The 144,179-nt window shown below is 38.8% G+C and overlaps 1 protein-coding gene and 1 pseudogene across 1 annotated transcript; one reads left to right on the plus strand and one right to left on the minus strand.

The window, feature by feature from the left end:
• Window positions 1-7,510: 7,510 nt before the first annotated feature.
• On the plus strand, window positions 7,511-74,734 carry LOC120305055 (uncharacterized protein K02A2.6-like; the record flags this gene model as incomplete). The annotated part of the gene is made up of 3 exons (XM_039336361.1): window positions 7,511-9,868; window positions 9,998-10,329; window positions 74,617-74,734. Coding segments are annotated over 3 exons (2,808 nt in total), but the record flags the coding sequence as incomplete, so codon positions are not given.
• Window positions 74,735-79,993: 5,259 nt separating this feature from the next.
• On the minus strand, window positions 79,994-85,494 carry LOC120305056 (annotated as a pseudogene).
• Window positions 85,495-144,179: the final 58,685 nt, after the last annotated feature.

Consider the following 144,179-nt stretch of genomic DNA (forward strand, 5'->3'; position numbering starts at 1 on the left):
CTCTATTTATATAGATCACTGCTAGGTGATGGCCAATAGAATTAAAGCAGTATTTCCCACTTAAACACAAGCTAACAAGTATGTAGACAGGCAGTCTGGAGTTTAAACAGATGCAGTTGTTTAACCATTTCCAACATTTTCCAAGTAATTCACATCAATATATAATACCCCTTCCATCTAGATAGTTCATAATGACAAGTACTGAACATAGTCCTGTAAATACTTTGGTGGTCTTCTCGACCATTCTGAATGTTTCAGCACCGTTGAAGGCCCCCAGTCTACTAGCTCGCCTGCCAGGCTGGATAGACCAGGACTTTGGGACCCATTTGCTATGGGTAGACCTGAGCTTCTGTGGCTGGTCTGTCTGGGTAGACCCGAGCCAATGTCCATTGGTGGAAAAGTTTCCACCCAGCTGGAAATCAGAGCCGTCTGCAGGATTCGCTCAATGGGTGCAGTCTCTGAGTTCTGGGCCAACTCGCCTCCCAATAGTGCCCCATCCCCTCTACTGGGATTCTCGCCAGCACTCAAAAACTCCAATTCATGGCTGCTGTAATGCTGCCCCTGAATTTGACTTTTGCCAGAGTCATGAGCCAGCAGCTGGCTCGCTAGCCTCCTGCGCAGTTGGTTGATGTGCCGATGTAGCATGCGACCATCTTCCAGGACCACTTCATAAGAAAGTGGCCCTGACACCTTACCAACCACAGCTATCACCCACAGTGCCCCTTGACCATAGTTTCATGCCCAAACCGGGTCACCAACTTGCAAGCTCCATGGTGGCTTTGGCTAGGCTGAATCCGAGGCAACTCGATTTGGATGCAGACGATCCAGTTTAGTGATTAAACGATGGTCCCATCTTAATTCTGCTGTGCTTCTACCTGTGAAAGTGGAAGGAGTCGTGCGTTGGCAGAGTAAAAGTCTATCAACCTATGCTGCCAGTTGCCGGTTACAATCCTCTTTAAGGATTCTTTGATCATCCGGACCATGCATTCCACTTGGCTATTTGAGGCTGGGTGAAAGGGGGTCGAAGTGGTGTGCCTGATCATGTTAGCTCTCAAAAAGGACTGGAATTCTACAGCGGTAAATTGAGCCCCATTGGTGGAACAGTTTCCACCCGGCTGGAAATCAGAGCCGTCTGCAGGATTCGCTCAATGGGTGCAGTTTCTGAGTTCTGGGCCAGCTCGCCTCCCAATAGTGCTGGGATGGCACACAAGTGGTCAAGAATCCACATCTATTTTGTGGGACCTTTTCAGGGACAGCTGTTCCTCATTATACTGGACAATCACTCTAAGTGGTTAGAAGTCGCACCTGTCCCAACTATGACTACTGCCAGGACCATCCAGGACTGCGCAGGATCTTTGCCATGCACGAGTTACTTGATGTACTAGTTTTCGAGCGCTGGCGAGAATCCCAGAAGAGGGGATGTGCTTTCCCAGCAGTGGACTGGGGCTTCAGGCATTTCTGGCCTGGATTGCTGGCAAAAATAGCAACTGTGTAGTTGGGCCTCAATATCTTTATCTAACCTTGGCCACCATAGGTAGCTTCTTGCAAGTTTATTCATCCAGACTATTCCCAGATGTCCCTCTAACACTCTGGGCCTCAAGGAGTTCGGTACTATGACCCCCACAAAATGCAGCTCCTTCCTCCTACTGAAGCTCTGAAAGTTAGGCCCTGGACTAATGTCCGGCCATCCTGTGAGCACCCAGTTCAACACGTGACTAAGCATCTTGTCTGAAGCTGTCTTGGCAGCCACATCCTCTGCGTTAAGGGGAATTCCGGCAAATCCTGGATAGCCAGAATGCGAGCAGCTGGAGCGGGGTCTGGCTCTAAGTGCGGCAGGGGCAGCCTACTAAGGCGATCCTTTTAGCCCATTTCCCTGCCCGGTTTGTGAATTAGCCTGTAACTATAAGCTGAAAGAAAGCATCTGTGGGGAGAGGATCTGGGGTGTCCATCATGAACAGACCCCAAAATGGCTTGTGGGCCATAAAAACCATGAATGGCCGATCATACAAATAGTCATAAAATTTCTTGATACCAGCCACAATGGCCAGTGCCTCTTTATCTATTTGGGCGTAGTTGCATTCCACCGAGGAAAGAGTCCTTGAATAATAAGCTATGGGAACCTGTCTCCTGTCAACCGTTAAATGGCTCAACACAGCTCCTACCCCGTATGGAGACGCATTGTATCTGTTGATAGGCAGCTGTTCATTAAAATGCATCAGAACCGAATTTGAAGACAGCAATGATTTGACTGCCAAGAAACTTTTCTCATGGATGCTTGCCCACTACCACTGTGCTTTTTTGTCCAAGAGCCTGTGTAATGGCTCTGCCACTGCGGCCTTGTGTGGAAGAAAGGCATGATAAAATTGAGTAGGCCTAAGAATGCCTGGAGCTCCCCCTTTGTCTTAGGGTTGGGAGGCTGTTGAATTGCTTGAAGCTTGGATTCAGCCAGGTGAATGCCTGTGGCATCTATGCAGAAACCAAGGAATTCGGTCAAAGCTACTCCTATTTTGCATTTTTCCCTCTTCAGTTTCAGCCCCGCTTCGTGGAAACGCTGTTTGAGCCATTTTGCCAATATTTCTACTGACTCTCCAGCTATGAGGACATCATTGAAATAAGGACACACACCTGGAATATTTTTTAGCGTGCACTCCATCATGCTCTGGAAAAGCCCTGGGGCTACATTGACCCTGAATTGTAGGTGCCTTACCCTGAAAGCTCCCCTGTGGGTAACTATAGTCTGAGCTTCTGCTGTGGCATCATCCATGGGCAGTTGCTGGTAGGCTTGAGCCAAATCCAATTTGGCAAATACGCGACCTCCCTGCAGTGACACCAAAATGTGGCTGACTACAGGCACCAGATATGAATGTTGTTGCAGCGCTCTATTAATAGTGCACTTATAATCTGCGCATATGCACACCTCACCATTGGCCTTAAGTGGCATAACTATGGGGGTTTCCGACCGACTGCTATCTACTGGCTGCAACATGCCTTGTTGTACCAGCTTGTCCAGCTCTGCATCAATTTTTGGTTTGAGGGCAAAAGGCACTCTGTGAGGCTTGATTTTTATTGGGGTTCAAGGTGGAGGGCAATGGGAGATCCCTTGTACTTCCCTAGGTGAGGGCTGAAAACATCAGCAAACTCTTGGCAAACTGCCATCAGGTCCGCTGCTTGTGTTCTGTTCATGCCAGTCACATGGATGCCCAAGGCATCAAACCAGTCTAGCCCGATGAGGCTTGTGTGGTGACCTTCAGTTACCACGATGTCCAGGAAACCCTCAAACTCTTTGAACTGTACTTTGAGCATAGCTTCTCCTTTAACCGCTATGTGGGAATTTTGGAAATCTGTTAGCAGGAGATTTGACGGCTTGAGTTTAACTTGTTTGCCGCTGTGACTGCAAATGTGGTTAAAGGTTCCTTGGGACCCAGTGTCCAGTTCCATGTGGCATGGAACTCATTGAAGCTTGACTTTGAGTTTCAGCTTTTCTTTAAGGAGATGATGGGCACCTGTTCTAAACACGCTCTTTCTGCTGGAGCAATAGCCAACTCTGTGTTGCCCTGGGTCCCTAGTACCTTTCCTGGGGAACTCTTCTTATAGAATTTCTCTCTGGTGACCTTTACAGATGGTGGCAATGTGGCCTTGTTTGCCACACACCCAGCACGTTGCTGTGCGGAACCTGCACTCTGAGCGTCTATGTTGGCCTCCACAACCCACACATTGAGTGAAGGGAACTTCCTTGTCAAATGGCTGCTGGGCTCTTGCTGGTGGCTTCTACAGCCGATCGATCTCATGGTCCATGTCGGGGTCCTCACCTCTTTCCGTGTCCTCATGGTGGACGGTTTCTGGGCTGGGAGTGTTCTTGGACAGCTCCCCTGGCAGCTTCTTCGGCCATAATTTCCTTCAGGGCGTCTTGGAATGTTAAGGTCTTCTTTGCAACAACTTCTGCTGAAGGTCCCTGTTTCTCAATCCACATACCAAACAGTCTCTCAGTCTCTCTTCGAGGTCTGTGAAATTGCAGAGCAGGGATGCCTGTCATAGGGTGACTATGAACTCGGCGGCAGACTTGCCTGGTTGCTGCTCCCATTGTTCAAATGTGTGTCTTCAGGCAATGATGGAGAGCTTCAGCTTGAAATGTTCCTTGAGCATTTTTTTGAGTTTGGAGTAGGCGACCGACTCCAGCATAGCTGGAGTGACTAGGTTTTCAGCTATATCGAACATCGCCTGGCCACACATGCACAGCAGCATTGTGGCCTTTAAACCATCTTTGCTAACTTGGTTAGCTCTCAGATAGTTCTCAACGTGAGAAATGTAAGAACTCCACTTCTCAGGATGCAACACATTTTCCAAGCTTGCCATGGTTAGTTGTCTCCGACCTCTCAATGCCTTGTGCTGCTAATGCTTCTGTGTTGGTCCTAGGGGCAGATCCCTCAGGACGTGGGCCTCCAGCATTGCTTGCTGGCAGGCAGAGGGGGGAACATGGTTCCTACCAGAGCTCTGAGGCCTAGTCTCACTGCTAGTGACTTCTGGCTCTCTCTCTCCCTCCCTCTCTCTCTCTCTCTCTCTCTCTCTTGCACATCCCACCTTCGTCACCACTGTTAAGTTTTGGGATCGATGAGGCATTGATGAGGCAATTGGTGCAAACAACAACCTGTTTATTAAGTTAACACAGAAGCAGCACTAACTGCCGCTTAACCTCTATTTATACAAATCACCACTAGGCAGCGGCCAATAGAATTAAAGCAGTATTTCCTGCTTAAATACAAGCTAACAAGTATGTAGACAGACAGTCTGAAGTTTAAACAGACGCAGTCGTTTGACCGTTTCCAACAGTTTCCAAGTAATTCACATCAATACATAACAAAATTTCTCACAGATTTTCAACAAAGCCAATATTTAACAAACTGTAATGGAGGATCAATTTTTTTATTAACCCATCCCCTCTCCCTCTCCTTATTGACACAATTATTGGTTTGTTCATGTGATAATTAGGAGATTCTCTATCGTTCTGATAACTGTAGTTACTGAACCATAAATAACTGCCCCAGTGGAAAACAAATTCTAAAAACTCAGATAAGGCCTACATGAGGCAGATTCTCTAGGCCTGTGACTAATTTATATGCATTTGCTACACATTCAATCTTTTCCCATGAGCATAACATTGCTATTTTCCTTACAAACCTCCCAAGAACACTGGACATTAAATTTGGGCAGTAGTGGATCTCAATAACTAAATACTAAATGCTGCTGTAACCTGGACAGATTTTTTTTTTATACTTTTGGTTATTTCTGATAATACTTGGGCAGGACTCCAAGTAGAAATTCCAGAGATATAGCTAAGCTAAAAAATTGAAAAATATACAAGAAGACAATGGCAATTTGCTTCTGCTCTGCTGCCAATCTGCTGAATGGATTTATGAAGTATTAAAAGCTAAGCTCTACAATGGAGTCTGTAATACAAGGATATAAGTCAAAGGCTTTTCTCTGGCATCACCTAGTCCTTAGCTAGCTTGAAAACCTAAACAGAATGGAATCTGGGATGTGAATTAGATGGGAAAGAAACAGAATTCTTTTATTACTAATAATTTCTTCTAGGATATTTTCAAATCCCCACTCTTGGATTGCCACTAAGAAAACTACATGTCTATAACCACCATAACATCTCCATCCTGACTCCTAAGAAAATTTCCATTTACCCTAAGTGGAAATATAGTCATAATCTATGTAACTATAGGGAGGGTGAGAGAAGATTATTTTTTTTAGGTTTAAGGTCTCAAGCAATAAAATCATAATCTAAAATGTTTCAAGAAAAAGTGAATAAATAGATCTACTAAAAGCTCTTCCTCTTTGTTTATCTTTTTTTTCTAAGCTTCCTTTTTTCTTTTTCTTTGTATTACTTTTCTGTTTCTTCTTTCCATAGATAGACATTAATTAAAGTTGGACTTGGATAGTTACACAAACTATAGAAGTCATTCATTTATCTGACTACACTTCATGATATGCATTCTAATGTAATATGTATATTAAAGATGTACAAATGCCAATATTTAGTACTTCCTCATATATATAATTGGTTGGGGATGGTTTCAGGATTCCTATGAGGAATAGCAGGGGCTGGTGGGACTATTGGAAACTGTTATGTCCCGAGCCTTGCAAACGGCTCGGGCGTTTGCACGCAGTCCCGGGCAGGTGCAAAGCTGCCCGGGACCAGACAGGCTGTCGCCAGCGCCGTGCGCATGCGCGGGTGCTGGCGCAGGAAAAGTATCGCATTTACCCGGGAAATGTCTATATAAGAAGTTGGGAGGTTTTGGGAGCTGCTGAAGCCATCTACTTGTAAGCTGAAAGCAGAATAAAGAAAACTGAGAACTTCAACTGCTTCTCGTGTCTGCTTCCCGCCACGGACTCAACACTGGCGACGAGGATGGGATTGCCTTACACCGCCTGGAAAGGAAGAAGTGTAAGCTTACCCAAGTGAGTCCTGAGTGGCGGAACGGCGTCGACTCGGCAGCTACCCGCCAATCCAGTGCGCATTCGGGGGTAGGCTGGCTGATAGACCCGTCTCCTGAAGATGGCAAAAATCGGAAGGCTTTCGGAATTCGACGTCTCACATCCAGAGCGGTGGGAGTCATACGTAGCCAGGGTGGAGAACTACTTCAAGGCAAACCAAGTGAGGGAAGAGAGCTTGAAGGCTGCCACCCTGCTTTGTGTTTGCGGCCAAGACGCCTTCGACATCGCAGAAAACCTTGCAGCACCTGTTCCAGTAGAGTCTGTAAGCTACGCAGATCTGAAGAAGCTATTGAAGGAGCACTTCCACCCCAAGATGTCCGTCATCGCATGGCGCCACACCTTCGAGCAGAGGGATCAACGGCCCGGTGAGTCGGCCAAAGAATTCATCGCCGCATTACGGAAGGCCGCCAAGCACTGCGAGTTCAAAGACCTCGAAGAACGACTGAGGGACCGATTCGTGTGCGGGTTAAGGCATCGAGATCTACAACAGAGACTTTTCGCTAAAGAAGAATTGTCCTACCAAGATGCCTTAAGGGAAGTCACCGCAGAAGAAGCAGCAGGCGGCGCTGTCAAGAACATGCGGCCGATCAGAAACAGTCCAGAGGTTGCATCCGTGCACCAGGAAGACGTCCAAAGAAACTCCGAGGAGGATCCGGACGAGGAAGTCGACCGTCTCCACCCCACGAAGGAAGAAAAACAGAAGGGAAGCTCTTCAGCTCCGCTCAAGTGCATCGGCTGTGGAGGTCGCCACAGGAGAACCGACTGCAAGTTCCGCTCCGCTACCTGCCGGGCATGCGGCAAACAAGGACACATTGCAGCTGTGTGTCTGAGCCGACGAAAGGTACAACCTCAGGAAGAACTGCGCCTGAAAGGTACCAGATTCCCCAGCCAGAATAGGGTAGGGTTTTGCGCTTCGCGAAGAAGCATCCTTAGGACAGGCACACACAAGCCCATTAAGAAAAAGCTGTCACTCAAGGTGAAGCTACAAGGGGTTCCATTATCTATGGAACTAGACACAGGGTCTGCCTTTTCAATTATCTCCTTGCATACATTTAGGAAGATTTGTTCCGGTAGTGGAACTCAGGCCAAGTTAAGGCCTTCTGACATTGTGTTAACAGATTTTCAAAATTCAAGAGTGTGTGTTAAGGGGGAGGCCACCCTTAACGTGCAATACAAGAGTTTTGAAGGTCCACTAGACTTATTAGTAGTAGGGGGTGAACGAACGAGTCTCATAGGACTCGATTGGTTTGAGGCCCTGGGGATACACGTCACAGGACTCAACAGTTTACAAACACTCGACCTACAGGAAGTCTGCAAAGAATTTGCAGATGTTTTCAGCCCCCAGCTGGGCACATTCAAAGGACCCCCTGTGTCCTTAAAGCTAGACCCCACTGTCACTCCCATTAGAATTAAAGCAAGAAGGGTCCCTTTTGCTTTAAAAAGTAAAATTGACACTGAGTTAGACAAACTGATCCAACAGGGAATCCTAGAACCTGTTGATTCCAGTCCTTGGGAGACCCCCATTGTCACGCCTCTAAAGGCAAATGGGGACATTCGCATTTGTGCTGACTACAAATGCACTCTGAATAAGGCATTGCAGCAACATGCCTATCCTGTTCCTGTGGTCAGTCATATTCTGGCCTCCCTCAAGGGGGGGCGCGTTTTTGCAAAGCTTGACCTAGCTCAAGCGTATCAACAGCTGCCTGTTGATGATGATGCTGCTATAGCTCAGACTATTGTGACCCACAGGGGAGCCTTTAAGGTAAAAAGGCTGCAGTTTGGAGTGAATGTCGCTCCTGGGATTTTCCAAAGCGTAATGGAAAACACACTGCGGGGCATACCGGGGGTTTGCCCCTACTTTGATGATGTCTTAATTGCAGGAGACTCCACACACATTCTAGCTGAAAGGCTAAGAGCTGTTCTGTTAAGATTCAGGAAATCAGGCCTCAAGCTCAAAAAAGACAAATGCATGATTGGGGTGCCTTCTACTGAATTTCTGGGGTTCAAAATTGATGCTGCTGGGATTCACCCTGCTGAATCCAAACTGACTGCTATTTTAGAAGCACCTAGGCCAAAGTCCAAGGCCGAACTTCAGGCCTTCCTGGGCCTCCTGAATTTCTACAATTCTTTTCTTCCACAAAAAGCTAGTGTAGCTGAGCCTCTTCACAGGCTACTAGACAAGCAAGCAGTGTGGCAGTGGTCACAAATGCATGAGGGTTGTTTTAACAAAGTCAAGGCTTTGCTCACTTCTAACAGTGTACTTGCACATTTCAACGAGTCTCTTCCCGTGTGCATCACTTGTGATGCGTCCCCTTACGAGGTTGGAGCTGTCCTGAGCCACCTCAGGTCTGATGGAACTCAGGTTCCTGTTGCATATTACTCCAGAACATTGTCTTCTGCTGAGCGCAACTACGCTCAGATAGACAGGGAGGCTCTGGCTGTTGTTGCTGGAATTAAAAAATTCCATGACTTTCTATATGGCAGGCACTTCACGGTCTTCACTGACCATAAGCCTCTGCTGGGACTGTTTACCACACGTAAGCAGACTCCCCAAATCATTTCCCCTAGAATGCTTAGGTGGTCTATTTTTTTGTCTGCATATGATTTTTCCTTACTCCACAAGCCTGGAAAAGAAATGGGCCATGCTGATGGCCTCAGTAGATTGCCTCTGCCAGTAGTAGAAGCTGACCCTGCGCCAGCTGTCAACATTCTATCAATCCAAGCCTTGCCCGAGCTCCCTCTTAGTGCCAGGGATGTTGCCGCTGAATCAGGTACAGATCACACACTTTCACGTGTCCGTTCCTGGGTTTTGTCTGGTTGGCCTGAGCACTGCCCTAGTCCTGAGTTTCAGAGTTTCTGGTCCAAAAGGAACGAGCTGTCCCTTTCTCAGGGTTGTCTGCTTTGGGGAAACAGAGTTGTCATTCCCACCTCAATGAGGACTAGGGTCTTAGAATCCCTCCACGAGGGTCATCCTGGCATTGTTCGTATGAAGGCTCTTGCGCGCAGCCACTTGTGGTGGCCTGGTTTAGATAAAGATATTGAGGCTAAGGTGCATGCATGCCACCTGTGCCAACGATCTCGCCCAGAGATGCCCCAAGCTCCCGTGCATAGATGGAAGGAAACACAGTTCCCATGGTCTAGGGTGCACATTGACTACGCTGGACCCTTTCAGGGCCAGTTCTTCTTGGTCCTTGTTGACAGCCATTCGAAATGGCTTGAGGTTGTACCTGTCTCATCCACCACCACTGCAAAGACTATTCAGGTACTGAGGGGGATTTTTGCTGCACACGGGCTGCCAGATGTCATTGTGTCCGACAACGGCCCTCAATTCACTTCCTCCGAATTCCAAGCTTTCTTACAGGCAAACATGATTCGTCATGCCACGTCTGCACCCTTCCACCCGTCCACCTACGGTATGGCTGAACGTATGGTGCGCATCACGAAGGACGCATTGAAAAGACTCACCTACGGGGACTGGCATCACAGGTTGGCTGACTTTCTCCTTTCTTATCGCACCACACCGTCCACTTCTACAGGGAGAAGCCCAGCTGAACTTCGTTGGGGGCGTCAACTTACTACTAAACTTGACCGGTTGCATCCGGACAGACTGCCTTCATCTACCTCACATCCTAGGGCACCTAGACAACTACTTGTGGGTGCCCCGGTTTGGGCTCGCAATTACGGGCCTGGTCATACATGGGTCCCCGCTTCTATTTCCAGGGTCACAGGTCCTCTCTCCTACAAGGTAGCCCTGGACAACGGTCGTGTCCTGCGTCGGCACATCGACCAATTCCGCCCTCGGCGGGCCTTTTCAGATGAGACTCCTGGGTCTTTTCCAGGGGGGGGGAGAGGGACCCTTTGGAGCAAAGGGAAGGGCACGAGCTGCTGCCCATCTCCACTGATGGAGCTACAAACGGCCCATCCCAGGGTTCCGCGAGAGCTCCGAACAAGAATTCTATGAGCCTACCTAATTACCAGGCATCCACGCCTACTCCAGCCAGGGAGTCACCCCATACTTTCCACACACATCACACAGCACTCCAGTCACGGAGGATACCCGGGGGCATCCCAACAAATCATTCCCCGCAAGAGAGCTGGCACACAATTCCCAAGGTTGGCCTGACCTTACCCCAAATCCTACAGGGGGTCAAACATACAGGGAGGTGGTCGAGGAACCAAGTCCCGACTACAACACCTCTAGCCCAAATCAGGGAGTAACTGAGTTTTGGGAAAGTACAGAAACCCACACAAGCCCGGACACAGAACGGGGTTCAGGGAATGGACAGCCTCCTGACAGGTCTTGGATGGACCTAGGAGGTTCAACAGAGACGCCCAGCAGTGGCTATCACTTCAAGGGGCCCGAGGGTCTACAGCTAGGCAGGTCAACCAGGTCACAAAGTGACAGAAGCCCTGGCCTGACGAGCCCGGTGGGCGAGCAAGCAGGCCAGGCAGCGGGGCACAGTCCTTGGAAGGCACCAAGGCAAATAAGGAGAACAGGCTCACATCTCCCTCCAGTCAGGGAACTCATGCTAGTAACACAGAGCTGAGAAGGTCACAGAGAGCAAAGAAGTCTCCTAAATACTTAGAGGATTACATAACATTGCTGGCTAAACAAAAGCCAGGTAACGATAGGAGCACTGAGAAGCAGAACACTGCATAAAATAAATGATTATATGTTGGTAGTAGTTTTAGCCCGGGGGAAAGGGGTGTTATGTCCCGAGCCTTGCAAACGGCTCGGGCGTTTGCAGGCAGTCCTGGGCAGGTGCAAAGCTGCCCGGGACCAGACAGGCTGTCGCCAGTGCCGTGCGCATGCGCGGGTGCTGGCGTGGGAAAAGTATCGCATTTACCCGGGAAATGTCTATATAAGAAGTTGGGAGGTTTGGGGAGCTGCTGAAGCCATCTACTTGTAAGCTGAACGCAGAATAAAGAAAACTGAGAACTTCAACTGCTTCTCGTGTCTGCTTCCCGCCACGGACTCAACAGAAACCATTATGGCGGTGATGGGCAGAAAGAGATATGCTGGGAGATTCTTAGAAAAACAATATTGATTCCCACATTCTAGTACTTTGTATTTGGCCCGAGCCTCCTTGGCTTTCAGCCCCAAGCTTTTAGCTGCAATTACTAAACAGCAGGTTGGCCCATAATAATAAGGTGACCAATCGTCCTCCTTTAGGGAGGACAGTCCTTCTTTTGTAAGTTCTCTCTCAAAAAGTGCCCTCCTACATGTTCTCCTTTTTTATATTTGAAGACTAATCTGTAAATCTCCATATTCGATCGATGCCGATCCGATCCGTTGCGTGTGATGTGACGTATTTGTATTTGACATGACGATTCATCAAGGCTCGATACAGTGCGGCGAGACACAATTATGAGACGCATGTGCTCCACATAGGAGAATTGTTTTGAGAGAGAGTGCTACGCGCAAGAGTGCACCGCATGCAAGTGGCTTTGTTTACTTCTTACTGAAACACGACATGGCACACACGCACGCATTAGACTCATTTCTTTCTCAGTGAATATTCAATCATACACAGGTGAACACAATAATTCACGTTTTATTAATTCATTATCTATTTAATAATTTCCAAACATGTATAATTTTATTTAAAAGTTTATTAGCTTATGTTGTTGTTTCAGTTTTAATAATTAATTTTATTAATTCATAATGAATGTGCTTGCATCATTCGTGTAGCTCTATATTTTATTTTTAATTTTAAATTTCATTTAGGGATGGAAAAATCAAAAAAGAGGAAATGCCATTTCAACGATAAATTGAATAAGGGATTTCCATTCCTCATATCAAAGAAGGATAACATTGTTTTCTGCAATATTTGCAGCAGTGAATTTTGTATTGCACTTGGGGGCAGAGCAGCTATTATGAAACACTTGACCACCAAGAAACATAAGCAATCATCAGATGCATCTGCTTCCATTTGTAAAGTAACAAGTTTTTTAAAACTTCAAATTATTCTGAAGATGAAAAACAGTTAGTTGCAATGGAGGGAACATTTGCATTTCATACCATAATTCACAATCAAAGTTTTTGTAGTATGGATTATACAACTAAATTATTGAAAAAGTTTCACGATGCTAAATTTTCATATGCCAGGACCAAATGCAAGGTTATTATTAAATCAGTATTTAAAAATTACTGTGACAAAATACTTACAGAAGACTTGGAAACTGCAGCATTTGTAACGGTTTTATCTGATGCCTCCAATCATAATGAAACTAAATTGTATCCAATACTAGTAAGATATTTTAATGTTACCAAGGGCATTCAAATAAAAATTTTAAATTTAGAATCCATTGAGGGCAAAACTGCTGAAATTTTGTCAAATCATCTATACAGAGTAATAAATGAAAACAATTTGAAATCCAAAGTTGTTGCACAGCTGATAATACAACAAATTTTGGTGGGCGAAGATGCAAAGGGGTGAATAATGTGTATGTAAAATTACAAGATTTACTCCAAAAGAAAATACTAGGAATAGGTTGTAATGCACATATTTTGTCAAATGCAATCAACAGGACATGTGCCAATTGGCATGTGCCATGCCAATTGATATAGAAGTAATAATAACTACAATTTATTTGTATTTTAGTCATTTTACCGTTCGTGTGGTTACTTTAAAACAATTTTGTGAAGGAGCAAATGTTCAATACAAAATTTTTTTAGGATATTCAAAAGTTAGATGGCTTGCTCTAACACCTGCTATAGAGCGTATTCTACAATTATTTGAACCTCTCCGTTCATATTTTTTAAGTTTAGACAAATGTCCTAAAATCCTGGAATCATTTTTCAATAATGAAATATCTGAGATATTAATGTATTTTGTACATAATAAAGCATCTATTTTTCACAAAATGATTCAAAAGATTGAAGGTGGACACATTTCAGCTACCGAAGTTAGTCTTATTTTGAAGACTTTATCCTTCAATATAAAACTCGATTTGAAGAAAAAAATTCTTCCTTTAGTTATAAAAAGAAAATTGTCAGACTTAGAGGAATCAAATCTGGGCATAACGGAAAAGTTTATCAAAGAAGTGCAGAATTTTTACCAAACATGTTTTCAGTATATCGAATAATGGTCTGAAACAAACATCACAGGAAATAACAGTTTTCAATGGTGTTTTTTTGACTTCATCACAAGTATATTAAACAGATATTGAATCGTGTTGAGTTTTTATCTAAAGAAATGCCAGACATTAAAATAGACGACAGTTGTCTCTTTGTAGAAATTAGAGACTGAATGTATTTTTAAATTCTGAAAAATTAATACAATGGGAAAATAAACACACTGAAATTGATAAAAGATGGGTGGAAATATTCAGCTATTTCAAAAATGAACATATTCCATGTGAAAATTTATTTATTCTTGTTCAATTTATGTTATGCTGTCCTGGAACTAATGCAGCAGTTGAAAGGGTTTTTTCAATTGCTAATGATTTTTGGAAAAGTGAGAAATTGAGATTGAATGTTGATACTCTAGCTGCAGCACTTGCCGTAAAATTCAATATGAAGGATATTTCTTGTTCAGATATTTCTAATATATTGTTAGAAGATGATACATTGACAAAAAATATTCATTCAATGGAAAAGTACTCATTTAAATAATTAATAGGCACGTAAGCATAATTACAATATAAAATGTTATTGTTACAAATGTTTTTATTATGCATTTATCATATTATAGTGTATTCCGTATTATTGTTGCATGAATAAAATGTTTCTTTTATTTACGATATTTTTTTTCTTCAATTTATTTGTGTCCTCCTTCTCATTGTAAAAATGTTGGTCACCTTAATAATAAGGTTTGCTGCATCTATGATTTAATAGATTTAATAGAGGATGAGAGGTCAACATGAACTTTATTAACATGACCTGGCTGGGTGCAGAAGGGAATCCTGTCTCACAAATTTGATGGCCTGGATACTAAACATGGCACAAACCAGAGCAGGGACAGTGAAATGGCTATACTCATCCAAGAGATTCCAGTGGCTTTTAAAGGCAGGATCCTGCATTTAACAAAATGTGAAACAGGGATCAAATTGGATTGCTGCTATTGTACCAGCCTTTCCTATTATATAATGGCTTCTTTACCCAAGTTGCTTGTGCTATATGATTATGATTTGGCCTTGGTGCTATATGATTATGATTTGGCCTTGGTTTTACTTATGTTGGCCATCTTTTGTTTTTCATTTTTAACTCCTTTGGCCACCCAGAATTATATCTTTCAGATGGGCACTCATATAAATCATCTAGCTAAATTATTAAAGAACGCAGTCATGTGAGAACACATGCTGTTCTATTCTGTATTATAGAAATAACTTGGGAAAAGATTACAGTAACAGGAATAGGGCTTTTGTAACCATGCCATTTTATAACAATGAAATGGTAAAAAGGTAAAGGTTTCCCTGTCCAGTCATATCTGACTCTAGGGTGCAATGCTTGTCTCTATTTCTTGGTCAAGGGAGCCAGTGTTCTCCAAAGACATTTCCCATGGTCATGTGGCCAGCATGGCTTATACAACAAATGTGCACAAACACTGTTACCTTCCATCGAAGTGATATCTTTTGAACTGCTAGGTGAACAGGAGCTGGAGCAGGAAGGGGAGCTCACTCCATTGCATGGTGCTTGGGTCTTAAACCCAGGCTGTCAGCTTTCTAGCTGACAAGCTCACGTCTTTAATTGCTGACCCATCACAGCTAAATCAAGGGATAACTGACTAAATGGCCAAATGGTAGTTGTTAACACTTTTTTTTTAATTTTTTTAAAATTTTACAAAAAAAAAGAGATTCTCCTCCCCAAACCCTCCCAACCCACCCCAACCCTCCCCCAACCTTCCCAGAGCTGAATACAGGTTTAGTTACAACTTAAAAGAAAAAAATTTTTAAATACTGTATACCATAAACAATTAATTACAATAATTAAACAAATTATAAAATACTTTAAGACCAATATATAAAAAGCAAAAAAAATATGATTACAATCATTAGACACATTATAAAATACTCTGAACATTTTCTAATGTCATACTTATATTATTTAAAATTTATCCATCATTCTTTATAAACACCCTCAAAAACACACATATAAACATTACTTATAACATTGAGATTCCCTTATAAATATTTAAAACAAAATATTCCTTTAAATGCTCCTTAGATATCTAAACATACGCTACCTATCTAAAATTTTCATTCAATCTCCATAATATTATACTTATATCATATAAAATCTAATCTCTCCCTCTTTCTTTATCATCAAACACAAAAATAAACATATAAACATTAGTTATACCATTAAAACAAGATACTCTTTTGAATACTCCTTAAATTACTAAACTTAAACTTCTTATCTAAAGTTTTCATTTGATCTCCATAATCTTTCTCTCCTCTTTACCAATAACCAATTCCATCCACAGTGAACTGTAATCTATCAATAACCTAAAAACAATCTATACATTCTTTATCAATCTCTCTTATCCAAAAACCTCGAGAGAAGTGCTTGGAATTCTGCCCTTAAAGGTTGCTCCAAAAAGTTTATAAATCTTGCTTCTCCCGCAGATTCAGAAACAAATACTTGTGAGGCTTCCTTAACCTCCTTCTTCTGTTGCTCCTTTTCTTTGCGTTTATGTAATACACGAGTTATCCTCTGCTCCTTCATCTCAACTTGTTGAGGCCCCTCAGTCTGAAATTTCCCAATTTTCATCAATATAGGCTCTTCAGACTGCAATTCTACCTTCTTCTCTTCCGAAGCGATAGGTGGCGATGAACATACCCCCTGGACAGAAGTGTAAAACTCTTTTGCTTTGAAAACAGTATTAAGTCTATAACGTGTCCCCAGATAGTTCACCACCATTCCAGTCGGGATATCCCATCTGAACAACATTTGCCCCTTTTTAAGTTCATCTGCTAAAAAAGCAAACTCCTTTCTTCTTCTTAAAATTTTAGATGGGATCTCCTTTAAAATTATAACGTCTTGTGAAGCAATCTGAAACCTCTTCTTATAAAAAGCTTGTATAATTTCATTGCGCAGGGATCTTTTCCCAAAATAAATCACCACATCTCTTGGCAGATTTCTTTGCTTTGCCACCACAGAGTTAACTCTAAATGTTTTTTCAATTGCACTAAATATTTCCTCTTTTTTTCTATCCAGAATCACAGCAAAGTCATTTGCAACCATCTCTCTCAGATCTCCTTGCAAAGACTCTCTCAAGCCTCTAATTCTTAAAGCATATTCCATTTCTCTATATTGAAGCATAAGAATCTCATCTTGAAAATTTTCCATCTCTTTTTCCATGCCTTCAAATTTTCCCTCCAACAGCTCCACTTTCTCTTCTACCTCTTCTACACGAAAGTTCAACTTTTCAAGAACAGAGGCAACTCCTTTTAAAGCCAAAACTATATCTTGCCTCAGAATCCTATTATTTTCCGCTAAAATCTCTTTCACTTCTCCCCTGATTTGAGATATAGCATTTCCCATTATGTCTTGCAAATCCTTTACCGTTAATAACTGTGCCAAAGGAGAGGGTGAAGCTGTTAATTTAGATTGTTGCACTGATGATATCACCGAAGAAGAAACCACCTTAGGAGCTGTGGGAATTACTGGACGCTTTGGAGCCATCTTAAAAAATCTTTACTCCTCCTTAAAAATTACCCAAAAAAGGGGGGGGAGGGAAAGAAAAGTTAAGCAAAAAAAAGAGAGATTAACTCCAAAAAATCAAAAACTCCTTCAAAAGGGGATCATTATAATAAAAGGAAAAAAGTTAAAAACCATTTTAAAAAGAAAAAGTTTTGTTTCTTCTTTCCTCCTTCTTTGAAAAAGAAAATAAAGAAATACAAAAAAAAATCCCTTAAAAGAAAAAAAGATAGCAAAAGAGAGTTTAACAAAAAAGAATCTTCCCAAAACACAAATCCACCTTAAGAAAAAAATTTTTTAAAAAGAACAATCTAGTCCATTACATTCCATTTCACTCGCTTTAAAAAAAAAAAAACTTTCCAATCGCCATTTTACTTTCACTCTCACAAAAAGAAAAAAAAGAGAAAAAAGAAGGGAAATAAAAATCAACCTTTCAAACTAAAGTCCAAATAAAATCCAATTAAAAAATCCTTTATCCAACTCTGTCCACTTTTAAAAGTAACTCACCCGGTCTCTTTAAGCACAGAGGTGGGAGCGGCATCTTGCTTTGTCCCCGAGGGACAAAGACAGCTGGGAGGCGGAGGCAACCCAAACTCCGAGGGAGCACTCTTTTCACCCCCCAAAGAAAACTTCCTGGGGGGTCCAAGAGGCTCTACCTCTATTCAGGTGATACTCCCCTCCCCCCCTTTGCCCGGAAGGGAGGTTTTGAGCTGCGGAACAGCTGGTGCCTGCTGTTCTCTGCGGTTCTAACGCTTTCCCAGGAGTATGGCTACAAAGTAGCCGCCATCACCGACGCTAAACCACCGGAAGTATCATTAACACTTCTTGTTATATCTCAACACCCCACACTGCAGCTTCAGAGGAGATAAATTTGAAACATTTCCCCAATGTTTATTATTTCATATTAAACTAGCACAAAATGTTATTGCACAAAACAAAATAATAACAGGACACAACAGAGTGATCTTGTAGTCTTTACTGTGCCATTGAACAATATTCACATATATCAGAATCTGCTGTACTATTGCCAGTGTGTTAGTAACAATTTAGCATGAAATACTAAATATTAATTTTAAAAATACCTGGTAAGTTAAAGGGAATTAAATACAAACCTATCAATTTTAGACCAGTTCTTCTTAAATTTACTGTATAATTACTGCTGTCCTTGTTAACCCATCATTATTATTACTAATGTCCACTTGATATGCTTACTGATCCTACACTGCCATTAGAGCCCCAAGTGATCTCTGTGGTTCAAAGCACTTTCATCCTAATAGCTGTGATCTTATGTGAATGGTTTTAGCATCTTTATTTTTCTTCCTCTTAAACTATCATTATTCAAATAATAATAATAATAATAATAATAATAATAATAATAATAATAATAATAATAATAATGACAATGAATCATGCCCTTCATCCATGCAGTGACATTGACAGACTTTATCTACCAAAGCAAATAGGTGGCCATGGAATGCTACAAATACATCAGAAGGTTGAAGAAGAAGAAATGGCTTTGGAAGAATATCTGAAGAACAATGATGAAGATGCACTGAAATTAGTATATCAGGAAGGCTTACTGACTACTGGAGAGACCAAACTGGCCTACAAGAAAGACCAAATGAAGAACAGAATAGAGGCATGGGAAGACAAAGCACTACATGGCCAATACATTAAAAAAATAGCTGGGAAAGCAGATAATAACAAGACCTGGCAATGGCTAAGAGCAGGAAAATTGAAGAAAGAGACCGAGGGACTAATTCTGGCTGCACAAGACCAAGCCTTAAGGACAAATGCATATAAAGTCAAAATTGAGAAGACAGCAACAGACAGTAAGTGCCGCCTATGCAAAGAAGCTGAAGAAACAGTGGACCACGTGGTAAGCTGTTGCAAGAAGATTGCACAGACTGACTACAAGCAGCGGCATGACAAAGTAGCAACAATGGTGCATTGGAAGATCTGCAAAAAATATCATTTGCCTGTAAGCAAAAACTGGTGGGATCATAAAATAGAGAAAGTCATAGAAAATGATAAAATTAAACTGCTCTGGGACTTCAGAATTCAAACAGACAAGCACCTGCAACATAACACCCCAGACTTAACAATTGTCGATAAGAAAGACAAAAAAGTCTGGATAGTGGATGTGGCAGTGCCTGGAGACAGCAGAATAGAAGAGAAAGAACTGGAGAAGATAACAAAATACAAAGACCTACAAATAGAAATAGAAAGACTGTGGCAAAAGCAAGCAAGGGTAGTACCAATAGTCATAGGCTCCTTGGGTGCAATCCCAAAACAACTGGAGCACCACTTGAACACCATTGGCATTGACAAATTCGCTATTAGTCAATTGCAAAAGGCGGCCTTATTAGGAACTGCTTCCATCCTGCGACGATATCTGTAATACCATCAAACATCCACATCTGCCTATCCCAGGTCCTGGGTAAGGACTCGATAGGTAGACAAAATGCCAAATCCAGTCTGAACATCTGGCTGACTGTGCGATGATCCATAATAATAATAATAATAATATATAATAATAATAATAATAACAACAACAACAACATCCACATCTGCCTATCCCAGGTCCTGGGTAAGGACTCGATAGGTAGACAAAATGCCAAATCCAGTCTGAACATCTGGCTGACTGTGCGATGATCCATAATAATAATAATAATGTTGGAAAGGACCTTGGTCATCTAGTCCAACCCCCTGCTCAGACAGGAAACCCTATACCATTTCAGACAAATGGCTGTCCAGTCTCTTCTTAAAAACTTCCAATGTTGAAGCATTCACCACTTCTGGAGGCAGGTTATTCCACTGGTTAATTGTTCTAACTGTCAGGAAGTTTCTCCTTAGTTCTAGGTTGCTTCTCTCCTTGATTAGTTTCCATCCATTGCTTCTTGTCCTGCCTTCAGGCACCTTGGAAAATAGCTTGACTCCTTCTTTTTTGTGGCAACCCCTCGTCTTTCTCTTCATTCATACCCAATTCCAGCAGCCGTTCCTTATATGCTTTAGTCTCCAGTACCCTAATCATCTTTGTTGCTCTTCTCTGTACTCTTTCTAGAATCTCAAAATCTTTTTTACATCGGGGTGACCAAAACTGGATGCAGTATTCCAAGTGCAAACTTACCAAAGCATTGTAAAGTGGTATTAATACTTCATATGATCTTGATTCTATCCCTCTGTTAATGCAGCCTAGCACTACTGTATATTGGCCTTTTTGGCAGTTGCAGCACACTGCTGGCTCATATTTAAGTGATTGTCTACTAGGATTCCGAGGTCCCTCTCACAGTTACTACTATTGGGCAAGGTACCCCCTATATTATACCTGTACATTTGGTTTTTCTTGCCTTAATCTAGAACCTTACTTTTTTCACCATTGAATTTCATTTTGTTAGATAGCGCCCAGTGTTCAAGTCATTACTTATGGGACTTTATTAAATGCTAGTTTAGATGCTGCAGTGGATTCAGAAGAAAGCCACATGATCATTAATGGGAACAGGATATTTTCCCATCATACTGTATGTTGGATCAAACGTCCTGATTTCCAGTTCAAATCCAGACGGTTAACATTTCTTATATTATTTACATGAATATTATATTTATTATACGAGAGAGAGAGAGAGAGAGAGAGAGAGAGAGAGAGAGAGAGAGAGAGAGAGAGAGAGAAAGAGAGAGAGAGAGAGAGAGAGAGAGAGAACACACTACCTGGTAGAAAATTCTGACAAAATATATGGTATGTATCCATCTTGTGCTAACTTAAATAAATGTATTTTTTCACAGGCAGATATTTTAAAAAATTATCATGAGGACTCCAAATTACAGTCAGAATTACTAACTGTAATATTTGAAAACTCCTCAAAAGCAAGTGACATGCCAAGGGACTGGAGAGGTCCAAAAGTAGACTCTGTAGTCCGAAAGGAGAAAAGGGAAGACCACACAAACTATACTGTACATCAATTAGTTCAATGTCTATTTGGGCCAGGTAATAGAACTGGCTGTCAAACAGTCTGTGAACACTCAGACAAGAATTTTACCACTACCAGAAGACAGCATGAGTTTCTCAAGAAAATGTCATGCCAGCCTAACCTTATCTCTTTTTATAACAATGTGATCAAGATAATGTGGTGAGTACAGAGAGCATGATCTCTGTACACCCTTTGACAATTTTCATGATAACTTTGAAGATAAGATAAATAAATTTGGGCAAGGTAATCTTGTAATGTGGTGAGTTTGCAGTGTTATAAATGATTTCACATTACCCTGGAGAAAAATTCCCCAGGACCATTATATATTCAAGTGTATTCATCACCTTTATCACTGACCTAGAGGGCAGAATAGAAGATATGCTTGTCAAATAAGAAAATGGCATCACGTTCAGCTAATACTTAGAAGACAAAAACACAACTGAAAATGACCTGACAAAACTGAGAGAATAAATAGAAGCTGCCCCCTTCCCCTCCCCCCAAAATAAGTCCTTAAATCAAACTTTTTCTCTTCTGCTTCATGGAAGGGGCACATCACTTTCATGAACAATTTTATTCTACAGAATGTCATTACTTAAAATCTCTCAGTAAAAAAACCCTGAATTCTGAGGCCTGTAAATAGGACTTCCAAGAATTTGACACTACAACATTTGTTCTTTTCTGTTCCCGGTGTCACAAGAGTTGATAACAGTTGTGAACAAGAACACTTCAAAGCTCTAAAAGGAGTCACACTAATTAAAGCATGAGTACCTAGCACAAGTAAAATTTTATACCTCTGGAGTCTCTTAAAATACCATATCTTGTCACATACAAAGCAAGAGATTTTGATAACATACTATTTAGAAGCCTTTTTTATTTTATTTTTTGCAAATAATTGATGCTGCATTTCCTAAAGCATATTTATGGCCATTCTGATATTTATCACATGCTCAGGTAGTTTCAAACATTATATTTTTTTTCTTCCTACCTGACCAAGAAATAAAACTTAACAAGTAATCCTAGAGGAGTATATTTCCTTATCCATGTTTTTGTTTTATTATTTAGCATCAAAATCATTTCATGAGTTGCAGGAAAAATATGGTGCTAGTTAAGAGAAACAAATTACTTCTTCTCAAATCTCCTTTTCTGGGAAAAATAGAACTGTCAGACCAGCTGTAAAACATCAGATTAATGGTTAACAATTAAAAGGATACTAGAAGGGGAGAAGAGCTTTGTGGAGCAAATCTTATCTCTCCCCCTGCAGAATTCAGAAGCTATCACTTGAATTGGGGGTTTCTGGAATAAAATGACCTAAGTAAATGCAAGAGGCAATGGGACTGGTACTACAAAGACCCTGGGTGTATTGAGAAGACACAGGCTTTGGTATAAAGGTTACTATGGAGGTATTATTATTATTAAAAATTATTTTTGCAGCACACATTCAGAGTGATTTCTCACTGCATTTAACCTTTGCATACATATGTCCTGATAAAATTTTGCTCCATCCGTGTTAATGATGTTTTTATTTTAAAAGGCATTTAAGACAAGACGGAGTACTACAAAACATAAATGCAGTGGCATGGAATGGAATGGAAATTTCTCCAAACCATTTTTAGAAATCTGCTTCATTGGTGCAACAAAAAAAAAAAAATCATTGTTGGAATTCTCTAGGATGAGATACTTCAGAATACATCTCAGTGGCTTTATTGTACTTCATACTTCCACAGTTTGGTGGTTCTTGAACACCTGAGCCAAATGTAAGGTGCTAGAGAAAGCTCAGATCCAGTAGTTCAGGAACAGGGTACTGCCAATTGTACTAAAAAAAGAATATTTCTACTATAAATCTCATTTTCTACCAAAGATAACTAAGTTGGAAGTTCCTACCATTGTCCCATGATGTCATTCCCTCCCATCAGTTCTCCTTGAGGTCAAAAGATTCCCTATTTGGAGTTGTAATAGCTTTGTGACTTCAATCACATAAAAACTATAGAGCATTTATCCAGTGCTCATGTTACAGAGAAATCACACTAGTCTTATCCTGCCATTATTATATAAAAATATAGGATTCATGGGACAATCTTGCATCCACTTGTTGTCAAGAAATTAAGACTTTCATAACATAACAGTGTTGTCAGGGTCTATGCAGTGGTGCCAAAATTCATGAAATGATTACTTTTGGCTTGTGCTTCACACTATATATTAGACTTACTTAGCATACTGTAAATCCCATAATAGATAGATATAATAGATATAGAAGTGGTCTAAGTAGTCTCACATAAATACTATATACAAGAAGACTGTCATATGTCATTCTAATGTTCTCATCCTTCTGTTTATGTTGCTTCTTTTAGGAAATAAAACCAGTTACAACACATATCATGGACCTAAGTGGGTAGAGGTAGACGAAATCAAGAATAACAAAATTTTGGAACAGCTAGAGATAAGTAATTTAAATTATGCTAGGCTGGAATCAAATCTTGCATATACTAATAGAACTGGAAGATGCAGTCAACATGATGATAGAAAAGAGACCATGGGCAGGGAAGATTCTCTATTATAAAATAAATTGTTCACCCTGAGAAATTAATTCTTTTTTTGTACAAAGTTTTATTAATTTATAATATACGATACAATCGAAATAAAAAGTAAATAGCGAAAAAATGGGGAAGGGAAAAGGGAGTAGAGAAATGAAGTATGGGAGAAAAAAAGGGGGGGAAGCCATTGATTTCCAACTTTCTTTGGTGCAATGGAGTATCAACTTCAAACCTCAACTTTTTACTTTTACAAAACAGTATAAACTAGTCATTTCAATAACATCAAATCTATCTAATTGGTAAAGCCCACAATCAAAATTTCATTTTTTTTCCACCTCAAGCACAAAATCTAGAAGTGGTTTCCACATGGCAATAAAAGTATTCATATTTTTTCCTTTAATCAGTACAGTCAGTTTAGCCATCTCTGCTAGCTCCATCAGTTTTTGTAACAATTCCTCCGTTGTAGGAATCAATGTAGTCTTCCATTTCTGAGCGTAGTGTAATCTTGATGCTGTCAACATATATAACATCAAGGTTCCATATTTTTTTTCCAGGTGTTTGTCCATTAGCCCCTAGATCAGTGGTTCTCAACCTTTCTAATGCCGCGACCCCATAATACAGTTCCCCATGTTGTGGTGACCCCCAACCACTTATACATCACCGGGTGCCAGGGGCGTGGCCAAAGAAAAGGGGGAAAAAAATGGCGGACAGCCTTGTTTGGTGACCCCGGTGAAATGGTCGTTCGACCCCAAATGGGGTCCCGACTCACAGGTTGAGAACCACTGCCCTAGATAAAAATCTCTGGTTTTATTTCTATATTTAATTTAAGAATTTTCTGTATTAATATATGAATCCTATTCCAATATTTTATCATACGTCCACCATAAATGATAAAACATCCCTTCTTTGCCTTTACGTTTCCAACATTCATTTGAAATACTTTTATATATTTTTGATAACTTGTCTGACGTTAAGTACCAGCAGTACATCATCTTCTTTTAAATTATAATTTAGATTATAATTTACTGTAAATTTTAATCCTTTACGCCACGTATTTTCCCATTGTTCAAGCATTATATTATACCCAAAATTCCTTGCCCACTGAATCATACAATGTTTTACTTGTTCATTTTCCTGATTTAAATTCAATAATATTTTGTAAACTTTAGCAATAATATGTTCATCACTACCGCACAGTAAGCTTTCCAATTCATTTTTAACAAAATTAAACCCGTGATTCTTTTTATCTAACTTGAGACTTTCTTTCAATTGCATATATGTGAACCAATGGCAGACATGACCTTCTGATTCTAGCTCCTCCTTGAATTTGAGGGTAGGCTCACCCAGGATGAAAGATATTATTTCACCATCTCTTTTCTTAAAAAAGGGCTTCTTGTGGGGAAACCCAAAGAGGCATCTTCGTAGAAAACCTTGTTTTATATTTAATCTAAACCAGGGCTTTTTTTCTCATAGAACACCCAGAACGGAGTTCCAGCACCTTTTTTAGATGGAACCTTATAGGGTAGGCAAGGTGGGTTGTATGACGTGTGTGAGTTCCGGCACCTTTTTTTTTCTTTTACAAAAAAAGCACTGATCTAAACTCTCAAAATGGCATGCCTGGTAAAATGATTATTAAAATCAACATTTACTTTAACTTTGCCATACCAAATAGCCAGGTAACCAAACCTTAATTCATGGCCTTCTACTGTAGGTCCAGTAACCTCTTATTCTGAGGTTCACCCATTCTTTTAGCCAAACCAAACAACACGCATCAAAATACAGTTTCAAATCAGGCAAACCCAAATCAGGTAAACCCAAACCCCTCTTTCCTTAGCATGTTGCAATAATTTATATCTTATTCTTGTTTTTTTGCCCTTCCATATAAACTTAGAGATATCCCTCTGTCACTGTTTAAACAGAGTTTCAGTTGCAAGTGTTGGTAATATTTGAAACAGGAAGAGCATCTTTCATCTTTGTCTCAACCCTAAAACCCGACTTTTTAGTCAATGAATCACCATCCTGTGAATTCATATTCTTAATCAACATTGTTTTATGCTTATTAATTTTAAAACTGGCCAAGGACTCAAACTCATTTACTTTCCTCATCAGGTGTTCTACGTTAATTTTTGGGCCCAGAGAAATAAACAAGTTCATTAAGCAAACTTGTCTTTAAAATATAAACCTTCTATATTTTATGTTGAGTTTAAACCTTCATAAATAATATAAGATACAGTTTGGTGATTAAGTTAGTTGAAAGATTCCCTGCAATAAATCATTTTCTCAGGCCATTATATTCTGAAAAAAAATCCTGTGAGGTGAGAAATGCGGGAAATTATCACTTGCTATTTTTTTTCTTGTACCTGCTAAGCCAAAGAGAAAAATATTCTTTTTTACAATTGTACTAGTTCCACTTGACCTAGCTGAAGAGTGGAGATTATGCATGAAATAAATCCCATGCCAATACTTTCTTTTAACCCAGATAGAAATTAGTGTTATCTAAAAATGGTAATAACAATAAAGTATGGTCTCTGGAGAAAGATTATAATTTTCACTAATATATTCAGGTACATTAAATAGTGGTAGAATGTTCATTTTATACCATTTTCAATATGTCCAATACCTTACAAACAGCTTTTGCCATATATCCCTTTTTTTAATAACTGTTACATTTTTAAACAAAAGGATAAAAACTAATTACAATTAATAGCCAAGAAACAGAATAGAATAAAGAGAGAGAAAGAATAGAGGTGAAATAAAATATAAAAAAGGAAGAAACAAATCCAAAAAAATTAATAATTCTGGCTTCTTTACAGCAAATACAAATGAAACTTACATTGTCCTCTTACTCTATAGTTACAACAAAGCAACCATCTCAATAATAGATTAGCATTACTAATCATCAAATTGATAATCATTATTTTATTTTATTTTACTTTTTGCACAAAAAGAAACTTCCAATTAGTATTAAAGTTAACCAATGTCTTTTCTCTAATCAGGGTTTTCAATTTTGCCATCTCAGCCACCTCCTCCAGCCTTATCAATTATTCTTGTATTATTGAGCCTTTCCACTGTTAGGAAAAATTATGGTAGAGTTCCATGCAATTTTCCCAATTAATATGTACAAAAGTTTTTCTGATATAGATGGTATGTTAATCATCAATATTTTCTAATATATGCATTTGAATCCAGTTGTTTTTAGCTTTATCAATCTCCTCTCCATTTCATCCTTTTGCTAATCTAAAATATCTGGCAAAGCCTGGACAACATTTCTCCAAATATGCTTATCTATAACTCCTAGAATGGCGCTAAATCTCAAACAAAAGTCTTCCTAGTTCCATCTGACCTAAATTGTCCTTTCCTCTTTCAAATTCTGTATCTCTAGCTCCCAATTCATTTCCTTTCTATCATTAGTATGACATTTGTTTTATATCTTCAGACATTTCTTTTATAAATTATCAATCATATACAATTTTTTCACTCTTTTTTCAAGAGAATTAAATTTAGTATCCTAAATTTAGGATCTATTTAGATCTATTTAGATCCTAAATCAGGCATTCAAACTGCCGGCCCCGCAGGCCGGATGCGTCACACCAAAACCGCACCTGCTGGCAATGGGGAAAAAGTTGTGATACGTTGCATCACATCACGTGACATCGCGAGTTTGACATGCCTGTCCTAAATCATCAAACATTAATTTAATTAACCTAGAAGAGATTGGCATAGCTCCTTCCTATTTACTTTATTCTTCAATGGCTGCTTTATAGAAATGCTTTGTAGTTCTACATGACATAATTATAGAAAAAAATTAAAAAAACACTGAGCAGAGAAAATGCAGACAGAAAACTCAAACTTTTAAAAGTTGTAATTACAGGCAATTGACAGCAGGTGTCAGCAAGTGCTTTACTGAAAATAGTCTGGCTGATTACAATATTCTTTGGTATTCATCCTAGCCAAGTAGGCTGGTTAAAATAAAATAAAAGGCATTGTGGGAAAATGATGTCCAAGTAAAGGAGTTATAGTTTTATCAAGATTCATAAAATAATTAAGCTTTTCTTGTAAATTCAAAAGGAAGTCTTCCCCTTTCTCTGTTATTTTTCTAATATCCATTGAATTATCTCACTTTCTGCAAAGTTTTCAAAGTAGCTTTATTTCTCTAAATTACCATATCTTCTCAAAATTTATAGTCCCCCCCAAAAAATGAGAAAATATCAAGAAAACTACTAATCTGCTATAAAAAGAAGTCTCTTAAACCAAAGAAAGTTAAATATTAAAAAACATTATATAAATAAATGGGAGTTATCAGATTTGAATAACCACAAATAGCGCATCCAGTGGTGGAATTCAGCCACTTTGCACCAGTTCGGCAGAACCGGTAGCTAATTTTTTGTTGCCCAGGCCCAGAATGGTCTTCCGGAAGTGGCATCCACACAGAGAATCAGTTGTTCACATATTTGAATCCCACCACTGGGTGCATCTCAGCCTAAGTCAATGTTGTAATCCTCATATCCTTGTCCGTCAACCACTCAGCTTGCAAGCCACTCACAAAACCTTCCATTTTTGCAATTTATTCATGAAGAACCATCACTCGGAGACCAAATAGGTTGATTTCCAGCTTCTTCCTTAACCCACAAAAAGTAAAGTAGCTGTGACACATTAAAAAACTGAGCTGTTTCTGCTGATTCAAAGTCAATCGAAGTGCCATGCCTGCCACCGGAAGTCTTTTCAGCTTTTGCTAGATATACCTAATGATATACCGTAAATATTGCATATACAATATTTCATATGATGAACTTCCATCTAGATCAGGTTCCACATTTAATCTGTTTTATTTCCCACTTTCTCCAACTTATCCTCTATTTTCCTTCTCCCAAATTATAACAGGATTTTTTCACTACAAATGCTTCATTTCAAATGTATGTCTATGCAGTGCATGTGCACGGTACAACTTAGGGTTTTTTGTAGCTATTTACAGAAAAGGAGAATAAATTAAAAATATAGTTGTTGATAACATTTGAAGTCAAATAAGAACCTGAAGCCTCTTATTTAGTAAAGTGAATAGTTTCATAGACATTTTTGTATGTGTGGTTTATTTTTTGTGAGCTTTCCACAGTTTGAACAGAAACTACTTTTTAAATGAAACAGATGAACAAATTTAGAAGAACAGTTCCAGTTCAAACTAAAATCAGCCTAAAAATCAATTAAAGTTATCTATCTGAAAAAAAACATTAGCTCAAGTACTAGGCCAAAAGGTAAGTCCTAGGGAAAACTGGGGTAAATCAGGCCAAATTTTCACTGCCCTCAGGTGATACAGATAAGCTTGAACTCTATTCCAACTGCTTTAATTAAGCTCCTCTCCTGCTCTCTAGCCAGGAGATTCAAGGCACTGCAAAAAAAGAATCCTTCCATTCATGGATAAGTCTCTCTAATTTGTGTAAATGTCATAATTGAGAAAGGAAGAAAGAAAAGCATTGAATTTTCATGAGCAATAGATTTGCTTTCAAAGCTGTAGTCTTTGGAGAAATTAAACTTTTTTTCCAAATCATAACCAAACTACACTATCAAGCCTGGATAGATACTTTGAATGGTGTCTTGATTTCTGAAGGACTAGACTGAGGCTCTAACTTAGTTCAGAGGTCTCTTAACTCACCTAGGAGCAAACCATTACTACATATATGAGAAAATTGCAGAAGAAAATCAAAGCATGTAAGTTTAATAATGAATAGTAATTGATCACATTGTAATATGTTAAAACTGTCACTTAAATCACAAACCCACTCAGTATTGTTTTACAGAGATTGCATGCCAGCCAGAATCATGATTATATGCTAACTTCACAAACAGAGGAATAGAGAATTCTGAAAATGGAGAAACATTTGTATTAGAGCCCTGGCATCTAGTATGAATCAGGCCTGAGGCAGAAGAGAAGGCTGTTCTATTGCTAGACTATTTCAAAGCAACACCATTTTATAGTACAAAAGATCCACTTAAACCCATCAGACCCTCCTGCTACAGTTAGTAATTAACACAAATATCTGACTTCACCAGACAGCGTAATTGTTTGCCAAGGAAATTACTCTTATGACAAACAAACCTTTGTTTCCCAAGGGTATAACCAGGAGGGCACAAATCAAAATAACTATCAACTGCCCACATAACGGTGCACTTGAACCACTTCAGCTGCTATTTTGTATGCAAAATAAATCAAATGCATCCAAAGTTCAGATGTCACCTTGCAATCTATTTCCACAGCTGTTTATATTCCATGATTGCTATGTGCAGGCCAGCTATTTAATGTTGACAAAGAAGGCAGTATCTTAGGGATTTCAGTTTCACTAAAAGCTAGATTTTTTTTTCTTTAATTGTTAAAGACAGATCTGAAAAATATGTGAGCAACATCTGGAGAAAACCCTCCTTTATTTGGAAGGAACCTAAGTAGGCTTTTTAGTTTCCTCTCTCTCTCTCTCTCTCTCTCTCTCTCTCTCTCTCTCTCTCTCTCTCTCTCTCTCTCTCCCTCCCTCCCTCCCTCCCTCTCTCTCAGTGCCAAGTGTGCTAATGTTCTTACCATTGTAAATGTTGACATTCTCTCAGTCAGTTTCTTAGATTAGTAGTTTGCAAATTCGATTTCAACTCCCAGAATTTCTCATGGCTGGTTGCAGAATTCTGAAAGTTATAGTCCATGCATTTTAAAGTTGCCATGTTTGTGCTCTAAGCAATGTGTGTAATGTAAGGTGTGACCAAAGTTAGACAGCAAACACATTTCAGTTCTATAAACTTTTATATTATTTATTATTCCAAAGTGTCACTTTTTGATCAAGAAAGTTGTCTGCAGCATCTGCAGTTTACTCATAATGTGATCTGTGGAAAATAAATGTCATGCCAATTAGAAAAGCAACTCAATATTGTATCCAAATGCAATATAGTTTGGATTGTATTTTATTTGAACTTAGAGCAGCAGAGATGCTTCACTTTTTTTTTTTTTTTTTTTGCTACCAAATTGTATCCAGCCAGGTAGGCCAGTGATATCACAAAATGAAAAAAGGCTGACAAAATGTGAGGATGAACTGTTGTAACTTCTGCCACACTACTCAGTGCTATGGTGGGGTCAGGGTCAGGGAGTGATGATGATGGATGTTACATTATTGGTTTATGTATACTGTCACAGAGAGAGTGCTGGTAATCATTCAGTGCCATTTCCTTCACCACTTACCATCAAGTTTTCTCCTGCCTTCCAGAAAGTAATAGATTGGATATAACTGACCAGAAATCAGGAGATTGTGAGTTCTAGTCCTGCCTTAGACATGAAGTCAACTCAGTGACCTTGAGCCAATCACTTTCTCTCATCCCTCAGAATGAGGCAATGGCAAACTACTTTTGAAAACTTTTGCAAGAAAACTGCAGGGGTCCAGGCAGTCTTCAAGAATCAAACACAAATGAACAGAAGAAGAAAAATGTCTTTATGGTTGCTCCTTTCTGGCATACTACAGGACTCGGTGCTTTCTCCACTCCTTTTTAAAATCTATGTGAAGCTATAGAGTGAGATTATCCAGCATGGGATCAGGTACCATCAGTACACTGATGATACTCATGCTTACATCTCCATCCCAAGTGACTCTAACAATATTGTCACTGCTCTGGAGGCTGTGAGGGTCAATAGAGGGACAACAGATTGAGTGGCTTGGGGTCTATGAAGCTCCAGGTTCCAGAACTTTAACATACTAGTTCTGGATGGGATTGCACTACCTCAGACAGATGCATCGAGTAATTTGGAGATTCTTCTGGACTCACAACTGCTTCTGAAAGAATGGGTGGAAGTTGTACTAGAAGAGCCTTTGCTCAGCTTCATGTTGTGCACCAGTTATGCCCCTTCCTCAATTGGGAGTCATTCACACCCCGTCATCTCATACTCAGACTATTGCAACTCTCACTAGATGGGGGCTACCCTTGAAGATATTGGAAAGCATCAGTTGATGCAGGACACAGCTGCATGGGCAATTCGGGACCATGTTAAATCGTTGATCCATGAGCAGCACTGCTTGCCAGTTTGCTTTTGGGTTTAATTCAAGGTATTGGTTATCACCTTTAAAATCTTTAAATCATTATGTTTATGTATTTTAAGTTTGTTTTGGTGTATGGTGAAAAATAATAAAAAAAAATTAAAAAAAATCTTTAAATCAGGTTAGTTTCTTAAATTGGGTCATTGTCCAGGTTTTACTATTGCATTTCAGAAGAGATTAATATTACCAGCTTCTATACTCTAGAACAGGGGTGTCAAACTCAATTTCATTGAGGGCCGCATCAGCATTGCGGTTGCCCTCGGGGGGGCGGGTGGGTGTGGCCAGGGTGGGTGCGGCCTACTAGGTGAGTGTGGATGGAATGGGTGTGGCCTACTGGGTGGGCATGGCCAGCTCTACATCGTTCGCGTCAAGGGTGCCTATGGGGGCCTGGGTAGGAGTGGGACAGATCTGAGGGTCTCTGGCAGAAGGGGGTGGGACTGGGGCAAGTGCCAAGGCATGGTCCATTTCTTCACAAAGGGTGACACCTCCCCAGCATACACCCAGGGGGCAGGGCTGATGCGGCAGGGGCTGGTTCCTCATTGTTTCTAGACGGCCTTGTGGAGCTAAGACTGAATGCATTGCAGCATAGATGGCCACCACAAAATTGTACATTGGCTCCCAGCCAGACTGGGCCAGGACCAAGGCAGTGGGGGCCGTTCCCTCGCTGTTTCCAGGATGGCTTCACGAGCCACATGAAACCACTTCACGGGCCGCATCTGGCCCCTGGGCCTTGTGTTTGACATGTCTGCTCTAGAAGAACTTTCTCTTATTTGTCATATACTTTGGCTTGACTACCTCTGCAATTTTTTGTTGTTGTTGTTGTTTTATTTACAAAATAAAACAAGATGGACCTTTGGTGATGTTTTGGTGATATTTGCAAGATAATTTCTAGATAGTATCTCTGGCATATATATACTAGTCATACTATTCTCCCAGTTTATTTATTTGTTTGTTATAATGTCATAGTTGTTTCCTGACATCTCCCCATCTTTGACCTGGTTATACTGTGACTCTGTTATGAGTGATTGAAGAAGGTTCTTTAGCCCAACCCAGATTCAGAATTATTTGGATTAAAATTGCCTATCCTGAACTCTAGCACTGATTTGGTTTAGAAGAATTAATATGACAATTAATTCTTCCTTCAAAAGTTAAAAGGGGTGGAGCAAACAATGATAATGTTCATCTACCCTCAGAAAGAAGAGATCCTCCTTTTCCTCCTCCTCCTCCCTCCGTCTCCCATTTTGGCAACTAAAAGAATAATCTTGAATTTGGAATAGACCATATGGATGTAATCCTACATTCAGCTAAACTGAGGCCATTTATAATTTTGTTGTTGTGAAAAACAGAGAATAAATATAGGAAATTTAGGAAAGTGTCCTTATCAGTCAAACATGGGAAACCAAGAATGAGACAAGTAAAAGTTCCAAGTAGTTTCTTTATGGCTGTTCATGTAAAAGGCAGGATCTTTCCAGACTAAAGTACACTCTGCAGAAATATCTGATAAATGGAGCAAAGTATTAGGGAGGATCCTTTCCACTGTACACCTCTTCCTGCATAGCAACAATTCAAGAATGGTATTTTTCTCTATTCCTCCATCCCATAACTCAGCACTAGATTCCACCACATTATCACCTGCGAGTAGAAATTCTAGGAACCAATGAACATTGAACATGCCCAGGTGTTTTTCCCCTAAGGCCTAATCTTTTGGTTTCTTTTTCATTTTTAGTTTATGTTTCTGCATCCCTGATGGTTCACCTGATGATGTTGGCATTTTTTTTAAGATCAATTGATTTTCAACTACCTGGAGTGACTGAAAGATTTACAACAGCCGGTCGCCCAGTCAGTTGAGCAATCGGGGAGAAGGGCCTTAGTAAGAGAGGTGACCAAGACCCTGACGACCACTGTGACTGAGCTCCAGAGATCCTGTGTGGAGATGGGACAAAGTTTCTAGAAGGACAAGCATCACTGCAGCCCTCTGCCAATCTGGGCTTTATGGCAGATGCCTCTCTCCAATGCAAAACACATGAAAGCCTCCTTGGAATTTGCAAAAAAGCACCTGAAAGACTCTCAGACTGTGAGGAACAAGATTCTCTGGTATGATGAAACTATTTGGTCTCAATTCTAAATTTTATGTCTGGAGAAAACCAGGCACCGTTCGTCACCTGTCAATATCATGCCAACAGTGAAGCATGGTGGTGTTTCATGCTATGGGAGTATTTTTCAGCAGCAGGGACTGAGAGTCGGGGCTTAGGGACAATTCTGTGAATGTCCTAGAATGGCCCAACCAGAGTGCTGACTTGAACCCTATTGAACATCTCTGAATGGACTTGAAAATGGCTATCCACCAATAGTCACCATCCAACATGACTGAGCTTGAGAATATTTGCAAGAAAGAATGGAAGAAAATCCCCCAGTCCAGGTGTGCAAAGCTTGTCACATCATACCCCAAAAGACTCGAGACTGTAATTGATGGGAAAGTTCCTTCAACAGAATGAAGTCTGAGTACTTATGTCAATGCGATATTTCAGTTTTTCCTTTTTAATAAATTTATAAACATTTCTAAAATTCTGTTTTCACTTTGTCATTATGGTGACACTGAGTGTAGATTAATGAGAAAAAATGAATTTCAACAACTCTAGAATCAGGCTATAGCATAACAAAACTGATAAAAATGAAGTGGGTCTGAATACCTTCTGAATGCACTGTTTATACATCACAATGTTACACATGTGCTATAAAGGTAAAAAGATCATGGCATAACACCATAACACTACTTTCAACATTCAGCTATCAAAACAGAGGCAGAATGTTCTTACTTCACAAAATAAGCTGCAGTTCTCTACGTAGAGAAAATGGTAGGAACATACAATAGTTTTGCCACCCTCAACTGCCTATATAAAGGTATTTCATTTGAAAGTAGGATATACTGTGGCATGCCCCAACTTTAACCTTATTTCTAATAAATATTAACAATCATTCATTCTTGTTCACTGGCTGTTTTCAAAATAAAGGGAAAAGGAGAAAAGTCTCCCAGGCATCACACAGGCATGGCAGTTGGTTAAGAATCACATTTTGCAGCATAAAACCCTGGCCATTTCTCTAACTGTATTGGTACTCTGTGAGCTTTCCACTAGAAAATACTGGAAAATATGCAGTAATAATATAAATGGCTCATTCTGCATGGACTAAGAAGGCAACAGTGGGAATCTCTTGGACATTGCAGCCAATTAGTATTTAAGAAGCATTCTTAAAGAAACCTGTAGTAAGCCAGGCTTCAGCAAATGTTGTAGTAATGTGCCTTGAGATTCTGGCTGAAATATAATTGTAATTTGTTTCCTTTGAGAGGTGATTAGGTAGAACTTTGATAGTGTCCTGGGTCTGACTGAGGGTTTGAAGTTCATATTACACAGACACCAGAGGAGGATAGTTTGCCTCCCAGATGTCTCAGTAAAATTGTGCTGGGTTAAAGTTTTCTCCTGTCTGAAGAACTGGGTTAATGAGATCATAACATTCTGTCTCTCCACTTGACTTAATAGGATGTTCAATTTTAGTTGTTTTCATTGCAAGAGACCAACACAGCTACTACTCCAGAAGCTTACAATAGTATAAGTAACATCCAATATTTGTGAACATCATATTCCAGCCACAAAAGGATGCATTAAATGATTCATTGCCAAATACTCAGGTGCAGAATATGAATATTGGCTTGGATTTCATTTGTATTAGAAAGAAATAATTTTCATTGCATTCCACTTCAATGCCAACTCTGTTTATCTGTTAAAAAACAGTTGGCATTTTTTTGATTTTAGAAACCCAAAGCACATGGTGACGGCTTCCACAGAAAAGATCCATTTCCATGTTGACAATCAAATAGTAATGTGCAAGCTAAAATATAGATTTTAGAACTTTCTATTAGACTTTTAGGTCCCTGGAAGATCTAAGTGGAATTGAAAGTGCTGTTTTAAACAAAGTCAAGATACAGAAGCTGGAGAATCAGATTGCTCTTGTGTCATACTGAAAAATCTTCACAAATAGTTCTAGATTGAAAGCAGCAGAGATTAAAAGGTAGCTTTCTATAAAGTTAAAAATTGGAAATTAAATGTTGCCTATCTCAGCCTTCCACAAGCATGAAAGCTCTCCAAATGTGTTGGGACTGCAGCTTTCAGAATTTGAGCCAATGTGGGAAAACACCTGACTGAAGAAGATTATTATACATAATTCAAAACTGAAAAAACCTATTTAACAGAATGTGAATGAAATAATGTAATATGACATCTTCATTCACAAATTCAATTTTTTGTCTTACTGTTAGGAAGTTGCCGTACAGTGGGTTACAAAGAAAACCTGTCATCAGGTCAGATTGTTTGCTAATCTATGACAAATTACCTGTCTACCTAGTATGGTTAACTCATGATTAGAAAAGGCTGAGAGTTTTTTTTAAAAATCTCAGATATTAAAGGCAGGATTTTCTGACTGCAAAATATATGCATTCTACTACTGGAACATGCTTTTCCACTAAAACAGAGTAAGCACTAGACAGAAGAAACAGACTAAAAAATCAGGTTAAATTCAGCATTAGCATACAATATATTAAAGAACTAAAGAGATATATCATTACAAGTAATCCTTGACTTACAATAGTTCATTTAGTGAAGTTGCAACAGTACTGAAAAAAGTGACGTGATTGTTTTTCACACGTACAACCGTTGCACGCTCATGATCAATATCTGGATACATGGCAACTGGCATGCACTTATGATGGCTGCAGTCTCCAGGGGGGTCACGTGATCACCTTTTGCAAAGTTCTGACAAGTGAAGTCAATGGGAAGCCAGAGTCACTTAACCATTGTGCTATTAATTTAACAACTACACTGATTCTCTTAACAGCTGTGACAAGAAAGGTTGTTAAATCCTTTTAAAAGCTCTCTCGCTTAGCAACATAAATTTTGGTCCATTGTGGTCGTACGTAGAGGACTACCTGTATGTCATTGAGAAAGAGAAGGATACTATAGTTGTGAGTCTGACACTGAATCTGATAACTCCTCTCTAGGAACTCTGCAAGATTTATGAGCTGAACTCGTAACTTTTAATATAATAAAAATAAAACCTACACATCCTACTAATTATATAAAAAAAATTTCCTCAGTTGCACTATTTCAGTTCACAGTACATCGTTGCATCAAAAGTAGCCCCTTCACTGACATCCTAGATATCTATATGCATCTTTTAAAAAATGACATTTTATATTTGCAGTGACATTATTAAAAAGAAAAGACATGACTCTTAAAAACTGTTCATTAAACCAAAGATTTCTACCTTTGTCTGGTTTTCATCTGACTTTCCCAGTTGTGGAACAAAAAATATAATATTGAAAACAGCTGTCCAGATAGCATTCATCTGATTTCGTTTATTTTAAATAAACCATATAAAGATAAAATATGATATAAAAAAAATCCTGACAATTTTTAACAGTAAACATTGTTTCCCATTAGCAAGATTTTCAAGTTCCAAAACTGACAGTCAAACCATTCTATCCAAGCAAAAGAAAACTATGAATTTAACAAACTATTATTCCAACAGTAATAATTGCCAAAATTTAGTCATTTGAATGAAGCAAAAAAGAAGTAAAAGTGCTCAGAAATGAATCACTTTCAGAACGTTTTCTCTCCCAAAATGATCCATTTAGAAAGTGCAACTTTTCTGAGCTAAGCTGTACCTCTAACATCTGCACTATTACAGAGCTGTAAGTTTTTCAGCAATTTAATGAAAGAAAGATTATATCTCTGTATGGTAATGTTGCACAACAACTGAATGGACCATCTTAATAGTTCTTATTAAATTTGTTTAACTACTATATTCAACATCCTGTTTCCAAAAAAAACCCCTCCAATCCCAATAAGTTGAACAGCTGTTTTACTGACTATTTCTAAAGTTTTGAATGCTCACAGATATGACTACTTACTGACAATGGAGACTCTACATTATGAGAGTTAAATTTCCTTTAAATAAGACAAAATTAAACTAGAAAGATATTGCATTTATGACTGGAATTTTCTTAAAGGAAACTTTAAAAACTGGTTTTGCAAAGACACGGAGAACACAGCTTTCAAAGCTATAATGATATGTTGGGTTTCTAAGTGTTGATTTTAGAGAAGAGAATTGCTGTCCTTCTGCCTTGCTGCAGGTTTCCCAAACATATCCAGGTGGCCACTATGAGAACTGAAATTAAATAAAGTCAGGCATTTCTTCTATATTTAAAGTTGTTGTCTCAGTTTTTTAATTCATTTTCATTATTTCATTAAAGGCTCTTCAATAATTGCAACCTGAGACCAATGGTGGGATTTAGCCGATTCGCACCACCTCAGCAGAACCAGTAGCTAATTTTTTTGTTGCCCAGGCCTAGAATGGACTCCCGGAAGTGGCATCCACATAGAGAACTGGTTGTTCACATATTTGAATCCCACCACAGCCTGAGACATATACATATAAATTGAAACAGAACCAGATGAAACATAGAAATAAAAAGATATTTGGTCCAGCACCAAAAAGACAATCACATCCATCCTTTCCCCTCCCTCTGTTTATCTCTTTCAATGTATAATCATATATTAAGCTGATTTTCTAATCCTTGGGCCAGCTCTATGCTAAGGCTGAGTAGGCACCAGTCACCAGTTTTAGGGGCTACCAAAATTGAAAAGACTTTCAAAAAACATGCCAAAAAATCACAATAAAAAAGCAAAAAATAATAAAAATAATAAAGCTAGGACACCTGCTTGAGGATTAAACATAATTTTGCAAAATCTCCAAGAGGAGAAAAAACTTTCTGGAGCTAAAAATCAGATTGTACAGCTCAAAAATTAGAAGAAGAAAAAAAATGAAACAAGAGGGCACCTTTTGGAAATTCCTAATAACACGAGAAGATGAGCCCAGCCATGGTGGTACCAACATATGACTTTGCCTGGAGCCAAAGCCAAAAGATCTAGAGCTTCCATGTGTTTAGGCATTTATGTATATATGTGGGTGATATCATTTCAAAAAACTAAGGATAGAGACAAGGCTGCAGTGAATTTTCAGGGCTGCATATGACAGTTGTGTGTGGAGAACCTAGAAAAAAATATAATTAGCAAATTCCAGACTTCAGTTGTTTCAGCTCCTGAATCTTGCTGTCGTGGTTCCTGCACTGAACTTTTCTCATAATCTCTACACTGATTTCTTTTAAGCTTTTTTAATTAAATCAGAAGCCTTTTTAAAATCTGCAAACAAGGCTATGCATGTTCTTGCTGTAATAATCAGAAAAAAGAAAAATACAGAGACGTGAAAACATGTAGTTTTAATACCTTTTTAAAAAATGGAAAAACTCCTTAACTTATCTTGTTCATGCTTTTCTACTGGAAAGCATGAACAAGTGGAAAGTACAGATCCTAAGCTTTCTTGTGAAATGTTAGAAATGATAAATTTTAAGGACTATTGAAAAAAATTCCCCATAGGCCCATGGTATTGGTAGCTGAATTGTGGCAGATCTGGAGCCTTGGAGAGTAGGAATGGGCAAAGCTTCAAAGAGGTGCTTTGCTTGAAGAATGATGGTTCCATTTGAAGCAACCCCTTGAAGCATTCCTTCATTCAGCTTTTAATTGGCAGACTGGCTGCCACAGTTTGCTCCAATCAGAACAACCCCACTTGATCGTTCTGAGGAACAGAATGTTTTGCCCCTGCTTTGTAAGTGAAGCGCAGAGCCTCTATTAAAGTACAGCCTCAGTTCCTAGTGCTACTAACAATCTATTTCAGATTTCATCAGAAGTTGTTAATGCATAGTGCAAAAACTTATATCCACAAAATGGAAACTAAAAGCTTTTATGTCTTATTAGTGGCATACAGGCACAAAAAATATTCAAAGGGGTGAGGGAGGTAACAACAAAAGATTTATTCTTCAATGTGTAACAGAATCTTCAGTCATGTAACATTGTTTGGACTCATTGATACCATTTTCTTTCATACTTCCATGAAACAATTTGTACTGCACTTTCTGATATTGAATGCTATGATTAAGAATATTTAGGTAGCACTATGTTTGGTTGGAGGCCAAACTTCGATCCAAGTTATTTTGGAAGTAGCACAATCTAATTCAATGAAATTCAGGAAAAGAAAGCCTCCTTCTTCTATAAACTGGTATCAGAAAAAAAGCACAGGGGAGGAGGGGGCTGTTTTTGTTTTTTCAACAGAATGATATAAAATTTAAAGACAAGCTAGATAATTAAGAACACTATAGATAAAGGTGCAGACTAAACACAAGACCTCTTACTACAGATTCAGAAAAACAGACATGGGAATCACTGAGTTCACATAGGAATAGAGAGTCTTTGCTATGATAATTTCTGCACAATTTATCATTAGTTCTTTGTATTCTTTTCATTTGGTTCTCTTTTTGTTATCATTCTGTACGCACTCACCCTCTAGGTCAGTTGCAACACCCTTAACATTTGTTCATCAGCCTGCAATAGGCAAAAAAATAAATAATGATCATTGCAATAACAGCTGCAATTATTTTTATTATTACTTTTGATGACTACAAGTTATAACCTTTGCATTTATTGTGAACATGATAAATATATTAACTACTGAGTATACTGAATACATAATTAAAGAATTATGAATACATAATAAATGAATCTTCAGGAGATCACACAATAGTGTGCAGTAAATATAATCTAATAGGTAAGTATAGCGGGACAGGCTTTAAAAAGTGTTGGGACATCTAATAGTTTAAAACCTATAAAGTAACCAATGCAATGTAGCAAAGAAAAATTAAATTTTAAAAAATTATGAATAGGAAAGTTTTAGAGCAGGGGTGTCACACTGCCAGCCTGCAGGCCGGATGCGTCACGACGAAACTGCGCCCACCCCATTGCCGGCAATGGGAAAAAAGTTTCAATACGTTGTGTGACATTACATGATGTCGCGTGTTTGACATATCTGTTTCAGAGGGATCCTTTGCTTTCAAGAAGCATGAAGTGTACTACCAATGAAGCTAAAATCATGATGCAAAACAAAGCAAACAAGCCAAACTGCACTTTTTTAGTTTAAAATTTATTAAAAGTTTTACAAAAACTTTTACAAAAAAAACCCCAAATTAATGTAAACTAATAAAAAGTAAAAAAGAAAGAAAGCAAAAGACAAAAGTGCAGAAAGACAGAATGAAAAGGAATAGAAAGCAGAAGCTTCCCATTTCATTTGCAGCAAACTGTATTTTTTGTAACTCATCTACCTAACTCTAAGTATATGCAAAAGCCACTTCCTTAACAGAGAGGTTGATATCCAAGAAGAACAAATTAATCTAGTGATTTTTCAGAGCAAGGCATATCACCTCCATCATACAAAGAGAGCTATTAAAATGGAAGACCTTCATTTTAAATAAAGTATTATTAAAATCCATAATAGGAGTAATTTCCAATAAAATATCACAATTCTAGAATAGAATTATTATTTTTTTCAAATAGTTGCTGAAGCAACATCTTCTAACTAAAATCCAATTATTGCTCTTTTGTGCCAGCCACCATGGTCTCAGACGCAACCCAATGTTTTTACTTTACAGGGACCAACATTGATTCCTTAATTTTGAGAAGCTAATCAAAGTATTATACATCTCTCAGCACTGGTGCCAGATAACAGCTGCAGACAAGTTACTGCACTGAAAATCAATTGATATTTCCAGATCATCTTCAAATTAACTTCATCTACAGTGTATTACACTGGTGAAGTGATTTATTAAGAGACCATTTTTGCTTGGGGAATGCGGCTAACATAATAGGTGAAGCTAATATAATATTCTTCTGACCTCAGAGATCATCTAGATTTCTAAAGATAGCAGAAAGCTTATCAGACTGCATGCTTTTTCTTTCAGCAATAATACAACTCTGCTAATATGGAATAATCTCCAATACCAGATCAGATGGGCCAATTACCAATAAGTATCTCTCTTGATCTGTGAAACTTTCTCAAGCATTTCCATGAATATTTTAATGAATGCCCTAGGGCAGTGATGGCGAACCTATGGCACGCATGCCAGAGATAGTGCTCAGAGCCCTCTCTGTGGGCACACACACCATTGCCCCAGCCCCACCTCCCCCCGCAGCCCCCTCTTCACCTGTAGTCCCCCTGGAGGAGAGTCATCCCCGAGTGGGGCCCGCACAAAGCAGCACAGCCAAGGACATGGCAGCCAGGCAGCAGGGAGAAGACTCCGCCCTCACGCCCCGTCGCACACAATTGATGCTGTATGGTGTGGGCAGAGGGCGTGGCCACCATAGTGCTGCTGGGCCACCTGGGTGATCTGCGGCGGGCTGTGGAGGCAGTGAGTGGCCCTGCGGCGGGCAGGGTGGGAGCGGAGCAGGAGCAGGATGGGGGCAGGCAGAGCTGGTGGGATGGGGCAGAGCAGGGGCGGGATGGAAGCAGAGGTGGTTTTGGGGCAATCAGTCTCTAAAAGGTTCGCCATCTCTGCCCTAGGCAACAAGGAAACTTTGGTGAACAAATTCCATAATGGGCTAAGTATCTATGCTGCTATGTATATTTATTTTGAATGTCTTATTGTTTTTATTGTTTTAAAATGTTTGTTTTAATGCTTAATCATTTTTGAATTATAAGCCACTCAGAGTCATAGATTGAGATGGATAGCTATAGAAATTGATTGAATGTAGTGGGTTTTCTAGTAGCATCCTCTATAGTTTTTTTGTAACAAAATATTAATAAAACACTGTTTCTAACCAGACAGATTCTACAAAAGGATATCAATACTTAATATAGCTGGTAGTCTAAAAAAACATAAATTTCTTTATTTATCTCCTAGCAATTTTATTTTCACAAAGGCAAATAAAACAAATAAGTCAAATTAGTAAAAAATGATCCCGTCCTTCCAAATATTTGGAACTTCAAATTTCATGCAACTTAATCTCTGTAGCCCAAAGTTTTGGTGGATAGAGCACAAAGCTGTAGCCAGCCAGAGCAGATGAGAAGCACTCGAATCGAGACCAAGCCGGACAGAGAAGAGGTAGGAGCAATGTGGTCCCAGCTACTTCTGAGGCAGCAGCCTCGCCCCCCCTCTGGTTGATGGGCTGTACTGGGCGTCAGCTGTTTAGAGCAACAGGAAGTAGGAAACGATGCTGGGAACAATGTGTCCATTTTCGTGCCTAGTATTTGCCAGGTTCTTAGATGAGCTTCCTGATCCTGAGCATGGATTCAGAACTTGACTCTTGGATCTGCCTCTTGGACTTGCCTTGAACCCTGCTCTGCAGACCCCAGACAGCAGAGTTTAGTGTGTGTACTTTGTCTTTGCTTTGTAGACTGCTTTAACTTTATGGATTCATCAGAATTGAACTGGGGAACTAGTTGGGGAGTTATCACTGAACTGGGGGTTTGCTAGGAAAGGCTCTTGAAGGGGGTTGGAAAGATTCAATAAACCCCTTAAATCGTCCATAGTATGTATGCAGGAGCAGAACAGTATGTTTATAATTATAATTAACAAACACTAGCTAATTAAGATAACAGAATGATTGCATATTTATTTCTAGTAACTCAGTTAAATTCACAACACTAAGTGAATGCCACCTGATTTACAAATTTAAACTCAAATATGAAGAAGTGATGTATATAAATTAAAACATCTGATTAATTCTAAAAGGATTACAGCAATATTTCTCAATCTCAATAATTTTATGTTCTAAATTTATGAACTCCCCAAATTCCCAGCATAAGCACTTGGGAGATTCTGGAAGCTGAAGTCCACACATCTTAAAACTGTTGAGGTTGGGAAATATTTGCTAGAACATCAGTTGATAGCTACCCAATGGAGTAATATGGAATACATAGCAATGCTATATTATAGATTCATATAAATATTGAATTGGACATGAAAAATGTAGTTGGATGACATGGAAATATTAAAAAGCTATTGTACTGTAAAATGTTTTAGTTACACTTTGGGAGCTATAGATATGCAATAGCAGCTAAAAAGAATATAAATTGGAAAGTGCTCACTTCAGAAAATATGTCACTGACAAAGAATTAAACTCTAATTACCAGACCAGCATGTTTCAGAATATTTTTTTTAAAAAAACAATAACCTTCCCTACAACAACAGTGTCAAAACAATTATTTGTATGCTTGAACAGATGTAGATACTATAGAAGATTTGCGTACGCATGCAAATTTAAAGAACATTTTTCTAAAACTGGAATACTAATCTGTCACTTTAATTACAACATATGCACAAAGCACTGAAAGAAAACTTTTAACTATTTTTCTTTAACAGCATCTAAAGAAGTCACTTCTTAAATAAAAATGGGCATAAATTTGGAACATACAATAGATCAATCAAAGGTCTGAACAGATTTACCTGATTACCTACATACAAGTAAACAATGAGAAGTTTCTTTCTGGACAACCAGAAACCACAAAACTATGCTCCTGTTCTTATTTATTTATTTATTTATTTATGAGACTTATATACCGCTTTAAGTGCAAGCACTCTCTAAGCGGTGTACACCAGTAAGCAATGTATATATATTTTACATTGCCCCCAACAATCTGGGTCCTCATTTTACCTACCTCGGAAGGATGGAAGGCTGAGTCAACCTTGAGCCGGTGAGATTTGAACCGCTGATCTGCTGAACACAGTCAGCTAAAGTGGCCTGCAGTATTGCACTCTAACTGCTGCGCCACCTCGGCTCTTCTTCTGCATTACTTGAATGATATTTCAAAGGGATGCTTCATATATATATATTGGTATGCTTGTGTGAAGCGCTTGTTCCATGATACTTCACCTATGAGCACAGCCCCTCTTTTCTGTAAGACTAAAAGACATTACATTAACTTCTTCCATCAGCATTACTTCTCAGGCTGCTTCAGCCTGCTCAGCAGTTAGCACCAAAGCCTCTTCCAAGCCAGGATGTGCTAAGGAAGTGCAGTAGAGTATCTCAACACAGAGAATTGTGTTATTGCTGCACACATACACCTACACACACACAAAATGCTTTGTCAAGACAAAGCATAGCAATTCTGCAGGCACTACTTCAATATTGTACAGTATTTCAGAAGATCTAGTAGACTCATACAGACGTCATACACCCACAGTTATGTTTCTTTTTTTCAATAAGACAAGGAAAGCATACAGATTGCAGCTTCTAGAATATTTTCAAATTGTTTTACCAGCAGTAATTAAAGGAGGCATCTGTATTTTTGATTTATGTAATTAAGTGTTGCATTTGTATGGGTATATGTGTATTTCTGCCTTCCTTGCATGAGATCTTGGGTGGTAGTGGTAGTGATGATGTGTATGAGTATACGTGTGTCTGTGTGTAGACGCATAGAAGAGGATGCATGTTCGTGGAGTCAGAAATATCATATAAAATCAGGAACAGCATTTGAAGATTGGAAAAAATTAAATATAAACTCAGATTACACCCCACCAAGACATAGTTGTTGGCAACTAAGTAACATTGTCTCAAGTACAGTAGTTACTGTTAAAAGAGTTGCCTTTCCATATACTTCGGGATTTTTTGTGAACTGTTAGCTATTGCTTAAACAGCCAGTATAAAACGTGGTCAAAGGAGCCATTGCTCCTTCTGATTAGTGCCTCAGTTGCAACCCTACTACATCAAATTGCCTGATTACGATATACTGTCAGGCTTTAAAGATCCTGTATTATAGTCCATATCAATAAAGAAGTTTTTCTTGTGGGATCTGTTTCCCGACCTACTTTTGAAAGGCCAACAGAGTAACACCTATTTTCAGATCACTGCGTTGATTATCAGTTGGTTTTTGAGCCCAATTCAAAGCACTTGTCATACCTTTGAAGATCTTTATGATGCAGTCCACACAGGATGTCACCACCACACATCCACGCAAAAAACAAACCCAAAGCCACACCGATGACGAGGCACAACCACAAACCAGAAGCCAGATCACAGCTGCATCATTTGCCACTTTAAACCCCTCCAATCCATACATGAAGCAAACTAACACCCTCCATGAAGAGGAGGCACAACTACGAACGCGAAGCCAAAAAATAGCAAGGCAGCCCAAAATCTTAAACCCCCCTGCAACTCAGACTAACCTGAGCACAACCAAACAGAACACTCCCCCAGCCAATCAGAGCACAGCCAAGCCCCTAACCATTCAGAACACACATCCACCCAATCAGAACACAGCCAAGCTCCCACCCAATCAGTTCATACCCCCACGGGCAGTTAAAAGGAAGAAACAGCTAAGACCACACATTGCTGCTCAAAGCACGAAGCTGAAAATACCAGCCTGAAGATGACGAATGGGACTTCGTCGAAACGTCGCCAAGACACTTCCAATTTTACGCGGGAGAAAACCCGAACAACCAAAGACCTATATATATATATATATATATATATATATATATATATATATATATATATATATATATATATATATATAAAACACTATACACGATACATATACGTATACTATTCTCTAAGTGTTGTCACCACTCTTAATTTCATTCACTATCACTCTTACTTGAATAGTCACCTGTTTATATTTCTCTACTATGCTATGATTACTTTTCCACTTCTATTTAGTTCAATTACTCAATTACACTTATTTCTATTTCATTAATACAATTCATTAATACAATTCATTTACTTCAGTACTTTTAATACATTTGCCTGAGTCCGCTTTTCTGCTTGTAGCTTAAACACTGCTTGTTTATGAGTGAATATTGCATCAGCCTTTTTTTTCCTCAGTCTCAATTTAATATGTCCACCAATCCACCAAATATCACCTCTTATTTCTTCTTCTCTGTATCCAATATTTCCAAAACATCCACTCATCACTTTGTCCAGATATATATCAATTAAAGTCCAAGTTTCAATGTTATTTATTCTTCAGAAATAAGCTAAATTTCTCCATTGTCTCCCTTCACCTTTCAGTCCTTATTATTTGTTCAAAATAGCTTCTGAAAATTGAGCCATACATATAGCTTTCTTCATTTCTGTCATAGAGTACAGATATTAATATTGCCTTGAGAAACATCATGATGTGACACAATCGGGATCAAACAATTGATTTTTTAAAAAAATATTGGTTTGATAAATTGCAAAAAGTTGGACTAAAACTAGGTTCAAATTTCCAAACTCTCATCAAACATACTTAGTAATATTAGGTCAGATATACTCAACTATCCTATTGCAGCTTCACAGGCTGATTGTGAAGATAAAATAAAGGCCAGTTCTGAGACTCTTGGGAAAAGACCAGGAGGAAACTGTTTTTTACATATGTTCACTAATTTAACCAAAAATAAAATATTTACACATGTTCACTAATTTAATCAAAATATTTGAAAATATTTTCCTGCCTTCATTTCTATTATTGTTATGATAGCTCACAAAGAGAGATGAGTGAATTTGGCATCTATATCTTTCCATCAAGCCTTGTCCCAGCAGAGACAGACAAATGTTTGCTGGTTTTAAAGGGATCATTGCAAGATACAAGCTGTTCCAAATAAAGCTACAGTACTTTTTACAATTTACTGAGGATGATCGTGTCAATGCAGATAGTGTTTGCACCCAATGTACCTATTACTATTGGAAATAACAAATCATTATTTCTTTGTTTTCAGGTTTGAATATTTGCAACAAGTAAACAACTGCTGGCCCTGGTTGTTTACAGTGATACACAACACTTAGCACAGTGTTTGTTGACAGGAGCAACTGTCAATCTGGTGTGGGTGTTGGTAAATTATGATGATGATTATGTATAGGTAATCTACAATTAGATTCATGGAAATTTAATAATGCAAGTCTGTTATATCAGTTATGAAGAAGAATTCCTGTCTGTTTGGATTTTAAAGTCAGATAAGTTCTTAACCTGCTCATTTTCCAAAATTTCTCAACTTGAGAGTCCCAGTATGTAGAATGTAGAATATAGTAAAAACTATGGTAGAATGTAGTTTTTACTATATTCAAATCCAAAAGTCTGGCAGAGTTTCCAATGAATATTTCTGGCAATTTAGTAATCCATTTGAGCCCACCATTTCTTGCATGTAAGCAAATGGTATTTCTTGCAGATATTCCAACACATCTTTGTTGCTAATTTGTCATGTTGTTTGTAGTCTATGCAATCTTCTTGCAGCAGCTAAGTAGGTGGTCCTCTGTTTCTTCAGCTTCTTTTTTAATATTTTATTGGTTTGTTAACATAAACACCTTAATATTTAGTAAACAGCATGTTGTCTGGGCATACATTTACAAAGTAATCACTAACCGTCAGTTTTTATTATTCCAAGGTCCAGATAGTAGCTTTACTTGATTTTCTCTTCTTCAGATAATATTCTCTTCGCCAACCTTAAATCAATACAATTCTTATTAATTTAATAGGTAACAATTTAAATATATTTTTTCTAAAATTTACCAATAATAATCACATCAATGTTATACTTCTTTTCTATCTAGTCATCTTGGTTGCCTCATCATAAATCCTGTTTGCAGTTCTTATTTAAATTTGTTTCCCCAACAATATTCAAAACATTTTTATTGGTTAACATTTTCTCAAAGTTAATTACATTTAAGCATTTAAATCTATATTCATGTCTTAGAAAGTAAGTAAAAAAGAGACAAAAGAAAAATAAAAAAAGAAAAGAGAGAAAAAAAGAGAAAAGAACAAGAAATATAATATACTACTTAAACTACATATCTCTCTTAAACTAATATAAGTTTATTCCCAATTTTTTCTTCTGTTCTTTTTATCCATAATTAAACCTATGTTGAGTTTTTAGATGTTCCATTTAATAAATCTAATCATCAATTACATTTAGATATCTAAAACATTTCCTTTACAATAACCATCCCAAACATGTTTATATTTTTCATATTTGAAAACAAACTAAAAGAAAAAGAAGAGAAATAATACTGTTCATCCCTTTTAGATTAAAATCTTTCTATTTCTTCAACTGTATTCGGACAAGTGTTTAATTTTTAAATATTCCCTCTGATGTGCCCCATCATCTAATTTAGCCCTCCCCTTTTGCAAAACCTCTTTCCCAATCAATATAATCCATTGAGTCAAAAAGTTTTTCCATAATCTTGTAAGTGTTGTTGTAAATATTAAAAGGGAATCAAACATCATGTCTTTGTACGAAGATTTTGTCCCTTCATATTCATTGAAGATTTCTTTTTTGATCTCTTATCTCTCCATTTCTTGTAGTACTCCCAACAACTCTTGCGGTCCATCTTATCAAATCTGTTTTCTTATTCTCAAATTTATTTTGCGGTCTTAGAGTCCAAGTTTTCGTTTCCTTATCCAGTGTTTTTTGTAAGTTCTTCTCCACTTGAGTCTCCATCTCTAAATTTCTTTCCATTAATTTATTTTCAGTTATCAGTTTTACATGATCTCTCTCTTTTTTTTATTTTCTGGTCATTTATTTGTTGTGACATTAAATTACAAATGCCTTCAGTTAAGTTTTCAAATTCATTTTTAATTTCCTTATGGTTTGAGATTAATGTCATTTGTAATGTCATTTGTAGCATATCATACATTCCCTCCTGGAAAGTCTTTATACCTTCTTGGTACATTTCTTTTGCAGCCTTCTGATGTTCCATAATGACCAAAAATCCTTTCTCTGCCAATCAGTTTAAAGTCACAATTTAAAAAGTATTTAAAGTCTAGGAAGATCAATTTTTTTAAGTTTTGTAGCTCTCAATTTGTAGATAATCCACAGTATTTTCTTTTTCTTTTTTCTTTTTTTTAATTATTGCAGCTGTTCTTTGTTTAATTCTTTGAAGGTCATAATAACATTTTTTTCCTGAGCTGTATATTTAGGGCAGTATTTTCATCCATCACTAGATGTCAGAACCAGTTCACTTTTCAATTTTCAAAACAAATAATTTATCTCCATCCATAATCTTTTACCTGGAAATTCTTAATAAATTTCATCGATTTCACCTTTTCCAGTTTTAAACCTTATGTTAATTTTATTTCTATAGCTTTATTCCCCTTAAGTTTAATTTGCCGCTTCCATTAGAGAAGGGTAGAGCGAAACCCTGCCCCTCTGACTTTCAGAGGATTTTACTTCTGGGGTTTTCTTCTTTTTTTTTTTCCAGGAAATCAGTCAGGTAGGAGAGAGAGAATCAATATCCTTACTCAGCTCAATCAAACTGTTTACAATCACTCTTAGTTTAGTGCTTTTTGGCTTTGGCTGCATGTGTTTGTACAAATAACAGTAACATCAGTATATAACATTTTTTCTGATCCACTTATATTTCAATTATGTTCATAAAAGTCATCTTATTAAATTCTATATATCCTGTTTTCAAGATTCTTATTTAAGCTTAGTTTCCTTTCTATATTCAAACCATTCTTATCGTCATAATTTTCTCAATGTTAATTACCTTTAACTCTCCAAACTTTTCATTCACATACACCATCCCAATATTTTTATATTTCATATATTATAAAGAATATTATACTACTTATATATCTTATCCCTCTTACTATAGGGCCCCATTTATATCCATGATTTATCTATTCTAGTGTTTAATTATATAGTACTTCATCTGGTAGGTTGAGTGAAATCTTTTGAATCTATTTCTAGCCTTCTTCTTTTGTGAAGTACTTTTCCAAATCAATATATTCAGCTTGTGAGGGGATTCTTCCTGTATTTTTGTGAATGTTGCTGGAAATAGAAAAGACAAGTTAAATAGAATGTATGTTTTTTTTGTCTCCCAAACTCTAATAATTCTCCTGTCTGCTCTATAATCCATTTTGTTATGTCTTCTTTCCTATTTTCAAGTTTATTTTGAAGTTCCAAAAAATAAGATATCTTTCCCATTTCCACTGTTGTGGGAAAATCTTGCAAATTTTCTTTTGCTTGTATGAGTCTGTGGTTCTCTTCATTTGTAGCTTCCCTTTTTGGGTCCCTGTGCTCTAGTTTGTATTCTGTTATCTGATTTGTTTGTTCATTCTTTGTCATTGTTTTCTGAGAATTTTTTAATTATAGGTTTAAGTTAAAGATGTGTTCATTTATGTTGTCAAAGTTGTTTTTAATCTCATCATGATTTGAAACCATTGTCATTTGAATCTGTCGTCGCAGCATTGCATACATTTCCTCCTAGAAAATATTACCTTGTCTTGAAGTACTGTTCCTGCAGATCTTTGATGTTCCAAGCTAGGGCCTTTAGAAGGAGATATTAGGTGTGGTTTCCTGCCACTTTTTGGTAGGTATGTAACATCTATTTTATCTCCCCCCTCCAGATAGACTTTCACCATAGTCTCTGTAATTAGCCTTGTCAGACCAGCCAATTTTAAAGTCCAAACAACCAAATCTTCTATAGTTCTCATATGGTTTTTATAATCCAATACTTTTCCATTATCAAAACACCATTAAAAGGAGTATTTTATAATAATTCTTCTTTTCAGGGGTCTTACAATTATCAGCCAGTCAGATTTAGAGTCCAGAATGTTTAACCACTTAGAAGCTTTCCAGTAAATTCCCCCCTAGAAGATTAGTCAAAAGTCAAGGTTTTTCTTTCTCTACAAAAAACATTTAGGGTCTCCTGGCAAGGCGAAACCAGCTGTGGGGCCTAGAGCATCCCTCAGCCACGTGCTATGGTGCAAAACTGGAAGTCTCCCTTGCTGGTCTCTTTTCTATTCATTTGATCTTTCGTGTTGACCAGGTTGGTCTCTTCAGTTTTCAATAAATCTTCATGGTCTATTACTTTCAGGGCATCTTCTTCACTGTCATTCAGATATTGCCTCTTTTTTTTTCTTGTAACAATGTGTTACTAACTATGTTAAAACTTCATGAATAACATATTTTCTAGAGTCATCCAACTATTGTTGAGCTAGAATAAATGCAAGATTTATATTGTGTTAGGGATAATTGAAGGTGCTATAAGTCACTAGAAGTAAAAGAGTCCTAAAAACTTAATTAATTTTGCCAACATTTCTAAAAGATGTGGGACATCAGAAATACAACAGAATCAGGACCAAACAGCCTATTTTTTAAGAGAGTTTAATAAATTGCTAAGAAGTGCTTTAACTTAAACAAGAGCTTAAGGTTTAATTTTAACATTGGTTTATCATTTGGTAAATCATTTGTCTAATATCCTAGGAATCTTTCTTCTACAACAAACTATTTTTATCAGAAAGTTCAAGAGGTAAATGATTGCTCTCTACCAAGATATGCAACAGATACAATTTTTTTATTGAAACAGAGAAAACACAGATATAATTTCCTTTCTCTGGTAAAATACTAAACATTAAGCTGAACAGTTAACACTTTGTTTTACAATATCCTAAATGAACTTCCTAAAAGGCCATATTATTCTTTAAAACTTTCTTGAGGCCTAAATTTGGCAGAGAAATTGCCTTTTGTTGTGATGTGGAGAAGACCATCAGATTTCCAGGGACATTTTCACAAGAAAATGAATGCAAAGGAAATTATTTCCACATGGCCAATATCAGAAATATTATTTTCATATTTTAAAACATGATCAGCCTATGCCATTCTTGTCTAACTCATCAGAAAATAAAGTTATTACACATATGATTCTTTCCTTCATTTCCCTCTTGTTATTTCCATCCATTGCAGGATATTTAGCAGCCATATTACAAAACAGTTGTAAAGCAGAGAAAGGCACCTTTTCCTTGTCAGCACCCTTCCATTCTCACAGCATTTTAATATTTCACTTTAAATATCATAGGGGGGAAATTAGTCTAATTCTGGCTCTCCTTGTGTCATGTCATTTGTGAAAATGCATTCTGAGTTGCTCATTGAGAGTCTATCAGAAATTTAATAGGGGGATTTATAATTTAATAGGGGGAACAGGATAATAAATTTAACTTGCACAATAGATGCTTAATTATGCAGCGCTAATAAGGCTTATTGCACTTGATATCACATTCATTTTACGCAGCATAGTAAGGATTGATACCAATGTCTCAAGGGAATTTATTAGCAAGCAGTTATTTATTTATGATGTAGTGTGAATGAGAATATTTTTATTTTCTTAGGATTCAGTTCCATAATCGGCTTTCATTCACAAGGCCAGGTAAGTAAAATGAGATGTAAGAAATGTGTGATTTAGACTTTCAGTAGTTCAAAACTTATTGCATAGTCAAGCTTTCTCAATATTAGAACATATCTTGTTATTTTGGATTAATGAAAAGTGGCAACTTAAATAGTTACTAAAATAATTTCATTTGACTTTCAGAATTAGTTCTGAACAGTTGAATGGCTATATGCAATCAAATTGTGCATAGTTTTTTGAGGTTGTCACATAATATATATAGAATTTGGCTTCCATCTATTCATATACTGATTCTGTTGCTTTGATTGTCTGCATGCTAATAAAACAAAACATTTTTAACATATACGGAGTTTTGCCTGAGGAAGAGGAGATGGATGAGGGACAGCATTCTAGCACTTGAAGCTGAAAAGACATAAGTGATGCTTGATAAAATTTCAGAAATACAACCTGACAGTTGGACATTGACCCAAGTTCCAGCATCCAGAGGGATGGATTTCAATACTGTGCGCCATGCTTATAATTTTATAATCACAAACACTATATATAAAATTTTGCAATGATAAAACATAGACTATTGATTAATTTGGATTGATTATCTGCTACCAATATGTTTTCAACTCCTAGCTACCATATACAACATTTCTCCATAACAATCAATTCCCAACCTGAGTTTCCAGATTTTCCAATCACATAGTCATCACCACTGTAACTCTTGCTTCTGGTTGCCCTCTTGTTCTCTTTTGTTCCATTTTTCTCAGCTTTAGAGCTTTCTCCAAAGAGATAGATCTTCCTACATTATGTCTGAAATAGGCTAAGATGATCCTGATCTTTTGTGCCTCAAATGGGACTTTTAGGCTTCTTTGATTCCCCCCCCCATTTTCCATTGGTTTCTTTCTTGTCTGACCACAATATTCTCATAGTCTTTTCCAATACCAAAGTTCAAAAGAATCAATACTCTTCTTACCCTGTTCCTTCAATGTCTAATTATCATTACCATGGATTGCCACAAGGAATTCCTGTGAATGCTTGCATGATTCTGATTTCTTTAAGCATAGGCACACCCTAGCCCAGTGAGGGCGAACCTTTTAGAAACCAAGTGCCCCAAAACCAGCCCCACCCTGCCCCCATCTGCCCTGCCCCCACTCCTAACCCCACCCTGCCCCTGCCCCCTGCCAGCCCACAGGGCCACTCCCTACCTCCATGGCTCGTGGATCGTCCAGGCAGTCTAGCAGTGCCATGGCGGCCACACCCTCTGCCCATGCCCCATAGCATCAACTGCTTGTGATGGAGCACAAGGGTGGAGTCTTGTTCCCACTGCCTGGCTACCATGTTCTTGGCTGTGCTGTTCCACACAGGCCACACTCAGGGGTGACTCTCCGGGGGAGCAGCTGGTGAGGAGGGGACCACAGCAGGAGGCAGGGCTGGGGTGAAGGCGCACATACCACAGAGAGGGCTCTGTGGTATGTGCCTCTGGCACATATGCTATAGGTTTGCCACCATTGCCCTAGCCCTTGAATATCTTTTCCAGGGACTTAATGGTTATTCTACTAACTGCTAGTCTACAGCAATTTCTTGACTTGTTCCTTTACTGTTGATGGTGGATCCCAAAAGGCAGGAGCTATCTACTATTTCAGTATCTTCATTGCCAAATTTTAAGGTTAGTTATATTATTATTATTATTATTATTATTATTAATATCCATATATATATATAGCCAAGATATTGCAATGGAGTTTGACTTGGACAAATGTGCCACACTTACTATCAAACAAGGAAAAATAGTGAAAACTGAAGGAATCAAGATGCCCCACGAAAATTACATTAAGAGTCTGGATGAGGAAGATTACTACAAATACTTGGGTATCCTTCAAGCTGACAACATCAAGCATACTGAAGTCAAGAAAAAGATTAGAGGTGAACACATCAAGAGAGTGAAGAAGATTTTAAAGTCCAAACTCAATGAAGGAAATACCATAAAGGCAATCAACACCTGGGCAATTCCAGTCATTAGATACACAGCTGGAATAGTGGACTGGACTCAAGCAGAACTAAAAGCAATGGATAGGAAGACCAGAAAAATAATGACAATGAATCATGCCCTTCATCCACGCAGTGACATTGATAGACTTTATCTACCAAGGCAAATAGGTGGGCGTGGAATGCTACAAGTACATCAGATGGTTGAAGAAGAAAAAATGGCTTTGGAAGAATATCTGAAGAACAATGATGAAGATGCACTGAAATTAGTATATCAGGAAGGCTTACTGACTACTGAGAGACCAAACTGGCCTACAAGGAAAGACCAAATGAAGAACAGAATAGAGGCATGGGAAGACAAAGCACTACATGGCCAATACATTAAAAAAATAGCTGGGAAAGCAGATAATAACAAGACCTGGCAATGGCTAAGAGCAGGAAAATTGAAGAAAAAGACCGAGGGACTAATTCTGGCTGCACAAGACCAAGCCTTAAGAACAAATGCATACAAAGTCAAAATTGAGAAGACAGCAACAGACAGTAAGTGCCGCCTATGCAAAGAAGCTGAAGAAACAGTGGATCATCTGGTAAGCTGCTGCAAGAAGATCGCACAGACTGACTACAAGCAGCGGCATGACAAAGTAGCAACAATGGTGCATTGGAAGATCTGCAAGAAATATCATTTGCCTGTAAGCAAAAACTGGTAGGATCATAAAACAGAGAAAGTCATAGAAAATGATAAAATTAAACTGCTCTGGGACTTCAGAATTCAAACAGACAAGCACCTGCAACATAACACCTGGACTTAACAATTGTCGATAAGAAAGACAAAAAAGTCTGGATAGTGGACGTGGCAGTGCCTGGAGATAGCAGAATAGACAAGAAAGAACTGGAGAAGATAATACAAAGACCTACAAATAGAAATAGAAAGACTGTGGCAAAAGCAAGCAAAGGTAGTACTAATAGTAATAGGTCCTTTGGGTGCAATCCCAAAACAACTGGAGCACCACTTGAACACCATTGGCATTGACAAATTCACTATTAGTCAATTGCAAAAGGCGGCCTTACTAGAAACTGCTTCCATCCTGCGACGATATCTGTAATACCGTCAAACATCCACATCTGCCTATCCCAGGTCCTGGGTAAAGACTCGATAGGTAAACAAAATGCCAAATCCAGTCTGAACATCTGGCTGACTGTGCGATGATCCATCATCATCATTAGCATTGACAAATTTGCCATTAGTCAATTGCAAAAGGCGGCCTTACTAGGAACTGCTTCTATTCTGCGATGATATCTGTAATACCATCAAACATCCACATCTGCCTATCCCAGGTCCCGGGTAAGGACTCGATAGGTAGACAAAATGCCAAATCCAGTCTGAACATCTGGCTGACTGTGCAATGATCCATAATAATAATAATAATAATAATAATAATAATAATAATAACCCCCAGTGAGGCACTACCTTGACGTGGTTGTGGGGCTTGTGTACTCTGAGGAAAATGAGAGCTATGCCAGAGGTTCAACCATACTGGACAGGTCTCATCAGAGGAGTCAGACTAAGAGTGTCTCTCCCATAAAAAATATGGTGAGACGTAAATTGCAGAATGGCATACCGACTCAGATGTCGCCCGGGTTAACAAGGTCCATACTAGATATTGGAGTTCCTGGATATCTGGTGAAAAATGGGTTACAGGACTCAGGACTGTTGGCTGAGCAACCAGGGCCAGCAGCTGCAGAACTACTGGAAGAAAAGGTTTTTACCTGTCGCAGATACACAGTGATGGAAAACAAAGAAATAATGATCTGTTACTACAGATCAAGTCCAACAAGAAGAGGATATCTAAAACGAATGCACCAGTTCTGGAAAGAACAACATCCAGAATCAGAAATAACAGAACAGAGACTAGCAGATCAACGCCGATTTATAACACGAAATAAAATATTCACAGAAACAGAATTGGACGAACTGCAAAGGTTTACCCAGGGCAAAGAAATCAAAGCCTTACCAGAAGTAATTCAGAATGTAGAGGCAAACCAGGGGGAGTTGGCAGTGAAGGAATCTAGCAGAGATATACAACTGTTCTCATTTGGAAACCAGGCACCTCTACCTCAGGAAGAACAAAACCCTCTAACTAAAGAAATAAAAGAATTGAAACAAAGAATAACTGAGCATCTAGAACAGCACAAAAACAACAGAATAAGGCTACCTGCATTGAAGCTTGTTCCAAAGAAATAGCTAGCACAAGCATTAAAAGATGCAAATACTGCAATATCAAGTATAAGCACCAATTCACTGCAAGAAACAAACCAACTAATGTACAGCACAGCTGCAGTTATAACAGAATACCTGGGATGCAAAATCAACAAAGAAGAAAAACAAACAAACAGTGCACCAGAAAAATGGAAGGTTAGACTAGAAAATAAGATCAGCAAGTTAAGATCACATGCAAGCAAGCTAGAACAGATGAAAGAAAAGAAGCTGAAGAACAAGAAGACCAACGAATACCTAATCAAGAAATACCACTTAGAAACAAGGAAGATCAAGGAAGCACTGGAAATAATAAAGCAACAAATAACAGCTATAGCCAGGAAAATCAGTAGATATGAAGCTCGAATTGCAAACTATAGGCAGAACCTCCAATTTCAATCCAATCAGAAACGTTTCTACCAATCCATCAATGGAGAAACTGCAAGGAATCAGTCAGTACCTGACAAGGAAGAAACAGTGCAGTTCTGGAAGCAGATATGGGATAACCCAAAGAAATACAACAAGGATGCAGCTTGGTTAAAAGAGGTGGATGCAATAAAACAGAAGTTGAAATGAAAGAACTAGTAATAACAACAAAAATGGTAGAAAAAAGAGCAAAGAAAATCAAAAATTGGTCAGCACCAGGTGAAGATGAACTGCATGGGTTTTGGTTGAAACATCTAACTGTTATACACCCACTCATTGCCAAGCAGTTCAACAATATACTACAAGGAGGAGAAATTGAAAAGTGGCTAACAACTGGGAAAACCTACCTAATAATGAAAAATCCAGCAAAAGGGGCAACACCAGGTAACTACAGGCCAATTACCTGCTTACCAACAACTTTCAAATTACTAACTGGTGTAGTAGCTGATGCAGTACAACAGCATCTAGATGAAAACAATATCTTTCCAACTGAGCAGAAAGGAAACCGCCCCAACAGCAGAGGAACAAAAGATCAACTCCTAATAGACAAAATGATCTTGGAAAACTGCAAGAGAAGGAAGACCAACCTGAATGTAGCATGGATTGACTACAAAAAGGCATTTGACTCTCTGCCACATGATTGGATAATAAAGTGCCTAGAAATAACAGGAGTCAGTAAAAACATCAGAAAATTTGTGCAAAGACACAGTTGCAGATCAATGGTGAGAGGCTGGGAGAGGTTAATATCAAGAGAGGAATATTTCAAGGAGATTCATTATCGCCATTACTATTTGTCATTGCACTGTTTCCTCTGTCAACAATACTGAATAACTCAGGACATGGCTATCAAACATCAAAAACATCTGCCAGACTATCCCACCTCCTTTATATGGATGATCTGAAGCTGTATGGAAAAACATCATCTGAAATAGAATCGCTGCTCAACACTGTCCGTATATATAGCCAAGATATTGTAATGGAGTTTGGCTTGGACAAATGTGCCACACTTACTATCAAACAAGGAAAAATAGTGAAAACTGAAGGAATCAAGATGCCCCACGAAAATAACATTAAGAGTCTGGATGAGGAAGAGTACTACAAATACTTGGGTATCCTTCAAGCTGACAACATCAAGCATCAAACATCTACTTCTGCCTATCCCAGGTCCTGGGTAAGGACTCGATAGGTAGACAAAATGCCAAATCCAGTCTGAACATCTGGCTGACTGTGCGATGATTGATAATAATAATAATAATAATAATAATAATAATAATAATAATAATAATAATAATAATAATAATAATAATAATAAAGTTGGAAGGGACCTTGGAGGTCATCAGGTCCAACTCCTTGCTCAGGCAGGAAACCCTATGCCATTTCAGACAAATGGCTGTCCAGTCTCTTCTTAAAAACTTCCAGTGTTGGAGCATTCACTGCTTCTGGAGGCAGGTTTTCCACTGGTTAATTGTTCTAACTGTCAGGAGGTTTCTCCTTTCTAGGTTGCTTCTCTCCTTGATTAGTTTCCATCCACTGCTTCTTGTCCTGCCCTCAGGTGTTTGGAAAATAGCTTGACTGCTTTTTCTTTGTGGCAGCCCCTGAGATATTGGAACACTCCTATGATATCCCCCTTCTCTTCGTTAAACTAGACATACCCAATTCTAGCAGCTGTTCCTTATATGTTTTAGCCTCCAGTCCCCTAATCATTTTTGTTGCTCTTCTCTGTACTCTTTCTAGAATCTCAAAATCTTTTTTACATCGTGGTGACCAAAATTGGATGCAGTATTCCAAGTGTGGCCTTACCAAGGCATTGTAAAGTGGTATTAATACTTCATATGATCTTGATTCTATCCCTCTGTTAATGCAGCCTAGCACTGTGTTGACTTTTTTGGCAGCTGCAGCACAGTGCTGGCTCATATTTAAATGATTGCCAACTAGGACTTCGAGATCCCTTTCACAGTTACTACTATTGAGCAAGGTACCCCCTATACTATACCTGTACATTTGGTTTTTCTTGCCTAAATGTAGAACCTTACTTTTTTTACCATTGAATTTCATTTTGTTAGATAGTTCATTTTGTTTCAAGTCTGTCCAGATCCTCCTCTATCCTAAGCCTGTCTTCTGGAGTATTGGCTATTCCTGCCAGCTTGGTATTGTCTGCAAATTTGATAATTTCCCCATCTAACCCCTCGTCCAAATTGTTGATGAAGATGTTGAAGAGCACTGGGCCCAGAACAGAGCCTGGGGCACCCCACTACACACTTCCCTCCATGTAGATGCGGTTCCATTGAGGACCACATGCTGAGTACAGCCGGTCAGCCAGCTACGAATCCATTTGTGGGTAATGCTGTCTAGCCCACATTTTTCTATCTTATCAAATAGTAGGTTGTGATCTACTTTGTCAAATGCCTTACTGAAGTCCAAGTAAATTATATCCACAGCATTCCTCTGATCCACTAATTTTGTCACTTGGTCAAAGAATGCAATAAGATTGGTCTGGCATGATCTGTTTTTGACAAACCCATGTTGGCTTTTAATAATGACTTTGTTTGCCTCTAGGTGTTTGCTGATTCATTGTTTGATTATCTTTTCCAGAATCTCTCCAGGTATTGAGGTCAGGCTGATAGGTCTGTAATTTCCTGGGTCCATTTTTTTTCCTTTTTTGAAGATGGGAATTACATCAGGTCTTTTCCAGTCCTCTGGTAGTTCCCCAGTGCTCCAGGATCTTTGAAAAATATAGTTTAGTGGTTCTGAGATCACATCTGCCAGTTACTTGAGAACCTTGGGTGTAATCCATCTGGTCCTGGTGATTTGAACTCGCCTAGGCTGGACAGGTGCTCACTTACCATTTTCTTGCCTATCTTAACTTGTGTTTCTATTCTCTTTTTTATGGCACTATTTTTGATAGGTTGGTTTGTTTTTTCCCTTTGTATAAAGACAGATGCAAAAAACAAGTTAGATAGTTCTGCTTTCTCCCTGTTGCTTGTCACCTTCTTGCCACTTTCACCCACTAATGGACCAATCATTTCCTTCATTTTTTCTTGTTTTTTACATGTTGAAAGAAGCTTTTGTTGTTGTTGTTATTTTTGATTTTGGTCGCAAGCCTTAGTTCATTTTGAGCCTTAGCTTTTCTCACTTCATCTTTGCAGGCTCGGGCTATTTGCTGATATTCTGACTTAATTATGTGTCCCTCTTTCCACTTTCTATACTTGTCCTTTTTATCTTTCAATTTATAAGAGAGTTCTTTATACAGCCATGCTGGTTTCTTTTGAGAGCTGTTATTTTTCCTCTTTGTTGGTATTGTGCTAGACTGAGTTTTTATTATCTCACTTTTCAGAATTTCCCAAGCTTCTTGAGTTGTTTTACCCTTGAGGATTCTCATCCATGAGTCTTTCCCAAGCCCTCTTTAAGTTTATTGAAATTAGTTCTCTTGAAGTCCAAGACTCTAGTTTGACTCTGTTTTATTGCTTGTGCTTCCATAATGTTGAATTCCAATATTGCATGATCACTACCTCCCAAGTTCCTATGGCTCTGTTTATTGAAATTAGCTCCCATTGTTACCATTAGTTTGGGCTTTTCTATTGTTAATTTTATTTCATTTTTGTTCACTTTGCTCCTTAACTTTTATTACTAGAACTTTCTGATCTTTTGCATTTTTAGGTATTTTAGGTGGATCAGTAGAGTGCAGGTTATTGATACTTTTTGTCCAGTTTTAAAACTATGCTCATTTTGTGTCTTAGGAGCTTTATATAATTTAGCTAAGCATAGCAGGAAATATACTTCTTTGAATATACTATATCTATTTCACAGATCACATTAATTATAACATATAAAATTATTTAAATTACAAGCTCTAAAATTCCCCAGTTGGGTTTTCTTTTATGTAGGGCAGAGGGTTCCAATTTTCATAGATCACTGTACCCCTAGAAGTTATCAAATTGTGCAACCCTTCTTCTATGCCCACAGTCCCATTTATTAAGTTGTAAAATATCCTGTAGCACCTTTCTTTTGCATCCAAAAGAAGGTTTTTTTGCTTTACTTTCAACTGGATTCTCTGCTGTTTTCTTCTATAAAATGCCATGCTAAGTAATCAGTTGGCCCGCCTCAGCCTCAACACCTTTCAAAAACATGATTCATTCCCCTTGTACTCCATCTCAGAGCCAAAGTAAGTATCCATCACGGAGGATAACAAAAGACATTAAGGCTATGGTAACTGAGAAAGGAAGGGGCCACCATTTTAAAACTAGAGTAAAAAAGAAGGGTGTGTTTATTCAAAACTTGTTTCACAGCATGTGAATTGTTTGGGTTTTTTAGCCTGAATATTTTTTTTTAATTGAAAGTTTTTTAAAATTTTACAAGACAATATAACCCTTCCCCAACCCTCCCATTCCCTCCCCCAACCTTCCCAGAGCTGAATATAGGCTTAATTAAAATTTCTTCTAAAACTCTTTAAAAAGATATAAAACATAAATAAGTCTAAATACATTAATTAAACAAATTATAAAATACTTAACAATAATATATATATATAAAAAAACATAAGTACAAAAAATACTTTAAAAGAAGAGGGAAAAAATAGGAAAAAGAAAAAGAAGAAGATAAAAAAAATAGAAAAAATCTATAAAATATTTTAAATTTTAAATATAAGTTATTAAAAAACTAAATAATATTTTTATATCCAACTTGTATTGTATGAAATCTATCCATCTTTTCCACACCACAAAGTACTTCTCTTGCGATTGATCCTTCAAAAAAGCCGAAATCTTTGCCATTTCCGCCAAATAGGAAACTTTAAGAAACCACTCTTGCAGAGTAGGCAAAGATTCCTTCTTCCAACATTGCCCTACTAACAACCTTGCGGCTGTAATTAAATTTAACATCAGTGTAGTCTCCTTAATATCATAATCAATAACGATACCTAACAAAAACAATTGTGGGGTAAATTTTACCCTCCTTCTAAAAATTCTTTGAATGTTCCACCATATCTTAATCCAAAAGGCTTTTATATTTTTACACGACCACCAAATATGATAATAAGTAGCATCCAAACATCCACATCTCCAACATTTAGGCTGTAAGTCAGGATACATACGAGACATTTTTTGTGGATCAAGGTGCCATCTATAAAACATTTTGTAAAAATTCTCCCTTAAATTCTGGGCTTGTGTAAATTTGACATTCCTCACCCAAATAGTTTCCCAAGTATCTAATAGAACTGGTTCACCAAAGTTTTGTGCCCATTTAATCATACATTCTTTAACTAATTCTGCTTCTGAATCCAATGTTACTAACACCCCATAAATTCTCTTAATGTGAGTTCGTCTTTGATCTTTTACTTGTTTAAAAAAGTTCTCATCTTCTCTGAGCAAACCCACATTACGATCTATCATCCATCTATCCACTATTTGTCTATACTGAAACCATGAGTATATAATATTTTCTTGTGCTAAATCTTCCAAAGATTTTAACTGCCAATTTTTACCATCCCATCTAAGTAATTGTGCATAAAAAACACTATCCATCTTAACTCCTCTCTTTATCCCCTCAATCGCATGCCCTGGTATGGCCCATAATGGAATTTTGGAATCACTTCTATAATATTTCCTCCAGACCCGAAGTAGAGAAATCCTTATAATATGAGATTTAAAAACCCTATCCACCTTTTTATTAAAAATTAAATAGGCATGCCATCCGAAAAGTAAATCCCAACCCTCCAAGAGGAGCCTGAATATTTTAACAGTTTATCTCAGTATCCAATAGAGAGCTCCCTGTATAGCAAGAAGTAAATATGTTAATACTATTAAATTAAATAAAGGGGGTAAAATTTTTTTTACTACTACTCACAACTACCTGCAGATCTGAACTGCAATTAAATTTGTTCCATTTATCAAATGAAACTATAATCTTTTTTTTTTTAAAAGCTATCATTATATAGCCTGTATTTACCAACATGCTTTTCTTGGACAATATTGTTTACCTCACTTCTCATAAAGTGTTGAACCACTACCAGTAAACCATTTAATGATTGTGACCTTTTTACTTGAATGGTGAGTTTTAATTCCAGTAGTTGAAAAAGATTTTAAGAGCTGAAATCACAAAGGGTGATCAAATGCACATCCATAAGAAACCATAATTTTTATAATATGAAATTCTTAATTCTCATGTGTTAAAAAGTTAGTAAATATTGCTACCATTAAAAATAGAACAAGTAGAACTTTCCCCAGTGTTTTTAAACAGACTCATCTCGCAATATAACCAAAGAAGTCTGGTTTACTGTAGAATGGAAGCAATGATACTTAGCCCAAAATAAGCCTAGAATGGACAGATTTGAAATTTAGAGGCCATCCAACTTCAAATCAACTGTGGGTGGCATATATTAAATATAAAAAATGGTAAAACAAAATGGAAAATAATGAAAGCATACCAATAAAAGAAATTTCTATGTGTCCTGAAAAACACACTTCTTCAAACAGAACGAATGTACACAATAGCCAATTATATCAGCCTGCTCAATTGCATGCCTTTTGCATATTCTCAAACTACAACACTGAGCTGTAAAATTCTCAGAGACATACCAGATGGGTTTGGAGAATTACAATTCTCCCAATTTATTTAGAGAACATCACACCTACATTCCAGACTGGAATATGGTAAAACTTATCTTTACACACAGAAGCAGCTGAATCAAAATTTATATTGCTCCAGGGGGGTTGCTAAGCAATTAGATATGTATCCCAAAGATCTCAGTATTATATTTAGAAAGCATTATGGAAAATCAATCTTTAATGTTTCCCCTGCTATTACACGCCTATTGCACGACTTTCATGAATTTCATTTAAAGTGGGTAGTGGGAAACAACTAAAATAGGAAAGGGTAAGAGGATGCTTTATATGTTTCAACTCCCACCACCTGTACTGTGAAAAGCCCACTGGAAAAACAGATGCAGGCTCAGAGAAAATTCCCTCCAAGTCAAACTCTCCTCCTTAATCTACCTGGAACTTTAAAGGGTGCGGGGGGGGGGGGGGAGGGGGAGGGGGGGTAATGTTCTCTTTCCAAACAGCTGCTGTGGAAGTGAACAAAAACCCACCCGACTTCACTAGTGAAGCCAATGAAGAAAACAGATAGGAAAGCATATAGGTTATTACTTTTATCAAGTGAGTGCTCAGCTGGAACCAGAATACACATTGCAATAAATATTTTTATATCATCATCACTTTTATATTGGCTGCAGATATCTTAAAACAGAAATGCTATCACATTCCAGTTGGTAATGTATTTCTCATTCATTGAGGTGTCTGCACCTGTTTCTTGCTCAAAATTCATCTCACAGCTGCTTTCATTGAGCAGATTTCCCCCAGATTTTTCTGATGATTTCTGACAAGCAGAAGTTAGCAAATGTTGGAAGGATGTTTCAAGTTCAATCACTGATATTTTCCAGTAGAGTAGAGGATCTCTATTCCCACCCTGCTTTTCCCACTTTCTGCAAGCTATCAGAATTAGGCTCCAAAATTCCAGATATGGGAATTTTTAGTTTATTTAGTGGTTGCCTGAATTATTGCAATCCAAACATGGGAGATCTAACTACAGTAGCTGTTATTCAATATGTTTGCTGTGTTAGAAAAAAGTAACAAATAGTAATAAAAATGTCAGAGACATCAATAGTTCAAACAAACTTTGAGAAATTAGGATGGGGAAAAGATGGGATCACACAAGCATCATTCTTTTTCCCTCTTGCAGCTGTTGTAAAACACCAGCCAGGAGAAAGCTATAGTCAATATCTATGTAGTATTGTTATAGTATTTCAAGTTATAGTATATAGTAGTTCAGAAAAGAGGAAGTTACTTTACTGTTTTGATCCCATGGAAGGGATGAAGTAAATGAAGTAAATAGATTCCTATTAATTGTGATGGATACTCCTGTCTGATTCCCAGATGCAGATTAGCATCAAAGTACCTTGTGCATTCAATTGTTTCTGTATATTGTTCACATGTATTTCATTATCAATAATTACATATTGTTCACATGTATTTCATTATAAGGATGCTTGTCCACTTTGTATTCCAGTTTTATTCATTAACGTTTATTAATATTTTTAAATTCTTTGAATACTGAACACACATTTATTCAGCCTTTAAAATGGATTAAGGTCCAATTTGCACTATAACTAATTGTTGTAATTTGTATCCCTAGCATATCATATAATCCAACTTTCTTTGAAGTTGATGGCAAAATTCCTATTTATCTAATTAGCTCTCTATTATATCACATTGCATGTAACAGTATATACATAAGGTGACCAACTTTTTTTTACAATGAAAAGGAGGACACAAATAAATAGAAGAAAAAAATATTGTAAAAGCTGACTCGGCCCATGGAAGGTCAACCGCCCGCCGCGCCCCCACCCGCAGCCGCCCCACCAGCACCGCTGCCCTGCAGTGTAGAGTGGGCCCCGCAGCTCCCAAAGCACCAGCCATGCCAGCTCTGGCCCTGGGGGGGCAGCCCACTGTCGACACACTCCGCTTGCAGCCACCCCACCAGCATCACTGCCCACCCTGTGTAGAGAGGGCCTCACGGCTCCCACAGCATGGGGGCAGCCGGCTGCTGCCGCACCTCACACCCTCACCCACAGCACCCCCACTGCCCCTGCCTCTTGCACCCACAGCCATTATTACCCTAGCAGAGCTGAAGATCAAGAGAAATTTACTGCTCCAGTCTCCTCCAGGTATCTTCGGAACTAACTAGGAGATGGTGTAGTTGGGTAGCAGGAGGGGTGCTAAGTTTCTGCCAGCTCACCTTCGCTGCAGACAACTTGCATGTGCAAAGTTTGCCGGCCGGGTGTTTTGGCACGCTCAGCAGCAATTCCTATTTGCTTTCAAAAGCCAATAGGGGGAGTAGCACAGCTGATGTAAAAGTTGAAAAAAAACTATCAAAAAAAGGTGCTGGAACACCATTCTGAGCATTCTATGAGGGAAAAAAAGCCCTGCAGATTAGTCTTCAAATATCAAAAAGGAGGACATGTAGGAGGACACTTTTCAAGGAAGGGCAGAATTTACAAAAGGAGGACTGTCCTCCCTAAAGGAGGACAGTTGGTCATCTTAATATATAACCATTAATTGTAATTAGCAAGCTTTTTATGATAACAGACTGAACTGTTGTAATGCCACAGAGAATGCATAATGACTACTTCTTTTAACTTTTACTAAGCAAGTAAAAGCTCATGCAGATAAGAACAAATCTCACATGTAGCCTAGAAGGCAAAGAGATTGATTTCTGCTCTGAGAAATGGATATGTTGAGTCCATAGATTGTTTAAAAACAATGAGCAGAAAGGTGACACAAGTTATAAAATATAATAAAGGTTGATTGAAAAGAAAGAATGGGAGTGTGAAGACTTGAAGAAGATCTGTATTAAGGATTATAAAGCAAAAGAAAACAGAAGTTGGATGAGGAATTAGCGGAAAAGGGGAAAGGGATATAGGGAAAAACTACACACAAATACCAAGAATCATAGAACAGATGGCACAATAAATCACAAGGTAAATAAAGGGCTGTTGCTATTTTTACCATTGCTATTATACTGCCCTTTCTCCCCAAAGAGTACAGATTTATTCACACAACTTTCAATGCATAATATCACTATGCAACCATTTTAATATCTTGTTAAAATCTAAAAGTAAAATTAATAACTGAAGGATTTGTTTGATTATAGGATAAACGTCTCACAGGTGGATGAAGGAAACACAATATTTTAACTGATGTCTAAAATTTGAAATGTGGGCAGAAAATAGATTTCCCAGTGGAAGGAATTCCATATGTGACAAAAAGAAAAAAAAAAGGAAACTAGACTGGAGAGGTAGAGAGGTAAAGGACTAACAAGTTGATGTGGAATAAATTTATATGTTTCTTTAAAATAGCTAGCTATTTCAGCCATTTTTCTCTTTCTCTTCTTTTGTCTGTATCATACCCAAACATACACGTGCATGCACACACAGACACACAGACACACAGACACACACACACACACAAAGAGAGAGAGAGAGAGAGAGAGAGAGAGAGAGAGAGAGAGAGAGAGAGAGAGAGAGAGAGAGAGAGAGAGAGAGAGAGAGGAGTGCACTCCTCTCACATTTAAAGCGATAATGACATACAGTTGCAAACGAACTGAGAAAATGGAAATTACTTTCAATGTGAAGGAAAGCACATTTGACATTCCTCTTGTTCCAACATTTTCAAGACTCTAATATAATTACAACAGTGAAAAGAGATGCAGATGGCAAGTTAGACTGCACCTTCTATGCAGACAAGAGGACATAGCTGATATGTTGACATTTTGTTCAAGATGTTTTAGATCTAAAATTTGATGCTGATTAGGGACAATCTTTTTCTGATTTTCAGTTAGATTGAAATAATTAGGTTCTGCAAGTCTGCAGAAACTAAGAAACCTTTCCATAGCAAGCGTTCAGAAATCCCTAGGAATATCACAGACCTGTCAAAATTCATATTTCCCAATGCATTTTATATGGTGTTAATGCCTGTACATGGACCAAAAAGTATTCTTACACACATAAGAAGATGGTAATGCATCCAAAAGCAAGGTTGCAAAAATTAAAGGAAGAAAAACGGACAAAATTGCTTATTGAGCAATCAAACTGGATATAGCAAGTTTAAAGAAGTAGCAAATATAATAAATCAGAATCTTAGAAAATAACAGATAATGGGAACTCAGAAGTTGCAAACTGTAAAATTTTTCTACAAGCGCCCTTATTTCTGTTCTGTTCTCCAATATTTCCTATATTCTAGGAAATGATATAATTACAGTGTAAACCAAGATAGCACTGGTATGATTGGATGGAGACAGGAGAGATATTCTGCAATAAAAGTTCTATAATCTTGAAAGTTTTCACACATAAATATTAGCAGAAAGTATTACATGTTGTCAGAAGAGGATTAAAAGTGAAAGATGGGAAAGATAGAGAAACAGCCATATAAAGACATCAGGAATATTGCCTTAGGTAATAAGGAAATACTTCAAAGCACTTGCAAAAATGGAAATGTTATTGAACTATACTAACAGCAAATAAAATACATAATTAATTTGTGGCAAATTAGTGAAATTTGTAGACTTAAAATGCAAGACCCAAAGCAAATAATTGGGACTCAGTGTAGTACTGTACGTACAGGTAGTTCTCAACTTACAACAATTCATTTAGTGACTATTCAAAATTACAATGGCACTGAAAAAAATGACTTAGAACCACTTTTCACACTTACAAATGTTGCAGTATCCCCATGGTCACATGATCAAAATTCAGATAGTTGGCCACTGACTCATATTTATGACAGTTGCAGTATCATGAGATCACCTTTCGGGTCATGTGATCATCTTTTGCAACCTTCTGACAAGCAAAACTAATGGGGAAGCTAGATTCATTTAACAACCTTGTTACTAACTTAACCAGTGCAGTGATTCACTTAACAACTGTAGCAAGAAAGGTTGTAAAATAGAGAAAATTCACTTAACAACAATCTCACTTAGCAACAGAAATTGTGGGCTCAATTGTGATTGTAAGTCAAGAACTACATACAATAGTATTAGGCACTATGAATGAGAAGGGCACTTCTCCAGCAGAATAGTGGGAGACACACCCTTGCAGACAAAGAGATGTATTCATACGTTTCGGAAAGAAAGGAAAAATGATGACTGTATACATATACAAAAGCAATAATGTAATAGATCTCAGATTACTTCCTGCCCTTCTGTTATCTACAGAAATTTCTTATAGTGGTTAGAAAAAAACATTCTAATAAAACTTACCACAGGTCACTGTGAGCTACAAGGACACATTCCTTATGTCTCAATCTGTCTATTAATTCCATCATTTCCATGATTTTCCCGGCAGTCCTCTCCACTTTCGATCTCTTGGAGGGCAACAGATGTGTCTGAAAGGACAGGATTTAACCTTACCCTTTTCTGGAAACAATTGCTGCAAAGACCTAATTCTGGCCAGAAGAGCTAGGCATCCTGAAGTCATATTTCTCAACCAGCCTACCCCTGATGACCATAAGGTAAGCCAATTCCATAGAGTTCTGGAGCTTGTTCTGTAGTTCATTTTGCTTTACATTTTGCACAGTGGCTTTTATCTGCAAGGAATTGTTAGTTACCTGGAAATTCTTCACAGCCATGGGCCATTTTAAATAGCACAAAATCAGAGGCCAGTTGTTTTACAACACTGCTGTTCCTAACTATTCCTGCTCCTCATTTAGGAGCGCTATAGCATTTGAAATCTTATTTATATATTTTGTAACTATACATGCAAGCTTCTTGATATCAACATAGGCGTAGACTGCTAAGGCTGGTGTACCCATAATGAAGATAGTAAGTGACGAGCCCCCAATGATGTACCAGCTTCTGTGCACTTGCTTCGGTTTGAGATGAGCATGCATTTGGTCAACTGATACTGCATGAAATGATGTTAAATGCCCAATTGCAAGGGAACCTCTGAGGCATGGAAGATATGAAAAGAAATATTTTTCCTCACATCTTGGACTGAATCTTCATACAATAAGTGATATATGTTCTGTAAGTTTCCCAGAATCACCCTATTAGGAAGATGGGTAATATATAAATTTAATTAATTAATTAAGCAAAAATATATATTTCTATATTTTTCAATTTAATAACAGGAAAACAAATCAAGTACAATAAAGTCTTAATTTAATTTAATTGACTTTGACTTTTGCATGGACCTATTTTGCCTCAAACAACATACAGACTCATTTCTGTGGAAAAGCATCGTAGACAAGGTTTGCTGCTTCTCCTAAAAATATTCCTGTTATTCTATGGGTGCTTCACTTTGTTTTTCAGATGAACTAAACTCTGTAAGTTTTACTGTTTCAGATAACATATAGAAAGATTCTCATGCAGAAAGAATCTGCTTCCCAGATTCAGTTAATTTGAACACTTTCTTCAAATCAATCAGTTGTCATAATCATAATCATCACCAAAACCCAGTTGCTTTGCAAACACCTATCAGTAATGTACTTTTTTTCCCATGAAGTTATGAGGTGTTCTAGTGCTCAAAATCTCATTTATATTTGATAATATTCAGCTTTAATATACTCCTTCATCCACTTACTTATAAAATATTTTAAATATACTATGACTGAAGAAGAAATGGAAAGGCAGAGATCCTTCTTTAGAGCTTAGAACCAAGAACACAAGTCTGGAGTATTCAGGGTCCAGGTGACACACTTGGCTCTGCTATGGTATTCAGCTATTATTCAGTGAAAGTAGCAGAACTAATGGAATAATATATAACAAATAGTTGGCTTTGGTATTAGTATTATATTTTTACAGCTAGGTACAAAGGAGGAACATATAACATTTTCTGCTTCAGATAGCCAGATAAGATAACAATATAACCAGTTCCCTGTTGGATTGGATCTCAGACACATCTAGACTAGAATTTTGTTCTCACACTGTGTCCAACCAACTTTACATGAAAGCCCACCAGTCTATAGCAGATGCCCCTCAGAGGCAGTCACACTGCCACCAAAGTTAATAAGCACTGGCCCCTATAACTTCCTTGAATTGGCCCAACCCCCCCCCCTTTTTTTTAAGTCAGCATGCTGGTAGCCAGTACAACATGTTGTAAGAACAAATTCCAAAGTTTAATTAATTTTTTATAATAACAATCTTTAGTGCTTCATGAACAGTATGTTGTCTGGGTTCATATATTTAAAACAATCAATGATAATTAATTTCTACAATTAATCAATATGTTGATAATATATTTCTTGATCCTCTCTTCTTCCTGTAATATTCTCCTTTTGTCTACATTAAACAAATATAATTCTTAATATTTTCAGTACAGACCAAGTTGAATATAAACATTTTTAGTATTTATGCATATAATAATATCAACATATAACATGTTTTAATCAGCTTATTTCCATTGTATTTATAAAATTCATCTTATTAAATCATTATATGTCCTGTTTTCAGGATTCTTGTTGAAGCTTAATTTCCCCTCAATATTCAAACCACTCTTATCAGTCATAATTTTCTCAAAATTCATTATGTTTAAATATCCAAACTTTTCATTTAAATAGACCCTCTCAATGTTTTAACATTTCATATATTCTAAAAGAATTATACTACTTATATATCTTATTCCTCTTAACTATAGGGCCCCTTTACAAGCTTTATCTATTCTTTTGGCTATATTCCAACAATATTTAATCCTATAATACACCATCTAATAATCTTTCTGTAGGGCCTCTTTATAACCAAACTTTGTGTTTGTGTGTGTGTGTGTGTGTGTAGGTTTTTGGTTATTCGGGTTTTCTCCTGCGTAAAATTGGAAGTGTGTTGGCGATGTTTCGACGAAGTCCCATTCGTCATCTTCAAGCTGGTGTTTTCGGCTTCATGCTTCTAGGAACAAAGTGTGATCATAGCTGTTTCTTCCTTTTAACTGTCAGTGGGATTATGAACTGATTGGGTGGGAGCTTGGCTGTGTTCTGATTGGGTGGAGGTGTGTTCTGATTGGTTAGAGGCTTGGCTGTGCTCTGATTGGATGGGGGTTAGCTGTGCTCTGATTGGATGGGGGAGTGTTCTGTTTGGGTGGGGGCTTTGTTGTGCTCAGGTTAGTCTGAGTTGCAGGGGGATTTGAGATGGTGATCCCCCTGCAATTCAGACTAACCTGAGCAATGTTGCCAAGACACTTCCAATTTGACATGGGAGAGAACCCAAATAACCAAAGACCTACATACAAACACCCGCGAAAACCTCAGAATACACACACACACACACACACACACAGAGAGAGAGAGAGATGTATGCGTACGCATACGTATACGTATATGTATGTGTGTGAGTGTGTGTGTGTGTGTGTGTATTAACCGTATTCAAACAAATGCTTAGTCATATAATATTCCATCTAATAAGATGAATTACGTCTCTTGACTCCAACTTTGATCTTTTTCTTTTGGCAAGTCACTTTCTAAATCAGTAGATTTGGCTTGCCAGGTTGTATTTTTGTAAGTGTTACTGGGAACAAAAAAGACAAATCAAGTAAGGTATCAGGTTTTTGTCTCCCACATTTTGATGATTCTTCTGACAGTTCTTTAATCTATGTTATTTGTTCTTCTTTTTTACCCTCAGATTTGTTTTGAAGTCCTGGAGGATAGAGCATCTTTTTTGTCTTCTTTATTATAGTAAGGTTTTGCAGATTTTTTTTGTATTAAATTGAAGTTTTCTTCATTTGTAGCTTTTCTATTTAAGTCACTTTCATTTAATTTATATTCTGTTGTCTGATTTGTTTGTTTGTTCATTCTTTGTTGTCATTTTTTCAATGTCATTTAATTATAGGTTTAAGTTAGAGATATGTTCATTTATATTGTCAGACTGATTTCTAATCTCATCATGGTTTGAAACATTTATCATTTGAATCTGTCGCAGCATAGTATATATTTTCCCTGGAATGTAATTGTACTGTCTTGAGTCATTGTTCCTGCAGATCTTTGAAGTTCCAAACTGGTTTCTTCAGGAAAAGGTGTTAGGTATGGTTTTATATTACTTTTAGATAGGTATATAATATCCATTTTATCTCTTCCCTCTAAGTAGTTTTCCATTGGTGTCAAAATCTTTTTAATTAGTTTTATCAAGTCAGTCCATCTTAAAATCCAAACAGCCAAATTTTACGCAGTTCTTGTCTTTATATAATGGTTTTATAATTCAATACGTTTCCAATTGTCAAGGCACCACTGTTTCTAAGCGTCTTGCCAAATTCTGGGTCAGTGCTGCTATAGTTTTCTCTAATCCTCCACCAGATGTCATTGTTCATTTTTCAACTTTTTAAAACAAAGAGTTATTTTTGTTCATATATATATATATATATATATATATATATATATATATATATATGATTTCATCAATGCTTTTTCAGGTATAGAGTTTTAACAATTTTTTTAGCTTTCAAATTTATCCAAACTGTGGTAATGTTTATTCCCCATAAGGGTTTAATTCGCCACTTCAATCTATAGAAGGGTGAAGCAATCCCCCCCCCTTCTCACTTTGGGAAGCTTTTTGCTTCTTGGGGATCTTTTCCATAAAATTAAGTATAAAATAGGAGAGAGAAGATCAAATTCCTCACCCAATTACAAGCACGCTGTTCACTGTTGTGCTGGTTAGTGCCTTTGGACTTTGGCTGCAAGTAGCTTGGGCTGGTCAGTGAGGTATGGCCAGCCTTTCTCCTGTCAGGTTAAAACACTTTCCCTGAACAGAACGAAATGACCGGCATCATTCCAGAGTTATCAGAGCACCCTTTTTTCTTTGTTGCATCTCCCAGGCGACTGAGGCCCATTTAGGGTCCCCTGGCAGGGCAAAACTAGCCACGGGGTACAGAGGTCCGCCATCCCATGATTGGGTGCTACAGCGCAAGACTGGAAATCCCTTGTTCATTCTTATTGCCTTCCTCTGAATCTTTCCTTGATTCACTACAAGTAGTCTTCAGCTTATCACAATCAGGACCACAATTGGGTTTGGAATTGCAATTATAAATCATAGCTGTTGTAAGTCTAGGCACTATGGTGGAATGTGCAAAGTCGCTGGAGGAAGGGGGTCTTTCCAAAGGAGCTAAAAGGCAAATCAGATGGAATCCTTAGAATGGCCAGAGAACTCTGAATGAACCTTTCCTAACCATTTCCCAGGGTATATCTAATAGTTATGTAGATTGTGCTTTAGTCTGGCAACAATAAAGAAACTACTCTTAGAAAATCACTGTGTTATTCTTAGTTCCTTGCATCTGACCCTTGCACATGACCAGACACAACTTTTCAATTGTTTTTACAGTGGTCATTAAGGGAATTACACAACAGTTAACCAAATCTACTCTCCAAAATTCACAATTTTGCTGGAAACTGACAAAAAAAAATCCTAATTGGCAAAGAATAAATCCATCATAAAGCATGGTCATGAGACTGTGAGATGCCATAATATAAGTTGGTTGCCAAGCACCTGAAATGTCAACATGTGATTGAGGTTTGGGCAGCACAGTCTTTTCTGACAGCTGAAAATGCTTCATGGGCCATAAAATACTCTTTCTAAGGCCATCTAAATTTCAAACATTGGGAATGGGATAGCATTTATTATTCCACTTTAGCCTGAGAAATATCTTAGGCTCACCATAATTAAGAATTATGTTGTATATGATATAATGAGGAACTCAGAATGCTGAAAAAGAATAATTCAGTCCGAGATCATAAAGTGGCTATATTGATAGATGAAGTTGCAGAAGAAACAGATGAGTGGAATGATGACAACGGGCATTACAAAGGGATACCTTAGTATTAAAAAAAAACATCCTTTAAAAAGCTTGCAGAAAACTAGTTTTAAAAGAAAGACAGCCCCAGTATAAGGAGTTCCTCCTCCAAAAGAATAGCTACAGGAAGATGAAAACATGGCAGCAACCTAATATCAGCCATACGGCATGAAAAGAAAATGATTTTGCGTTAGCATCTGTAAAAATAGATTTAAGGCAAAAATAGACTGATACTGGTAGAAACAGATGAGAATCCACATGCTTCCTTCGTTTGGATACTGAATTTTTCAGCTCTTGTACAAAAGTCTAGGTCTTCTCATAAGTTATAGTTTTTAAAAAAAGAAATTTGAGCTTTAACACAGAAGCACAAATTAAACCTATAAGTAGGTCTTGGAATATATGCATATATGCCTGATTGAACCACTTCAGTGCCTGATGCTGAAAGCCAGCTTGGTCTGTAATAAGGCCTTCCTCATCATGAATAAGAAGACTGACTATCATGTATTAGCAAGATCTGGATGAATCCGGAAGGGGGATTCCCACCTTGATTTGTGCTGTTGCACTGGCCGAGGCTCCATGGGATGTAGCTATTGTCATCAACACTGAAGGGTTCCAGGAGCATTGCTTTATAACTACTAAATGTGAGGATTTATTTGTGAATTTGAAGATTTGAAGATTCTGCCTCTGTATTGACCCTCTGCTGTGCAGCCATTTTCACATCAAAACTGTTTGTGGACTAGCAGTAGAATTCTCCACGTTCATCATTCTGGGGGGCTTCAAGCTGCCTTCATTAACTTCAGAATTAGAAATAACTTAGAAGTTTATAGAGACTATAGATTTCACCTACATTATTTATGGTCTGATTCACATGGAGTTAAGACCTGGCTTTTATTTCAGTATAATGGGAAGAAAGACTAACTTTGTGTCATGGACTGAACCCTGTCAAAATTGAGTGGCAGAGAGCTTGGGCCCTCTCATATCTAGACCCTCTAATATCATTAACTCTAGACAGGACTAAATTACCCCATTCAGAGTTGATGCAGAATTTGGGGGTCCTTCTGGGCTTCTGCTCAAGAAGTAGATGGCAGTAATGTCCAAGTAGGCCTTTGCACAAATCCATCTTGTACACTAGTTGTGCCCATTCCTAAACAAAGAAATTATTATCATGATCACTAATATCATAGTCATTTGTTAAATAGACTTTTGCATGAGCTTTACATGAATGGCATTTTGCATGCCATTTAAAGGGACTTTTCTTTCTGGCAGTATCTAACCAGCCTGCCAGATTGAATACGGTAGACTCATTCCAAAACTTTTTCCTGAAATGTTACTATCCACTGGCAATTTGGAAATGTGCCTTTTCTATGACTGCTCCTTTCTTATGGAGTACCTTTCCACCTGTTATCTAGCAGGCCCCCACTCTTTTCACTTTCTGTAAGACCATCAGAGGATGACTGTGGTACCATTTCTGGATTGTATTTTATGGCTGATAGTTTAGGGTTTTTATTGTTGTGAGCCATTTTGTGTTGTGTTTTAAGATGGGCAGCCATATAAATTTAATATATAAAGGTACCAGTAGTCTCCTTTAAAACCCTATAAGGAAGTTCAAGACTCTTCATGAAATCAGGCAGAATGGGCATGCAGCATGTCCCCTCAGTGAAGCATCGTCACCTGGTGAAAACTTAGAAGCATATCTTCTTTGTCACATGCCTGACAAACAACTGAGATTCAAACAACTTCAATCCAATTCACATTCTAGAAATCCTTGGAAAATTGGTTATTCCCTCAGGCATTGGAACTACAATATTAGTGGTTATGTGTTTGTTATGTTATTAGAAAAATTCTTTTGGACCTTGTCTAGATTTTTTAAACTATTTTTAACCATGACTAGCACTCGTCTTTACCAAAATACTGTGGCAGTCCAATTTGTCTTCAGATGTTTTGCTTTCATTCCTTTTTTGATTCCATCCATTTCAAAGAATGAGCAACACTTAAATATTTGCTGAATAAGCCTTTCGTCAATATCTGTCTTGCTGCCTGTCACAAGTTCTCCCCACATAACATCTGTACATGGTATGTACATGCGAGGCAATCTATATGGAGGGATGGAGGAGAAATAAAAGAACATCCTCTGTAAAAATGGTCAAAGAATGACTGCTCCCCAGGAAAAACTGAGAAATATCTGAATATCTGAATTATTTTGGGAACAGGGGGCTGTGAGGGGCAGGGGAAATCACCAAGATTTCAGTTGCAAGAAAAGCCACACAAGGACAGAAACACAAATATAGAATGTATGTTAAATTATACCAGACCGCATCTATTACATGGCTGTAAAAGCTGCGTCAGAAAAGCTGAATGAAGAAAAATGTTTTTGTGATACTAGATAAAATGATTGTGAATTCTATGAATAATGGGAAGAAGTCATAATTCAGCACTAGGTGAAATAAAATTAGGCTACTTTCTGGAAGCGCTAATAATAAAGGTAAAGTTCAGATATTTTGGACATATAGTGGAAATCCAAGAATCATTTGGAGAAGACTCTGATCCTTGGAAAAAAAGCAAAGACAAAGATGCCAAAAGTTACCACTGGTAATAGAAGACGTTAATAGATAGACATAAGCAGACATTGACAAAGATTCAAAGAAGCAGACACTGATAACAATCCTGTTGAAGTAATATCCATTTGATCATAAACAGCTCCTTGGAAGACAACCTATCTGACAGCTTGATTTTACTTGATTTATAATATATTTCATGGGGGGAAAATAAGGACATACCCACTACACATTTACTTAATAATGTATCAAGTCATGACTTCAAGCACATGGTTTAGTTTAAAACTTTCCTTCATGGGCATCATCTTAATAATAATAATAATTTTAAAAAACCTCACATTAGTGCAGTACTAGTACCAGTACTAAGAAAAGTCTCCAGATGGACAACTCGGATTTTCTCCCTCAATTGAACTGAAAGCGTGATTATCACATTATTGCTGTTCAGTGCTACATCATGTATATGTATTCTTTTTCCTGCCCTCAGTTTCTGTAGTGAACAAGTTCATTCTCATTTGCAAGTGACAACCTTCCTGGCATTTATAGATTACTATAATATTTTCCCTCAATCTTTTCTTTGACAAGTCCTCTTTTGCCCCCCCCCCCCAAATCCTGGATCTAGTTTGGTGTCCACTATGTTTATAGACCACACCGGATCACCAGGAGTTTTCAAAAATTAAGGTCAGAAATTATGAAATCACTTCCTCCTGCTTCTTTAGCACCCTAGCAAGCAATTAATCTGCACTGCTAATTAATATTTATTTAAGATAAGCAGGTAGGTACAAGTAGTCTTTGACTTAAAACCACAATTGATCCAAAATGTTCTGTTGCTAAGTGAGACAGTTGTTAAGTGAGTTTTGCCTAATTTTACGGCCTTTCTTGCCACTGTGTTAAGTGAATCACTGCAGTTGCTAAGTTAGTAACATGGTTATTAAGTGCATCTGGCTTCCCCATTGACTTTGCTTGTCAGAAGGTCACAAAATGACTCCTAGGACATTGCATCTGTTATAAACATGAACCAATTTCCAAGCATCCAAATTTTGGTCATATGGCCATGGGGATGATGCAACAGTCCTAAGTGTGAAAATTGGTCATAAGTCTCTTTTTTCAGTGCTGTTGTAACTTCAAATGGTCACTAAATGAATAATTGTAAGTTGAGGACTATCTATATTCATAATATTTTTATTGATCCTGAGCTGTATTTCACCACCCCACCCCACTTTCCTTAATTATGTTAATAAGGACACTCTCCCCCCTTCTGAGAGGATGTTTTAAATACATCCGTGTTGTCTCTTTTCCTCATTATTTTTTTCTCAATTTTCCCATATAATAAACAATAGCTTCCTCGTTATTTATCGTTATTCTTGATCATATTTCAGCTCTAATTATCAAACTATTTCTGGGTATTTCAAAATGTATAAAGAATTAGACATTATAAATTAGGCATTATAATTCTAGTTAAAATCGTAATATTTTATTTATCTGCTGCTGGCAGTAAAATTAGATCAGCGATGACAAGAAAATCATGAAGAATCTGCCTTACAAGTTATTGTAAAATTAATAAAAAAATGTAAAGCACTATTTTTCATACACCATGCCCTGCTGCAAATTCCTTGCCTTTAATAAGCATTAAGTTAAATTTGGGTCTTAGCAATAACAATATTAATCCATAATAATTACTTATTTACAGATACCATTTCAGCTTCTGCAAAAGGTAGCAGAAGTTGATTCACTCTTTGTAGAATGCAAAGATTAAAATTAATTTTGATCTAAACATTTTAAAATAGAGAACAATATCAAATCAGCCTTTCTGCCTTTACAGATTTAGCTATTTTTCCTTGAAAAATAGGTTTAAATATAGCAGTTATAATCATAAGTAATTCTCAAGTCTCAAAACTGCACTGATCATGAAATGTTAGTTTTCTCATTAGACATAATTTAACATGCTTTCCAATTTTCTTTTCCTCACAGTATCCATAAGAGTCAGAATTTTACTACGCACAACGCATAGATGAGAGAATGAAACTAAAATTTAGTAACAGAAATTAGTTGTCTCTTGATAGTGAATGTGAAGCTACTGTCACATTTCACTTTGCCCGATCATAGACACAATGAAGTAGGATGTCTCTTCAATGAAATGCAATATGCAGATCAAAAAGTTCACCTATTCTCTCTAACATATTAATACTATTTGCAGTCATGTGTGGGTATTTGCTTGCACATTCTGTAAACAATGTTCTGATAGGGAGGATTGGTACTACACTCTGGAGAAGATAAATGGCTCCTTTCCATATCCTGTATTTCATGCAGAGATTGCCACTGCTGTCCCACTACCTCTCATGCATGTAACAGAAATATTTTATACTATGGAAATGCTTCTCTTATGCTACATAAAATGATTGTGAATTCTGTGGATCAGGAAGAACAAATCGTTTTGCATTAGTTGAAATAAAATTAGGCTGTTTTCTGGAAGTGCTAATAATGAAGCTAAGGCTCAAATATTTTGCACATATAGTGCAAATCCAAGAATCATTAGAGAAGATTGTTTGGAAAAATCAAAGAAAAAGATGTCAATAGAACAGAAGCTTACAAAGATTCAAAGAAGGAGATACTGACAGACAATCCTGGTGAAGTAATATCTATAGAACTGTAGACGCAGGAAAATGACTAGTTTGACCCTCTTTCAAAGTCATCTGGAAAGCAATATATATGCCTCTCTGCTAAGTTCAACATTTAGTGCACTCCTTTCAGTGAGATGCAATGGACTGCAAGCTGTTTCACTTGCTGCTTGCCCTGCTCCCATGTCCCGGATCATCTCTTCTACTTTAGAATGTTGGCCCTGTAACAGTGCCTCAATTTTCTCCATAGATTTCACCTTCCTACATAATTTTTGAATTTCTTCTTTTGCACTCTTTGCTTCTTCTTGTTCCTGTTATAAATATTTCATTTATTTCTTGAGTGTAGAACACAGCATTTCCATGTCAGAAACAGTTTACTGGAGTGATCCTATAGTGGCATTATGTAGATCCAGTGTCGCTCTCAATAAATTTTCAATACATTGACAATTTCATTTTTCTTTCTCTTTCATGGGTAGCTGAGTTTTCACCCTATCTAGTTCATTCTGTAGACTTTCTGCATCCAGTTCTGACTGCTCCTCTAGGGCAACATCAAAAAACAATTTGTTGATTGTTAATATCTTCAGTTCTTTAGGCATTGAATGAGGCAGAGTATTGAAACAGCAACAAGTTTATTAACTCAGAACAGAAGCAGCCCTAAAGACTGCTGCACAGTTATTTATACAGTTAACCTCTAGGTGGCAACCAATAGGTTTAAAGTAACATTTACCCGCCCCAAACCTCATTATCAGCTTGGCTTTCAATAACAGCAATTGTTAAACAATACAGCAATGTAGGTCAGACATTAAGCAAGTGATTTAAAACAGTTGTGGCTAATACATTATACCCTTTCCCCCTAGATGGCTCAAACTCTCAATTGCTGGACATAGTCCTGCAGATATTTAGGCAGCCTTCTTGACCGTTCTGAACGTCTAGAGGTTGCAGGGGTCTCCCGGTCTACCCACTTGCCCGCCCGGCTGGGTAGACCAGGACTCTGAGGTCCAGTGAAGTCAGGTTGACTTGGGTCCCTTTGGCCAGCCAGTTCCAGTTGGCCCAAATGAAAGTCCAATCGTGCAGCAAAGTCTGCAGGGCTGTCCCTCAGTGCAGTTTGCCGGTCCTGTTCAGCGGATACTGTCTGTCTGTCCAGAGGAAGCTCTCCTGCGGCCTTTTCCCCATCTCCTTGAGTAAGAGTTCTGTTGGAGCATGCAAGCTCCTCTGTTGGGCCGCTGTTGCACAGCCCTTGAGTGTGGCCCTCTTGAAAGGCCTGAGCCAGCGACTGGTTCGCTAGCCTTCGATGCAGCTGATCAATGTGCTGGTGAATGACTCGCCCATCTTCCAGGACCATCTCATAAGAGAGTGGTCCCGACACCCTAACAACCACGGCTGCCACCCACAAAGTCCCTTGCCCGTAATTCTGGGTCCAAACCCGGTCACCCACTTGCAAATTTCAAGGTGCCTTTGGCTGAGCAGAGTTCGAAGCAACCCAGTTGGGATGCAGCTTGTCCAGCTTGGTGATCAAACAGTGGCCCCATCTGAGTTCGGCAGGGCTTCTGCCTGTGGCGGTACAGGGAGTTGTGCATTGGCAGAGTAGAAAATCTGCCAGTCTGTGGTGCCAATCCCCTGTGAAATCCATTTTAGTGATTCCTTGGTTGTGCGGACCATGCGTTCCACTTGGCCATTCGAGGCCGGGTGAAAGGGAGCCAACATGGTGTGCCATATTAGATTTGCCCTGAGGAAAGACTGGAAGTTAGAAGCTGTAAACTGAGCCCCATTGTCAGAGACTAACACGTCTGGAAGTCCATGTGTTGCAAAGATTCTACGCAGTTCCTGCATGGTCCTGGCAGTAGTCATAGTAGGGACTGGTGCGACCTCTAACCATTTAGAATGGCTATCTACCACTGTTAGAAACAGCTGTCCCTGAAAGGGCCCAGCAAAATTGATGTGGATTCTTGACCATGGTGTGTGTGTGTCCTCCCATCGGACAGATGCTTGCAGCATCTCTGGTTTGGATTGCTGGCATGTGTAGCAACCATGTACTTAGGCCTCAATGGCTTTATCTAGCCCTGGCCACCAAAGGTAGCTCCTTGCAAGTGCCTTCATCTGGACTATTCCCGGATGACCCTTGTGCAGAGACTGTAGGACCCTGGGCCTTAAAGAGCTTGGAACTATGACCCTACTTCCCCAAAAGATGTACCCCTTATGAGCTGAAAGCTCATCTTTTCTCATGAAGAAACTCTGAAATTCTGGCCCTGGACATTTGTCCAGCCATCCTGTGTGTACCCAGTGTTTTGTCAGCTGCTGTCTCAGCAGCTATGTCCCCAGCATGAAGGGGAGATTCCAGCAAATCCTGGATGGGCCAGGATGCGTGCTGCTGGAGCTGGAGCTGGCTCCACATGTGGCAGGGGCAACCTGCTCAGGCCGTCTGCATGGCCCATTTCCTTGCCCAGTTCGTGAATCATCCTGTAGCTGTAGGCTGATAGGAAGATAGATCACCTCAGCATTCGAGGAGAAGAATCTGTTTCTGTTTGTTTGTGGTGAACAACCCTAGGAGTGGCTTGTGGCCCGTGAAGACTGTGAACTGGCAGCCATACAAGTAGTCATGTAACTTTTTAACTCCAGCCACAATAGCCTAAGCGTAGTTGCGCTCAGTGGATGATAGGGTCCTGGAGTAATACGCAATGGGCTCCTGCCTCCCATCAGCCATTAAGTGGCTTAACACAGCCCCATCCACATACGGGGATGCATCACATGCAATGCAGATATGCAGCTGCTCATTGAAATGAGTGAGAACTGAGTTCAACGACAGCAGTGATTTGACTGCTTGGAAGCTACTCTCATGGACACTGGTCCACTACCACTGAGCTTGTCTATCCAAGAGCCAGTGTAATGGCTCTGCCACTGCGGTCTTGTTTGGGAGGAAGTCATGGTAAAAATTCAAAAGGCCTAGGAAAGCCTGAAACTCTGTCTTTGACTTCGGCCTTGGGGCCTGCTGGATTGCTTTTAATTTGGATTCCGCTGGATGAATGCCTTCGGCATCGATGTGGAAACCAAGGAACTTGGTTGACTCTATCCCAAATCTTGCACTTTTCTTTTTTTAGTTTAAGTCCCTCATCACGGAACTGCTGAAGGATGGCCTTAAGCCATTCAGCCATAATCTCAACCGATTCCCGAGCAATGAGGACATTATAAAATTAGGGGCAAACCCCTGGAATTCCCTTGAGCGTGTGCTCCATCACTCCCTGGAACAGCCCTGGGGCTACACTCACCCCGAACTGTAGGCACTTAACCTTAAAAGTCCCCTATGGGTGACAATAGTCTGGGCTACTGCCGTGACCTTGTCCACGTGCAGTTGTTGATACGCCTGTGCCAAATCTAATTTGACAAACACGCAGCCTCCTTGCAATGATGCCAAAATATGGCTGACAACTGGCACAGGGTACATGTGCTGTTGAAGTGCCTTGTTGTGGGTGCACTTATAGTCAGGGCATATTCACACTTCCCCGTTGGCCTTTCATGGCGTTACTATGGGGGTCTCCCACACCCCACTGTCTATGGGCTGCAATATCCCTTGTTCCACTAGCTTATCCAGCTCTGCATCAATTTTGGGTTTTACCGTGAAAGGCACTCTACGAGGCTTGATCCGTATTGGAGTTAGCATAGTATCAAGCTTGAGGGCGATCGGAGGACCCTTGTACTCCCCTAGACTAGAACTGAAAATATCTGCGAACTCTTGCAGACTGCAGAGAAATCTGCTGCTTGTGTTTGGTGAATGCTGGTTATTTGAATGCCCAATGCATCAAACCAATCAAGCCCTATGAGGCTTGTGCATTGGCCTTCCATCACTATGACTTCTAGTGGCCCCTTGAACCTCTTGAATTCCACCAGCATTATGTCTTTGCCTTTGTCCGCCACTCAGGAGTTTTGGAAGTCTGTGAGTAGTAGATTGGACAGCTGGAGTTTGGCCCATCTGTTGCTATGATGGCATAGGTGCCTAAATGTTCCTTGTGAAATGATGGACATGGCTGAGCCCATGTCCAGTTCCATCTTGCATAGAACTCCCTGAAGCTTGACCTGTAGTCTAAGCTTCTGCTTTAGGGGGTGATACGCTCCTTCAGCTGGAGCAGAACCCTACTTGGTGTTGACCTGGGGCCCCGATACCTCTCCTGAATGCATCTTTTTTTGGGCGGTCCATCTGACAACCTCGGTCTGGTTTGCCACAGGCCCGGCACATTGCAGTTCGGAATCAGCAATCCACACGTTGATGGCGGCCTCTACAGTCCATGCATCTAAGCAACGGAACTGCCTTCCCGGCTGGCTGTGTCCCCTTCTCCAGGTGCTTTCATAGTTGGTCGACTTTGTAGTCTGAGTCAGTGTCTTTCATCCACTCGGCATCCTCGTGGTGGATGGCTTCGGTGCTTGGCACACTTTTGGAGGGTTCAGTACTTTAACGGCCCCTCTGGTGGCTTCATCCGCCATGATCTCCTTCAAGGCCTCTTGTAGTGAGAGAGTCTCCTTAGCGAACAGTTTTTGTTGGAGCTTTCGATTCTGGAGTTTACAGACTAAGCGGCCTCATAGTCTCTCCTCTAGATCTGTGAAATTGCAGACGCTTGACAAAGAGCAGCAATTAATTCTATTGCAGAGTCACCGGGTTGTTGCTCCCACTGCTCAAAAATGTGCCTTCATGCTATAAGAGATAACTTGAGCTTGAAATGGTCTCAGAGTTTTTTTTCAAATCCGCGTAGGTGACTGACTCGAGCGGCATCAGGGCGACCAGTTTCTCTGCAATGTTGAAAGTGGTGGGGCTGCATATGCAGAGGAGTGTTGTGGCCTTCAATCCATCTTCGGTGACCTGGTTGACATGGAGATAATTTTTGACATGGGAAATGTAGGATGCCCATCTCTCCGGGTGAGTTACATTGAATTCTTTGAGCTTCCCGACCTTCGCCATGGTGGTTTGTTTCTTCATTCAATGCCTTGCGCTGCTGGCTTTTGTATAGGCCCTAGGATGGATCCTTAAGGTGTGGTGGTCTCCAGCATGGCTTGCTGGCAGACCAAGGGGGGGAACGTAGTTCCTGTCAGGCTCTGTGCTGACCTCACCCCCTAGTAACTTCAAGCTCTCTCAATGAAGCAGCACATCCCATCCTCGTCGCCACTGTTATATCTTTGGTTTTTTAGGCATTGAATGAGGCAGAGTGTTGAAACAGCAACAAATTTATTAACTCAGAACAGAAACAGCCCTAAAGGCTGCTGCACAGCTATTTATACAGTTAGCCTTTAGGTGGCAACCAATAGATTTAAAGTAACAGTTGCCCGCCCAAACCTCATTATCAGCTTGGAGACAGCCAGTCTGACTTTCAGTAACAGCAACTGTTAAATAATACAGCAATGTAGGTCAGACATTAAGCAAGTGATTTAAAACAGTTGTGGCTAATACATTACATTGATTATGTGTCTTTTTCCAACATGGATTCTGCACTGAGGACAGGTCCAACATGGTGCAGTATCAGACCACTGGATGAGACACAAATGATGGAAAGTATGTCCACAGTGAATAGCTGCAACATCAGTCTTACTGTCAAAGAAATCAGAACAGATGGTACAATGAGCAAGGATAGGCATGATGGTATTAGGTTGCAAAAATCAAATTTGGCTCCTTTCACCTTTTTCCGTCTGGGGATGGAAATCCATTTAGTGCACTCACAAAACAATGCTTACCTGGGAGCATAGCGGGCTTTATTTTTGCAGAAATGTGCAGAGAGCTTTATAAAAGACAACTATTTTATAGTGGTTAATAACTGCCTGCAGTCTGCGCAAGAGTGAGAGAAAGTACTATTTATAGTATATTAAAATAGCAATGAAATGAGTATCAGCTGGAGTGGCAAATATTAAATGCATCAATTGGCTTCTTTTCAAAGATAAGTATCTGGAAATTGTGGTAATGGCGATCTTAACATTAACATTCTTTTTTTAGGTCAGGGTATCTTTCCTTTGTTCTCCTATCCCTTTGGTTCTATTCACGTACACAACAGAAGCTGAGAGGGAAGAAGTGGCAGAACATTGAGCCATGTTGCATGTACATGCTGAGACAACCCAGATTAATTTATAAACTGAAGGAGAACTAAATAAATATTTTTTAGCAGAAACAAAAGATCATTACTTCATATACGTTGGGTGCCTTAGGGGTCAGATGAATTGCACAGAAGACATAATTACTGGGGGAGAAAGTTGCTGCGTTTTAATAAGCTTTGCATAAATACTGTGACAGTTAGCAAAATATATTGTGGATAGATAAAGCAGGCCCCTGGCATAAATAAAACATACTGAATGAAATAAGGGTGTTCCAAAAGCAGAAAAGCATTTGATCAAAGCCTAATAACCTCCCATCAAAATGATTTCATTCCTTTAGTAAAAGCCCATTAAATAGAAGAAAACCTGAAACCAACACTTTGAACTCAGAGAGAAAGAGAGTGAGGAGGAGGAAGAGGGACAGACCTTCTAACTTTGAATAAGACAATCCCTAAAAAGATTTCACATATTGGAATAATAATTACTACATGCATTTAATATTGTAAGGAAATATTGATGCATTTAATATTCCAAGGCTATTTTTAATGCAAGGAGCATTACATTTAGAAAGCACTACAAAAGTAGCAAGAGGGCATACAGCATTGTTGTAATGGATTCTCACACCCTTGCCACTGTAGACTTTTTTTGGTCAAGTAAGCAGTTTTTAAATATCCACACAGACTAAGTTTGTTTATTCATTTTTAGAGGTCAGTTTTCCATTTTAAACTATTGCAGCTCCATTAAAAGCAGTTGTTATTGTACCTGTACAAATAAGGGATTTTGCCCATGTCCACTATACTGTACTATTTGTGTATTCTTTCTGGGAGGTTTTCCTTCTGAACATTCAAAGTATGATGGACAACCAGCCATCCAAATTAGCGTATTTCCAATTGAAGATCATCTCAGTATCTAAATTGTAGTTTCCAATCAGCAATTCTCCACAAAAGAGATATTCTTGTTATTATGCAAATATTTTATTTCATCAAAAGGCAAATCTCTGCCTCTTAATATTTAAATTCCATTTTTTCATCACTAGTTTCCCAACAGCATTCAATCTTTGACGTTTTCTTAAGAACATTTTAGGCCAGTGAAAGAATTCTTGGTTTTCCTTTCTTTAATTGAATGAAATCCCAAAGCAAACTGTTATGTTTTCAGTACAGAGAAGCATGACAGCTCAGCTTAAATACTTTAGAGGAATAATAGTGTCAACTGGATTAAAATCTAGACATGAAAAGAGGTACAAAATGCTGAAAGCAAAGTGTTAGTTCCATCAGAGCTTTATCCTTTTTCCACTAGTAGCAAAGACAGGCTGTATTCATGGGATACAATTAAACGCTGCTTCCTCCTGGTAGGGTGCAATTCAGGTAGATAAGACCTGCTCAATATATTTCTCATACACATTCCCAGCAGGATAGAAAGTCACCGTAGGAAAGTAGCTCTTGATAGAGCCAACTATGTTACAAGCAAGAACTCAGATTCCAGAGTTTGTTAACGAGAGCTATATCCAGTTTAACCAGATCATTAGCCAGATCTTTCTTCAATTTTTCTCCACCACACTCACAAATAACAGTCTTTTCCATCACAACAAAACATAACAGAGGTGCTGCAGAAGGTTAACCTACCACAATTCTTTAACTTATACCATGATGCTTCTCTATGTCCCTGCAGTATCTAGTGCAATGGTTCTCAACCTTTTTAATGCCACGACCCCCAACCGGTCGTAAGTCGAGGACTACTCAACTGGTGCAGCACCGTTTGCAGAATGGGACTTTTGGCAGGCTCAGCAGGGCAGAGACAGCCTGGACAATTCCTATTGGCTTTTGAAAGCCAATAGAATTAGACTCTATTCAAGAAGGTCTATTCTATTGGCTTTCAGAAGCCAATAGAATAAAAGGGAGTAGCACAGCTAAGGAAAAGAGGGGGAAATGGCAGACTGTGTTGTTTGGCAACCCCCGTGAAATGGTCGTTTGACCCCAAATGAGGTCCTGACCCACAGTTTGAGAACCACTGATCTAGTGTCTGAGTTCACTCTCTCAAGTAAAGAACTGATTCTGTGTTCCCTACTGTTTTGGATGTATCCAACTCCCTTAAAGCTCAGATGTAATTACACTAACTTTATTTCTGGTAATACAATCAGTGTTGATAAAGACTATTTCCTTGCTGATAGAAGCACTAGTTTCAACTAAGCACAACTACACAAATCAGCAGCATTGGGGAAGGGGCTCAAATTAGGCAACATAGTTGATCAAAGTCCAAATCCTTTATATATGTATATGATATGAAACAATGTAGGAAAAATGCAAGGCTTCAACTGCAATACTATGAGTGTCATCTTGCCTTTTTCAGACTCCCTGTGGACACAATTTATGCAATTGTATTTGATTTTCAGACATCACTGAAAGTTTAGAACAAAGAAGATCTTAAAATCCAAACTCAGTCCAGGAAATATCATCAAGTCAATTAACATCTCAGCAATTCCAGTCATTAATGCACAGATGGAATAGTGGACTGGATTCAAGCAGAACTAAAAGAAAGATCAGAATAATAAAGACAATGAGTCATGCCCCTTCATCCATACAGTGGTGTTGAATGTCTCTGTATACCAAGGAAAATATATTGCAAGTACACCAGACAGTTGAAGAAGAAAAAAAGTGCATTGAAAGACTATCTGAAGGACAGTGAAGAAATGGTGCTGAAGCTATTGTACCATGAAGGTTTACTGAGGACAGAGAAACTCAAGTGGCCTCCAAGAAAGACCAAATGAGGGATAGAAGAGAAACCTGGCAAGGTAAAATATTACATGGCCAATTTTTTTTTTTTTAAAGACAAAGTAGATAAACAAGACTGGTGATGGCTTAGAGAAGGAAAATTGAAGAAAAAGACTGAGGAGCTGATTCCAGCTGCACAAGAAAGCCTTAAGAATAAATGGTTAGATGCTGCAAGAGATTGCATGGACTATTTAAAAAATGGCATGACAAAGTAGCAACAATAGTAACAACAGCTTCTAATAGCATAATACTGGAAGATCTGCAAGAAATTTCATTTGCTTGCAAGCAATAACCAGCGGGACTACAAAGTAAATAGAGTGATAGAAACTGAAGAAGCCACAGTGCCCTGGGACTTTAGAATTCAGACAAGCACCTGTCACATAACACCTCATGCTTAACAAATAAACAAAAAAAATGAAAGAAAAAAAATCTAGATATACTTGGAGATAACAGAATAGAAGAAAAAGAAGTGGCGAAAATAACAAAATACAAAGACCCAGCAAAAGAAAGCAAGTTTCTGTGTTCTCTTATCTATCACTGCTAAGTTACATGAGCAACAATGTATCAAATTACAGATAAGCAAATGTGACTGACATCTAAAAAAATCATTTGGTAACATGCAATCCCTAGCTGAAAGCTTTTTTAAAAAAAAAGTTTGATGAAATAATAATGGCTGCAGAAAATATTTAGATGCATGTAGCATTAGATAAATTAGATTCACAAAAGGAATGTGATCTGAAAGCAGCAGATTTTCTGGAAATAAATATGGATTTTATAGAAGTAGAACTAACTGAGTCAATTGCACAAGCCTTCTGTAGTTCAAGCCTGCATTTCTTTAAAAGCAGCAGAAACCTGACTTAGTGGAGAAGTGATAAATTGGTTTTTCCTAACAGGATTGAAAAAGATTGAGGAATTAATTTATCATTGCTGTTTTTTTTAAAAAAAATGAATTTTGTATTTTAATTTTTTTTAATAAAATAAAAAAAGAACCTCAAATGAAAAGACTAAAGGACAAAAGACATTATTCCTGATAAATGTTGAATAACTGAAAAGATAGATAATAACAAAAAGCAGCCAAAATATGTTTCATTGACTATAAAGAGGTTTCATACCAACCTGTGCTGAGGAAAGTGGGAATCCAAGAATCTCCCATTACCCTCATGCAAACCCCACATACAGGACAGGAATCCCAAATTCAAATAGAATAGGGCAAAACAGGCTAGCTCCAGGTAAACAAACTGTCCTTCAACATTCAACATTCATTCAATGTGTGTGTGTGTATGTTTGTGTGTGTATATATGTGTGTGAAACTTGCAGTACTTTGATACCTCAACATGCAAATGATTTGCAAGCTCTAATAATAAAAATCAGGGAGAAAGATGAAAAATAGAACTTTGCTCAGAGCAAATTTCTTATCATATTTTAAGGACTCCGGTAGCCTTTACTCTTATTGCATGTGATAATTTTTTGCTCCTCCACTTGGTCAAGTTTCCTATTTTCTTAATAATTGCTTCTTATGGGGGAAAGAGAATCTATGTTTCATACTGTTCCTTTCTCAAGTCAACTTTTAAAAACCATTGTTGACTGCTTTAGTACTTTAGTTAGATCAGACATATGCTCCTATTGTATTACATTCATTCATTTGCATTTCCAGACATTTTAAAGAAAGTCTTTTTAGCAAAAGGGTATGAACAAAGGAAAGATAGAAGTCTTATAAAAGAATAAAATAGCAAACTAGAAATAAATAAGGGATCTAGAATGTCATGGAGATTACTATTTCCCAATATATCAGTAATTTTGTATTAATTATAAAGTATATTATGATTTTAGGAATATGGTTTGATGATTCGGAAAAAGATCTCTAGGCATTGACATTCCATATGTAATACCCACTGCTTTCTTGGAGTTCCCATATCCCAACACTATTAGGTTTCACATAATAATTCAACTTCTGACAATGTGATCTTTTCCATTATGAACTGGAGTTGTTGATTAATGTTAAGGAGACCAAATTTTACTCTATTTGAGATTATTAAAGTTTTTCTAACATTAACCTTCAAGATATCCTTCCTAGGCCTTCCTGTTATAATTGACTTTCAACTTATTTCTTATGAGGGATTTATATTTCCCATTTAAACACACAAATACACAATATTCAAATCCAGATCTTGTTCGATAATTAATAGTAATGCCAATAATAATGCCATGCATGCTTTTCTGCACTGAAGTATAAACCAGATATTGGATTTGCATATATATATGTGCTTTAAAATGCAGTACAATATATTTTGATCAGCCCACTAGGTTCTACCTTTAACTAGCCCCAGCATTAAATCTTTAGGCATATTTACAATATACATTTTTAACTAAAACTTTCCCTACTTATTACAAAATTCTCTACTTACAAATTTTAGCATATTTTATTCTTTTTTCTTTTGATTATAGTTTGATTATATTTATATATCTGTTTTCACTCTCACAATTCTCTCTCCTTCAGTGATTCACTGTCAGAAAATAACTTCATTTATTTACCAGAGAGAATAGTCTGAACATGCAGTCAATGTTTTTGCTATTTCACTCTGCAGGTAATCCATTTTACTCTATTATTACTATGTGCTCCTGGATATCAGATAGCTGAGCTTGTCAACAGAGATATATTTTCCCATAGAGATAGAAGCAATTACTGTTAATTGTAATTCACTGCATGAAAAGGTTAGAAAAACCAATGGTTCAGTTACTCTTGTATTCATATTTATATCTGTGAAATTCATCATGGGCCTATGTTTGCAGGAGGGAAAATTAAATTCTGTCTCCTTCCATTAAAAACACACTGCAGGGCTTGCTAGACATGACAGGCTGACATAATACATTATTTTTAGAAAATCTCAAGACCAGAGCAGTGATTGTTGTAATTCAAAGAGATTTTTTTATGGAAACATAGGGAGAAGAGTTTAGAGATCACATATTAAAGGAAGATAAAAGGTTTGGAGGTATACAAAGCTTTTCCAACAAAGCTGTTCCTACAAACAAACACATAGACAGACAGATAGATACCATATGTCATTCATATATATATATATATATATATATATATATATATATATATATATATATATATATATATATATATATATATATATATATGATTGACCAGACAACAATAAGAACCTTACCCTCTTTTTTTATTAATTTTGCTTTTGCCTTTGTGTGACCCTCATCTAAATAAATTTCTAACTAATGTTCACAGGTAGTTATACTTTTATCACACCTGGGACCAGAATAAGAAAAGAAGAAAAAAGTTATTTCTGCAGTGGTATCTTTGATTTCTTTTATAGTCATAACAAGTGCCTGGTAAGAATCTCATTCTAAGTTAATAGTAGATTAGAGAAGCAGGGAGAAATGTGTGCCTGTAAGAGGCAGAGGACAATCCAGAGCCGGAGAGATCCTGTACATAGTGTGATGCCATCTGCTGCTTCACTTCAGGAAACAAAATGCCTTGAAACCATCCTTAAGATTCAAATTCAAGAGTGACACTAATAAATCTGTAGTCACTGCTACTCTCCAAGGGGAAGGGGACTAATAATGGCTATAGCATATGTGTGAAAGAATGTAAAGGACTTCTGATTCTTATGAAGATTCCAATTGAACAAGAAATAATAGTATACAGTCAGATGGAAGAACATAGCAGAAAGCATGGCTCTCGTGATAAGGGGTGATTACAAGTTTTAACTGTTCTGCTCCTCTGAGTTCTATGTAAATTATAAATCCTATAGCAAACACTCCTAAAATCTACAACAATTTGCATTGCAATTCTGTACAGCTATATTTGCTACTAATTAAGCTTACTGGGGCTTATAACCTGATAAATAGGAGGGAGCAGCGGAGCTAGTATGAATGGTCAAGGGAGAATACTTCACTTAACAAGCAACTAAATATAGTATGCATTCACATATAAACTAGCATCTGCAAATCTGTGTTTTATAATCTCCAGATCTTTTGATAAACTAATAGCAGCTCTACTCTCTATTGCCATCATTCATTTTAGTATGTCATAACTTCTGCTGGCTTTCTATTTTTTTTCCAACATTGCTGCTTTTCTTTTTGTATTTGTACCTTACTTGTTTTGGGTGTATGTCAAAACTTCGAATCAATTTTTGGCATATTTACAAACTAAACATGCAGCATCAGAATCAGTCAAGCAGAAGGTTCTTTAAAAGAGTGGGGATTACGTATATATCAGTGCACAGCAGAAATATCTTTAAAACAGTGGAAATTATCTGGACATCAGTGCACAAGTGTGCATGAATGAAGATAATTATACAATGGGCACAAAGTGATTTCACTAATTAAATGCAGACCATCACCATGTAATTTTCTTCAACTGCTTCATCTCATAACTATTCACAAGTCTAGTAAAGTTTGTGACAATGTATTTCCTAATCTTTTATTAATATTTAGGGACAATACTTGGCTCATTAGTCTTCTGAAGACCTACACAAGTTCTTACAGATTATTCCTTCACACATTCATTTCTCTTTATCTTTCTTCAGTGCCATTTTAAGAAATATGGGAACTCAATGCAATACTGGTTTTGTAGTCCCCAGGTTCATCCTTTGCAGTGTTAGGCTGATTCCAGCAAAATGAGATATTAAAGCTATATATTCAAAATAGAAAGTGGCAGAACTTGGACTAAAAATTAAATATGTATCTAAAAGAAGCATTTTGCATAGGAAACTCACCACACAATAAAATCCTGAGGAGAATAGTCCTGTTGCTTAACTATTTATTGACTAGCATGGAGCTACATTCTCTAATTAGTAGTTCAGCTCATCCGAAACTTCTCTCAATTCCCTGTGAATTAACATAGGCGCAGACTCTATAAGCTCATATTCATAGCTGTGTTTTCCCATAACATAATTCTTTGTCCTGCTTTGCTTAGCACCTTACTTTCTTGGGGCCTCATGCAGATGGATACATTTGAACCTCTTCCTCTCCTCTTCTTCCTGGTCCTCATACTCTTTGTGTTATTTGATCATTTGATCAATAGTAAGCTGAAAGCTCAATTACAAAAAAAAATATTCTTTGTCAGAAATAGCTCTTTTTATTAGATGCAATAGTCCTGAGTAAAGAGGAATAACAAGAGGAACCTACTCTCTATTTTTGTGTTGTGCTTTATGTCCTCAGAAACCTCTCAGCAGATTTGCATTTAGTGCACAATCACTTAAAATAATAAAAGGAAAGGATTTCATTCCCCACATTTCTAAGTCATTATAGATGATACAGATTTGTGAAAATTTATTTATTTATTTATTTATTTGTAAAATTTATTGGCTGCCCAACTTGCCATATAATTTCCTCAGATTTCTAGTCTTTTAAAAAAAAAATTAATGTCAAAGGAGGCTGGAGATTTTTTTGATGCCAAGCATTGATCTTTTTTGTTACAAAAGGAAGCAATAAAACTAACATATGAAAGCAAAATAAAAACAATATTAAAGATAACAGACCAAGCAATCTGAATTGATATCTAACAATAGAAATATCAGTACTCTATCAATAGAATGTTAGATCCCTATCTAAGACAAGAAAATATATGTGGCTCATGTTTACATCAGAAAATGACTTCTATAATGTCTCATAAGGCCACCATTCTTATTTACAACAAAAGTAAGATTACTGCTCAATCGGAAAACTCTATACCATTTCAGACAAATGGTTGCCCAATGTCTCTTTGAAAGAATCAAGGAATTAGCAAAAACAACTGCTAATAATTTTTGAAAACTTCTGGAAAATTGTGAAATCCCAAAAGACAGAAGAAATGTCTCCAGCTTCAAAAGAGGGGGGGGGGAGAGAATCTGGGATACAACAGACCTATTATTTTAACATCAATACTGAGAAATATCTTTGAACAGATGTTGAAACAGCATGTTTGTGAGCAATTGGAAGGGCATGCTATAGTTAAAGGAGCCATGTTGATTTTGTCACAAATCACTATTCCCAGACTAATTTTATCTCTGCTTTGATACATTTACTAGTAAATGGGGAAAGACAAAGAAATAGTGGAAGGGAACACTATTAAATGAAAAAGATAAATTTTAAAAAGATACTATCATTTCAAAAGAACATGCAGGTTTGCAGCCAGTTCAGAGAAACACTACCAAAATGCTAGATGTCTGGAAACAAAACTTTACAATGAACAATTAAAGGATCTTCATGTGTTTAGCCCACAGAAAACAGACTTAAGCGTTGATATAAGAGATTGTAGTACAGATTTTTGTCTATTGCCATAGAGGATAGGACTTGAATTAAAAGATTGAAAGCACAGGTTGTTATGTCCTGAGCCTTGCAAACGGGCTCAGGGCGTTTGCAGGCGGTCCCGGGCAGGTGGAAGCTGCCCGGGACCAGACAGGCTGTCGCCAGCGCCCGTGCGCATGCGCGGGTGCTGGTGCGCGAAAAGTAACACATTGACCCGGGGAAGGCCTATATAAGAGGCCGGGAGTTTTGGGCGTTGCCGGAGCATTCAATCTGTAAGCTGAATGAAGAATAAAGCAAATCTGAGAACTACAACTGCTTCTCGTGTCTTGCCATTTCGCGAGGGACGCAACACAGGTAGTCCTTGACTTACCACCACAACTGAGCCCAAAATTTATGTTGTTAAGTGAGAAATTTGTTGCATTTGCCCCATTTTATGATTTTTCTTGCCATATTGTTAAGTGAATCACTGAAGTTGTTAAATTATTAACACAGCTGTTAAGTGAATCTGGCTTCCCCATTGATTTTGTTTGCCAGAAGGTTGAAAAAGGAATCACATGATCTCAGGACACTGCAACCATCATAAATATGAGTCAGTTGTCAAGCATCTGCATTTTGCTCACATGACCATGGTGATGCTGCAACGGTCATAAGTGTGAAAAATGGTCATAATTGCCATTGTAACTTCGAACAGTCACTAAACAAACTGTTGTACAAGGATGGAAATTTAGGCTAAGTATTATGAGAAACTTTTTCCTGTTTATGACCTATCAATTAGTGGAAAAGATGCAACATGAAGTGGTGAGTTTTCCTTGATTATTAAATCTTCAAACTAGAATGGATGGTCATCTACCAAATATGCTGTACTGGATCCTGTACTGCAGAGATCCCCAACCTTTTGGGCACCAGGGACCGGTTCTGTGGAGAGAGGTTTTTCTGCAAACCGGAGGGAGCGTGGTTTTGTGTGCTGCCTGCATCTTGCAGATGGGGTTTTGCTTGTTTGTGCAGCCCAGTTGCTGGAATGCTGTGGCCCGGTACTGGTCTACAGACCGGGAGTTGGGGACCCCTGCTGTACTGAACAGAGATAATTTCTGAGTTATCTTCCAAATCTATGATTTTGTGACTGAATGAATTTAATGCTTCAACAGCTCTGCTAATTTTGTAAAAATAATGGTGGCTCCCAAATATCTTTGGTTTAAGCCATGTCAAGAAGAAAAATTAAGATATTATTCTGAAGGGTTCTGGAACAAAAGGAAACTGTTTAGTCTGTTGTTTTCTTGCTTTTTGTAATCAACTCAATTGGTCAAGATAAAGTCAAGAGCACTCCCAGATCCTTTGTGTCTGGTGACTTTTAAATTGGCCAGCCCAGCAGACCTGAGTTTGTCTGAACCCTGAATGTTTAAGGAGACTTCCATCTTGTCCCAGTGAAGGTCGGAGGAGACAAGAACACAGGAGAAACTTGATAAGTAGAAACAAACATTCTGGAATTAGGGGGAGCTGGGGAGTGCTGTATGGAGAAATTCCTGTTAGAGAACTGCTCCGGAGTGACAGGAAGAGTGCTTGTTGAGTTTCAGGCTGTTATCAGGCACGGTCTGTCTGATACAAAAGAGAGCTTAGCTAGCCTTGATCTTGATAAAAAGACTGAGAAACCCTTTAAGGGCAAGACAGGAGAAAAAACATGTTAAACAATGGAGAAATAGGCAAAGAAAAGGAGAAGCCATGTTTCCAATGGGCTGCATGTTAGCCCATTGGAATGCACTGAAATAATCTTCAAGAAAGCAACATTGCAAAAATTTTGGCTAGATTTTTTAAAAAATAAATCTATCTACAGAAGAAAAGAAAGAAAAGAAAAATTCAAAGAAGAATAAGTTTTCTCTCTCTCTCTCTCTCTCTAATCTGGCTCTTTGAATGAACAATTTTTTTTTCCTGTTAGACAATGGCACCATCTACTGTCCTTAGAAATGTGAAGAGAGGAGGCTGCTCTCTGTAGTTTTCTCCTTTGAATTTGCTGGGGGGGGGGGGAATGGAAGCAACCATAAATGTTCCCCTTCCTTTTGGGGAAAAGATTAAAAGGGACGCTGCTCTGGCCTCAAAATCCAAACTTATGAGTTTTAAATATTTGGCCATCCAGAAAATTAAATTTGGGCTTCAAATGGTGAATCCAATGTCACATTTTGACTGGAATCACATCTTGATTTTCTCAGTTCTTGGAGGACAAGCAATAGGCCTGGAAATGTTGTCTTAATGGTATCTCTCTCTCTCTCTCTCTCTCTCTCTCTCTCTCTCTCTCTCTCTCTCTCTCTCTCTCTGTGTGTGTGTGTGTGTGTGTGTGTGTGTGTGTGTGTGTTGTGTCTTATCTTAGAAATAAGACTTGGGAAAGGACCAAAAAGGCATTATTTAAAAATAAGTGGTTTGCCTGGAAAAAGTGTGAAAATGAAATATCTGTATGTAAAATTGTTTATGCAAGTAGTTTGAATGGAAGTGAATGTGTGAATATGCTGCTGTGCAAGTGTGTGTGTGTGTGTGTGTGTGTGTGTGTATGAAATACCTGAAAGGCAGAAATTTAGTTGCCTGCAATGTGAGATTGCTGGAAGAAACTGGGAATCATGAAAACTGTGTGACTCTTAAGGAAAAACCCCCTGGAGTTTGGGGGAGTGTGTGTGTGTGTTTGTGTGTTTGTATGTGCATGTGTGTGAGAGAAAGAGTTATCCACCCTACCCCAGACTGTGAAAGAAATAATAAATTTCAGATTTTGTTGTTGTTGTTGTTGTGTAAATAAGTAAAAAGGTGTTTGCATGAGAATCTGAAGATAGAGGTTGGATTGATCATTTTAAAACTTTTTTTCTCTCTCTGTTTAACTCTGGTCTGGAAGATGGAAGAAAGAAGGAGGGGGTGAAGTCTGAGATTGTGGGGGGGGGTTGGCTCTATTCTAACTTTGCTCAGGGAGAAAGAACAAAGATAACTTGTTTAATATGGCTTCTCCTTGTCACAAATGTATCATTTCATTTTTCTGCTGCAGTTTGTTAGAAATTCAGAATCTGTAATATCCCATACCCCCAACTCCCCTTTCTTTGCTGAAGCTTTAATTCTGTTGGAAGTTTTCAGGTTGGTTGCCAACGATTGTGTGTGTGCAAAACGAAAGTAATGTAACTGACCTAACCTGATAACGTAACCAATGACAACAAGCTCTCCCTTCTGTTAAAGCTAAATGTATTATAAAAGAAAGAATCTTAAGAAAATGATTCTGAATTGTTTTGTTTAGATTTGTAAATATTTTCAAAAAGTTTGATGCTCTAATTTCAGTCTTTGCATACATATACATATAAATATGAGGTGGCTGGATGGAGTCACTGAAGCAGTAGGAGTGAGCTTAAATGGATTCCAGAAGACGGTAGAGGACAGGAAGACCTGGAGGAACATTGTCCATGGGGTTGCGATGGGTCAAACATGACTTCGCAACTAACAACAACAACATATACATATATATTAATTCAGAATACCTCATTAAGTTGTTTTTTTCCTTTTATGAAGCTGTACTGAAAAATAAGTTATTTTATCTCTTTATTAATGTTGATTCTGGATAGAATTGCAGATAAAGATTTAGCCTAATTGTTTATGGATAAACGGTTATAGCAAAGTTGATAAGAAAGAGACTGGTGGATGTTGGAGAAGAGAATGTTAGTGGAGGCTAAGAGGGGCGCTTTCCCTCCCTCTAGTTCTGGGCTCTGAACCAGGCTAAGGAGAAGAGACCTATGGGTGGTTTTGGAAGTTGGAAAGAAAGATTAATAGTAAAAGGAAAAAAGTTACTCATGTAAAGTTGAGAGAAGAGAACACACATGGGAGCTGAAGGCAGGTCCATGAAGGAAATGAATGTTGTGCTTTGTTTTTGGCTGATGTTGTGGATGGTACACAATGGCTGGACAGGTTGTGACAACTCTGGAAAATTTGCCTTGTCCTGTTTGAAATGATGGATGGGAGAGTTGCATGACCACTTCCATAGTGGGAAGCCTCTGTTTTAAAAAGAGAAGGTTCTGGTAAAAATCTTGGGGAGACTTAGGTATGAACATCTCTTGTAGGTGAGCACCTCGGTATCTCTTTGGTGGATTACCACCAACTCAGCCTAACCCCAAAATCCCATGGCAAACATTCCCCAACTGTCTACTTTATGAACCAAACTAAGACATACCACCCTCAACTGAACTGCCCCAGGTGGACCTACTACTTGGCAAGAAGATGGAATGTATAAGTTATAGGACTATTGTTTATATGCCTAATAGAATTGTTAGAGTGCAAGCTATATCAGACAATTACAAATCAAGGGCATTTAGAATAACATAATGCTGTTTTGCTTCTCTATACTATGCTTGCCCCAGGCAAGAAGTACACATACAGAAAGATAAAGAAAATTAATTGGTTAAAATAACACTACAAAATTAAAGGGGGTATGGCTTTCCTTTTACATGTTGCTGCCTGTGTGCGTGTAGGAAATACACCAAGCTTCTTCGGAAACCTGGACAGCTGCCACGGACACAAGCTGGTTTGGAGAGATCTTTGGTGATTGGCAAAGGGAAAATTTTCTGGTTATGTTAGCATTTAGAGGTCTCTTGGTTTTTGCCATTATTCATTCCTGTTATCTAAAGAACAGTTACTTCTACCATCTCAGGAATGAAGGTTATAGCATCCTCTGTAAATAGTGATAAACCCCATAAGCCAGCCAAGGTCCTGATTATCACCACAATAATAAAGGAATATACGTCATTGGTCACCAAGTAACAGAAAGCATTCTGTTACAAAAATAAATGGGGGGATGAAGGGTTCTGGAACAAAAAGAAATTGTTTAGTCTAACTGTCACTTTCTTGCTTTTTGTAATCAGCTTTTGCACCAGAGAAATTTCATGCAAGTGTGGGAAACATGTACATGGATGCAATATACTGAAGGAGGGAATAAGGAATGATTGATGTCTTTCTTATGATGTAATGGCTCTGTTGTCTGATTTTCATTGGCTAACAAAGTTTATATAGCAATGCTACCAACTTTCTAATGTGTGGCACTTCTGGATGTAACTTTGCCAGCATTCCAGATTGTTGGCCACCCAGCTGCTTAATTTGATCAAATAAATAATCAAATAATCGCTTGGGTTATCTGATTAGATTTATATGGTATCTCAAGTTCAAGTAAGGGACTGGGACCTTACATTTCAATTTAGCTTGATCATAGACACCAGGGCCCATGCTTCGCAGACCTAGATATCCCAAATGATTATCTATGGAGCAGTGGCATATAGTTCTGGCCCCAGAATCTGGGTCAATGTACGCATGCCTAAAACCACCAGGATTGGTGCAATTTACCTTCTGCTTTCTTATTATTATTAGATGATCACTGTTCAGACAGATTGTAGATTTGCAACTGTAAACTTCATTTATCTTTACTTTATGTTATTTTATTGTTAAAAATAAATGGTACCTGTTCCCAAATTATCACCAGATTTTATGCTTTCTAGATTCTTTTAAGTAAATTTAAAATATAAATATAGGTATTATGTGCAAATTGTATGAAAAAATCCAATTATATGCATATCTGTATGCATAAGTTTTAGTTCAGGCCAGAGACTTTTTGTGCCTATGTGATTTGGCCAGAAACAAGTCATTTATAATCTTGCAAATTTTTAAATTGCACTCCATGGTTCCTTTCAGTAGACAGGAAAGTTCTTGTAAAAACATGAGTACCTTTTCAAATTAAAGTGTGAACATTTAAATACATTTTTGACATCACTATCCTCATAAAGTCATTCATGCTTTCAAAAACAGAGCCCATTTTCACATCCTCACAGCAAGTGACAATTTTCAGAGGTTCTCTTAATTGGCCAGAAATGCCAAGTTCTGCTATGTTTTCCTGATCAGTATCATTTGCACATCTTTATTCATGCTCTGTGTGTTTTAATAGCCTATAGCACTACCCATAATGTTGCTCTAAGAATTTCCTCTTTGTTTATCTTCTACTTATTCCCAATCTCCACAGACGCTGTCTTAGTCTGTATTTTTCATGTATACACACACACACACACACACACACACACACACACACACACACTCTTTATGCTACATACTTGCTGAGCACCTGTTTTTCGTGTTACACAGCATGATATTAGGAAATTTAAAACTTACAGGAAGAGGAAAATAAATCAAAATCACACTAAATGAAAGAATTGCACATTAGGCCAGAATAGCAGTTTGTGCAATTCTCTCCTAATTTATAGATCTGTTCAGAGCAAAATTTCAAACACAATAAATTACTAAGATTAATCAGAATGTAAGCTGAGAAGGGATAAAAACTCAGAAATAAGCAACACAGAGGCAAACAGACACACAAACATATGAACAAAACAAACACAGGGGGGTTAATTTGCCATAGCAGCTTCATTCCGCTCTGTGATACCCTACAGCTAATATAACAAGAGCAACATTCTCATCAGGAGGAAATGAATTGTTAATAAATCAGAATCAATAGTTTCTGAATCCTCACCTAGTCACCATTTCCTGTATTTCCTAGTTAATAAAATTGGACAACAGTATGGCTTGCAAAGTAGCCTCTCTCTTAGTGAATCTAACTTGAATAGAATCCTACTTGTTTGGGGGTAAAACTGACCTGTAATTGTACTGTATCTGCATCACATTGATCAAAACATGCCAAAAGTGAGTGGGACCCTCTCTTACTGTTAGCAGGGAATGCTGCATCTGGTACAGATGTGATTGAAGAAATGACCAAGCTGCACCCTTAAGCTGTTCTGCCTGCTTTGTTATATGGAAGAGAGAGTTGGATATAACAAGAGAAATATAAAAGTTGGATATGGTGACAATAGATTGGTATGGTGTGTGAGAAATAATGCAAGAAGATCAAGATCAAACAGACAATTATTCATTAATTCTCAATTAAAGTACTGATGAACATGTTACTGTAGATTTGTTGGAGCAGAAATTGAACAACATAGGGTTAAGACTAGATACTGGGAATTTATGCCCTAAGTGAAAATAAAGTGATATTTTTTTACAAATAATCTTTGGAGAAATTAATAAGTTTTTCTTATGATGAGGGATTGGAATGGGGTGCGATTTCCCACAATTAGATAGGGTATTTAATAAATTTTCTAAATAAAATGAGAAAAATATTAATATCACTTAACGTAAATTATCAAATGTATTTTTATTTGATGGACATCATAGGACAGTGATGGTGAACCTTTTACAGACCAACTGCCCCAAAACCTTCCCCGCCCTGCTCTGCCCCATCCCACCCACTCTGCCCCCATCCCCAGCCTGCTCCGCCCCATCCCGTCTGCCCACAGGGCCACTCACCGCCTCCACAACCCACCGCAGATCGCCCAGGTAGCCCAGCAGTGCCATGGCACCATGCCCTCTGCTCACACCCTGCAGCATCTTCTGTGCACAATGGAGTGCGAGAGCGGAGTCTTGTCCCAGCTGCCTGGCTCTATGTCCTTGGTTACACTGCTCTGCATGGGCCACGCTCAGGGGCGACTTTCCTCGGGGGGGCTGCTAGTGAGTAGGGGGCCATAGGGGAATGCAGGGCTGGGGTGACAGCATGTGTGCCCACAGAGACGGGTCCGAATGCTGCCTCTGGCACAGGTGCCATAGGTTCACCACCACTGTCATAGGATTTATGGATGCATGGAGACAGAAAAATTACTGTGGAGATTCTCACTCATGCAGTTCATAAATGTCCCAAAGTTGCTTTTTCAAAAGGCATCTGGATTGTTTCTTCCTTGAGGAAGAGGAATATGTTTTGCTTCATATCAAAACTTAATCAATTTTGGCAGGATGGTGGAGGCAATGGAAGGATTAGTTCTGACAGGAAGAGGGAGGTTTGGTTGGAAGGATCACATTTCTTTGCAGTCGTCTGGTCATTAGCACTTTGCCTGAGAACTCATGAGGCTATTTGGCAATTTATCTGTGCTCTCAAGAAGTGGAATCGGCTGTTCTAAGAAGATTCCACCCCCATTTGCACTCTGATACAGGTGACCCTGAGGGCAGCCCAAGCTCTCGGGGAAAGTGCTAAGGACCAGATGACTGCAAAGAAATATGATCCTTCCAACCCACCTATGTTTGGTCAGAACTAATCCTTCCATTGCCCCCACTGTTGTATACTTCGTTCGCGTGCGAATGATGAAGACACATGACGATGCTAAACAAACACTTTAATCTCCTTCTACAACAACCAAGCAAAAGCAAAAGGCTTGCAGGCCTTTTTATATGGCCAGAAACCTGGACAGTGACAACCAATAGGAACAGAGTGTTTTCGCGCCTTGCGCATGCGCACAAAGCCGGCACTGCTATGTCTTGTCCCAGGCAGCTTTTGGAATGCCCGGGACTAATGCAACATCCTGAGCCTGCTTTTGCAGGCTCAGGACACAACACCCCTCCCCTCTAGATGGAACATACTTCGCATACACACATGTACGTCATGCATTGAGAAGAGTGGCATACAGTTGCATTATTCAAATGCAAAGAGTATGGAATACTTGAGTCTGCATCAGGTAAACCCCCTTCAATATTTATTAATACAAATAAATGTATCCGAAATTAAAAAATAATACAAAATTATCTACCCACAAGTTACTCCCATTATTCAGGGGCCTCATGAACAGGTCCCTCATGATTTGTCAGCAACCTCACCAAGTCTCTCAGATGTTTGGGTGGGCACTTGGCCCGCTGCGACCTTCTAAGGCCCAGAGAGATTGCCTGGCCCACCTGCTCGCCTACTAGGCCAGGCAGGCCAGGGCATTGTTGCCCTAAATCCCCAGATGACCCTGGTGAGAGTGCCTGGCCTACCTGCTTGCCTACCAGGCTAGGCAGGCCAGGACTTTGCTGCCCCGAATACCTAGTTGACCCAGTTGACTGCTGGCTGGTTGGACCCTCTGAGTCCAAGCCAGCATACCTTGGAGGGGTGGAAGTCCCCGAGTCCACAATGGACCCCTCTTGGGAACACTGTCCCTCGAGCCCAAGGCCAGCAGATGGATAGGGCTGGGTAGCAAAAGTGCCCCAGTACTCTGTGGCCCCCAAGCACATGCCAGAGGTGCCAGAGTCAGGAGTCGCCTCCATGGCAACCCCCCTTGCTGGTGATTTCCTTTTGGGAGCAATTGCGGAATTAGGCAAGCACCCTTGATGGAATTCCTTTTCTTTTACTGCTAGTGATTTGTGTGGATACCTCCGGTCAGTCTCCCTATCTGGAGCACTCTCTGACATATGTGAATACTGTGGATACCCCTGGTGTGACTCCCTGTCCGGAGTAATTATGGATGTGTGAGATGACCCTCTATCCAGTGAATTCCTGTTTGGAACACTTGCAGAACCTTGGGATGAATCCCAAACAGCCTCAGTAGCAGCTAGTGAGGGCCTGTTAGGCCTGGGAAACTGTGACCCAGAATGCATATTATGGTCCTTCTCCCCCCGCCCAGAGCAGGGCCAGGAGCAAAAGGGTCAGAGTCCAGTCTCCAACACAGTTGGTCTATTTGTCTGCAAAGAACACGGCCGTCACCCAAGGCAACTTCGTATGACAACAGCCCAGAGACCTTGCAGACCACAGCTGTGACCCAGAGATGTCCAGGCCCATAGTTTCTTGCCCAAACCGGATCGCCCATATAGAGTCTCCTAGGTGCCTGCAGTTGTGGTACTTGTGAAGCCACCCGGTCAGGGTGCAGCCTGTCCAGTTTAGTGATGAGGCGGCAACCCCAGTGGAGTTCAGCAGGGCTCTTCCCTGTGGCTATGCATGGTGTGGTGCAGTGTGCAAGAAGGAAATCTGCTAACCTGTGATGCCAGTTACCATAAGACAGTTTCTTGAGAGCATCTTTGGTGGTGCACACCATTCTCTCTGCCAGTCCATTAGAGGATGGATGGAAGGGAGCTGATGGTGCATGCCGGATCAGGTTGGCCTGAAGAAAAGCCTGGAACTCAGAAGACATAAATTGAGGGCCATTATCTGAAACCAGCACATCTGGAAGACCATGTGATGCAAAAATTCCTCTCAACACCTGGATGGTCCTGGCAGTAGTAGTGGAGAAAACAGGAACAACCTCTAGCCATTTGGAAGGCTATCAACAACAACCAGGAAGAATTGCCCCTGAAAGGGCCCAGCATAATCTATATGCACCCTAGACCATGGGGTTTGAGTTTCCTCTCCCATGGTCTAGGGTGCATATAGATTATGCTGGGCCCTTTGTACTGGGCCCTATGTACTGGGCCTGAGGCATTTCAGGGCGAGACTGTTGGCACACTTGGCACCCCTGCACCTGGGCCTCGATGTCTTTATCAAGCCCAGGCCACCAAAGATGGCTGTGCACAAGCTTTTTCACCCTGACTATACCAGGATGTCCCTCATGCAGAGAGATCAAGATTCTAGACCTCAATGAGACTGGGATCACTACCCTGCTACCCCATAACAGGCAACCCTTGAAAGTGGAAAACTCATGCTTCTTGTGCCAGAAGCTTTGGAACTCAGTATCTGGGCACTTGTCAGGCCATCCTGACAACACCCATGTCAGCACGCATGTAAGCGTGCGATCAGTGGCAGTTTCTGCAGCCACGTCCCTAGCATTGAGGGGAGACTCAGGCAACTCCTGAATGGCAAGAATATTAATGACTGGAGCAGGATCTGGCTCTAATTGGTTCAGGGGTAATCTACTCAGGCCATCTGCATGACCCATTTCTTTTCCTGGTTTGTGAACTAATGTATAGTCATATGCTGACCGGAAAATGGATCATCTCAGCATACGAGGAAAAATGATATATCGGGTCTGTTTGTTAGTGGTAAACAACCCCAGCAGAGGCTTATGGTCAGTATAGACCGTGAAATGGTGGCCATATAAGAAATCATGAAATTTCTTAATGCCAGCCCCTATGGCCAAGGCTTCTCTGTCAATTTGAGCATAATTTCGCTCTGCGGAAGACAGAGTCCTTGAGTAATAGGCCACAGGGACCTGTGTCCCATCAGCCTTCAGGTGGTTAAATACATCCCCATAAGGAGATTCATTGCATGCGATGCAAACAGGCAGTTGCTCATTGAAATGCGCTAAAACAGCATTAGAAGTGAGCAAGGCCTTAACCTCATTGAAGCTCTTGTCATGGACTTTAGTCCACTGCCAAGGAGGCTGCTTGTCTAAGAGCCTGTGTAATGGCTCTGCCACTGCAGCTTTTTGTGGGAGAAATGCATGGTAAAAATTTAATAGCCCCAAGAAGCTTGCAGCTCACTCTTAGACTTAGGTCTTGGGGCCTGCTGGATAGCTTGCAATTTAGTTTCAGTGGGGTGAATGCCTTGAGCATCAATCCTGAATCCTAAGAAGTCAGTAGAAGTGACTCCTATCTTACATTTATCCTTCTTTAGTTTAAGGCCTGCTTTTTGAAAACGAAGCAAAACAGCCCTTAATCTTTCTGCTAAATTTTAAGATGATTCCCCAGTAATGAGGATGTCATCGAAGTAGGGACAGACCCCAGAAATACCTCGAAGTGTACTCTCCAGAGGCTACATTTACCCCAAATTGCAGTCTCTTGACCTTGAAGGCCCCCCTGTGAGTTACAATAATCTGGGCCTCTGCAGCTGCCTCATCAACAGGTAGCTGTTGATAGGTCTATGCCAGGACAAGCTTCGCAAAAATGTGCCCCCCCTTGAGGGAGGCCAAAATGTGACTTACCACAGGCACTGAATAAGCATGCTATTGCAGCACCTTATTCAGTGTGTACTTATAGTCTGCACATATACGTATTTCCCCATTAGCCTTTAGAGGCGTTACTATGGGGGTTTCCCATGGACTAGTATCCACAGGTTCTAGAATGCCCTGCTGGAGCAATTTGTCCAGTTCAGCATCAATCTTGCCTTTGAGGGCAAAAGGTACCCTCTTAGGCTTAACCCTGATGGACGTGATGGTTGGGTCTAACCGTAGCAAAATTGAAGGCCCCTTGTAGGATCCTAGCTCTGAACTAAACACATCTGCAAACTCCTTGCAGACTTCTGCAAGGCTCAATGTTTGCAAATGGTGCAGCCCAGTTACCTGGATTCCCAGACCCTCGAACCAATCAAGTTCAATATGACTCATACGTTTCACCCCCAACAACCACCACATCTAGAGGACCTTCAAAATCCTTATGCTGTACTCTAAGGGTGGCCTCCCCTTAACACACACCATAGAATTCTGAAAATCAGTAAGTATTAGATTCGATGGCCTGAGTTTAACTCGAAGGCCACTGGTACTGCATATCCTTTTGAATGTGTTAATGGAAATAATTGACAGAGTGGATCCAGTGTCCAACTCCATTGATAGGGGAAGCCCTTGCAACCTTACATTAATTGAAAGTTTCTTCTTAAGGGGCTTGTGTGTCCCTGTCCTCAGAATACTCCTGCGCTGCGCAGAAACCCACCCTATGTTGGCTGGGAACCTTGGTACCTTTCAGATGCAATTCTTCATGAGGTTGGACCTTCTGGCAACCCAAACAGATGGATGCGATGTGGCCTTGCCTGCCACATGCTCTGCAAACGGCGGAGTGGAACCTGTAGTCAGCTCGCTTATGGCGTCCTCCACACCCGAAGCATTGAAGAGATGCTGGGGCCTTGTCCGGATGTTCCTTCAGCTTCCTTTCAGCTGGCTGATGAAGTCTGTCCACCTCCTCTTCAGGATCCGCTTCCGATCCTTCTCGAGCGTCCTCTTGATGGACGGTAGCTGTGTCTGGAGGTTTCCTCGTGAGCCATAAGGCCTTCACAGCCCTGCCTGCTGCTTCCTCAGCTGCCACCTCTCGCAGTGCATCTTGGAAACAGACATCTTCTTTTGCAAAAATCTTCTCCTCTGCTCCTCAAACCACATATGAAGTGATCTCGCAGCCTCTCTTCCAGATCCTTGAACTCACAAGGTCTGGCTGCTTGCCTTAAGGCCACAATAAAGTCCGCAGCAGATTCACCCAGCCTCTGGTCTCTCTGCTTGAATGCGTGCCTCCAAGCAATGACAGATAACTTTGGCTGGAAGTGTTCCTTCAACATTTTCTTCAAGTCAGAGGTGCAGGGGCCACCAGATTCTGTGCGATGTCAAAAGCTTCCTGTCCACAGGCACACAAAAGAGTTGCAGCCTTCAGGCTGTCTTCTCTAACCTGATTTACTCTGAAGTAGTTCTCCACCTGTGCTATGTAGGAATTCCATCTCTCTGGGTGTGAGACATCGAAATCAGACAAGCGGCCAATCTTCGACATCATGCAATTTACGACCTTCACCACTCGCTTCCTCTGCAAACTGCTGTTTGGGGAAAGGGTCCTTTAGCCGGGCCAACCCTCCAGTGACACTATACTGGCAGGCTGGGACGCTGATTCAGATGCCCTCTTCAGGACTTCCTGGGTAAGTCCTTAAATCTTTTCTTTCAGCTTGCAAAGGATCCCACCTTCGTCGCCAGTATTGTATACTTCGTTCGTGTGTGACACATGGCGATGCTGAACAAACACTTTATTCTCCTTCTACAACAACCAAGCAAAAGCAAAAGGCTCACAGGCCTTTTTATATGGCCAGAAACCCGGACAGTGACAACCAATAGGAACAGAGCATTTTCGTGCCTTGCGCATGCGCACAAGGCTGGCGCCGCTCTGTCTAGTCCTGGGCACCTTTTGGAATGCCCAGGACCAATGCAACATCCCGAGCCTGCTTTTGCAGGCTCAGGACACAACACCCACCATCCTGTCAGAATTGATGATGATGCTTCTTCTTTTTCAAGGAAAAAACAGTCCAGTTGCCTTTTGAAAAAGCACCTTTGAGAAGACAAAAATAGTAATTCTAAAGAATATATTTATTTTTCTGAAAGTTGTTAATCAACAGACATTCATCCATGATGGCAGAGTGATTAGAATTCAGTATTATGGACTAATTGTGCTGACTGCCAACTGCCAGCAGCTCAAGGTTGACTCAGGCTTCCTTGTGAGATTGGTAAAATGAGGACCCAGATTGTTGGCAGCAATATGTGGACTCTGTAAACCACTTAGAGACAGCTGTAAAGCATTGTGAAGCGGTATATAAGTCTAAGTGTTATTGCCATTGCTATCGCTCTCAAGAATAGATATGATTTGGATTTAAAGAATTTAGCTACTAAGATTTCTAAAGTTGAGATTTTGCCAAAGACATTTATCACAATGCTGCAAGTTTTATTTATAAAATGAAAGCCACAACTTTTAAATGGAAGTTAAATAAAGTGTTTTTGTAGAAAAAAGCAATAGTGAAGGACTATAAAAAGAAATTAATTGGATTTTTCTAAAAAAAATAATTTAAATACTGTTTTGGGTTGAAGAATGGTTTGGGATGCAGGTAAAGCTTTTATGAGAGAATTTATTATACAACATAATACTCAACTTAAAAAGAAAAGCCAAGAAAAAAAATGGGCTATTTTGACTGAGATCAAAAGAAAACAAGAAAAGTTTAAAAATATCTCCAGAGGAGATAACTGCTCTCAACAAATTAAAAATTTACATCAACAGCTGTTGCTGTTAACAGTAAAAGAAATGGAATTGATAAAATGAACTATGCAAAGCAAAATGAACTATGTACCATAAAATGAATTATGCAAAGCAAATAACATTTGGATTTGCAAATAAACCAGGGAAAATAGCTAGCATATAAATTAATAAAAGAAAAAGAAAAGAAAGCTGTTTTGGAATTTCAAGGAGACATTTATTAATGGATAAAATGGCAATACAAAATACTTTAATCAGTATTATTCCAATTTGTATAAAAATGTAATATTCCTGTGAAGAAAATATATAAATATCTAAAACAACAAAATTTTACCGAAGAAAGACATCTGAGACTTGGAAAAATGCAAAACCACATTAAATTGTAAACAAGGACATGATATGACAGTGACAAGAAATTATAAAGCAATAACACTACTTAACACTGCTTATAAATTCTTCTTAACAAACCTAGCTGATAGATTGAAAATAATTTTATCAGAATTTATTCACAAAGGTCATTCTGGGTTTTTATCTAAAAGGCAATTAAAAATAATATTAAAATTATGTTGGATATATTTGAATATTTTGAACAGTTGCATTAATTTTTTACATGAAGAGAAAGTCTTTGACAATTTGACTTTTTTATTTGAAATTTTGGAAGATATGAACTTTGGGAGAATGTTATAAAATGGATGAAATCAATTTAATTTCAACAAAGGCAGAAATAATTGTTAATGGGAATTTAAACCATGTGAGATATAACAGCAGAACAAGAACAGGTTGCTGACTCTCTCCTGATCTATTCATTTTAGTTTACGAAATATTGAATAGAGAGATAAGGCATACAAGAGGATTTGCAGATGACCAGGTGCTCATTTAAAAGATCCTTTAAAAGAAATTAAAACTTTAATGGGAAATTGAAAAAAAATGTTGTTCAGTAGCAATCTTTGAGATCAAGAAACAGAAGATTTTAATAAAAAAAACAGGAAACTAAAGATCAAATAGAATTAATTCATAAAATGAATTTTAAATTTGAGAAGATAAGGCTGAAATTGATATAACTGAGTATTAATATGACAAATAGGAATTGTATGTTATTTCAAAATAATTATTTTAAACTTGGGATAAAATTTTAAAAGTCATGTTAAAATGAGTAAAAACAATTGTCATTGTTTGCAAAAAAATTGTAATTGAGATTTGTCTAGAATGTTATATTTATTTCACACAATCAATTTCAACATCTAATGAACATAAACTATGGCATACAAATATATTTAAATTCATGGGTCAGAGAAAAAAAACACATATTAAATGCAAGCTGTTACAAGATGCCAAAGAAGAAGATGATTGGGCTTACTTAATCTAAAATTTTATTTTACAATTATATGAAAGAATGGAAGTTGCTGAGAAAAAGAAGGATTTTGGAGTTAAAAGGAAATGATTTAAGGTAAGGTGGCAGAGACATTTATTCATTTATTAAATTTTTAATGCCACCATCTCGTCAAGAGGTGACTCTAGCAGCTTACAATCAAATAAAAACAAGATAAAACATTAAATACTTTAATTATAAATGTTAAAATTGACAAAGTTAACAGTGTTGGCAAATAATGGAGCGAGATGCATATGAGGTAGAGGTGGAATCTTACCTCATTCCGTTAACCACTTCCAGTATGATTTGCCCCCCATCAAGTGCCCAGGCCAATTGGCAGAGCCAGTTTTCAAGCACTTTCATAAATCCAAAAGGCAGATCTTACTTGGAAGACATAATGTTCAAGAGGGTGGGAGCCATGGCATCATATATATGGTTTTTTGTACATCTCCGGTACAATAAACCTAAGGTTAATATAGATTTGAAAAATCGTTTTGTTTGATGCATCAAACTGAGATATTTAACAGATTGTGACTGAAAATATCTTTGTGGCTGAAAGCACATGAAATATTTTATAAAATATAAATTATATTCAAGCATAAATGGTTATCTTATTCTGATACATTAGAATTTTGTCAAGAAGAATGTAAAATAAAATCAAGAGAAGCGCTGTAGGCAGAAAGGTATACATGCCAATGGTTTTCTTATGTACAATTATCAGAAAGATTTAAAGTAGATAAAAGAACATTTGGTTTTGAATATGAAATAGAAATATGCACATTTTATTAACATTTTATTAGTAAAATATATAAACTTTTACAAAACTTGAAACAAGATGAACAAGTAAAAAATGTATGATAAAATGGGCTAAAAGTTTTGGTTATAATATGGAGCAGCTTGCAAAATTCTGATTAAGGAGTGAGGGTTGATTACAAAGAGTACAAAGAGTACATTGATGTGGTTATAAACATTGGTTATAAAAATGGATAGAACCTCAAAAGAAATACATGAAGCAAGACTGAATGAGTCCTAAGGAATGGAGGACAGAAAGTTGCAGTATGGAATTGATGAGATTACCAAAAAAAAGATAAGGAGTTCAGAAAAATAAAGAAACAAAGTATAGAACAGTGTATGGACATGATGGAAACAAGGACAGGATAAAATATTATGGAGAAATATAATGAATAATGTAAGTATAAGTTAAATTGACTGTTTTCTTTTTCTTATTTTCTGCCTGGAATATAGTTAAACGTCAATATTAGACAAAGATTCCGGCTTGGTTATCGTCATTGGAGGCAGTCACATACCCCAATCTGTACAGGAAAGATAAAGCTATTATATATAAAGACATCTTGACAGAAGAAGGTTATTTAAAACAAAAACAAGAGCTAAGACAACAAGGAATAGACATGGAGTAGTGGTCTTATCTCCAGATACAAGCAAGATACATGAAGAATAAGCAAGAATGGGGAATTAACAGACAAGATACGGGGTTAGATAAAATACTGCTAGGCCCAGAGAAAAAACAAATAAAGAATATTTATAAACACCTTTTGGAATATAAGCTATATCAGGAGCAGGTTAAAGAAACAATGGTGACATGGGCAATAGATCTAGAATATAATATAAATATGGATCACTGGCAGCAAGTATGGGAGCGAAATAACAAAATCACAGTGGCGACATCATATAAAGAAAACCTGTATAAGATGGTTTACAAATGGCATCTCCCTCCGGCCAGATTAGCCAAAATGTATAACAGATATTCATCTATGTGTTGGAAATGTAAAAAAGAAAAGGGCACCTTTTTTCATGTATGGTGGACATGTAGAGAAGCACAGGTGTACTGGCGTATGGTCTGGGAATGGGCAATAGAAACGACTAGGCAAAACATTCAATACAAACCTGAGACATTACTATTAGGAATACTAGAGAAAAATGTAAATAAAGAGGACACATATTTAATTATCCATGTGGTTACAGAAGCAAGGATACTATTTGCTCAGAGGTGGAAAGCAATGGAAGTACCGAGTGGGGAAGCATTAATAAAGAAAATTATGTATTGCGCAGAACTAGATAGGATAACTAAAAGATTAAAAAATCAGGAAGAAACAGAATTTTATCGAATATGGAATAAATTTTATAGATGGAGGGGGAAAAAATGGAGGTCACAGTAAAGAGATAAGTTGAGATAGAGACCAGAAATGTATAGTTGTATATAGATATATTATATGTAATTAATGTACAATATGGACTGAGATATCAGTCAAAGACTATTTACCATGTTCAATGTTTTTAATCCTTTTTTTAAAAAACTTTTTTTTAAAAAGAAAGAAAAATAAAGAAACAAAGTATAGAACAGTGTATGGACATGATGGAAACAAGGACAGGATAAAATATTATGGAGAAATATAATGAATAATGTAAGTATAAGTTAAATTGGCTGTTTTCTTTTTCTTATTTTCTGCCTTTAATTTATTTGCTTTATTTTAGTTCTCACTCCTTTTCTGTTCTTTATAACGTTGCTTACCCCCAAAATGGAATTTAGTGATTGAGAAGTGTGTATGTCATGTGACAATCCTGGCATCTTTTCTCTGTTCTCATGGGTTGCTGGCTGCCAGTTCAGAAATGTAACTTTTTCTTGCAGAGATAAACCAGCTGGCTTGTTTGTTTTTAAAATAGATGTGTATCAGATGGAATATTTTGCAAAACCAAGAAAGCAACAGGTGCTTTGGCAATAACAAGATAATATAAAAAACATATATGAAATAGTTGTATACCATGAGTGTCTTTAGTTTAACCTTTACCCATTTGGTGTCTTCACAGATATTTTGGACTACTATTTGCAGAATTCCAAGTTCACATCTGGAAGGAGTTGCACTAGGGAAGATTGGTTAAGACTAGGTTTTCTGAATGACAGTGATATACTCAAATCATTATGTATATGTAAATAATAATAATAATAATAATAATAATAATGATGATGATGTGAGGCACTACCTTGACATGGTTGTGGGGCTTGTGTACTCTGAGGAAGATGAGAGCTATGCCAGAGGTTCAACCATACTGGACAGGTCTCATCAGAGGAGTCAGACAAAGAGTGTCTCTCCCATAAAAAATATGGTGAGACGTAAATTTCAGAATGCCATACCGGCTCGGACGTCGCCCGGGTTAACAAGGTCCGCACTAGATATTGGAGTTCCTGGATATCTGGTGAAAAATGGGTTACAGGACTCAGGACTGTTGGCTGAGCAACCAGGGCCAGCAGCTGCAGAACTACTGGAAGAAAAGGTGTTTACCCGTCGCAGATACACAGTGATGGAAAACAAAGAAATAATGATCTGTTACTATAACACGAAATAAAATATTCACAGAAACAGAATTGGACGAACTGCAAAGGTTTACCCAGGGCAAAGAAATCAAAGCCTTACCAGAAGTAATTCAGAATGTAGAGGCAAACCAGGGGGAGTTGACAGTGAAGGAATCTAGCAGAGATATACAACTGTTCTCATTTGGAAACCAGGCACCTCTACCTCAGGAAGAACAAAACCCTCTAACTAAAGAAATAAAAGAATTGAAACAAAGAATAACTGAGCATCTAGAACAGCACAAAAACAACAGAATAAGGCTACCTGCATTGAAGCTTGTTCCAAAGAAACAGCTAGCACAAGCATTAAAAGATGCAAATATTGCAATATCAAGTATAAGCACCAATTCACTGCAAGAAACAAACCAACTAATGTACAGCACAGCTGCAGTTATAACAGAATACCTGGGATGCAAAATCAACAAAGAAGAAAAACAAACAGTGCACCAGAAAAATGGAAGGTTAGACTAGAAAATAAGATCAGCAAGTTAAGATCACATGCAAGCAAGCTAGAACAGATGAAAGAAAAGAAGCTGAAGAACAAGAAGACCAAAGAATACCTAATCAAGAAATACCACTTAGAAACAAGGAAGATCAAGGAAGCACTGGAAATAATAAAGCAACAAATAACAGCTATAGCCAGGAAAATCAGTAGATATGAAGCTCGAATTGCAAACTATAGGCAGAACCTCCAATTTCAATCCAATCAGAAACGTTTCTACCAATCCATCAATGGAGAAACTGCAAGGAATCAGTCAGTACCTGACAAGGAAGAAACAGTGCAGTTCTGGAAGCAGATATGGGATAACCCAAAGAAATACAACAAGGATGCGGCTTGGTTAAAAGAGGTGGATGCAAATAAAACAGAAGTTGAAATGAAAGAACTAGTAATAACAACAAAAATGGTAGAAAAAAGAGCAAAGAAAATCAAAAATTGGTCAGCACCAGGTGAAGATGAACTGCATGGGTTTTGGTTGAAACATCTAACTGTTATACACCCACTCATTGCCAAGCAGTTCAACAATATACTACAAGGAGGAGAAATTGAAAAGTGGCTAACAACTGGGAAAACCTACCTAATAATGAAAAATCCAGCAAAAGGGGCAACACCAGGTAACTACAGGCCAATTACCTGCTTACCAACAACTTTCAAATTACTAACTGGTGTGGTAGCTGATGCAGTACAACAGCATCTAGTTGAAAACAATCTCTTTCCACCTGAGCAGAAAGGAAACCGCCCCAATAGCAGAGGAACAAAAGATCAACTCCTAATAGACAAAATGATCTTGGAAAACTGCAAGAGAAGGAAGACCAACCTGAATGTGGCATGGATTGACTACAAAAAGGCATTTGACTCTCTGCCACATGATTGGATAATAAAGTGCCTAGAAATAACAGGAGTCAGTAGAAACATCAGAAAATTTGTGCAAAGATCGATGGCACAATGGAAGACACAGTTGCAGATCAATGGTGAGAGGCTGGGAGAGGTTAATATCAAGAGAGGAATATTTCAAGGAGATTCATTATCACCATTACTATTTGTTATTGCACTGTTTCCTCTGTCAACAATACTGAATAACTCAGGACATGGCTATCAAACATCAAAAACATCTGCCAGACTATCCCACCTCCTTTATATGGATGATCTGAAGCTGTATGGAAAAACATCATCTGAAATAGAATCGCTGCTCAACACTGTCCGTATATATAGCCAAGATATTGTAATGGAGTTTGGCTTGGACAAATGTGCCACACTTACTATCAAACAAGGAAAAATAGTGAAAACTGAAGGAATCAAGATGCCCCACGAAAATAACATTAAGAGTCTGGATGAGGAAGAGTACTACAAATACTTGGGTATCCTTCAAGCTGACAACATCAAGCACACTGAAGTCAAGAAAAAGATTAGAGGTGAATACATCAAGAGAGTGAAGAAGATCTTAAAATCCAAACTCAATGGAGGAAATACCATAAAGGCAATCAACACCTGGGCAATCCCAGTCATTAGGTACACAGCTGGAATAGTGGACTGGACTCAAGCAGAACTAAAAGCAATGGATAGGCAGACCAGAAAAATAATGACAATGAATCATGCCCTTCATCCACGCAGTGACATTGATAGACTTTATCTACCAAGGCAAATAGGTGGGCGTGGAATGCTACAAGTACATCAGATGGTTGAAGAAGAAAAAATGGCTTTGGAAGAATATCTGAAGAACAATGATGAAGATGCACTGAAATTAGTATATCAGGAAGGCTTACTAACTACTGGAGAGACCAAACTGGCCTACAAGAAAGACCAAATGAAGAACAGAATAGAGGCATGGGAAGACAAAGCACTACATGGCCAATACATGAAAAAAATAGCTGGGAAAGCAGATAATAATAAAACCTGGCAATGGCTAAGAGCAGGAAAATTGAAGAAAGAGACCGAGGGACTAATTCTGGCTGCACAAGACCAAGCCTTAAGGACAAATGCATACAAAGTCAAAATTGAGAAGACAGCAACAGACAGTAAGTGCCGCCTATGCAAAGAAGCTGAAGAAACAGTGGACCACTTGGTAAGCTGTTGCAAGAAGATTGCACAAACTGATTACAAGCAGCGGCATGACAAAGTAGCAACAATGGTGCATTGGAAGATCTGCAAAAAATATCATTTGCCTGTAAGCAAAAACTGGTGGGATCATAAAATAGAGAAAGTCATAGAAAATGATAAAATTAAACTGCTCTGGGACTTCAGAATTCAAACAGACAAGCACCTGCAACATAACACCCCAGACTTAACAATTGTCGATAAGAAAGACAAAAAAGTCTGGATAGTGGACGTGGCAGTGCCTGGAGATAGCAGAATAGAAGAGAAAGAACTGGAGAAGATAACAAAATACAAAGACCTACAAATAGAAATAGAAAGACTGTGGCAAAAGCAAGCAAGGGTAGTACCAATAGTCATAGGCTCCTTGGGTGCAATCCCAAAACAACTGGAGCACCACTTGAACACCATTGGCATTGACAAATTCGCTATTAGTCAATTGCAAAAGGCAGCCTTATTAGGAACTGCTTCCATCCTGCGACGATATCTGTAATACCATCAAACATCCACATCTGCCTATCCCAGGTCCTGGGTAAGGACTCGATAGGTAGACAAAATGCCAAATCCAGTCTGAACATCTGGCTGACTGTGCGATGATCGATAATAATAAAAGTTGGAAGGGACCTTGGAGGTCATCTAGTCCAACCCCCTGCTCAGGCAGAAAACCCTACACCATTTCAGACAAATGACTGTCCAGTCTCTTCTTAAAAACTTCCAGTGTTGGAGCATTCACCACTTCTGGAGGCAGGTTGTTCCACTGGTTAATTATTCTAACTGTCAGGAAATTTCTCCTTTGTTCTAGATTGCTTCTCTCCTTGATTAGTTTCCATGTACGTGTGTGTGTGTGTGTGTGTGTGTGTGTGTGTGTGTGTGTGTGTGTGTGTGTGTCGACTGGGTGCATCATAAAAAACACTTAAGACATATCTCCTTCCTTGGTCTCTTCCCTCCCTGACACAGCTGACAAAGTTAGAAAGAGCCTGTGGCTTAGAGGTCATCACAGCTGCCTAACGTGCAAGCAGCCCAGGTTTGAATCTCAGAAGGGTGTAGCTGGCTGATGAGAGCTAAGGAGCTTGAAATAGCTATACCAGTTTCCCTTTAACTTTTTCTTAGCAATCCAAAAATTTAACATATGTATGTATGTACGTATGTATGTATATGTATATGTGTATTGCTGTCTGGAACTGCATATGTATATGTATATAGATATTGCTGTCTGGAACTGCATATGAATTATAATCCAAGTAACTAGGGCAACTATATTGTATATCCTTTGTGTCTAGGGTAGCCTAGGAGTATGAAAGGTAGCCCCTGTGAATACCCGTATATTTTATTTATTTTTGAACATTTCAATATTTGAGAACATTTCTGAATTCCCCATCTTCCTCAAAAAATGTTCATGTAACTCCTTGATCCTTGCCAACTACTGCTCTACTTGATTTTGATTGGAGGTTAAAGCAATGTGTGTTTGTGTTTTTCTATCTGTCTGTTTGTCTCTCTTTCTCTCTCTCTCTCCCTCACAAACACCCAGAGAGAAAGAGAGAGGGGGGGAACAGGGAGAGAGGGGGGGAGGGAGGGAGGGAGGGAGGGAGAGAATGAATTCTGATTTAGTCCCTTCTGGCCCTTTATAATCAGTAGATCACTTGGTGCTGAAAAGCCCCAGTTGGGCAAAATCAAGGATAAAAGAACTATACAGACTTCAGTAAGGCATCTTTTTTAAATAGATATTATTTTTTATAATTGCAAATTTTTAATGCTTAATAAATAATGTGTTGTCTAGGTCCACATATTTGACATTAATAATAATACAACTTCCATTCCTATTCTCTACTCTTTTTTTCTAGCCACTTGTAAAAGTTATCCATGTTTGAAAATATTCTGTTTCTTCTTTCAGTGTAAGCGATTTCCAAAATTTTCCTAATTATGTCTTTGTCCATTGGTGTTTCTTCATTTTTCCAAAACTCTGCAAATGTTATTATATATAGTCATAATTTTCTGAGATTATACCTAAAAGAAATAATTCTGGCTTAAAATCTACATATTTTTTTAACATTTTCTCTAACCACATATGTATTTTTGACCAGAATTTTTTGCTTTGGGGCATGTCCACCAGAAGTGATAATATGTGCCTGGTTTTGCCTATATTTCCAACAATTACTAGACATGTTTTTAAACATTTTGCTAATCTTGCAGGTGACAAATGCCATCTATAAAACATTTTATATAAATTTTCCAGCTGCAATCTGCAAGGCTGAGAGGTTCAGGCACATCAAAGAGCCTAGCTTGCTATCTCTGTCTGGGCTTCAAGCCAAGGTCATTCCTTCCAAACAGAGTGCAAAAAAAAAAAAAAAAGCCTCAGTGCTGTTCCTCTTTTCTACCACTAGATGTCATAAAATGTCTATCTTTCAACTAGGATTTATTTCTCAAAAGTTCAGTCTGGTATTTTTCAAAGCAAATAAAGTTTTCAAGATATTTTAAGTCTCCCAAATTTTTCAATGTTACAACTTTAGATTATTTCCAGTTTGGTTTTATAATCTGACTATTTTTCTCCCCAAAGATGTTAACCACCACCGTTCTTCTAGGGGGAGGGGCACCAAGGAACACCCCCCCATCCCCATCCTCTTGCTTCTGGAAGCTTTGCTTTTGGGGATTCTTTTCTCCATGGAAATTTTTTAAAATAGTAGAGCAGGAAAAATACTCACATCAAGTTCCAAACGCGTAGCTTAAACTTTGCTAGTTGGTGCTTTTTTTCCCCTGGCTGTCAGTAGCTTCCGACTGGCCACCGGACTGCAGCCAGTCTTTCACCTGCTGGTTCAGAGAGCTTCCTCAGATCAAACAGATTGGCCTTCATCTCTCCATAATCTACGAGGGTCCCCTCCTTCTTCATCACCTCTCCAGGGCAACTTTAAGCCCTTTCAGGTCCCCAGCAGGACAAAATCGAATGTGGGAGGCAGAGTCCTGTTTCCCTGCGTCCGTCTTACTATGATACAAATCCAAAACTGTGTAAGGCATCTTTAATGTTGATCTTGGGTCTTGAAAACTGGAAGAGGAATTCCCAATTCAAAGCCTCTTTGAATGATTTCTAATATTTCTTCCCAGGTTTGCTGCCATCTGGCTGTTCTACTGTATATAAATTAAGTTACTAACAGATTCACCTTCTACTCTAGATTATTAATATGAACTCTCCCTTCCACTGCTTATCAGCTTTTTGAATTAGTCCAGGCAAGAAACCAGTACCATGAATACCAACACTATTTTTGTTGTAAGTTTCCAATAACAGAATTTTGCAATTCTGAAAGCACATCTCTCTCTCCACCCTCCCTTGCCTTTATTTTCCAGAAAACTGCACCTTCTGAGATACTTTCCATGGTCCATTCTTCTGTGGGCTGAGATGTCTCTTATCTGACCATTGCCTAGGTGATGCTCTTCCTCCTCCTGTCTCTCAATGATATTCCCACAGACCATTTACACTTAGTCACAGCAAAATCTCTCTCACTTCACTGAATAGTACTCAGCTTGATTTCCAAGAATCTGCTCTAACCAACACTCAGTCTCAGAAAATAAAAATAGAGGCTACCTGCAGCTCAGGACTTTGTTTTGAAATATGTTCACTTGCCCCACAGACAACAAATATAAGTTGATTGGTGGTAGAAAATATTGTAAGGAGAAGGAAGAGGAGCAGGAATAAATTTATCTTGAAATGTTATAACTATTAAATTGTATGACATTAGGAAATTTGATTACAGCTCTTATAAGGTCAGTCAGCATGATCAATGTTAAGGATTATGCCAATTATAATCCTTACATTCTTGAGCATATCAGGTTGCCTAATCTGAGCTCACTTAATGTACTCTAAGTGATAATTTGCAAAATATTTGTGGCATTTTATTTTATGTTTTGTGATAAAAATAAAGTTTATTAAATTGAAGATTAGTCCATGTTTGACAAAAAAAGTGGGAATGTGATCTACCATATGACACTGAAAATGTTATTTTAGACAAAAAGTTATTGCATATTGCTAATATGTTAACTTTGTTAGGATAAAAACAACAGTTTTTTATTACTAGCATTAATTTTAAAGTTTCTATTTCTTATCTTTCATGCTGTTTCCTTTTTTCCTATTTCAAGCTTGAAAGATTTGTTCTTTTTTTCTTTTGCTCTAGGTGGGAATTCTGTTGTCTTACTTTAAGGCATTTTGATAATTAACATCATAGATTTAAAATGAAACCATATAAAACTAAATTTAATACACAAATTATTGTTGATAACTAAAAAATGATGTTCTAAGACTATATTTTTCTTTCTATGGAATCTAAGTTTTGTTCTAATTTAAATCATTTTCAAATGAAATGGTAAAATTATTGCAAAGAAGCTGAAATAATGCTAAAGCTTCAGTGAAGCAAAGTAATTAGAATGTTATAATTATAATAATATTCATATTGCCTGTTTTAAACCAAAGTTCAGTAGCAGCATAGTACAGGGTCAGCATGTCCTGGTTCTCAACGACAACATCGCTGCCAAGGCCCATGTCAACAGGCAGGGAGGGACAAGGTCCAGGAGGCCCAGTTGTTGGGGTCTTGGGCAGAGTTGAATCTTGCTTCCATCAGAGTGGAGCACATATCCGGAGTGACCAATCAACAGGTGGACTCATTGAGCAGAGCCACTGTGGACCATGCCGAATGGCGACTGGACCCGAGAGTGTTCAGGGAGATCATGGACATGTTTGATTCCCCAACTTTAGACCTCTTTGTCTCCCCATCCAACTCCCAACTCCCGAGATTCTTTTCCAGGTTCCCGTCTCCGACAGCGGAAGGGACAGATGCTCTCCATAGCCCCTGGCCCAGGGAATTGCTTTATGCCTTTCCTCCCTTACCTCTTCTTCCCGCCACGATCCGGAAGACTCTACACGAATGGGCAGAGGTCCTCCTAGTTGCACCACACTGGCCACGTGGTTCACCGACCTGATGGAGCTCTCCGTCTCCCCTCCATGGAGGATCCCAGCAGGGCATATCTCCCTAACTCAGGGGGAAATACAGCACCCAGACCCGCAGTGGCTCCAGCTAACCGTTTGGCACTTGAGAGGTGGGCCTTAAGCTGAGACTCATATTCATCGAGGGTGATAGCCATGATCCAACAATCCAGGTGCCCCTCGACGAATAGGATGTATGACGCCATTTGGAGGAGCTTCTGCACTTGGTGCTCAGGTCACAAGGTTGAGCTATCGGTTATCTCTGTGCCGATTGTATTGGAATTTCTGATGGATGGGTTGGACAAAGGGCTATCCCCAAACACCATCCGAAGACAGGTAGCAGCGCTTGCTATGGTAATTACAGGTGACAATGCCATTTCCCTGGCACATCACCCCATGGTTCGTTCCTTCTTGAAAGGAGCAACCAACGCCAAGGCATTGACGGTACATCGATAGCCCTCGTGGGACCTTCACCATACTCGTTTCATCGCCCTTTGAGCCTATTGCCACATGTTTGCTTAAGCTGTTATCTATGAAAGTGGCATTCCTTGTTGCAATAACATCGGCCAGGCGAATTTCGGAACTGGCTGCTCTTTCAGTCAGAAAGGACCTGTGTGTTTTCCATGATGACAGGGTAACCCTCAGACTAGACCCTTCCTTTATGCCCAAGGTAAATTCCTTGTACCATAGATCTCAAGAGATGATTTTACCGGACTTCTGTCCTGACCCATCCAATGACACAGAGATGCAGTGGAACATACTGGACATTCGCAGGGCCCTTGCAATGTTATGTACAGAGAACTTCACCCTTCTGTAGGTCTGAGGCACTGTTTGTGTCCTTTCAGCCTTCATCCTTGGGCCAGAAGGTTTCTTCCTTGACAATAGGGAGATGGATTAGGGCTTGCATCACTCTTGCATAACAAGAGGCTGGCTCCAGGCGATAATCAACGCCTCCTTGATGGAGGGGTCTTTCCCGCAACCTTTAAAGGAAGCGGTGGTGAGGCCCCTCCTCAAGAAGCCTTCCCTGGACCCAGCTGTTTTGAAGAACTTTTGTCCTGTCTCCAACCTCCCCTTTGTGGGGAAGGTTGTAGAGAAGGTGGTGGCGTCCCAACTCTTGTGATCCTTGGATGAAACTAATTATCTGGACCCTTTTCAATCTGGTTTCAGGCCCGGCTACAGCACTGAGACTGCTTTGGTTGCACTGACCGATGACCTCTGGCAAGCCCGGGATAGGGGTCATTCCTCTATCCTGGTGCTTCTTGACCTCTCAGCGGCTTTCGATACCATCAACCATGGTATCCTTCTGCATCGTCTCGGAGAGGTGGGGGTGGGCGGCACCGTATTGCAGTGGTTCTCCTCCTACCTCTCTGACAGGTCGCAGTCGGTGTTGATGGGCGGACAGAGATCGACCCCTAGGTGCCTCGATCATGGGGTGCCTCAGGGCTTGGTCCTGTCCCCCCTCCTTTTTAACATCTACATGAAACCGCTGGGTGAGATCATTCGGCGACACGGGGTGAGATATCATCAGTACGCGGATGATACCCAATTATATATCTCCACCCCGTGTCCTTTCAGTTAAGCAGTCAATGTGATGTGCCGGTGCCTGGAAGATGTGAGGGTCTGGATGGGGGTGAACAGTCTTAGACTCAACCCTGACAAGACCGAGTGCCTCTGGGTCTTGCCTCCCAAAGGTCAACTGGATGGTCCATCATTAGTCCTGGGGGAGCAAATTTACCTCCCTCAGTGCAGGCACGCAACTTGGGTGTCCTCCTGGACTCACAGCTAAATTTGGAACAACATCTATCGGCTGTGGCCAGGGGGACCTTTGCCCAGTTCGCCTGTTGCACCAGTTGCGGCCTTATTTGGACCGGGAGGCTTTACTCACAGTCACTCATGCCCTTGTCACCTCAAGACTGGATTACTGTAATGCGCTCTACATGGGGCTACCCTTGAAGAGTGTTTGGAGGCTGCAGTTGGTTCAGAATGCATCCGCGAGAGCGATTGTGGGCGCGCCAAGGTATGCCCACATGTCACCTATCCTCCGCGAGCTGCACTGGCTTCCTGTGGGTCTCCAGACGCAATTCAAGGTGTTGGTTATCACCTTTAAAGCCCTTCATGGCATAGGGCCAGGTTACTTACAGGACCGCACAGCTCCCAGAGACCGGTGAGGTCCCATAGATTGGGCCTCCTTCAGGTCCCGTTGGCCAGACAATGTCGGCTGGCGGGCCCTCAGGGAAGGGCCTTTTCTGTGGTGGCTCTGACCTGGTGGAGTCAACTTCCCCCCGAGGTTCGAACTACTCCCACCCTGCCGGCCTTTAAGAAAGCCGTTAAAACTCTCCTGTTCCGGCAGGCCTAGGGCTGATGTCCCCGGGGGGGTGGGATATGATCGGACATGCTGTATGATTGTATTATTTTATTGTTTTATTGTTGATGATTGTTTTAATTTTGTATGCCGCCCTGAGTCCTTTGGGATTGGGCGGCATATAAATAAAATTAAATAAATAAATATTTTTTATATATATATATATATATATATATATATATATATATATATATATATATATATATATTAGTATTCATTTCTACAGGTTTTTTGACCCACTATTAACATGGTAATTATTCTGACCCAAATCTAAATTGTTTTCTTTTAAATCCAGTCAGATAGTTAAGTCAAAAGAAATGATCTTATAATAAACAAAATATAATTTAATGAGAAAGATTACTTGCGTTCACGTTGTGATTGGTGCTCCTGGAAATACATCTTTGTCCACCTTTTAGATTATCCCTTTAGGTAAGAAAGTATTGCTCTTCATACTATCTTTATAATGACTCAGGCTTATTGTGTGACCTTCCATAGCCCATGCTTCTTACAGACAAAGAGATTCCCATGTGGCTTGTGTCCAGGAAGTCTCCCAATGACCTTTGGAACTCCTCCCACTGACCCATCCACATACCTAGCATTTAACCCACTAACTGCCAGACACTCCAATATAGAGCTATATGGTCCATAGAGCTATATGGGCCAGAATAGTAATGGCAATAATACAATTGGGATAACTTTTGATTTTTAAATCAAGCATTACACTTGAAACTCCATAGAAATGTTGTTTAATATTATTCCTCTCTTTGTTTTTTGTTTTTTTAAATAATAAGGTAACCAACTTTTTTTACAATGAAAAGGAGGACACAAATAAATAGAAGAAAACAATATTGTAAAAGCTGGCTCAGCCCATGGAAGGTCAACCGCCCCCGCGCCCCCGCCCGCAGCCGCCCTGCAAGCACCGCTGCCCTGCAGTGTAGAACAGGCCCCACGACTCCCAAAGCACCAGCCGCGCCAGCTCCAGCCCTGGGGGGCAGCCCACCATCGACACACCCCGCCTGCAGCCACCCCGTCAGCACCGCCGCCACCCTGCACAGCCCTGTGTAGAGAGGGCCCCACGGCTCCCATAGCAAGGGGGCAGCCGGCTGCTGCCGCACCTCACACCCCCACCTGCAGCACCCCCACTGCCCCTGCCTCTTGCACCCGCAGCCATTATTGCCCTAGAAGAGTCGAAGATCAAGAGAATTTTACTGCTCCAGTCTCCTCCAGGTATCTTCAAGACTAACTAGGAGATGGTGTAGTTGGGTAGCAGGAGGGGTGCTAAGTTCCTACCAATCCACCTTCGCTGCAGACAACTTGCATGTGCAAAGTTTGCCGGTGTTTTGGCACGCTCAGCAGCAATTCCTATTTGCTTTCAAAAGCCAATAGGGGGAGTAGCACAGCTCATGTAAAAGTTGAAAAAAAACATCAAAAAAAGTGCCGGAACACCGTTCTGAGCGTTCTATGAGGGAAAAAAAGCCCTGCAGATTAATCTTCAAATATCAAAAAGGAGGACATGTAGGAGGACACTTTTCAAGGGAGGACAGAACTTACAAAAGGAGGACTGTCCTCCCTAAAGGAGGACTGTCCTCCCTAAAGGAGGACGGTTGATCACCTTATAAATAAGTGCTATTCCATTGCTCCACCACTTTTCCAGTTATCTGAGACACAAATATTTGATCCCTCAACTTTTTCAAATCTAGTAGGTTAATTTGAATATTGTTATATCCTGAGCCTGCTGAAGTTTTCAGCAGGCTCAGAAATGTTGCAAAGAGTCCCAAGCAAACCACAAGGCTGACCGGGACCAGACTGGCTGTCTCCAGCCTTGCGCACATGCGCAAGGTGCGAAAATAGCCTAGTTTTCATTGGCTGACGTTGCCTAGAACATGGACACTATAAAAGGCCTGCATGCCATTTTTTCTGCTGCTGAGTGTGTGGAGTGATCAATAAAGAAGCTGTGTTGTTACACAAGTCATCTCCTTGTAATGCCTTGGGCCTGCGAATCTAACAGTGGCGACGAAGGTGGGATCGCTGTAAGCTACATTTAACAACGGAAAAAGTGAGGACTCATTAAAAAAAGTCCTGGGAAGTTCGGCATCCAGCATTGCGACTCTGCCTGCCAGCACAGCTGGAGGTGAGCTTGGCAAGGGACCCCTTCGCAAATATCAGGCTTGCAGCGAAGGCGTTAATGAGGGTGGCAGAAGGCTACGATGTCTAAAATAGGCCGCTTGTCATTGATATTGCTCACCCAGAACGCTGGAATTCGTATGTGGCACAGGTGGAGAATTACTTCAGGGTTAATCGGATAAGAGAAGACAGCCTTAAAGCGGCTACCCTGCTGTGTGTCTTTGGACAGGAAACATTTGACATAGCAGAGAATCTGATGGCCCCGGCACTTTTGGAGTCAGTGTCGTGCAAGACAGATGCTGAAACAACATTTCCAGTCTAAACTTTCTGTGATTGCTTGATGACACACATTCGAGCAGAGGGACTAGAGGCCTGGTAAGTCTGCTGTGGACTTTATTGCTGCCTTAAGGCAAGTAGCGAGGCCTTGTGAATTCAAGGATCTGGAAGAGAGGCTGCGGGATCATTTAGTTTGTGGCCTAAGAAGTCATGAGCTGCAGCAAAAGATCTTCGCCAAGGAAGATGTTTCATTCCAAGATGCCTTGAGAGAGGTTGCAGCTGAAGAACCAGCGGGCAGTGCTGTGAAGGCTTTGTGGCTCACCAGAAATCCCCCAGCCACCGTTACCATCCATCAAGAAGTCGCTCGAGAAGATCCAGAACAGGATCCTGAAGAGGAGGTGGATAGGATGTACCATTTGGTGGAGAGAAGGCTGAAGGAGTATCCAGACAAGGCTTCAGCACCTCCTCAATGTTTTGGATGTGGGGGAACGCCACAAGTGCGCTGACTGCAGATTCCATTCCACCATTTGCCGGGCATGTGGCAGGCAAGGCCACATTCTTGCCATCTGTTTGGGTCGCCAGAAGGCCTGACCTCAGGAAGAATTGCTTCAGAAGGGTAGCAGGGTCCCCAGTCAACACAGGGTGGGTTTCTGTGTGTCGCGCAGGAGCATTTTGAGAACAGGGAGATACAAGCCCCTTAAAAAAAGTTTCACATTGATGTGAAGTTTCGGGGGGTTCCTTTTTCAATGGAGTTGGACACAGGATCCCCTCTATCGATTATTTCTCATGACACCTTCAAAAGGATTTGCAGCAGAAGTGGCCTTCAAGTAAAACTCAGGCCATCAAACTTAATTCTCACTGACTTCCAGAACTCCAGAGTCAGCGTGAAGGGGAAGGCTATGCTCAAGGTGCAGTGTAGGGCTTTTGAAGGCCTATAGATGTGGTGATAGTTGGGGGTGATCTCACGAGTCTCATTGGACTCGATTGGTTCAAGGCCCTTGGGATTCAAGTGACTGGGCTTCACAGCCTGCAAACATTAAGCCTTGCAGAAGTCTGCAAGGAGTTTGCTGATGTGTTTAGCACAGAGCTTGGTTCATACAAGAGGCCTCCCATTGCCTTACGCATAGACCCAACTATCACACCCATTAGGATTAAGCCTAGAAGGGTGCCTTTTGCTCTCAAAAGCAAAACTGATGCAGAGCTGGACAAGCTGCTCCAGCAGGGCATCTTAGAACCTGTGGACTCTAGTCCATGGGAAACCCCCATTGTAACACCTCTAAAGGCTAATGGAGAAGTTTGAATTTGTGCTGACTATAAATGTACACTGAATAAAGCACTGCAACAGCATGCATATCTAGTGCCTGTGGTTAGCCACATTCTGGCCTCCCTCAAGGGGGGGGGATTTTTGCAAAACTCAGCTTGTTTGAGCCTCAGCTGATGAGGCAACAGCTGAGGCTCCAACAATCGTAATGCACCAGGGAGCCTTTAAGGTCAAAAGACTGTAATTTTGGGTTAATGTAGCCCCTGGCATTTTCCAAAGTGTAATGGAGTGCATGCTCCATGGTATTCCTAGGGTCTGTCCCTACTTCAATGACGTCCTCATTGCTGGAGAGTCATCTCTAAACTTAGCTGAAAGATTAAGGGCTGTCTTGCTTTGTTTCTGCCAAGTGGGTCTGAAACTGAAGCAAGATAAATGTAAAATTGGAGTCACTTCCACTGAATTTTTAGGCTTCAGAATTGATACTCAAGGCATCCACCCTGCTGAATCCAAGCTCCAAGCAATTCAGCAGGCCTCAAGCCCCAAGTCCAAAAGTGAACTTCAGGCTTTTTTGGGACTCCTAAATGTTTATCACACATTCCTTCCACACAAGGCTGTGGTGGCTGAGCCGTTACACCAGCTCTTGGATAGACAGGCTCCATGGCAGTGGACAAAGGTCCATGAAAGGAGTTTCAATGAGGTCAAGGCCCTGCTCTCTTCAAATGCGGTCTTAGCACCTTTCAATGAGCAATTGCCAGTGTGCATCGCATGTGATGCATCCCCTTATGGGGTAGGAGCAGTACTTAGCCACCTGAAGACTGATGGGACACAAGTCCCTGTGGCCTACTACTCAAGGACTCTGACATCTGCAGAGCACAATTACGCTCAGATTAACAGAGAAGCCTTGGTCATAGTGGCTGACATAAAGAAATTTCATGATTTCTTATATGGCCACCACTTCACGGTCTATACAGACCATAAGCCTCTGCTGGGGTTGTTTACCACAAACAAGCAAACCCCTCACATAATATCTCCTAGAATGCTGAGATGGTCAATTTTCCTGTCAACATTTGATTACACTTTGATTCACAAACCTGGGAAAGAAATGGGCCATGCAGATGGCCTCAGCAAATTATCTTTAAAACAGATAGAGGCAGATCCTGCTCCTGCTATTAACATTCTCTCCATTCAGGAGTTGCCTGAATCTCCCCTCAATGCTAGGGACATGGCTGCAGAAACTGCCACTGATCACACGCTTACACGCGTGCTGACATGGGTGTTGTCAGGATGGCCTTACACGTGTCCAGATACTGAATTTCAAAGCTTCTGGCAAAGGAAGCACAAGCTATCCATATTCAAGCTGTGCCTGGGATAGCAGGATAGTCATTCCAGCCTCATTGAGGACTAGAGTCTTGATCTCACTGCATGAGGGACATCTGGGTATAGTCCAGATGAAAGCACTTGCCCGCAGCCATCTCTGGTGGCCTGGGCTCGATAAAGACATCGAGGCCCAGGTTCATGGATGCCAAGTGTGCCAACAGTCAAGGCCTGAAATGCCTCAGGCCTCTGTACACAAGTATGGTGCGCACTACTGAAGATGCTCTTAAAAGAATCAATTACGGCAGCTGGCATCACAGGTTAGCTGATTTCCTTCTTTCACAATGCACCACACCTTGCACAGCCATGGGGAAGAGCCTAGCAGAATTCCGCTGGGGTTGCCGCCTCATCACTAAACTGGACATGTCACATCCAGACCAGGTGGCTTCACAGGTGTCACAGCCATGGGCACCTAGGAGACTACAGGTGGGCGATCCAGTCTGGACAAGGAACTATGGACCTGGACATCTCTGGGTTACAGCAGTGGTATGCAAGTTCTCTGGGCCGCTGTCATATGAAGTGGCCTTGGATGATGGTCCTGTGATCCGACATCACATTGACCAACTACACTGGAGTCTTCCCAGCAAAACTTCTGCTCCTGGCTCTGCTCTCGGGGGGGGGGGAGGACCACAATTAGAATCGTGGACCACAGTCTCTCCAGCCAAGCACTTCAGCTATTGCTCCAGAAGGGGGGTTTGCCTGGCCACGTGGACATTCACAGGCTTCAGCTATTGCCCCAGAAGAAGAGTTTGCCATGGAGGCGGCTTGTGACTCTGGCACCTGCGGCACAGACACTGGGGCAATGGGACATTGGGGTAAATTGGCTACTCAGGCCGCTCCAGCTGCTGGTCTTGGGCTTGAGGGACAGTGCTCCCAAGAGGCATCCATTGTGGACTTGGGGAATTCCACCCCACCACCAGACTTGGGGAATTCCACCCCACCAAGGAACTCTGGCTTGGATTTAGCAGATCCAGCCAGTCAGCAGCTGGGTGGGTCACCTGGGTCTTTGGGACAACAAAGTCCTGGTCTGCCTAGCCTGGCAGGTGAGCTGGCAGGCCAGGCACACACACCAGCCATCAGAAGGTCACAGCAGGCCAAAGGTCCACCCAAACATCTTAAGGACTATGTGACGTTTCTGTCAAGCCTGAGGAAATCTTGTTAGTTCTTTAAAATGCAAAACAAACACTCAAATGAAGGGGTGTTATATTTCAGTGTATTAAACATTTTGCTGTATTTTGTACATGTAAAATGCAAGATTGTGTGCAGGCATAATATGTTTAACAATAACAAATGCCAGGTGAACACAAGTATATGTTTGCTGCTATAACAGTAAGGTTTACTTATTGTTTTATCCAGGGGGAGGAGGGGTGTTATGTCCTGAGCCTGCTGAATTGCTCAGCAGGCTCAGGAAGGCTGCAGAGAGTCCCGGGCAGACCATGTGGTTGCCTGGGAACAGACAGGCTGTCGCCAGCCTTGCACACATGCACAAGGCGTGAAACCAGCCTTGCATTGATTGGTTGATGCTGTCCTTCAAAGGAGACTATAAAAGGCCTGTGCACCATTTTGTTTACTGTTCTGTTGCTGACTTCTAATAAAGAAGACTTGCTTTTGTGTTACTCACTTCATCTAAATGCCTTTGACTCATGAACAGAACAGTAGTCATGCTAAAAAGCAAAAAAAAGTATATAAATATATATAATAATACAAAAAATTCTAAAGATTAACATTTATATGAAATGTTTTTACTGGAAATTATGGATAACAATTTTTAAAAGATTTATGTAACAATGATTTTATTATATATATATATATATAATTGCAGAAAGACTATTCTGTGCTCAAAGATGAAAAGATACTAATACACACAATGGAGGACTGGATTGTAAAGATAACAGAACTCATGAAAATGACAATATAGACTTGTCTTATTAAGCCTAGGATGACAAGTACTTTAATTAAAGAGAAGAATCCTCTTATGCAGAATTCCTAACCCCTGGGGTCATGATCGGTACTGCGCCATGGCCTACTTGGAACTGGGCTGTGAGCGTGTGAGCAAGGATAGTTCCACTTGCATGTGCAGCGGGGTGTGCATTTTTGTGAGTCGCAAGTGCACTTGCCTGCTGTTTGTGCAGAACCATCCCCTCTCCCTCCCCCCCCCCCCGCCGCCAGTCGGCAAAGCCGGAAAGGTTGGGGACTGTTGTTCTTATGGAATTCTTGCAGAAAATGAAAAAAAAATGAACTGGTGATTTATGGATTTGTTAACTATAAAAGGTTGATTATAATAAGAAGAGAATGGTGTAATTTCAATGAGGGAAGAAAGAGGATAAATTCACATCTTGTTTTCTTTAATCTTACCTACATTATTTCATGTTTATCTTTGAAAAAAATAATAAAAATTATTTTCAAAAAGATATTTAAAAAATTAGGACTGATACATAATCTTGTATCCACCTGGAATATTTTGGACAAGAATTCCAAGAAGCCCAGACATTTTGGACAATGGTCATCTGATGAGAACATTACTTACATCATTTTCCTTTTATTGTTAAAAAAAAAATATGTGCCTTAGCTTTTCCTGAGTGGTTTTCTGGATCATTCTTCCCAAAAATGATTGCTTCTCCTCAGGAATTTATAGCTTACTGTTGGGGGAAAAAATTGATATATTTTCATGTGATCTGTGTACTTTTCTGATTTCCTGCATTAGCTTTCCTGCTATTTACTACAGAGTAGCAATTTGATAGCTTCTTACTGAGATAAAGTAGTTTCTGCCTACTCCTTTGGGTTCCTTGTATTCTTCCAAATTATTCTGATTGATATAGACCTCGATCCATGCTAATTATCCAGGGCTTCTCTTGTAATAGTAAGGTTTCTATGGTAACAATATAGAGAGAACAGGTGCACACAAAGCTGTGATATATTAAATGACAGTTACCCTCTGCCTCTGCTATGCAGATTGCCATTCTCAGAGTTTATTTATAGCAGGTAGTAATTAATCTGTATGAATCTCATTTCATCAAAGGGAGAGAAATGAAGAATGATTAACCAGAGTCCTAATTATCTCTGTACCTTTGATACTTAAATTTTTGTCACCATCAGATACTTTTAACATGGTTATCACCGCTTATATGGAGATGTCATTACCCAAAACTTTAGGTTAATGGCTGTAACAAACACCATATATTAGAACATTCATTTTGCTGATACTATGTCTTGCAGTGATGCTGAGAAATTATTAAGAGGCCAATCTTGCAGAAGCAGGGTTAGCTGAGTGCTATGAACTACTGCCACTACAGATAGTTGTACAACTCTATAGACAATTATACTTTTGTAATGTTTTATAATAATATGATGGTGAAGCGTACAGATCATTTGATTCATGTCGAAACCATCTGGGATATAAAATTGAGACAGTCTGGTGTGGCAGTGCTAGAGTAGGACTTGGAGTATCAAATCCAAGTCCCCACACAGCCGTGAAGATCACTAAATGATTTGAGCTAGTACCTATAATGCCATTCAGATCCTTCAGTGAAAAATATATCAAACTCAAGGAAAGAGGATAAAAGATAAATACAATGGATTCCTCCTTATTGTGTCAAATCTTTATCACTGAGTTGGGAGGAAGAGTTGTACTTACATTCAGCTGCCCGAACAGCTCTCTACATGATTTGGAAACTGAATAAAGTAAGTTGAGAATTATGCTCTTCTCATTAAAGCAAATTACAAATATGGATTGACTTCCCACCTCTACATATTGTAGGGAGGTTGGAAGCGGCAGAGTGAGATATATGTGTGCTTTGCCATGTTATCAAGCAAATATCTGAAGAGACCTAAGTCTCTCAGATCAATCTACCTCGTAGATTTGTGGTTGTAGGGACTTGCCATGTAAAAGTTTCGAAAGAAAAAAAAAGATATAAATGTAACCAATCAATGAAAAGATATCAGAGAACTTCCCTTTTATTTACATTTATTAAAATATATGGTGTTGTCAAGACATTGCGAGTATACCTTTTGGTGGGCTGCAGAAATTTTCCTGGGTCATCCCTCTTAAATTTTATCCCTCTCAGTTTTTGTCAAAACCTATATCTTATTTTTTTTTTCTCCCCTGGAACTGTGTATGATCTCTCTGTCTTTTATAATTGCATTCATTTTTCTAATCTCTTTTATAGATGAATACACACAGAGATTTTTGTTTGGGCAATTATATTTTTAGGTCTCTGTTTTTCCTGATGTCATACCGTCTTACTTAATCAGTGAGGAGGTAACCATTCTTCAGCAAAATTCACATTTGGCTGTTGAAAGTTCCTGTTGCTTAATCATACAAATCCACAGCTGTTCTCAAACTCAGGGTCTGGAGGAGAGATATCAAGGCCTCCATCTTTTCCCTAGCTGTCAACTCAACGCCTTTAATTGCCATCTGGGAAAGTGTTACTCAAAAGCATTCTTATTTAAACAGTGGTTTTTTTAAGTGCTGATGATTGCCAGAGCCCTAGGCAAGAAGCTGCAAGATGAAGGAAAATAAATCACGGTTATACTGTTATACTGCCTCTAACTACCTCTGTACCTTTGATGCTGAACAATCCTTGAATTAGCCCTTTACATAATAACTTCTTCTGCCCATATAACTAATAACCTAACAAAGATTACAAAACAATCAATTAAAAAGGAGGAAATAGCAAGCATGAAGAAAAAAGCAACATTTTTTACATTCCAACTTTTTTTTAATGTTTCACCATGGCATTTCTGGTTTAAAGACCAAACAGTGAAACAAAATCATTTGATTCTAACTTCTATCATATTTGCATTGGTAAAATACCTCATTTACAGCTGGAGAATAGCATGACTATTACCATTCAGGTCTCCCATTCACCTACCTTAACAACTGATTGTCAGAGGTATACTGCCTCTAGAATGAAGACTTAAACAGGGGTAAATTTATCTAAATCATGTGCAAAGCAAACTCCTTAGCGGCCTTCAAATTTAGCTTGGGGTAATCCCTCCAAGCCATTACAATATCCAATATCCAAAGTCCAGTATTCATTCAAACATTTGTAAAAAATCAATCAATTGCTTTCCTCTAAGGCAGTAAAACTCCTCAGTTAAAATATAAAACCAATCATTGCTTCAATATTTTAGTTTCTCCTTACATTTTCACTTAGTGAAAGTATATTTCATTTATTGAAGGCTACAATGACTTTTAATGGGGAAAATGAAATAAATGTTAGATCAATATAGAGTACAATAAGAAGAAAGTTTTGGGAAGCCAGCATGGAAGCAAAATGTTTAAAGGCCTTGTATAGATTGAATTGGTTGAATTCTATAATTTAAATACATACTGGATTGAAGGCATATGCTGTCCCATTATTTAGCTTTTCTGAATGAGCCAACTTAATTACAACTCAACTAAGATATTGAATACATACTATATGACCTGTGACTCCCTGAGTCATTCTTGCACAGTGACAACAGATGGGGGGAAAACAGTGGGAGTGGAAGCAACTTTGATTTCATTCTGGCTTCCCCATTGATTTTGTTTGTAGGAAGCTGGCAGGAAGCATTAGAAATCACAATGAAGTCAAAATGACTGACGATGGCAGTGCTGCAGCAACCAGAGCTTTGCAAACACAACTGGTCTGAAGATCCATTGGAGTAATGAATCCCTGATTTTGTATGGATACTTTAAGTTAATGTATTAGAGCACAGGTGTCAAACTCGCAACATCATCACGTGACGTGTCACGGCGTATTGTGACTCTTTTTGCATTGCCGACAATGGGGTGGGCACGGCTTCAGTATGATGAAATTAGCCCACGGGCCGGCAGTTTGACACCCCTGTATTTTGTTTCAAAGACTACTACCTTATAATGCAGCTTTTTAACTAATTGAAAGCTACAAACAGAGACACAGTAGAGTTTTAGTAGTATACAGATATTATAAATTGCATATGGGCTATGACATGTCTCCCACAAAGCCACATTGCATAAGGAATTTCTCAGTTATATATTTATAGAATCTATTGGATGTATATTCTTTACATTCTGAGAGTCAAAATCCTTTTGTTGAATTTTGTTGAAAATGGCATCTTTATTTTGAAGAAACAAAATCTGTTAATGAAAATAGTGTTGCAACTTTTAGAGGAAGGTATTACACCAAGTTAACCAAACATATAAATTGCCTTATTTATTTATTTATTTATTTATTTATTCATTCATTCATTCATTCATTGTATAGCATATCATACATGGACTAGCAATATATATTAACATTTCACCTAGATTAATAGAACACAATAAAATATAAAAGAACTATGTTCAAATACCAGTGTCTAGGTCATCTAAGCTTTGAATCAATTGTCTTAACTGTGATTTTATCCCAATAATTTGTTTGCAATTTTCAGCAGAAATTCACAAATCCTATTCCAGGTTTGTGCTTCACAGGTATTTTCTTTAGCCCTTTCTCTGTCTTCAAAATAAAAAAGTAAGCATTTTTTAAAGGGTGAATAATGTAAAATACAATACTGTGTGAGCCTCAGTTCAAAGAATAAACAGTAGTTTCCACACAGTATCAAAATGTTGAAAATAGTTATCTGTTTTGTCATCCAGCTATCTTGGGACCATCAGAGGTAATGGGAACTGAGAATTCCAAGAGCTGAAATGTATTTGAATATTAATAGCTCAGGTTGCTAGTTGGGCTGTAGGTTTGGGCTCCAAGCTTTGCAATTTGCTTGCAAACATTTCATCATCATTCGAGGAGACATCGCCAGTGTGCTTTGAGTTGTGCTCATCTGTCAGAGCACTGGGCTTTAAATACCTTTTTATGTGATGCAAATTGGTATAAATGTTATTCCAACTGCAGAGGATGAAAGAACTACTTCAACTGTAATACCAACGGTAGCATTTAAAAATAAACAGACAGCCCACCACATAGCAACGGAAATCATAACCCTTTACAAGATATCAGACCAAATCTCGGTAATGACAGCCAGCCAACCAAACAATCCTAAATCAGATCATGACTCAGAAGCACCCAAAAAATAACACTAATGCTAATTTGCATCACACAGATAATACTTAACACCAAAGACTATGGCCCAGACCATGACTCAGATATAGCTGAACAAATAACATTCATACCAATTTGCATCACATAAAAAAGTATTTAAAGGCCAGTGCTCTGACAGACGAGCACAATTCAAAGCGCACTGATGATGTCTCCTCAAATGGTGATGAAACATTTGCAACCAAATTGCCACGCTCGGAACTCAAACCAACAGCTCAGAGTTGTAGTCTCAGTTCTTCTACATGATACCAGCAGTGATTCTGCTACTTCAGAATAACAGAATAACAACAGAAAAACAGAGTTGGAAGGGACCTTGGAGGTCTTCTAGTTGAGCCCTCTGCTCAGACAGGAAATGCTATACCATTTCCGACAAATGGTTGTCCAATCTCTTCTTAAAAACCTCCAGTGTTAGAGCACCCACAAATTCTGGAGGCAAGTTATTCTACTAAATCAATTCCTTCTACATTTCTGGGTATAAAAAAAATATTTTGCACTTCTGATAAGATATACAGAATATTAAGAACCAGGTTTCAATTTAGAGTATATTAATTATTTCTAGCACAAGCTTTATAAAAGAAAAATATTGGTGTCAGTTTTCCAATAAGTAAACATCTTGAAGTGGCCAAATGTTTTAAATACACAAAAACAATATAGCTGAAACATATATTAGCTCCAATGATTATATATATATATATATATATATATATATATATATATATATATATATATATATACACACACACACAGCAATAATTAATGCCTATTAGCATTAGGATCAGAATAAGCAAGTTTTATAAAGATATTGATTACAACCATAGAAGTGATGGCCATGAGTTAAGAAAACAATGATTTAAAATCAATTACTTAAACTATACATGGCTAGTTGGTTTTAAAAAACTGGAAACCCTAGTAAAAACTCATGATTTTGAGGAGTAGGTTATATAATTGATTAATGAGAAAAACCAAATAATAATTATTACAGAGCTCCTGTTTGCATGATAAATTTAGATGGGTTTCAAGCAGGATTAACATGTCATATGAAAAGGAAACCATAAAGCAGAAGTTTTAATCAAAACAGTTCCAGTATTTTGAAAGAGCATAAATGTTATTCCCTTATTTAGCAATATCATGTGGATATATGGAAGAGAAGCATGGCAATATAATGAAGCAAAAAGAAAGTGGGAAAAAATCCAATAATGAATCCAATTCTAATGAGATGTAGAAAAATTTTTAAAAGTAACAAACAATCAAATTGTGAAAATAAGTCTGAAAAGTGTTATTAATAAAGGTATCTGCCCCCAACATAATTGGTGTTTTTTGCATTGAGTTTGCTGCAATGGATTCATTTATCTGGGAAACAGCAGTAGATTAGGTCAGTTGGGCAATGCAAACCCATTGCATTGGGTTTTCTTAGTAATTGATGGGATCACATCTGTAAAATGTCCAGATTATCTAGACCAAGGGTAGGGAACTTTGGCTTTTTTATAACTTGTGGACTTCAATACCCAGATTTCCTGCCAGCCATACTGACTCAAGAATTCTGGGAGTGGAAGTCCACAAGTCATAAAAGAGCCAAGGTTCCCTACCCCTGGTCTAAACGACAAGAAATATTGTTATTTCATGTAGGGAAACATTTTAGATCAGTGAATTTTAAATAATGTTAATGTTTCTGCTATTTTGTATAAAACATATTAACAAGGACTTGCTATTTACAGCTCTGAAAGGTAGAGGCAAGGGCATGAAGTATGCAGCATACCTGGAGCCCCTTATTAGTATCTATGGATTATTATACTAATTGTATTTGCATGTATATAGAATGGATACACATACGCATAACTCATTTGATGACTAAAGAATGAAGTATTAATAGAGAAGTATGGAAAGACTATTGCAGGTGTAATATTATATGAAAAACTTTCATAATACCATGTATCATATCAAATAAAATACATTGCAATAGAACAATTCAAGTATTCAATTTTCAGTTATTCAGTATGTAAAAATTATGTAAAGAGCAATCAGGTGATCTGCACAAACATCCATATCATCTGGGCCTAGTAAATGTTTTTTAGAATTGAATATAATGATAAAAAATTAAAAATAAAATAAATGATTTAATTTCACATGATTCATTGCAGATGCAACTAGGTATTGATTGGGCTGATTTATTCTGATAAATTGTGTCAAAAAAGCATGGCAGGTTGAATTCATCCTTTGTTCCAAGACTAATTCACATTTTAGTAGGTGGGAAAACCACTTTATATCCTCCTGGTCAAGAGATATGTAGACAGTACATTTCCTTTCATTGCCTCATATATCAGCTCTAGAAAGTTCTAGAAATAAGAACTGTCAGCTAAAGTTTGGCAGCTACTTGCTGACTCATAACTAAAAATTGAAGTGACTACCTTAGAGTAGAGTTTTTCATAATGATATGTCATTATGCCTCCCTGAACAGTGATTTGATTTCAACCCTGGCCTTGTAGTTTGGGTACTCAGTGAATAATATTAGTAAGCCAACTGAGTTGACATCCTGGACATTATAGTTATTTCTCAACAAGAAGTTCTTCTATAAAAGTAAGTTAAAAACAAAAACAGTACAAAAATTGCATGGAAGGAACATCTAGTAAAATATGAAAGCTCACAAGTTTGGTTTAATTGCATGTGGTAAGTCATCAAACTTGTGTTCACAATAAACTTGTGCTGTTATATAAATTGCAGCTATTTTAACAGCTTCACATTGCATAAGAAGAACTACTCAGAAAAGTGAAAATGAAGGACCAAAGCAGCCATTTTGCATAAATATTCTCAGCTGTCAGTATTAGTGAATAAAGTATACAATCTAAACAATCTACCAAGAAAGTAAGATCTACCCTAATAGTAAGCAGTGCTGCAGCTTAGTATTTCCATGTTGTGAGTTTATGTACAAAACAGGGATTTGTGAATTTCCAAAGGCTGCTGAATTACACCTCTCAGCTATGGGCCATGGGCCATGTTTGTTCACACTGTTGGGGGGGGGGGAGGAAATAAAGCAACTTCCAGAGAGCTCCCCTTGCTTATTATATATGCTTATATAGGAATAAATCTTATTACCCTCAGTGAAACTTGAGAGAAAATAAATGTGAGATCATACTTCTTTATTATGATGTTAATAATATTATATAGATTTGCAATGATCTTTAGATGGCAGCGCATAACCTCAACATAAGTAATCCTGCTGCTTATTTTCTTAAGTTCCTAGATACCTCACTCTTGAATGCCGCTCTGATTGTATTCTCTGTGATGACAAGTTGCTTGTTTAATAATAATGACATGATTTTCAAATATATTGATTTTCATTATAATCATGATCACATAAAACATAATAAATATTCATTAATGAAAGATTAAAAGTCAGTTTATCTGTAAGTAAATCTGTCCACCAAAGATCAAGCCAAATAAGGAATATATAATGTGAGATATTGAATATTAATTTCACTCAGTTGTATTCAAAGGATGCAATTGTAGAAAGGATTCAAAGGATGCAACTCTCTGAGAGAACCAGTCTAGAATTAAGGAGAAATTTTCTGACAATTACAACAATTAATCAGTGGAACAATTCACTTCCACAAATTATAGGTGGTCCAAACTGGAAGTTTTTAAGAAGAGATTAGACAGCATTTGTCTGAAATGTAATATAGTTTCCTATTAGAAGACCTCCAAGGTTCCTTCCAACTTTGTTATTCTGTTAGTAAAATATTAACATTGGATTCATCGGGGACTACCTCTGAATAAGCATGTTCTTAATAAACATAACTCTGCATTTACAGAATATGTCAGTGAAAGTACATAGCCAGAAAGTGAAACAGAGAGAATGTATGGAGACCAGTCTTTGTATTCTCAAAGCTTGCCACACTGCACAGATTTTATCAGGTTACATTGGTAATCTTATTACAATTCTGTAGGATATAAATCACAAAAGTTAAGAATGATAAATCAAATTCTGTCTCATTCATATATGTGTGTGGTGGGGGGGTGTATAAATATACATATAATATACATATACATATAGAGAGAGAGAGGCCAAAAATTTCCCCAACTCATTCTGATAAATTATTATATGCAAAATCACAACATCCCCTCTATCCCTTACCTTCTGCACTAAATGTTAAGATTTAGCTATATCCAGCATAAATCTAATATATGCTCCTTTTTATACTAGTTGGAGTGAGGATATCACTACAGTGCCCATGGACATGACTAGCAGCTGATTTTAATGAAAGTAAGAGATTAAAGATGAATGTTGAAGATTAACTATAATAAGATGCTTTCTGTGGAGTAATCCAATATAATTCTGAATGAATTAGGAAGCAGATTTTTGACCTGTCTGTTACAGCTCTCATAAGTCACAAGCTTATTATACTTGTTCCATCAAAGCAAGGAAGAGTTTATTAAGACAATTTGTCTGAACTTCTTGTCTGCCTATATGCAGCAGTATTCAGACCATTGTGATGATTTATATGGATATGGTGAGGCAGCAAACACAGGCCATTTTATGGCAAATATTTTGCTTTCAACTTGACTAATGATTCAGATTCTGTAATTCTTCAACGTTTTTAAACAGGGGGGAGGGCATTCTCCAGCAGAGAGTAAGGAAACAAATAAGACACCTGCAGCTTCTTTTGAAAACTATTGAAATTCTGTTTCATTTTGTCAGATTGAAGATACGTACTCAGATGTTGATTTTCTAAGGCAGAAGTTATTTGGATATATGTCTCCCAGGTTAACTACGATCTCTTCTTTCTCAATTTCCAAAAAAAAGCCACCATAAGTTATGCTTTTGGTCACTTAAATAATCAAAATACTTTAGTTTTAATAAAGTTTTTTATTTGAGGGATACATCATTATGATAAATATAGCTTTGACCTCCAGAACTTCTAAATCAATCAGAAATAGATATTATTATATATATGCAAGAATATTCAACAATAGATTGGGATCTCTTGGGCAGATATCAGGGCTGTATCATGCAATCATATAGCAATGAAGAAGTGACAACTTGATTCTAGTGATTAAAAAAATATTTATTACAATATGATGTATACTGTATTTTGGCAGAAGTAAAGCTAATATTTCCAAATAACCATAACAGTAATTGCCATCAACAAAATTGCACTTAGAACCAAACTGTGTACTATACTAAATATGAAGCTTGCAATTATTCTCCTTATTTTTCTTTATACCAGAACAACTGTTTAAAAGGCTGTGCTTGGGGACTAGGATATTCCTGCCAGCCAATGGTACAAAATGCCAAAATAAACACAAAGGATAGTGCTTTTTAAAGGACCAAAATGAAATCTATTAGTACCAAAGTCTTTGAAGTATGCTAATTCATTATAACTGTTAAAGTGATATTGAACTGATATATTTCCAAATATCCAGTGGGGTGAGAATAAAGCCCATTATTTAGCTTTAAAAGCAAAATGCCTTGAGCTACCATCCACCATTCTACTATCCATGTGATAGTAGAAGAGTAGTGGGTATTTAAAAAATGTTTCCAAAAACTTTTCTTTGACACAAAAAAGTAACAGGCTTGAGGCAATGTACTTGGCCAATTCTACTAAGGATTAAAGATTTCCCTTTAACTTGATTAGTTCTTTTAGGAAAGTCTGACTGTCAAAAAAAAAGAAAAATGTGTGTCTGAGTGATCATCTTTCTTCTTCCATTAGGCCAGTGGTTCTCAACCTATGGGTTGCGACCCCATTTGGGGTCGATCGACCATTTCACAGGGGTCGCCAAGTATGGCTGTCCTCCATTTTTTCCCCTTTTCCGTCAGGTGTCTTACCTCCCTTGGACTGGGCCAGCTGGTGGCCCAGCCGGTGGTCGGCCTGCTCCGTCTCTGCCGCTTGCCAGCTACGCCTCGGCCGGCGTAGGGGGTGGCACCACGTATGTACGGTACTCCCGGGCAGGGAAAGTCCTCGACTTACGACTGGTTGGGTAATCCTTGACTTATGACCGGTTTAGTCCTCGACTTACGACCAGTTTAGTCCTCAACTTACGACTGGTTGGGGTCGCAGCATTAAAAAGGTTGAGAACCACTGCATTAGGCACATACATTTTCAGAAAATAGCCTTTTGGGGGGCAATAGCCTTCCTTTCACCAATGCTTTTTTCTGTCTTGGAGATGAAATTATCTAACCAGCTGCCTCTAAAAGTGGTAACTGACTACTTCAAAATGTGCCAATCTTACTTTTCCATACTTGAATGTGTCAAAATATGGCAGCTGTGAAGATCATTATTTCCTGATAAACTGGCATAGCTGTTGTTAAAATAGAGCACTTCATGAATTGTCAAGCTCTACCCTGGCCAAGTCCATAATGACTTATTGCTCCATTGCCACACTCCTTTCCTTGATTGCAGTAATGGACAGTGTCATCCTCCACCCCCTCCCAGTCCACCGTAAATGCACCCCCACCTGTGTATTGAAGGTCTGTTTTAAAAGTACCATTTGCTATTCTTGACTATTTTCCAAACTACCTAGCAACATCCCCAACCTCAGTTTGCTACAATTCCTGGCAGACTCCCTCCCCTCCAGCAGCTGGTTGCTACTTTGTACAGCCATTTCATCTTGGGCTGCTGAGTAAGCATTGGAGAAATTGAATTGTTTCTGTTGTGTCCTGAGCCTGCAAAGGCAAGCTCGGGACATTGCAATGGTCCTGGGCAGTTGCAAGCTGCCCAGGACCAGACAGGTTGGCGCCGACTTCGCACACATGCGCGAGACGCAGAGCGCGCCAAATGTTGCTATTTGGTCCGGGGAAACGTTCTTAAGAGAGGCAGAGAGGCCTGCGTGCCTCAGAGCTGAAACAGAGCTGAAGAAACAACAATAAAGGCTTCTTGACACTACGAGATGCTCTGTGATTTATTGCCATTAAGCTGAGGACTCAACAGTTTCATATCAGAGAATCTTAAATAAGCCCAATCTGCCCTAATCTGCTATATGTGTGTCCCATGTTCTGTTCTTAGACTAATGATCTACTGTAGCCACTGAGGCTGAGATTCCTGTCAAAGGCTCCACACTGTACCAGGCAGGAGTATTTGTCAAGTATGGTCAAATCAGTCAGGATAATCATGTGGATGCAATCAAGTTCGACACATAAAAACAGGCAGCATTCAACTGCATCATTTTTATTTTTATCTTGGACATTTCCACCATATTTTAGATATCCCATTGCCAAGAAAAAATAAAAGTCACAAACTCTGTCATTTCAAACTATCTTTTAGAAGTTCTATCCTGCAAGACAGAATTACTTCATTTTGAATAGTTGTACATTGGATTACACTATTTTAGATTCCATAAACATCAGTAAGACTCAAAGCTGAGGGGTCCTTTGTGGTTTCTAAGCTTGGTTGTTTTCTTGCAGGTATTTCATTATCCCCAAACTAAGTATCATCCATGTCTATCACTGGTAATGTTACCTAGTTTGGGTAATGAAATGTCTGCAGGAAAACAACCAAGCTCAGAGAGCACCAAGGACCTCACAATTCAACTCTGAGCTTCAAATATTCTCCTTTTTTGAGACTCAAAACTGCATTGTATACATCGTAACTTTTGTTTTCTAATTTCTGATATTTATATTTATCAAATAAGAAATAGCCAGTATCAGCAAGCACAGATTTGAATTATCTTTCTTTATTTAAAATTGAAAACAATGTGTTGTAATGACTTATTATTAGTCATTACAGTATAACGTATTATTTTCAGTTTCACAAAATTGATTGATGATGAATTGAGACTAGGTCTGAAACAATCTCAGTTAAGCAGTACAAATATCATTGGTAAACATATTATTAATGCAACAAAATAATCTCTAAATACTTGTAAATGTCTCATAATGAAATTTATAGGATCTGTATTGTGTGTGTTATTATTGTTCGGTCACTAAGTCATGTCTGACTCTTTACATCCCCATGGACCATAGCATGCCAGCCCCCCTCCCAGCATACACTGACTTCCACAG

The sequence above is a fragment of the Crotalus tigris genome, unplaced genomic scaffold, assembly GCF_016545835.1.
Source record: "Crotalus tigris isolate CLP2741 ecotype Arizona unplaced genomic scaffold, ASM1654583v1 scf7180000017666.379230911805:20528666, whole genome shotgun sequence".
Lineage (NCBI taxonomy): Eukaryota > Metazoa > Chordata > Lepidosauria > Squamata > Viperidae > Crotalus > Crotalus tigris.